Genomic DNA, 136,049 nt, shown 5'->3' on the forward strand with positions numbered 1-136,049 from the left:
GATGCTTAACTGAGTGAGTGACCCAGGTGGCCCTTTGTTTTATTTTTACATTGGAGATGATCCTGTTCCACTACCACAATACTTACTGAGTGCTTAGTGTGTGCTAAGCCCCATGCCTGTTACAAAGAGGCAGGAGAGGAATGAGAGCTGGTTTCTGCCTTCTGGAGCTTGTGGGCTGTGACGGAGACAGAGGAAAACCACATGACGACCACATGATACACTCCATGAAAGGACTGAGCTATATGTGTTGGTGTGGTAGTCACCCAGAGCCTTCAGAGAGGCTGCGGTGAAGAGAAAGCATCCCTTTCTGGTGGCTTTTGAGAAACTACAACTGTAGACAGTCCCATTGTAGATCCAGTCCCTGTGTGAAGTCTTTGTTTATTTTAAGTCAAATTAATTCTTTCTCAGTTCAGGAAGATTTCTGATTCTGCCATCCAAGTGTCCTGTAGATAAGCTCATGTTCACCATCTCTACATCTTCCTGATGTTGTAGAATTTATTTCTTCCTACCTCTGATCTTTACAGACTTAAAAGTGCTTTGCTAGAGAAACAGGTTTTCATCATCGGGGCTTGCCCACCTCTGACAGTCAGCTCCTCGGCTGTGTTAATGGTTTCTCTCTGGGCCCTCTAGGGGGCTGGCCTCTTCTTCCAGCACAGAGGGTGAGGGAGCCTAGAGCCACAGGCTTTATGGGGGTGACACATTGCTTTTGGCTCAAGGCAGCACCCAGAAGCAGGAGAAACTCTTTCTTGGGCGGCCCAACAACTGGCCTTGGCTCCACAGCTTGAAAGCTCCCTGGCCAGAGGAGGTCTGGCACGACTTAAGTGGGTTCCTTGTGAAGTCTTTGGAGCCTCAGCAGAACTAGGTGGGCTGGGCTGGGCTGGCAGCAGCAGGGGCTGGCAGGGTTGGCTTGGGTGTTAAGAATAGCTCTCTTTTCTTTTTTGTTTTTATTAGTGTTTTTTATTATGAAAGTAATACACTGTCATAAAAATCAAAGAGTACAGAATGGAATAAAGAGAAAATTCAAAGTGCCTTCCCACTCGGCCCACACTAACCCATTGCCTAGAAGCAGCCATTCTGATCAGTTTCATGTGAAACCTTCCAGATACTTTCTGTCATATACAAGCAGAAATACAAGAATGTATTTTTTTCAAAATCACTCTTTTAAAGAAAAAGGAGATATACACACTTAAAAAGAATCACCATCACAGAAAATTTAAAAAAAAGAAAATAAGTAATAGCAACCCCAAATTCATCTCCTTAAGATAACAAGTATTAACGTTCTCTGAGGTGTTTCTCAATTCCTTTGAACAATTTTACAGAAATGAAATCACACTATACATGCTGTCATGTATCTTATGTAAACTCCTTTTGCCCTCTTGTTTAACAATGTATTATAGGCATTTTCCATGTCCATAACTAGAGACCTATAATCATCATCTTGATCAGTCACATATTATCCTGTTGTAAATTTTGATAGTACCTAGTGATAGAAACCTAGATTGTTACCAGTTTCTTAATATTATAAAGAATGTTACAAGTATACTTGTACTTTGTCCCCCACCCCATATCCCATGCACTTGCCACCTGAGGATAAACACCACTAATACAACTCAAAACCACAAAAAGCTGACACTTTGTGTCTACTACTGTGGCAATTCTAACACATATGACAACATCAAGTGTTGGCAAGGTTATAGAATACTAGGCATTCTCACAGACTGCTGGTGGGAATAAAGATCAGTGTTCTGTTGTCATGTAGAACATGCACTTATTCTATGACCCACCATTTCCACCCCTGGGTATAATATACCCTAGAGCTATAGATCTCCAAGTGTAATTTCTCCAACTAGTAGCATCAGCATCAACTGGGATCTTGTTACAAATGCAGATGGGGGGATCCCTGGGTGGCTCAGCAGATTAGCGCCTGCCTTTGGCTCAGGGCGTGATCCTGGGGCCCCAGAATTGAGTTCCGCGTCGGGCTCCTGGCATGAATCCTGCTTCTCCCTCTGCCTGTGTCTCTGCCCGCCCCCGTCTCTCATAAATAAATAAATGAAATCTTAAAAAAAAAAAGAAAAAAATGCAGATGGATCCCAAACCAAATCAGGAACTCTGGGGGTAAGGTCCAGAACTCTGGGTTTTAATAAACCCTCCAGAGGATTCTGATGTCCACCCAAGCTTGAGAACTGCTCATCTACAGAATGTCTTGCCTGGGTGATCAGATATGTACAAGAATGTTTAGAGCAGTGTTGTTCTTAACATCAGGACAACCAGAAACTTACCAAGTGGTAGAGATGGGGAAAAGTCAGTGGATTTCTGGATCTATTGGGAAGGTAGGGCTGAAGGATTTCCTAATGGATTGGATGTGAGGGGTTAGAGAAAGTGAGGAGTCAAAGATCACATCAAGGTTTTCGGCCCAAGGATGAGCACTGGGTGTTATTCTGTATGTTGGAAAATTGTACACCAATAAAAAATAATTTATTATTAAAAAAAAAAAAAGTTTTCGGCCCAAGCCACGAGAAGGGTAGTGTTACCACCAACTTTGCGGGGATAGCTGTGAGAAGAGTGGGTTTGGAAGGAAAGACTGATAAGGAGTTTGGCTTGGGACACCAAGTACAATGCCTAAGAGATATGCAAGTAGAGATATTGCATAGGTCTTGTGATATAGGAACCTGGAATTCAGGGGGAAAGGCTGAACTGGAGATGTAAATATGGGAGTAACCAGCCTTCAGATGGTCTTTAAAGACATGATGGTTCTGGGTCCCTCCAAAGTTAAGTTGAACAAGGTAGGGGCAATGAAAAGACGTCAAAGGAAACTTAAAAAGAGCCAATGAGGTAGAAGGGAAACCAGGGGAGTAAGGTATCCTGGAAGCCAAAAGAAAGTGTTTACAGAAAGAGTGTCTATATCAAATGCTGCTGACTTGTCTGGTAAAATGAGAATTACAAACCATTGGATTGGAATGCCTGGGTGGCTCAGCGGTTGAGCGTTTGCCTTCAGCTCAGGGCCTGATCCCAGAGTCCCAGGATCGGGTCCTGCGTCAGGCTTCCTGCATGAAGCCTGCTTCTCCCTCTGCCTGTGTCTCTGCCTCTCTCTCTCTCTCTCTCTCTCTCTCTCTGTGTGTGTGTGTGTGTGTGTGTGTCTCATGAATAAAAAAATAAATAAAATCTTTTAAAAAATGAAAACCATTTGATTTAGCAACGTGGGAAGCACTGGTAGCTTTGACAAAAGCCACCTCTGTTCAGTGCTGGGAGTGAGATAGAAGGGAATCAGGCACAGAGAATGTGGAGGCTTCTCTCCAGGATTCTTCCTAAGAAGGGGAGAAAGGCAATAAATGGAGAGTAGCTGAAAAGAAAGATGCGATCAAGAAAAAAACTAAAAAAAAAGACTTTATTTATTCATGAGAGATACACAGAGAGAGGCAGAGACATAAGCAGAGAGAGAAGCAGGCTTCTGCAGGACCCCAGGATCATGACCTGAGCTGAAGGCAGACCTCAACCATTGAGTCTCCCAGGTGCCCTAAGAAATTGCTTTTTTTATGGTGGGAAAAATTATAGCATGCTTGCATACTGATCTGAATGATCCAGCCAGAAGGAAATAATTGATGACCCAAGAGCAAAGGTGAAATGTTAGTGGGATGTTCCTGAGTGGGTGGCAGGAGATAGGATCAAGAGCTCAAGCAGTTGGCCTTTCATTTTTAGCCAGGATAGGTCATCGTTAGTACCAGGATTGAGGGCAGAAGGCATAGATAATGATGTTGGCTAGTGGGTAGATGTTTATCAGCATCACATTTCATATAATTTATATATTACCATTTTACATATTAGATAATAAAAGGAATTTTTAAATGTTAGTATTGCTGGGTCAAAGGAAGTCTCCGTTGTTCATTTTGTTAGATATTTCTAGATGGCCATTCCAAAAAGGTTGCAGCAATGAATCCTCTCAGCCCTAGGGCCCCTAGGTCCTGATAGGGACCAGTTTCCCATACCCCATTTTCCCTTTTTCATATCTGAGGGAAGGATTGGAATTTCTGACTGCATTTGCATTTCCTTCATATGTTAATGAACCTCTTTTGTGAATGGTTTGCTCCCTTCTTTGCCGCTTGTATTCCTCTTGCTTGATTTGAAAGGAGCCCTTTTTTATTCTAGGAAGATTAAGCCTTTCCCTGTCTTGTGTGGTACAAATAGCAAATAACTCTTCTTCATTTGTCATTTGTCTAATGACCGTTCTAGTGGGTTTTGCCATACAGAAGTTTTCAATTTCTGTCTTTTCTTTTATGATTTCTGGTTTTCATGACATACTTAGAAAGGCCGTCCACACCCCAGGATTCCTTCTAGTACTTTTATGGTTTCAATTTTTTTACGTTAAATTTCTGAGCCATCTGGAGTTTATTTCAGTGGGGAGAGCGAGGTAGGAAATCCAGCTTGTTTTTCCACATGGCCAGTTGTTCCGACATCATCTATTGAATGATACAATTTTTATCCACTGATAGGAAATGCCACCTTGATGATACACTGCATTTGAAATGAACCTTTATCGCTTCCTTCATTCATTTGGCAGAGATTTCTGGTGTACGCATCAGACACTGTACCAGGTGCTTGGGTCAGTGGGCAAGCAGGAGATGAGTTTCCTATCACATCAAGGAGGAAGGAAGGAAAGAGACAGGAGACAGCGACTTTGCAGAGTAGTGAGTGCTGGGGCAGAAGGGCAGCCCAGGAAGAGATACTTAAATGGGTCTTGGAATAGCAGAAGGAAAGAGGAGTCTCAAAGGGAACCCCACTTTCCAGCTTAACCAGCTGGGTGAATGGGGTTACCTTATCACTCAGACTGAGATCCTAGAGGGCCATGGCTCTGGCTGACTTGTGGAGAGTAGATGCCACAGGGCAAGGGTGGAAGCTGGGAGACATGGAGGAAGTGAGGAAGGACACTGGCTTGGACTGCATGGTGGTGGCAATAGAAGTGGGCAGACGTGCTCAGGGAGAACGCCAAGAACAGACAGGTTTCCTGGACTCTCTTAGGGTCTTTGGTTGGGTTTGAAACAGACTGGCATGTACAGATTAATAAGAGAGAAACATACACATTTATTTAATATAAGTTTCATGTGACATGGGAGCCCTCCTAAGGAAGTGAGTACCCAAAGAAATGATTAAACCTGAGTGTTTTCACTCTAGGTTTGGTGAAGAATAGAAAGTTGTGAAAAGATAGGATAGGATAAAGGGTTTGAGCTAAGTGTAGTAAACTGGGGGGAACTTAGTAAGGCCTGTTTGTTCATGTTCTTCTTGGTGTTCCCCTGCCCCTTGGATGTTCTTTTCCCCAGGGTATAGGGAGGGTACCTCTCACATGAGGGTCTTAAGATCTGCTTCAGTGGAGGAAGGGTGGGGAGGAGAGGGAGAAGGTGGGAAAGCTTGCTTCTGCTGTTTTCTCAAACTCTTTCATCTTAAAATATTCAATATACCAAGGCGCTGTGTTTTGGGGTAGCATGTCCTAAATCCTGTGCATGGCCATATGATTTCATTGAGCATCTCTCCATGTAATGGGCTCTATTCTTAGTACTTTCTATGTAATCTTTCCAGCAACCCCAGGAGGCAGATGTGGGTATTCTCATATCTCTTGTACAGGTTACAAATGGAAACCCAGAGAGGGCAAATAATCTGCCTAAGGTCTCACTGCTGTTAATTGGCACAGCCATGATTTGCACCCAGACAGTCTAGTTCCAGAGCCTGTGCTCCTAATCTTTAATGCCGCCAGATAAGTGGAGTGCCAGGGAGGCCATGAGCATCATGATTTTCCAGAATGAAGGCATGATCAACTATGGCTAAGAGGTTAAGCAAGGACAGAGATGTGAGTACTGGGTCTGACAACATGAAGATCATTTGTAGCCTTGACAACACTTTAAGGGAGTGTTACGTTTGAAATCCTAATGGAAATGGGTTTATGAGACAGTTGGAGAAGTAGAGACAGCAAGTGTAGATACCTCTTTCATAGTTTTGCTCAGTAGAGCAGAGAAAAGGGACACAAACTGGGGGTGGGAGTGGGTTAAGTGAGATTCGTCTTTTATCTTTAAATGCTGATGCAAATGCTCCAAATGATGAGAGAGACAATGGGATAATTAGAAAGAGGAGAGTCCTTGTGACTGTGACAAGTGGTAGGATCCAGAAATTTATATTGATACTATTCTGCAGATTTGTGTGACCTGTGCCAGCACCATCATTGCCTTCAGGAAGGCATGAAGAAAGCAAATGTTTACATTTGTCTGAATTGGACAGTGCAGTAGAGGATATTCAGATGTTGACAAGAGAGTCGTCAAAGTGCTGGGCCATTGTCTCTGAGCTGTATAGGGAGAGAAGTGAACAGAGGAAAAGGCTAACAGATGGGGAAAAAAGTAAAGGAGCAAACAGATGGGAGGTCTCCGTGACCTGGAAAGGTAGTCATTGCTATCTTTCATTGAAAGTTGAGCAACAAGCCTGTTAGAAAGACAGGAGGTAGGGATCAGAAAGTGGAAGATTCCAGAGGTAACAGGATGGAGACTGTGCCTGTTTGAAGAAGTGGCTGCAGTGGAATTGACAGGACCTTCAGAGATGTCAAGGTCAAAGACCTTGGGAGGCCTGAAAGGGGGTGATGAATGGTCCACAGGCATGGATGCTGGAGGCACACGCTTTATTATTCCACGTCCCAGTCACCTTTGCACATCCATGTGATCTGGGTGGGAAATCAGGATGAGCCAGGTGCAAACACTTGCCTGCATGTTGGACGATGTGTTAGCCCGTTGGCCTGAACCGTGCAGAACTTTTTATCCGAGGGCAGACTAGTCTATCTAGAGGTAGAGGGGGTGTGGGGGAAGGAAGAGCTCCCACAGAACTGGGCTGCAGGGACACTTATTTCAGTTAAGGAGGAAGTGGAGAGGTTCTCTCTAAGTAGAAGCGGAGCAGCTAGAGTGGCTCTGTACAATAGAACTTTCTGCCATGCTGGAAACACTTTCTCTACAGGAGCTGTTAGCCACATGTGGCTATTGAGCACCTGAAATGTGGCTATTGTGACTGAGGAGTTGAATTCTCAATTTTATTTAATTGCAAATACTTGAATCTGAATAGCCACATGCAGCCAGGGGCCACTGTGATGGCTAGTAGAGCTCTAGACAAATGTGCTGCTTAGGGAGCTGCAGTCCTCAAGGTCACAACTGGGCAGGTTGGGAAGGATGAGCAGGGGCACAGGACACTATGCCGGGGAGCCTAGAGCCATTTGGTCAAGGTACAGGTAGAGGTTACTGGGCCCAAGTGGAATGGACAGGGGACAGGTATGCCCCACATCCTGGCTTTTCTGATCCTGTTGTGATGAGAGCCAGACCCTTCCCACTATGCTGAGAAGATGTGGGTTTCCACCAAAGGGGGCTTTGGCCAGTGGCCCCTTGATCCTGCTCAGATAGATGAGGAGACAGCCTCTGAACTGTTCCCTCCAATCTCTCAAAGGCTGGTCCCCTTGAGGAGATCAAGGCAACTGAGCACCCAGGAAGGTTTCCAGAAAAGAAACCTTACTAGAGAAGCAGACATCCTGAAAGAGATGAATCACAGCAACCTGGCTCTCCTGTGTAAAAGACCTTCAAGGATCCACTGTACTTTCCCTTCCCAGGTGGGCATTTCCCAAGTGCAAGCCCATGCTTAACCAAAAGGAACAAGTTGGAAACTCCTGCACCCAGCCAGGCCCTCAGGTTGCTGTGGCTTCAGCTCTACTTGCCAGGGGTTTAGCCAGGCCAGCCTTAGCAGAGTCCCTGAGGGAGAGCTCCCATCCCTCCCAGACAGATCGAGCTGCCCAGAAGTCAGTCTTCCCTTGCAGCCTGTATCCCCTGCTGCCAGGTCTCCCAGCGCAGGGCACCAGTCAGGTCAGGGGCACTACATGCACCCCAACACCGACTCTGGCCTTCTCAGGTTATTTATTTATTTATTTTTAGCTTCCGCACCTTTTCTCTTCTGGGTCAGTGCTCACAATGCCCAGTGGGAATTAGTCTTTCAAGAGGGTCCTGGGAGACTGGGCTGCTTCTGTGGCAGCCAGCAGGGCCTCTAAGGGGCAGGGCTTGGAACTGGTCTGGGGGAGGGGCTCCCAGCAGGGCCAGACAACTTCCACATTCCCCTGTCACTGGGACCCTCAGCATGGCCCCTTGCCCAGAGCGGCTGAGCCTGGGGATGAGGGGGCGCTGGGCAGGGAGCCCACTGTCTCCTCCTCATGACTTCCCTTCCTCCTCATCCCAGGAGCCTCCTTGCCGGCCAACTGTACTAAAACTCCGGAAAACCATGGCGGGGAGGTTTTCCAATTAGAACATTCTTTTTCCGATCTGTGGATGATTCTTACAGCAGCAAAAAGCCATTCTTCAGGGCATGCGGGGATTATCTGCCAGCGAGGCCTTGGCTCAGCTTGTGCACTCGTGCTCTGGAGGCCTGGCCTGGGGCTGCCTCAGAGCCAGAGACGAGAAGCAGTCTGAGTTCTGGGGCATCAGGTCACATAGGCCAGAACTGATGGCAGACTGTTTCCCGGACTCATTCAAAATAGTAGATCCAAAAGGCGGTAGAGAGTCACCCTGGGGGGGGGGAGGGATGTCAACCTGACCTACGGAGGCCTGCCTGCATGACCTGACTTCCCTGCTCCCATTGGGGCCACTGTCCACAGAGCAAGAAACCTCAAGGCATGGATTCTGCCCCTTGGAGCTGAACTGGTTTGGTTTTCCCATGGGACTGGGAGCTGCTCCAAGCCAGGACTGGGTCTGACTGGTGTCTAAGTGGGTGGAGGGTGTGGCAGTGTGGTGGGGAATGGGAGGCCCAAAGGGGACACTTGGTGAGGGAGAGTATGCATTCGTGCCAGGGAAGGGGACCAGCCCCTCAGAATGCAGGCTGAGGGAAGGGCGGTCTCCCCACCAACCCCCCCACCGCCCTCCGAAGGCAAGGCTGGGCCAGCAGAGTCTCATGGACAGATCGGACCGGTTCCCAGCAACCTGGAGAGTTGGGTCCAGATTCAGAGGTCTGGCCCTGCAGGTTCTGAGCTCTGTAGGGGCTGCCGTGGGTGCAGCCCCACCTGGCGACCCCTGCCCCCAGGCAACCCACTCTGCTTGGAGCTGACAGAGTCACCCAGCAAGTGGAAACTGGTTGAAGAGCTTAGAAGGCTGAGGCAGCACAGTGATCGTGGAAGGAGGGAGGGAAGAAGGGGATTAGGGTGCAAACGGGAACCCTGCCCTCCCCACACGGGAACCTGAGCACCCTACCTGGACAAGGGCTCCCTGCAGAGTAACTAGAGACCTAGCTTTAGTCCTAGTTTTGCCGCAGACTGGCTGTGTCGTGGCCCCAGCTAGATGCCATCCCCGTCTGGGCCTATTTCCCCATTTGTACAATGGCAAGAGTTTGTGTCAGTGTATCGTCTCCAGTCCCCTCCAATATGAGGACACTCTGCTGGGGGGGCTGGTTGGTTCTGGAGCCTGTCAGCCTTCGGAGCCCCACCCATTACTCCCCTTCCTAGCCTGGGAACTCTTTGGCTACACTGGCTTGCCTGAGTTTTGTTCTGAGCCCTGGAGCCTCCCGAGAGCTTTGGAGCTCTGCTGGCCAGTTCTTTTCAAACAGCCACTCACCCCCTACTCATCTGCTTACTTCGACCCGCTCTCCTAGAGAATTTGTCTTCTTCCCTGCTCATGGGCTGTGATCCCCACACCCTCCAGAGGGGTTGTCACCTGCGTTCTCCTGCCTCTACCTTCCAGGCCTTTTGCCTACCCAAACAGCCCAGCCTAACCCTGCTCTCAAGCCCATCCTAGTTGGAGGCTTGAGCTGAGAACAGAGAGGGACAGGGCCAAGCTCAGGCCAGGCAGGGGTAGCCATGGGGTCTTGACCCTCAAGCTGTAGGCCAAGGTGAAGTTCATGAAGGAGCCAATGTTGTGGCTGAGAGTGAGTGGAAGGTCACCACCAAGGGGACACCTTGTGCAGGGGGCTCAGTGGTATGAAAGCACTTGGTGTGTCTGGTCCTGGGTGTCTGACAACAAGCAGTCAAAGAAGATGCTGATGAAGTTGGGCCTTGAAGCCTGGCTGAGGTGGCTGGGGGTGGCCCTGGCAGGAGTCGGGGGTTCTGTTGGGGCAGTGAACGGGTGGGCAAGGCAGGGCAGGGTAGGGCAAGGCAGTTACCATTCGAGTCAAACCCGTTTGTAGGTGAGATCAGCTGCAGGGCCTGGCAGCCTGGGAGGGAGGGAGGAGTTGAGGAAAGGCTGGTCTCTTAGACTGGCGCTGTTGTGGCATATCTGGCCTGGGCAAGGGCTGAATCACCTGGGACATGGGAATAGCACAAGGCCCCAGGGCAGCCCACCCCAGGGCTGACCTCCCTGACTAGCCATTGGTGTCCTGGGACCCCATTCTCCTTGTACTCTCAAGCTGGTGCACCCACACTTAAGGGTCTGGATCAAACTTGCCCTTTCCCATGGGTGGCCTTGGGAGGGAAGGGCCACCCTCTCCCTCACCCTGCCATCGAACCCGTCACCATGCCTTCTACATTCTACATCTTTAAGCTAGGGGTTCTTGAAAGGGATGCAGCCCAGAAAGGGGGTGTGACACACCCTAGGTCATACAGTTATTTAGGAGTTAGGATGCCAAGCCAAATCCATGGCCACCAGCAGCCCAAGGTGGGGGATGGGAAGGTGTTAGATGCTGGTCACCCGACTGGAAGCAGAAAAATGCTGACAGGCAAGAGACAGATGAACTGAAGAGACTTTATATACAATTCCCCCATCCCCACCCCTCCACACATAGTCACACAGACACAGGGTCACCTCCTCCCTACCTGACAAAGGCCAGGAAGAGAAAATAAGAACAGCTTCCAGAGTTTCAATCACCCCTCAGGCCCCTCCTTCTGCAATTCCTCTCTGACCCCTTGTGTTGTCTCTGTGCCCCAGGGATGAGTCAGACAGGCTCTGCCCTCCTGGAGCTCACCATCTAGAACAATAAAGGGTCATGACCACTATGCTAGATCAATGTCAGAGGATGGAACTGGGGAAGCAATCCACATCCCTGGCGGGGGGGCGGGGGGGGGTGCTGCAGTCAGAAGATCTACAGCCACTTGAGTGAAGGTTTGGAGAACAACTAAGACAAGGGGACAAAGGACACTGTAGGCAGTCTGAGTGCCAGGAGCAAGTGCCCCAAGGAGATAGGACTCATGATGTATTTGGAAGGCAAGAGGGGAGCGTGGCTGATCTGCAAAGAGAGGTGGGCACCACCTATCCTTGGGCCCCCTTGACGTTTGGCTTTTATCCCGAGAGCAATGGGAAGCCATCCAAGAGTTGCAAGCATGTAAACCCTGAGACTGACTTCTGTGTGGAGACTGGATGGGAAGGAAGGCAAAAGAGAGGCAGGGTAAGCAGGCCTGGACTAGGGGGTGGCAGTGGGCATGCGCACAAGTCTATGGATCAGAGGGCCATTTGGGATACAGACTTGATGGGGCTTGAGGAAGGAGGAACTGCCAGAACACATCCTTTCCATCCTGTCAGCTTGATAGGCCAACTTTTGGCCAACTCTATGCCTCTGTAGGACTGACGTGGCGGCCCCTCGCATTGGAGGCATTCCCTGGACCCACACCTGGGGTGGGGGCTTCCCTTGATGCTCCCTCCTTCCTAGTACGTAGCTCTGGTGCCTTGCACCTAGCAGGTACTCAGTAAGCATGATTCAATAACACACATCCTCAAAGAGCATGAATGAATGACACCTGTCAAACTGCACTGGCCCCAGGGGTCTGCAAGTGTCAACTGTGAGGTGGCCCAGCTTGCTGACAGGGTGCTCCTGGTGTGGCCTCCCAGGGAGAGAACTTCCCTCCTTCCCTCTGTGAGCTGCCCGGGCTCCCTCACTTTCTTCTCCTCCTTCGCAGCCTCTAGGACTTCCTGTATGATCTCAGCCTCTGGCCCCCCCCCCGGCCCCCCTCCCCGCCCCTGTCTGGGATCTTCATCTGTAAAATGGATCTAGGAACAGTAGTCCTCAACAGAATGAACCCGCAGCATCTGTAGAAGTCATCGGCCCTGAGCAGGGGCCAGATCGCATCGGGTGCGCAATAGGCAGCCGGGGCCCTTCATGTGGCCGAGACCTCCCGGCCCAGGGCCGCGCGCCCGAAGGAATTTGCCTGGAAGTTTTCCACCGCGGCAGAGGCTTCTGGAGCCTGCTCTGGGCTCGGCGTGGGGAGCCCCGGCCTTGATTTCTCCAGCAGCCCCGCGGGGCGGGGCTGGGAAGGGGCGGGCGGGCGGAGGACACTGGCGGGAGAATGTGCGGAATGTGCCAGGCGCATCTACCTACCCCAAGAGAGGGCAGGGGAAGGGGGCCGGCCGAGGGGAGGGGCGAGGGGCGAGGCACTGGGCGCCGGTGAAAACCTGTTTGTTCTCCTGCGGGTGGAGCCCAGTCCGCGCCTTCTCGCCGCCCTGTGCGCTCCCGGCTGCACCGCCGCCCGCCGCCCCGCGCCCGCGCCCCGGCCCGGCCCGGCCCGGCCCGACTGGGCGCTGTCCACCTGAGGGAGCCTGCGCCCCGCGCCCGCCTGATCCCCTGCCCGCCCCGCGAGCCGAGCACCTGTGCCAGGTAGGGCTGTCGAGTCGCCGTCGGGGCGGCCCGGCCGAGAGGCATTGGGCCCGGGTGGGGGTGGGAGGGCTCCTGGCCCCTGCCCCGGCAGGCGGCAGGGACAGCTCAGGGCCTCAGTTTCCCCTGCCATGACCCTCCCCGGCTCCAGGCATTCCTTTTGGGTTTCCAGCAAGGAGACAGTGCACTTGGTTTTCTGGTTTGCACCATGAGCGAAGAGAGGAAGGTAGAGAGTCAAAAAAGGCTGGCCTCCTCGACCTGTCTGGAAGAGGGGGGTTTGATTGTTAGTGACTGCCCCGGGCCGGGGTACTCTGAGCATTGACTGCAGGGAAGAGTCAGAGCTCTACAGATCAGCTTGGTTCACCGTGTCCATTTTATAGGTAACAACACTGAGACCCAGAGGCTGGCTCACCCTGAAGGCCAGAGCAGAGGACTTGAGGGTTGCTTGTGATGAGCATGTGCTGGGCACAGGGCAACCTCCTTGGAGGGCTACCAGAATGGTAGCTGCCCCAGACAGAAGGCGCCGAATCAAGTGTCACTGGGTGTTATCAACGGGATCTGCAGCAAGCTGGCTCTGTGGCTGAATTGTTTCGATGGGGGCAGGGGAGCCGAGAGCCTTGTCCTCTTTGGAGAGGCAGAGTGATACCTGGCCTCGGGAAGACTGAACCCTCAGCATCTCTGACTGCTCTGCCACTTGTGAGCCCGGCGTGGGGCGGGGGGCACCTGGGCAGCTCCGTCAGTCCAAGGAGATAACACACGGGGCCTCCTTCCACCCAGGGCTCAGATGAGGTCAGTGTGACTGCAACAGGGCTCTGGAACATCTGAGGTGCGGTAGGAATTGTGTTCTCACTGGGCTGTTTGCACTTAGTTTGGACGTTGTGGAACACTGTGCATCTCCGGATCACGATCTGTGAACCCTGAGAGAGAGCCCCTCACACCCCATCCATCCAGCAGTGGTTGAGGCCTCCTGAACCTGGACCCACTCTTGCTTTCCTCTCATGGTCCTTCAGATTTCTGGTCATGGTACCTGGCTGGGGACAGGAAGCAGGGTGCCCTGGGCTGATTGATAAGCCTGGGCTGTGGGGAAGGACCCTGGATTCCTTGTTCCCTGCTTACCAGCTCACATAATGCTGCAGGGCAAATCTAGGGGGAAGGGCAAGCAGGGGAGGGTCCTACGGTCCAAGGCCTCCACTGCCCCATCTGAAAAATCAGGGGCAGCCCAGAGGCCAGCTCCGAGGCCCTGCTTGCCACTTAGAAGCATCTAGCTGGGGCATAGATGCATGGGCCAGGGGCCAGCTTGCTGGGTGTACCTGTGCTGTTTGTCCCATTACCTGTGGGCCATCCCAGGATGGGAAGGAGCAGATCCACCTCACTTGCCCTTCTCCCTCCTTCCATCAATTGTCAGCCCCAGCGCTTGTGCCTTCCTGGCCTGGACTTCAGATGCCCCGGCCTGCCTGAGGGCTCTATAGTCAGCTGTGGAAAGCTAATGGAAGGTACCCAGAGCAGCACACAGCAGGTGCTCCAGATCTGTTCATCTCCACCCTTCGGAGACTCACAAGTCAGTGACAGAGGTGGCCCGTGACCATGTCAGGTGCTGCAGCTCTGAGTGGCATAAACACAAGGGGCTGTGGGAGCTTGGAGCAAGGGAGCAGCTCTGACTGGGAGGATCAGGGAAAGCTTCCTGAAGGAGGAGGGGTTGGAAGTAAGGGGAGGAGCTCAGCGGCTGCCAGGTCAAGGTCTACATATCCTTTGGAGCTGCATGAGTCTAGCCTCCCTCTTGTTCCCAAGCAATCAAAGCCAGTTCTTCCTAAACCTATGTTCTACCCAGAGCTGGGCTGTGGGGGTCTGGAGAGAAATCAGATGCAGGCCTTGCCCCAGGGAGTGACAGTCTAGCTGGGGACATGGATGGCCACTCAGTAGGGAGCTACCACCAGCATCGAAACGTCCCCACCTCACTTCCTCTTCAGTCGGGGTCCAGATTTCAGACAGTCCTCTGCCTGAGGGCAGTGATCCCAGGGGTGCCCTCCTAAGATCTAGCAGGACAGGCAGACATCATCAGCACCTGCTTCCTGAACTGTCTTCGGTCGCATGCCAGGAAAAGTCCCAAAACGGGCTCAGTGCACTCTGAAACTGGAAGCCTGCCTTCTTCCTTCCCCACTCAGCCTCCACGGGTGACTGATCCCTTTGGTGTGGATCTTGCTTCAAGCCACAGCCCATAAGGTGCCAGCTCATGCATAACACCAGCTTGCTTGCTACTTGCTGGGCTCTGACGTTGCCCCCACTGCCAGGCCCTCCCAGGGTGGGCTAGGACTGTGGTTGGAGGAGAGGAGAGCTGTTTGCCATGACTCGGAGCTCCGCACAGCAACCCCCACGGTGCCCCAGGCTCCTGTGGTTGGGATCCACCGGGATCCCAGGACTCTGCATTCATTTATACTGTGCTGCACAGAGCTGCCTGATGGCAGGACTGGGGCAGCGCACCTGGCAGGCCCACGTGCCTGAGCATGACGCTCAGGAGAGGTTGGCATCATTGTTTCGGAGGGCCCGTGAGCTGGCCGGAGATTCACGACGTGGAGCGGGGAGGTGAAGGGTGGGAGACTGTGTGATGGGACAGGGAGGTGCCTTCACAGCCCAGTAGTAAGAGAGCAGCTCAGAGGTCAGGTTGAGTTTACACCCCAGCTCAGCCATCGTCCAGTTGTGCAACCCGAGCACATCACATAGCATCCGGAGGCCTCGGTTTTGTCACCTCTACAGAAGGGAGGCTGAAGCCAGGGGCACAGATTGAGCCAGGACCGCCGTGTCCTCCTCCGGGGCCATGGTGGCCAGGGGTGAGGTTGGGGCCAGGTTGGGAGGAATGTGGGCTCCCCACCTAGCAAAAAATGGTTTAAAAATCACTGCTAGTCTGTTCTGATGATGCATATAGTATCTACCTACAGTTAAATTATTTGCTACAGCACACTTCATTCGTAGATCATTTCTGGATGCCTCCTGAAATCTGATTTGCTTTCTTTTTTAATGTTGGCCGTTTTCATTTTTAACCGTTTATCTTGGATCGATTTAAAACTCACCAAAAAGTTGTAAGAATGGTACAAAGAACTCCCTCAATGCCGCATCTGGATTCCCTGCTGTGGAGGAAGGTGACATGGCGGCACTTGAGTGACAGTAACGTTCGTGGAGGAGTGGCCATTGGAGGGGTTGGGGGTGGGCAGGGCTGGTGTCAGTTCTTTTTTCCAAGAGGGAAACTGAGGCACAGAGGGGTACTCGCTCAAGACTCATTGGAGGATTAGGAATGGAGCCAGTTTCCCTTGGCTCACAGGTGAGCATGTGCACATTTGGTGAGTGTTTTCTGATTGCTGGCCTGTGTTGGGCTCTGGGGCACAGCAGTGAGTGAGAACTGAGAAGGGTGGGGATGAGAGAGCAGGAGGGACAGGTCTGGGTGGAGAGGCCTGGCAAATGAAAAGTTAAGAGGCTCATTGTCAAAGTCTAATGTGGGGAGGCAGGAGCCTCCAGCTAAAGCACATATCCCAGAGGTGCAGGATTCTACAGGGACCCAGAGGCCACTTTCAGGAGCACCATTTAGGTCTTTCCCGTGGGAAGTCTGCTCACTTCCCACTTCAAGAGAGAGCCAAGAAGTGGAGCTGGTGGTGGTGGTGGTGGTGGTGGTGGTGGTGGTGGTGGTGGTGGAAGTGGCTGTGGAGCCTCAGGGCCATGCCATGGGACAGAGAGGAGACCTGGCCTTTGGGGCCAGTGGTGGACAGGCCTCATGCTGCTGCAGGCTGTCACTGGTGGTGGTCTTGGCCTTGGACCCCTTAGTCTGGTTCCTGTGATCATTGGCTCAGCACACCATTTTCTGATGACTAGGTCATTTTTCCAGAGAGCTTGACGTGGCAAGGGGTTCCAATCACAAGAACGAGTGAAAATGCTTACATCAGGCAGTGCCTGGTTTAGACTAAAAAACAAAACAAAACAAAACAAAAACCCAGGATTTGTTACACCGCTTTTGCCTGGTGAACTCCTAAGTCATTCTTTCATTCTCTGGGGGAGGCCTGAGCTGAGGGCACTTCCTTGGGAAATGTAGCACTCTGGCAGTGCCCTGGAAGGGCTGCTCTGGCCTTCTGTCTGTCTATCTGTAGGCCCAGCACCCAGCCTGGCTGCCAACTTTCCATAAGTGGTTGTTGAATACATGAAAATGTGGCCTTGGGCAAATGCTTTCTCCTCTCTTAGTCTCCATATTCTTATAGAAAAATGGGGACAGTGGTGATAGGTAAGGGTGGAGTATGGGAAACTGGGTCTGGGGCGGATAGGAGGGGAGAAAATAGCTGGGAGGAGGCCTGTCTGAGGTTGGCCCGGGTGGGAGGTGTTGTTGGCTGGGGAGAGGGGGCTGGGTACCTCTTTTCCTCTTGAGCTTTACTCATGATCACCTGTAACTAGGACAAAAGGAAATCTTTGGCCAATGTTAGTCAGAGGCAAGTTGGGGCAGGGGGAACTTTCTGGTCTCCGAGCCTGCTCTGCCAAAGGCTGAGAAGGTGGTCACAGTGAAGGTTCAGGGCTGTTCCTGAGGAAGCCATTGGTCGAGCTGGATGGGAGTGGGCCCACATCTCCTGAGTCCCTTCCAACCCCTTTAGGTGTCTGTGTGCAGACAGGGATACTGTCTCTGCTCCACTGGGATGGGCTTCAGAACACCTTGCTTCCCAGGCTACAAGGGTGCAAGGAGTGGGGGACAGAGCCAGCCCAGGCCCTGAAGAATGCCCAGGGTTCTGCGGGGTCCCTTCTCATGCCACCGCAGGGGAGGTGGAGGCCCTGGGAACACTGGGAATAATTGATATGGGTGGCTCCGGCAAGGGGTTCTATTTGCAGTGAGGCCTCATGGGCTCTGCTGTCCCCATCATCTTAGCCCTGCCCAGACCCCTGGCCTCCACAGAGCATCTCAGAAGGCCCTGCCCAGAAGCCCTTGCTGGCCCTTGAGGCTAAGCCACCCCTGAAACGGCTCAGTCACCCCAAGCAGTCACTTGTATCCAGCCTGGAGAGAACTAGAAGATGGGCACAGGAGAGCCAGGACAAGTCCCAGCCCCTCGGCCATGGCTCCCTTGCCCCCCTGGGGCTTGAGTTCTCCACTGCCTCTGGAGAGAGCTGGCCCTCCTCACACCCTCAGACAGCTGCCTCCCTGGGCCCTCCAGCACTGACGCCGAGAAGTCTAGATTCTGGGATGTTGGGGGTGGGCTGGGGGAAGGTGAAATTCCAGACTTTCATGTAGAAGTCATTTACCTGTAAAGCACATTTACAAATACTCTCCCCCCACACACGCATTCTTTTTCCACATTACATTTTTCCCTCTGTCATCCAAGTCTCTTCCAGCTCTTTCTTCCACGTGGTGCGCCTCCTTCCTCCTGCCCTAGGAGCCTCCATGCCGGAGTTCCTGGCACTGCAGCATCATGTGCAGTCAAGGTGCTCTGCTCCACTGGGGCTGCTGGACGCTCCATGCTGAGCGGGCAGGGGGCCTGACATGACTCAGCTGCTCAGCCATCTCTCTCTGGTGGGCCTCTGCAGGGCCCCCTACTCCTGGAGTGCTGCCAAGACTCTCTGGATCCTGGGAATCCTAGGTGCACCAGTGCACTGCCCGCTCCACTCCTCCTGGAGAAGAGCAAGTTGTCTGGGTACTGTCCTCTTGCCAGATGCTGACACTGGAAATCAGAATGTCCTCATTTGTGAAGTCTGGCCTCAGGAGGCTGCTTCATAAAGCCTTTGATCATTCCAGCCCTTGGCGGCCTGGGTGTTGTTAGCCTGGGTCTAAACTTAGAGATTAGGCCAAGTGCCTTCAGAAAGGATTGGGGAGGGCACCCAAGCAGGTGGGGGAGGTCACATTCCCTGACTTTTGGTGTCTGAAGCCCCTTCACACTCTGTGCTATATGCTGCCTGTGGCCTCACTCCATTCATCTCTCTGTCCAGGCCTTTCTCAGCCTGGCATGTGGAGTACGTGCCAGCCATGGCCTGGGCACTCCCTGAGACACTAGGCCTTTGACCCCAGGGGATGTTCTAGAGGGAAGACAGAACAAGAAGGGAAGTGCTCTGAAAAAACTATGGGGTCCCATGCCCTGGTGAGGAGCACTGAATCTCATGCCTTCCCCCACCCATGACTAGGGACTTCAAATTCAGCCAGAGAGTAAGTCACATGTCCCATGACTTGTTTTAACAGAACTAGGACTCAGACTCCTTGTCTAGTTCTCTTTCATTTGCACCTGAGTTGAAAGAGACATCATGGATGTGTGCCTTCTTGGTGTTGGCCAAGTTCTCCTCATCTCTAACACCATGAGTGTGCCCCACCCATGAAATGACAGATAATGAGCCCAGCTGGCTTGGCTCTACAGTGTTCTGAACAAGCATTGTCTCCTACCCCCTTCTTAGATTCTGTTTCTACTGCTTAGAGGGAAAAGGTAGCAAGTAGGGTTCTCTAGCAGGTAGACTTTGGCTACGTTCGTTTTACCCTCCCATGGTAACCCAGACCACCCCCAAATGAAGAAGTTTGAGGGGGCTCTTTCATGGGCATTTATGCGCAAGGGAGGACTGTTACCTTGAAGCTCAAAGGCATTTGCCTGGAACATACCCAAAAGGGACCCAGATGCCCATTCTGGAAAGTGGATCTAAGGCCCAGGGTCTTTTCTTTGCATCTTTTCCCACATCCTGGGGCCACTGATGGCCGTTTGTCCAAAGGGAACATTGACAGTGAGAATGAGCAGGGGCATCCTCCCCATGCTCAGAATCCCCCATCACCAGTTGTGCCAGAAGGGAAGCATGGAGGGATTCTGGCCTGGGGAGCCACGTGGGCCCTGGCAGCCCAGATCCTTGGGGTTGTAGAGCCCAACTCAGGCTGTTATAGGAAGGCAAGAGGATACAGGTATGACAGCTGGGATTTTGCTTGCAGGTTTTGTCTTTCCATAGTTTAGTCATTGACACCCTCACCCAATGATGGGGAGCCAAGGTTCCATGGGAGCAAGGAGTCTCCTTCTGCCAAGCCAGCTGTCTTCTCTGAGACTGCCTGACAGTGCCCAGTGGAAGGATCAGAACTGGCTGGGTTTACCCATCTTAGAAACAAGTTGTTGAAAGACATGTGGCTTTTCTTCATTACACCTCTTCTCTCATGACCCAGATGGGAGCACTCATGTTTTTGCTGAAGTGATTCTGGGGCTTTGCCTCTGTTAGGGCTCCATGCCTTGGAGCCCCATGAAAATGCTCAGGGACAGAGTTTTACTCAAACATGGGCTGAAGTTGGCCTGGCAATGGGCCCATGCACTGGGTGGCCTAAGGCCTTGATGCCTTTATCTACATGTCACTTGCCACATCCGTATTTGGTCACTGGGCTTGACTGTATGGGCCATGCTCTGGGTTGTGCCCTCTTGTCCTATCCCACTGCTTCCTGAGCCAATCCCTAACTTACACCTAAGGGGTCAACCAAGAGTTGAAGTGTGGGCTTGGGTTCCAAAAGACAGAACTACATGTGATCCCTACTGGGGATCCCTGCACAGGAAGTTGGTACACGAAGGGAAACATAGCTGGGCTCCCTCTCAGCCCTCTGGGTACAGGTTGTCAAAACTCACCTCTGGGAAAGAAGTCCTGCCCCTTGCTCTTCTGTCTGTGGTGTGCCCACTCATGCTTGCTCACTATGGCCAGCGCCCAGCACACACACATTCAGACAAGCCCCAACACCTGTATACTTTGGCTGCAGCTCCTTCGTGTGTGAAGCTAAGGGTGTTTTGTTCCTCTTCCATCCTGGTTTGCCTAGGAGGCCCTTGCCTGGCACCCAGCACTCCCCATTCCCCAGCCACCCACTTGCTTGACTTTCCATCTTTCACACAAGCTCTTGGCAGGAAGATCCCAGGCCAGGGTCCCGGGGACTGGGGTTGGAACAAGGGCTGGGCTGCCTGTGTTCGCAGCGCAGCTGCCTTGCCATCTGGTTGGTGTTCCCCCAGTTGTGTGGAGGAAGCCAGCCTGTCCCAGCTGTGCCTGGGGGGTCAGGGGAGGGCATTGCAGTCCTGGGGGCAGGAGGCCGTCATGGGCACAGCAGTACCTCTAGAGTAAGGGCTCCAGGATGGGTGACACCCAGGGGCTGGATAGGGCCACCAGGGTAGATGCCCCTCCAGGCCTACTGTGTGTGCTCTCTGACCTCTATATCTTCTTCTCCTCCTATGGTTCCCTTTTCCTTCTAGGCCAGTGGAAAATGCAGACATTTTTAGTGCAGTATGACTAACAATGGGACCGGGCCGTGTTCCTTGGTCAAGGGGCTGTGGGACTTGAGGGCTCCTCTGGGAGATGCTGCCTGGGCTGAGGCTCCAGGTCATTTGGCAAGGAGATAGCTGCAAGGGCAATGATAGCGAAACCTGCCTGAGAAAAGGGGCAGGCCAAACATGGAAAGTCCAACAGGGTAACAATTCTGGAAAATTGTCTCTGAATTAGTCTTCTAATCTTAGAGGCAGAGCACGCCCTGTCCTTGTGGGGTGATGGGACGCCCCTCCTCCTGCTGCTTCTCTCTCCAGCTCTGTCTCCTTATGCATCAGCCAAGCATTTGCGTCACTGTCTTCCAACTCCCTGGCTCCCTCCCTCCTGCTAATCTGCCTGCATCAGCTCCTGCTGGCATCAGCTCCAGCTCCACTCTCTGACCACACCAGGCTCGCTGTGGCCTGGGGGAAACAGGCTCCTTGTGCTCCCTCATTGGCTCTTTGCTCCTCTCTATCTAATCAGGGCCGGAGGCCCCTTCCTGGGAAGTTGCTGGAAAGTCTTTGAGAGGCTTTGGCAGTAGGGAGGAAGGTGCATTCGGAGGTCATCTCCATTAGGGAGGGCCTGTCCCCATCTCCCCCACTCATTCTTGCTAAGGATGCCCCCCCCATCTGCCCCAAGAGACATCTGCAAGCTAATGGAAGAGGGAGAAAGAAGGGTGTGAAGAGCCAAGAAAGTGGGCTGGAGGCACCCATCTAGTGTCTGAGGTGGCCTGGTCTGCTCAGGAGGACTTGGACTTGGTCCTGAGCTGCTCTGGGACAGGCTGCTATAGTGTGAGTGTAGGGCCTTGCTTGGAGTTGGCACAAGGAGTTGTTCTATGAGGCATAGCTAAGATAAAAGGTGGCAGATAAGCCACCTGCTCCTTTGGTGGCCCAGGCCAGGCCCCTAAGCAGGGCAATATGGCAATTCCTAAAGTACCAGGAGACTTCTCCATATCAAAGTAGGAACAGGAGCTGTACACTGAAAAGGTACACAGAGAGGCTGTCCTGACTAGAAATGCACTCTCACAGACCATTTTGGAGTTGAGAACAACCACCAACATCAGGATACCCAAACTATGAGATGGAAAAGAGCTGGCACCAAATTCTAGGCAGTGACACGTGCTCAGGCTTAGGGGTATCCTACCAGGAGGAGACCCAGTGAGTAGGTCATGAACTTGGTGTCATGACACCACTTTACAGATGAGGAGATTGAGGACCAGATAGTGGGACAATGTCACAGCCATGTGAAGCCACTTAGGGATGAACAGCAAAGATGTGAGCTGTCAGGCCCAGGGGGGCAAGGAGGGTTTGAAAGGAGCCCAAGTGCCAAGAAGAAGAGGAAAATTAGAAGTAGGGGGTGGGAGACACACCTGAAACACATGCCTGTTCTCCCTCTCATGGGAGCTGTGGGCAAAGAGGACCCAGGATCCTGGAGGAAGTCATGTGTGTGCCCATGGGTAGCAAGGGTCTTCTCGGAGCAGCACAGAGGGACTCAAGAGGCCCAGGGCACATATGCCCCCTGGATGTCTACCCTGGGGGAGGGAAGAGAATTCCCCAACTGCATCCGTTGGCTCCTCACTTCCCAGTCCTTCCTTGGCATGGCTCACTTGGCATCAAGTTTTGAGATCCATCATTAGCTCTCCAAACAGCCCCAGCTCCCATTTCATTTGGTTAAGCTCCTGTTTGTTTAGTCTTTATCACACAGGCAATGCGCATTCATTATAGGAAAAATAGAATACACAGAAGAGCAAAATATTTTGGTATTTATCCATTCAGATGTTTCTTTCCCTGTGCATTGTAATGTACATAGATTTTTTTTGGTACATAGATTTTTTTTTTTGGTACATAGATTTTTAAGTAAATGGCACCATCCTACACATCTTTTTAAAAGATTTTATTATTTATTTATTTATTTATTTATTTATTTATTTATTTATTTATAGAGACAGAGAGCAGGGGTGAGGAGGTGCAGAGGGAGAGGGAGATAAAGAATCTCAAGTAGACTCTGCCCTGAGTGTGAAGCCTGGCTCAGGGCTTGATGTCACAACTCTTGAGATCATGACCTGAGCCAAAAGCAAGAGTCAACACTTAACTGACTGAGCCACTCAGGTCCCCCTCTACACATCTTTTTTTTTTTTTTAAGCTTTCACTTAATTGTATAAGAAAACCATATACACGAAGGCTTGTTAAATAGCACTATATATCAATATCATTTATAATGATTACATAGTATTTGCTTGAATAATGGATCATAATATGTTTAAATATGACTGTTAAGAATTTAGATTATTGCCTAATTTTCACCATTGAGTATCAATACTGGGATGTCTCCACTCTTGCATACTTTCTTCTGCTTTCACATTTGTCTCCTTAGGAGAGAATGCTGTGATTGGGGAACTGAAAGACCAATGGTCTTACCTTCTCTAAGGTTTTTAATACATATAGAGATTTGTCTTCCAAAAAGAGGCATCCATTGACCTGTCTACCAGCAGTGCATGGGAGCTGCCTGTCTGTAGTGAAGGTTTTCCCAGCTATCTCCTGATTGGGGATGAAGGGGGGAATGGTGGGTCTGAGAGACCTGGGTCCAAGGAGGGGTGGCCTCCAGTGCAGGTAATCAGTGCAAGGTGCATTTTGGAAGTGTGAGGGGGATGCCTGGCTTCTGTCCTTGATGACGTTGGTAGAGGGAGCAGGTCTTGTCTGGGAAGACTTTGATCAACAGTGCAAGGCACTCAGGTCAGAAGAGGGCAGAGCCCAATAGGAGCAGAAAGAGACAAGACAAGTGGGCCCCTGAGGAAGGGGCAGGGCTTAGCTCAGCAGAAGAGGTTGGAGGACATTCTGGCGGGGTGGGGAGCAGTGTAAGCAAAGCCATGGGGATTACCATGGCAGGGCCACTTTCCAGGGATGTTGAATCACGCGGTCTTCTTGGAGCACAATGTCAACATCGAGTGGCATTTGTGAGAAAAGTAGCTGGGTCAGGGGACTGGGAATTTGCCCCTGGGCTTCGAGACAGTGGAGATCCTGCAGAAGCTAAGTGAGAAGCGAGGGCTGATGTGGGCTAAGCTGCAGGAATGAGGCACAGGTAAAAGCAGGGGTCCAGGGCTGTGTGGAGCAAGGAGAGGAGGGAGTGGTGAAGGAGGGAAAAGCCCATTGTGCAGCTGGGACGTGAATTTATACCTCATGTGTCCACCTGTCTGGCTGGGGCTCATCATTTTATTTTATTTTTTATTATTATTTTTTAATAATTTTTAAAGATTTTATCCATTCATTCATGAGAGACACACACACACACACAGAGAGAGAGAGAGAGAGAGAGAGAGAGAGAGAGGCAGAGACACAGGCAGAGGGAGAAGCAGGCTCCATGCAAAGAGCCCTATGTGGGACCTGATCGCGTGACCGCAGGATCACACCCTGGGCCAAAGGCAGGCGCTAAACCGCCGAGCCACTCAGAGATCCCCTGGGGCTCATCATTTTAAAAGCTCCTTGTTCCAAGAGCTACCTTCTTCAATCCAATGGGAAGACTCTGTTTCCTCACTCTTCTAGATTTCTTGTCCCATCTAAAAAGGACATTTGACTTCTGAGATGCAGCATCAGCCCTGCTCTTTGCCTGGTGATGTGGGGCAATAAGCCTTGAGTCTTCTGGCTCAGGTCTTAGCTGTAAAGATGGGACTTAAGGCAACTCCAGCCTCCCTTGCTGTGGGCTCTTATGTGTGTACCTGCCCCTTTGGCCAGGGGGTTCCCAGTGGCCCCTCTGCCTCTGTCATTCTGTGTGTGTGTGCATATGTCCTGATTTTGGAGGTGACTTCTTTGGTTCTGATTTAGCAGAAAACTTCCAGGCAATGTGAGCAACAGATTTGTCAGGGTGAAACTGATGAGTTCCTGAAGGAACGAGACTCAGCAGTAGGAGGCCCTGAGCTGGGGCCCAGAGAAGGTGAGGGACTTGCCCAAGGTCTCACAGTCAGTCTAAAGCTCCAGGAGACCAAAGGGCCAAGATCCCAGGTGGCAACTCTGTCTGTGTGCCCTGCCCAGTATGGCTACTCCATGGGCTGCTGGGATGGGACAGTTGGGCCTGTGAGGTCCAAGGATCACCTATGGAATGAGTTCTGCTCAGTCAAATTCTGACGTGGCAGCTTTGGTCAGGGGCTGGGCAGTGGGGCTGCCATTCGCTGTGATGAGGTGCCATTCCTGGCACGCAGCAGGCTTGGGCCTCCTGGGCTGCTCATTCAGTGTGGTTTATGGGAAAGCCAGCTCTTGCTGATGCAGCAAATTTGGTTTGCTCTTGGCCCTTGCCTTACCTATTTTAGTGTGCCCCTGACCTCTAAGGAAACATGAGCAAGCCTTGCCAGCTGGAAGCAGGGCCTGGCCCTGGAGGGGCTCAGAGGGTGGCAGCTCCTAAGGGAAAGACCGCTCTGCCTCAGGACTGTGCTGCCAGAGCCACAGCCCTTCCTTCCCATCGTGCCCACTTGCCTGAATCTCCAGCCCTTTTCTTGAGGTCAGGGGGAGCCAGCTGTGGCAGGCCAGGGCTGGGATTAAACTCACCACATGGACCTTCCATCTCCCTGAAATGCTGGGCCAGTCTCAGCCTGGAGAGTTGTCTTCCTCGCCCCAGCCCCTTCATTGACCATGATGGGCCACCCCTCAATGGCCACAGGCGGGAAGCACATGGCTCAAGGGCAGAGAAGAGGCAGGGAGGGAGAGTAGGGCAGGAGTACAGAGAAGAAGAGAAAGCAGAGCACAGCAGGAGGTCCTTAGCAGATCCCCACCCTCGCCTGGTCCCCAAGGACAGCTAGAAGTTGGCAGAGGGACCCCAGGCTTTCCCCCCCCAGAGATGGAACCAACCCCTGAGCCACACAGAGCTGCACCCCCTCAGGTTGAAGACCGCCAACAGTCCCCTCTCCCAGCGAGGATAGGTTGAGAGTCACCACTGCTTGGCTCCTGTCCAACTGCCCTGAGCTCTTTGCTGTGCCGGGTGGTGCCAGACATTTGTAAGAACCCTGGTGCATTCTGCCTTCATAGCAGTCCTGAAGGGCAGACTTTGTAAAATCCCATTTTACAAATGACGACACTGAGGCTAACTGGAGAAGTTAGCTGACCAGCCCAAGGCCTGTCAGACAGCTACTCAAGAGTGAGAATGATGGTCCAACCCAAAGCAGTCGGTCCCTCAGTACCCCCCCCCTTCCCCTAGTTCCTCTCTCTGAGTCCATCAGGGCCGGCCCCTAGGAAGCCTGCCCTGTGGAGGCTCCACAGCTGCCACTGCCCCTCCTACAGTCACCTGGTCCTGGAATCTGACCATCAGAGGTCTCTAAGAGGGTTTGTGGTCTGCCCTTATCAGCTATCTCTTGAACAGACAGCCCTGGCAGCCCAGGCCGTGTTCCTCAGGTGAGCAGCTCTGGGCAGACAGGTGGATATACCGCCTGACAGTGGCAGATCCAACACATGCTCACTCCCTAGCCTCTGCCAACCACCCAGAACTCCACCAACTCTTGCTTCCCCATGCCTGGGCTTGGCACAATCTGGGTGTTTGTTGGTGTGTCAGGGACCACATGCTGACCTGTGAGCCATTATAAATGTATAAAGTGACGAGCCATGTCCTTGCCTTTGCCCCCAGGAGCCCCACTGAATCAAGAGAGAAGGGATCTGCAGAGCAAGCACCATGAGTATCTCAGCTCTTGGAGGCGGCACCAAAGGTGAGGCCTGGGCTCCCTCTTGTCCCAAGCTTGGTGTGTAGCCTGAGCTGCAAAGGCCACAAGCCCTGCAGCAGAGTGAGAGCGACATACTGGGAGGACTGGGAGGCCTCAGGGTGCTGGGACTGAGCGCCCCTTCTGAGGCTGCCTGGCCCTGCCCCCTCCAGGGAAGCCACTACCACCAGGTGAGGAGGAACGCAAGAATGTTCTCAGGCAGATGAAGGTTCGAACCACGCTGAAGGGAGACAGGAGCTGGATCATCAAGCAGGATGAATCGGACGGCCACACCTTGTGAGTGCAGGAGGCTGGGAGGCCAGAGACAAGGCAGTGCAGTGGGGCTGCGACCCACAGGGGCCCATCAGTACCCAGGGATGCTCAGGGGCTTCTACCATTCAGACCTCTGCCAGGCCATGTGGCCACAGGCCAGCTCGGGTGGGCGGAGCAAGGGAAGGCAATACAGCTGAGGCCCAGCCTCAACCAAGGTCATGGGATGCGAAAGCCCTGGGTGCTGAGTGCACACGTACACACATGCCTGTGGACTATGGAGGCAGGCCAGGGAAGGCGAAGGTGAGATGGGAATGGTGGGCCAAATTATTGAGGTGCACTTACAACACCCCACTTCACCTGCTTCGGATCATCGCGACCCTTTTTCCCCAGAGAGCTGCCCACTGGTCGGAGTCGTGCCACATCCTTTTCATCCCCTGGGGAAGTCCCGAAGGCCAGGTAAGAGGTGGTGCCCAGATGGCTGGTGGGTGGGGCTCATACTGCAGTGTTCAGGGGATAAGGAGGAGCCCAAGCTTGGAAGAGATGTCATGGTTTGCAGTGAGTCATTTCGAATCCACAGGAAGGACGGGCTTTTCTGCTCTGTACCCTTTTGGGAAAGGGAATGCAGGAATTGCTGGGTTCAGGTCCCTGGCCTGGCTGTGTGACCTTGAAGCTGACTGCCTAATGGGCCTCCATGGTTCTGGCTGTCTACTGGACATTGAGAAGCCCCCATAAGGGGTGAGACAACATCTCTGAGGTGCTTCAGGCAGCTTTGAGAGTCACGCGTGACCCTCTCCCATAGATAGCCCTGATGGCTGAGTACACTTGGTAATCAGCATGTCACAGGAGACTCACACGTTTGTTCCAACTGTCTGCTAAGTTCAGGATGACCTTTTTGACAGCTGGCCAAAGGGAACAGGCCATCACCTCTCTATTTTGAGGACTTTTGCATAGCGGTGTCATGGGATGCTCTGAGGCTCCTGAGAAGAGGGCCGAGGAGTGCGGCATTTGCTTGAGCCTTGTTACACAGCTGGCAGTTGGCAGCAAGTGCAGGGCCAGGGCCTTTCTCGGGTGTTGGTCGAGGAAGTAGCAGCAGCTGGAAGGGAGGGGTCCAAGTTCATCGCTAAGTCCCGGGAGCTGCTTCTGGTTACTGTGGACTTGACCATCGCCACCATTTGGTGATTCAGCACCCACTACCAGCCAGGTCCTGGGCTTGGCACAGAGAACACAGCTCACTCCTCAGGGAACTGTCATGTTAGCATGACCCGAGTGGAGAGATGAACATAGAAAGGTGAATCATGGGTTGTGTTTGCTGCAGCTGGTGATGTTGGGGGAAGACCTGAGGATGGTTGGAAGCTGAGCTACCCAGCGAGGAGCTTGTTTACTTTGGGTGGTGTTCTCACCCTGGGCTTCTCTTCGGGGGTATATGTGGAAAGCACATCCTGGGGCACCGTGACTTGGGCCACAGCAGGGAGACCTGAAAGTCTACATAGACTTTGGCTCCCATTCTCTCCTAGGCACAGGTACTTTAGCCAAAAATTTTTGTGTGGCCAGATGGGGCGAGAGTGACCTTTCTTTCTCAGGTCCCACCCCAAGTGTTCATGCAACTTTGCTACTTCCAGAAGGCTGTCCCTATTTAGGACAGGGTCTGTCAACATGGAGAACACTGGGGTTCTCTGATGCCCCTCCCACCTGCTTACGTAGGGTTCCCTTAGACCCACTACCCACACCCCGTGCTCCAGCCCTAAACTCCTCTGTTCCTAGACAGAAGGGCCATCTACCAAATCTTTGTCTCCTGCTCTTGCTCCCCAAACTCACAGCCATTCCTCTGGGCCCCCTCAGTTGTCCCAAGCAGGAGGCGCCCAGTCTCTGTGGTTCGTTTTCCAGCCATGCCCTCTGGTCCCAAACTTCGATCAAGACTGTGATGTGGGCATCTCAGGAGCTGGAAGAGGGAGGTCCCAAGGAGCAGGAAGGGAGGGACAGCTGGCTTTAGTTCTACCTCTTGGGCTCTCATGAACCTCTCCAAAGGAGGCTGTGTAGAGGTGTCAGGTCAGGGGCCTTGGGCGCTCCCTGCCATGTCTCAGCCCTGGGCCTCTGACCATGGAGTCTGCAGTCCTGAGAGTAGAGGGTCGGAGGGCTGTCAGCAATCCCAAAAGCCCTCTCTCTCAAGGGACTGCTGGGACCTGGCAGGCCAGGGAAAAGCTGAGATTTGGAGGAGATTCCTCTTCAGCAAATGCTCAGCCATGAACTACACCTTCCTAGGCACTTAGTGTGAGCCTGGACCATATTGAGCGAGTCCTGGAAGAATCAGCCATAAGTACCTTTCCTGGGTAGCATGAAAGAGATAGGCAAAGCAGAAGAGACGCTCTGTGGGGTGAAGGGGTGGCTGCCCCTATTGGGAAGCAGCCAGCCACTCTTGCTCACCTCACTCTGACCGCACTTGGACACCCACCAGCCAATCCACTTTGCTATCGTTGGCTGCAGGAGAAAGTAGGGCACCCTGGCTTCACTTCATACCTTCTTTTCCCTGGTAGGTCTCCAAGCGCAAGGGCTCCCACTGGCTACATCATCCGGTAGGTGACCACAGGACCCCACCCGCTTCCCCATGCCTGCCCACACTGCTCCCCACCTCCGCACAGGGGAGCTCACTGGATGACTTCTTCTGGGCTCTCTTTTAGGGGAGTGTTCACCAAGCCCATAGACAGCTCCTGTCAACCCCAGCAGCACTTCCCCAAGGCCAATGGAGCTTCAAAAAGGTGTGTGTCCATGGGGTGAGGGCCTAGGCCAAGCACCAGATGTGAGGGCCTAGGCCAAGCTCATGGCAGAGAGATTACTCTGCCTGTCACGGCAGGTGAGGGCAAGAGGGGTGGTAGATGGCAGCTGGCTTTCTGTGGAGGTCAGGGCCCTGGAGAGCAGTGCTGGTACAGTGAGCTCCCAGGAGGGTCCTGCTTAGGATGGCACAGATGTTTTGGGTGTCTGGGCGGCTGGAGAGAGAAGAGGAAAGGCCACCAGTCACATGCTTGCTGGGCCCCCTGGGCCAAATTAGGAAGCAAGAGGGAGCCTGAGAGTGGACACATGAAGACTCCTTTCCTCTCCAGTGCTACAGGTCTGCTGAGAGCAGCACCTACTGGACCACCCCGCCCCTCCTCCTCTGGCTATAAGATGACCACCGAGGATTACAAGAAGCTGTAAGTATGCGATCACACACCCAGCTCAGTTCTCTCCTCCGAGAACCAGCCCAAACACCAGGCCTGCTGAGGGCAGCTGCTTGCTTGCCTCTGAGTGTGGCCTTGGAGTGCCAGTCCCACCAGCCTGACATCCCTGCCAGTTGCCACTGTGACCTGGAGCTTACCAAGAGGGTGACAAACCCCAGAAAGTCGGATAGCCATACACATTGCACTTCTGATCTGAGGCTAAGCAGTCACTGTAAGAAGCTTATGGAAGGGGCCGGTGGATCTGGAGAAAGAGTCATGGGTCATGGCTCTGGGGCTGCTGCTGATTGGCTCTGTTTCCTGGGCTGCCTCTTCACCCATCTGGGGTTCAGGCTAGGCTGGGTTGGGGCCTGATGACCCTAAGTGTCCTGATGGTTGTGGCAGCCTATCAGTTATTGGCATTCTGTGCTGAAATCAGAGCTGTTCCTTGGACATAAACCTTTGGGGCTTCCCTTCTGGGCCCTATCAAAGAAGCCCCCCCATTATGTGCTCAGGGAGGGGGGATCCTGGCCAGAGGTGCAGGTTGTGCCTGTAATTCCCAGGGGTCCCACATTTTCATATTGCTTTATATCCCTTGTCACAATCATCCAATGACATGGAGCAGCTGGGAAATATTTTGGAGAAGGGGAGAGGCTGGAGCTGGGTCTTGGGGGACAGTTAGGGTTGGAATAAGGAGAGAGAAGAGGGCTGGTCTTGAGGAGGAAAAAGGGGCATGAGCAAAGGCTCAGAGGCAATAATGCCAACAGGTGCTATTGTTGAAGTCAGGAAGCCAAGCTGCCGAGGGTGGCAGCCTGTGACAGGGAGCAGGGGCAGAGATAGGGGGCGGGGGGCCATGACCAACAGCATTCTCCACCCTTCTCCCCTCCCTCAGGGCACCCTACAATGTCAGGCGCAGCTCAGCATCTGGGGCTGCTGAAGAGGAGGAGGTGCCCTTCTCGTCGGACGAGCAGAAACGGAGGTAACGGTGCCCGCTGGGCATCCCACGGGTAGGGCAGGGGCCCAGATTTGTGTGCACTGGTGACATGGGAATTGTGCCAGTTGGGGTGATGAAATTCACAGCATGTATAATGTCAGTGCTGACCCATTTACTGGAGATGTGGCTGCCAGCAACAGGTGTCATTTGTTGAGTCCCAGAACCACCCAGTCAGTGCTGGGCCAGCTCACAGGATCCTCTTAGGAACACTTTATGGAGCAGAACCTAGGTAATAAGGGTCTGGGGAAAGCCTCAAATCTAAATGTACCGAGTATAGGGAGGGAGGTGCTTCGGGACTTCATATCAATTTCTTAAAAAGGATTCTAAGCAAATTGGGCCTAAATAGGCCCCGGGAAGGAGCCCTCTGTGTATGCTGTGTGTACAGAGTCTGGGCAGGGCCTGCGTGCTTGGGCGGCAGGGCCAGGGTCTGGACGTGCCAGTGCCCCTCGCCCCCCAAATGAGGCCCAGGTGCTTTGGCAGCAGCTGGGCCCTAAGGAAATAAAGTCCCATGGGCTGGGCCTGACCCCAGTGCTAATGTCTGTCGAGCTCTCTGTGCCTTAGGGAACTCTGTGGAGCTCTTGTGCTGAAGGTCTGGCAGATGGGCCATCCAAAGGGCAGAGGTCCCTGAGCCTGGGAGGTACAGGGCAAGAGCCAGAAGCGCTGGAGGCAGGTTGCTGGGCATTGACTGCCCACTCTGCCACTGGCTAAGTGTGTGGTCTCTAAAGTCACTAAAGCTCCCCATGCCTCAGTTTCCTCATTTGTAAGTTGTGGGCGAAACTAAACACCCACCCTCGTGGGTTGTAAGGATTCAGTGTTTCAGCATGCATTGGCGGTGTCTAGCACACAGCTGGGCCTTGTCAATGTGGGCGGCCCTTCCCTTGGTCTCTGTGTTTCCTTTGCATAGTTCTGGGCTCAGGTGCTCGTTCGGCTTCCTGTGCTTGCCTCCCTGGGGTGGCCCCGTAGCTGCTGGGCTGGGCTGGCAGAGTGAGTCTTCCTTATGCCTTTAGATGCCCCCTCCCTGTGCCACCGCAGGTCAGAGGCTGCAAGCAGTGTGGTGAGGAAGACGGCTCCCCGGGAGCACTCGTATGTTCTGTCTGCAGCCAAGAAGAGTGCCAGGTGAGTCGCAGAGCAGGAGACACAGTAGGGCCTGCTGTCTAGGCCAGCTCAGCTACCGTGTGGCTCACTTCTCCTCAGTGCTCCAGTGTCCCTTTGGCAAGTGAGGGGTTGGTTGAGAGAACCCTCGTAGCCGGACCTTCAGGGATCTGGACATGCACCTTCTGCAAGACAGAGAGGTCTGGCTCCGGCCATCAGGACTAGTGACATAGTGGGAATGAGAGAAAAGCCCGGGACCCTGTAGGGCAAAGTGGCCGTGATGTCGCCTGTCCATGGATTCTGTCCAACATGTTGTCTTTCTGCTTCCTTTCCAGCAGCCCTACTCAAGAGATGCAGGCCCCGTTCATTGCGAAGAGGTAAGTGTCACCAAGGGAAGCCTGGGAAGCCTCTTGCTGGTTACAGGGAAGGGCCGGCAGGGGGGGAGTATGGGCACCGTGGAAAGCAGGTGCAGAGTGGGAAGGGGCCACCATACCCAGGCACGGGAAGTTAGGAGGGGCTGGCGGCTTCTGTCTGGAGGCCAGGCGAGCAACTAGGTGGCTGTGGTGGCACTTGTGGCCTCAATGGCTGGGTCTGTTTAGGCAGGATCTGGCTGATAGAATATAGCTTGTGGCTGGAAACTTCCATTTGCTAACAGGGCTCTGCCCCTGACCCCTGATAGTGTTTCCAAGGGCCTCTGAGGTTTTGAAACAAAAGTAGCTACCAGGGTAAAAAGGACTTGTTCCCTTCCGTCCCACTCTACCAGGGACAGGATGGACAATGCCTTGGCAGGAGGGATTATTGGGCTGGGCTCCAAAGGTTTGTCTTTGGGAGCCTCTGCCTGGCCAGGCCCTTGGAGGTGACAGTGACATTGGAGATGGGCCCTAAAGGGTGAACAGGGTCCAACAAAGGATGATCAGGATGTTAGGACACTCCGGCTGAGTCAAGGAGGAGTGTCACCATTAGTTGAAACAGAACATCTTCTGAGAGAGGAGAATATTTGGGGAACAGAGATAAGAAACTACTGGAAAAAAAGAAACTACTGGACAGTAGGATTTTTGGGATATTCCTTGAGGTAAACAAGGAAGACATCCATCATGAAGTGGAACAGCAAGCTGAAGGCTGGAATCCAGCCAGGAAAGGGTAATAGCAGCACAAAGGAAGTGACAGATAATGGTGTGTTCTTACTGGTTGTATTAAGTTCAACCAGTCCTGGGGCTGCTGTAACAAAGTATCACAAACTGCGTGGCATTGACCCCAGAAATGTATTGTATCTCAGTTCTGGAAGCCATAAATCCAAGATCAAGATGTTAGCAGGATTAGTTCCTTCTGGAAGCTGTTGAGAGAGGAACTGTTGCAGGCTTCTCTCTCAGCTTCTGGTGACCACAGGCAACCCTTGGCATTCCTTGGCTTGTAGACACATCACTCCAATCTCTGCTTCTATCATCTATTTTTAAAGATATTATTTATTTATTTGAGAGAGAGAGAGCAAGAATGAGTGAGAGAGAGAGCACAAGCAGGGGGAAGGGCAGAGGGAGAAGTAGGCTCCCGGCTGACCAAGGAGCCCGATGTGGGGTTCAATCCCAGGACCCTGAGATCATGACCTGAGCCGAAGGCAGACTCTTCATGAACTGAGCCACCCAGGCTCCCCTCTGCCTCTGCCATCTTATGACCTTCTTTTCTTCTTTTCTCTGTGTCTCTGTCCAAATTTCCCTCCTCTTATAAGGACACTGGTCATTGGATTTAGGGCTCACCCTACTCCAGTGTGACTGACCGAATCTAAACTTGATCACATCTGCCAAGACCCTGTTTGCAAATAAGCTCACATCATAGGTTCAAGGCAGACATGAATTTTGGAGGCACACTATTCAACCTGATATGCTGTTCTTCTCCCAAACTGGAATCACTGAGCCTCCAGACTGGGCCACCCCATAGCCATAGATACCACTGAATGTCCTTCAGGAGCATCCAGCTCTAGGGCAGTTGAGCATGCCACATTGACAGGCAGTGCATCTGTTTCTCTTCTTGCCCAAAGGGTTGAGGTGGTGGATGAAGACAGGCCTTCTGAGAAGAGCCAGGACCCACCTGCTCTAGCAAGATCCCCTCCTGGCTCAAGCAGGTAATTATTAAATCATCTCTGCCTGGTGCTGGTGGTCGCAAGACTTGCCCTGTCACTGTAATTGTCACTGTAGAACCTTTGCCAGGTCATTGCCTTGCAGGGCCTCAGGTCAGTGTCCCCATGTGCCCAGTGACAAGATGGGGCACAGAAAGCAGTAAGAGCTGTCTGGCTGGATGTCCTGGGGCTGAAAGGAGCAAAACAGCCTGGCCTCCAGGGAGAGAGTATGTCACTCTTGTCTGCTTAATGCTCATCTGTGTCATGTGAATGCAACTACAGCCACAACATCTTAGGAAAATGTGCTAACCAGAGGGTCTGAGAAGGCTTAACCTCTGAAGCCCTAGCCCTGCCGTTCTTGGGCTTGTTTATAGCTCTGCTGTAAGTTGTCCAAGGTCAACCTGCCAGCTGTGTCCTCTGCCTCCTGTTGGGGAAGGAGGCTCTGCAGTCCCCAGCCCCACTCACAGCTGCCTTCTTTGCCAGTGCGGATGGAGGCGGAGCCAAAGTGTCTCGGGCCATTTGGATTGAGCGCATGCCGAGTCTGCCCAGCTCTGCAAGGAGCTGGGAACCCAGGTGGGTGCCATGAGTTGGCTCTGGCCTGGGAGCCAGTCAGTTGGGAGGGTCTGGGACTGGGGTCACAGGGCAGGGGCAGGCTGAGCACTGGTGACCTCACTGCAGACTGGCCCGATTTGTTCTGATTTCTGAGCCCTGAGTGTCCGGGCAAATAATGGTGCTCACTTGTCTGCAAATGGAGAGCAATCAACACCTCCCTGTACTTCACAGTGAATTGAGCTAAGTTCTGTTGAGAGCGCCACCTCCCTGTTGTTGCTGCTGTCTAAAGCTCCTGCCTAGCCTGGCAGCTGTGACCAAATCCAAGTCTTCTAAGTGGTATGTTTCCATGGCACCCTGGGAAGATCCCGAGGCTAGAGGGGCAGAGTGCCTGTCCTTACAGGTCACTTTCAGGGACCTCAGGGACTGTTCCAGCTCTCGTAATGCCCTGTGAGCCCCTACTCCCCTCCCCATTTCAAGTCTCACAACCATTTGTATGTGACCCTGATCCCTTGGGGCCACCTCCTCTGTGCCAGGAGAAAGATAGGGCTGCCTGCCCTAGCGCAGTCTGGTGGAGGGCAGTAAGGCTGCAGACCTTCTCTGCTCAGAGGAAGCTAGGAGTGTGAGGCCAGCCTGAGGTCATTGCACCAGCAGCAGGACTGCCCCTTTTCTTTACTGCCTTCCTCTCTTGATCCTCCCTGTGTGTGTGAACTTTTGTCCTTGAGAACTTTTAAACAAATGGAAATATTTGAGAGCTCTTCACAAGGCAGCATTGATGGGACTTGGGCACTGATAGGGCATGGAGGCTTAGTTTGCTAGGGCAGCTGTAACAAAGTACCACAAACTGGGTGGCTTAAAGGACAGAAGTGTATTGTCTCGCAGTTCTGGAGGCCAGAAGTCCAACATCAAGGAGTAAGCAGGGTGGTTCCTTCTGAGGCCTCTCCTTGGTTTATGGATGGCCATCTCTCCCTGTGTCTCTTCACATGCGCTTCCCTCTGTGTGTGTGGTCTGTGTTCTAATCTCCCCTTCTTACAAGGACATCGGTCATTTTAGATGAGGGGCCCACCACACTCCAGTATAACCTCATCTTAACTAATCCTGTCTGCAATGACCCTGTTTCCGAATAAGGTTACACTCTGAGGTCCCGGGGTTAGTTAGGTCTGCAACGTATAAGTTTTGGAGAGGACATAATTCATCTCCAAACAGTGCACATCTCTGATTTCTCCTTATTTGTCTTTTGTGCGGGGGAGAGGTGAGGGAAGCAATGAATGGTTTCAGATGGGTTTTTTAAAATAATTTTTTCTGTATTTTTTAAAAAAGATTTTATTTATTTATTCATGAGAGACACACAGAGAGAGGCAGAGATAACAGGCAGAGGGAGAAGCAGGCTCCTCACGGGGAACCTGATGAAGGACTTGATCCCAGGAACCCAGGATGATGCCCTGAGCCAAAGGCTGACGTTCAACCACTGAGCCACCCAGGCGTCCCTCAGGTGTTTTTAAAAAGAGAACATAGAAGAATTAGGTCATGCTATATCATGTATTTGAGAGTCATTTTAACATTTATTCCAGAAAATTCCTTTGGATGTTTAATACCCATCATCTGTCTGTCATAGCAAGGTGGCTGCAATGGTTTGCTAGTGCAACAGGAACAAAGTCCCCCAAACTGGTGGCTCAAACAACGGACATATATTGTCTTACAGTTTTGGAGGCCAGGAGTCTGAGGTCAAACTTGCCTGTGAGGCCCCAGAAAGCAGAACTGGGACGAGATTATAGAATGTTCCAGACACCAGAGATAGCCCACAACAGGGCAGCCCACAACGGGAAGGAAGGCGTTCTCATCAGAAGTGTTGAACAGGCTGGTCAGGAAGGCTTAGAATGCTTCTCATAGTGTTTCTTCCCTCAGATTTTGCAGTCACAAAATCTCTACAATACCCCTAGACAGCTTCCAGGTGAGCTGCTGGCTAGTCCTGGGTGGCCTTCCTCTCTGACCCCACTGCATCAGACAGGTCCTACACTGATCAGGTGAGGCAGCCACCATCAGTTCCCTACACCCAGCTTTGGTCTGCCTGGTTATTTGAGAATTCTTGGCCTGGCTGTGGCCTTGAAGGAGCCCAGCCCCGTGGGGAGCAGTGGTTGAGGAGAGCTCAGCCAAATTCTGGGTTATATAGCACTTCAGAAAAAGCTGGTTTATGGTAGACTGGAGCAAGAGAGCATCACAGCCTTGTCCTCAGGCGTGACCCTGCTGAGCCTGCCCGCTCCTTAGGTTTGCTCCTGCCCCACCCCACTTGACTCAAGTCTGATATAGGTTCTTCATCTCATGAAGTAGGCCAATCAGGCGGGAAGCCCCTGTCTTAGGTGCTGAACCCTTCAGGGACTTCAGGGAGGGCTGAAAGTTTGTGACGGAAAGAGTGCCACCCAAGGACATCCACGGGCTGTGTCCTTGGGTCTGTCCACCTGTCACTTTCTTTCCATTAGACACCAGACCTACTTGGCATCCCAAAGGCCTTTCAGTTCCAAGTGTCCACATCTGATCTACTTATCTCTACTGTCACCCCTCCAACTCCCCCTGTTCAACCATGGGCCTTGCCTCCATGCACTGTGGGGCTGGATTTCTTGGGCTCATCTTGTCTTTAACCCTCTCATTGTGGGATAATTCCTACCCACCTTGTGGACTGAGCTAATTCAAATACCCTCTTCCAGAGAGACTGGTCTTCACAAGGGCCCCCAGGCCTGGCTGCTTCCCCATCACAGCACTGGCCAAGCTTCCTTGGCTTTCTGCCTCACCCAGTAATGGCAGTGCCTGTGGGCTGTAGCCCAGCATGCTGTATGGAACAGTAAGCTGGAGAACAGTGAGTAAAAGCACAGCTTCTGGCACAAGGCCTTATACTAGCCTTGAGCAAGCCACTTTACCCCTGGTGCCTCAGTTACCTCATATATATAATAGTGAATATAGTGATACCTACCTCCTGAGGCTGCCTCAAATTCTAAATGGGATAGTGCATATAAAGTCGTTGGTACAGTGCCTAGATGCTCCCACGAATAGGCTTGCTCATCTGCATGGCCTTCTTCAAATGAAGAGACCAATATTGCCACCTTGCTAGCCTCTGAAGGAAATGCAGTTGTGGGTGCGAAAGACGTACTGCCACAGGCAGCTGGGGCCTCATTAGATGAGTGCCCCTGATCTCCAGAAGCTCCCAGCCTAGCTGAGAACTTGATTGTACTAGAGCTCTCTGTGGTTGAAGGTCTGGTAAGGGGGTGAGGCTGGTGGACTGTTGCCAGAGAAGAGGCTGGAAGGCCCCTGTATGAATTTGCTGGGGCTGCTGTAACAAGTTATCTCAAAGTGGGTGGATTAAACAACAGAAACTTATACTCACACAGTTCTGGAAGCCAGGGGTTCTAAATAAAGGTGTCAGCAGGGCTGAATGTTCCCTCCAAAGGCTCTGGGGGGAGAATCTGTTCTGGGCTGTTCTCTTAGCTTCTGGTATTGCTGGTGATCCTTGTTGGTTCTTAGTTTATGATGCATCATTCCAATCTCTGCCCCTGTTTTCACATGGCTATATTCCTTCCATGTGTCTGTGTACAAATGTCCCTTCTTTATAAGGGCACCGGTCATATTGGATTAAGAGCCACTCTTCTCCAGTATGACCTTAAGTTAATGACATCTGCAATGGCACTGTTTCCAAATAAGGGCACATTCACAGGTACGGTTAGGGCTTTGGCATATCTTTTAGGGGAACACAATGCCACCCATAATAGCCCCCTGGAAGAGGTGCCATTTGAGCTGGGCCTTCAAGAAAGAATTACTCAAGGGGGTGACAAAGAAGGAGGATGGCATTAAAGAAGAGACACTAGCTTGGTCAGACTTGGGTGACACCTTGTTCTTATTTTCTCTCTGACATAACAAAAAACACCAGTGAAGAAGAATGTTTTCCTTGCCTGTGATGTTCCCAAATGGGGTCTGTCCCAACCAGGTGCTTTATGCTGTCATCATTGCTATCATGGGAGGACAGACAGAAATCAGAGCTGCCCTTATACACCAGACGCCCTGTCCCTGGGAGCCCTTCTATTTCCCTCATCTCCAATGGCTAGGTCTCAGCCAGGTCCCAGAAGGGACATAGACAAGTAGCCCACTGAACTCGGTCCTCTAAGGCCTCCTAGTTTAGGTTGGAGCCAGGTGTCAGAATCAACTCCAAGGTGACTTTCCAAGGAGAGCAGCCAAGCTACTCTGGCTCACTCAAAGCTATCTCTCTGCCTTCACCTCTAGCAGAGGCTATATATCCATGAAGCTTCTCAGGTGTCCTTGGAACTGGATTTGTGTACAGTCTTACACTTTAGTACATTCAGGACCCATGCCACTGTGCCCACATTTTGCCCACCACTGGATTGGGGACTTCACCAGGGCAGGCCTGGGGCTCCTCTTCATCTGTGCCCCAGTGCCCAGCCTAGTGCCCAGAGGTAGCTGAAGAAAGGAGTGAGTTCGTATAAGTGCGCTGAGTCTTAAAGGATGGCTTGGGCCTCACTCTGTGGACCTGGGGAGGTTTGGGATGAAGAGCACTCCCACAAAGCCAAAAAGCTCTAGATTCTCTCTGGCTCTGGCCATCACCATGGCACAAGCCTGCTAGGTATCAGACCCTGAAGTAGAACCAAAAAGCACATCAGACTTGGAGGGATATGTGTGGACATTTGTGGGCCAGGTTCTGAGCACAGGGATCCTCACAGGGGCCCTCTGAGTGTTGAGAATTTCTGGTCCTCTGTGGGCTCCAGCTCACAGGCACCTGGTCACTTGCTTTCTTTCCCCCAAGTCTCTGATATCCTATCTCACCCCAATTTGGTCTGTAGATTTCCAGAGTATCTTGTTTGTCATCAGTCCCCATCAGTCCATATATCCAGAAATCGCACTGGCCTCACAAATAACCACTTTGGACATTCCAGTGGGACCACAGCCAGGACTCACCTTTGCAAGTGAATGGCAACATCATGGCAGTAGTGACAGAGAGGGCACTGGAGCTGGGTGATCCCATTTCTATGCAGAAGGCCCCTTGCTGTGACTGAAGAGGTCTAGGCTCATGGGTGGGGGACTGGTAAAAGGATGTTTCACTCTTCCTTCCTCTGGGGCCTGGAGGTCAGTGGCCCATGCTCAGCTGTAGCACCAAGAAAGTTTATGGCCAAAGAGGAGACGAGAGGAAAAGAAAAAGGCAATGGGTCTGAGTATCCCACTGCATTAGCCAGGAGGCTCCTGAGGGAGAATGGCCTTGGACCCCTGGCACAGATAGGGAAGAGCGAGGCTTCTCTTACCAGCAACTCCCTGGCTCTCTTCCTTAGCTGCAGTACAAGAGGTGAGGAGATTGTCCGCCTGCAGATCATGACACCTGGGGCAGGACTCCGCCTGATGGCCCCAGACCAGGAAGGAATGAGGTATGGGGGCCCTTCTGGGCTCCTTCTGCACTATTTTAAAGATGAGGTCAGCAGGGAAGGGATGCAAACGATCAGGCCCATGGGCTGCTTGGCGAGAGACATGGTCAACCTGGGTTCTCTCTCTTTTTTTTTAAAAGTCATTTTTTTTATTTTAAAGATTATTTATGATAGACAGAGAGAGAGAGGCAGAGACACAGGAGGAGGGAGAAACAGGCCCATGCCGGGAGCCTGACGTGGGACTCGATCCAGGGACTCCAGGATCGCGCCCTGGGCCAAAAGCAGACGCTAAACCACTGAGCCACCCAGGGATCCCCGAACCTGGGTTCTCTACCCTTAACTCCACATCTCTATCTGGGTGAGATTTCTAAAGGGCAGAAGTAGTCATGCCAGCCCCCTGGGGAAAACCCTGAGATGCCCCCTACCTTGATTGGGTTCTGCAGCCTGAACTCACTACCCCTCATATATCCTCCCTCCTTGGGCCCTCAGCTCCAGCCTCCTAGGCTTCCATATGGCACCTGTGCACAGTTGTCCATTCATAGATCAGTCCTCCCCAAGAACTCTGAGTGCCTGGAGGGCAGGGGCTGCAGCTAAGTGTTCCGTAGGTTCCTTTTGGCCCAGAACAGAAATGTGGGAGTGTTTGTTACTGTAATGTTTGAGCATCATCCAGTGCGATGATGTTTTTAATAGGACAACAGTGGAAGCCGCTTCATTGATTTCCCTAATTTGACCGATCTCTGAGAAACAAAGGGAAAGTGCTATCAAGAGAGGCAGGAGGAAGCCAAGTTGCCTCCAATGAACATCCCTGCTGTGTCTCCTGTCTTCAGAACCCACAGGGCTTCTGGTACTTTGTCTGGGACTAGCAAAGCTACAACAACTAACTGAGATTCCATGGGGTGCCCTTCCCCAATTTTCCAGTGGGAGAATCAATTTGGGGAAGGAAGAAAGAGGGAAAGCTAGAATTCACCAAGCCCTTCCCTGTCCCAACAGTCTAGCAGATATCCCCAGATATCCTTTTTACAGGTGTAGAAACTGAGATTCTAAATGGTCAAGTAACTTGCTCAAGGTAATATGGTTAAGAACAGGCAGATTTAAGACTCTCACCCAGGCTGCTTGACTCCTACTGTGCGCCTTTTGCTCCATAATTCAGTACACTACTGGGGACCAGGATGAAGGGGCAAGGAGGAGTGATATAAATACTTGGTATTTTTTAATGAATATATGATGAGTTTACTTGTGAATAGCCAAATGCACATTCCCAGGAGACATTTGAGGGTTTGTAGTTGAGGTTTGGGAGAGAGGTTAGGACTCTCCCAGAAATTTCCATGTTATATGCAGACAGATGAAAGGGAAATAATGGAATTCCATGTCAGTGTTTACATAAGGTACAATATCAAGGGAAGAAGGAGAGAAGGGCCAGCAGGCAGAGCAAAGACCCCAGCGTGGAGGTAGCAACTACCTGGTCATGCCCTCTAAAGGTGTCTGGGATGGCAGTCAGTTCTAGCCATGTTGAGGGTGAGCTGCCCGAGGGCCAGTCTGAAAGGCAGTGGAGGTATGGGTCAGGAGCACAGAGAGGTGGGAACAAGCGAAAGTCACTGGCTTGGGCAGCCCCCGGCGGCCTAGTGGTTTAGTGCTGCCTTCGGCCTGGGCCTGATCCTGGAGACCCGGGATCGAGCCCCACATTGGGCTCCCTGCATGGAACCTACTTCTCCCTCTGCCTGTGTCTCTGCCTCTCTCTCTCTCTCTCTCTCTCTCACTCTCTCTCTCTCTGCCTCTCATGAATAAATAAAATATATTAAAAAATAAAAGAAAATCACTGGTTTGCGGGTGGTAGTCAGTGCCATGGGAGCAGAGGGGGTGGGCAAGGTAGTGGAGCATGCACATGGAAAGGAATGCTGAGAACACCAAAATTACCAGGCAGAAAAGGAGAAAAGGGTGAAAGAGACTGGGAAGGTATGGCAAAGAAAGTAGGAGATGGTGTCACAGAGTTATGACAGACAGGTGGGGGAAAGAAGGCTGGAGTGGCCCACTAGGTCAGAGAGAACAGAGGGAGGTTGAATTAGGAGGTTCAGAGCAGTCTTAATATATGGAAGGTTATAGTCAAGAACTCTGAAATCAGACTGTTTGGGTTCCAATTCTAGCTCTTCCCCTTGTTACCTGAGGAACTAGGAGCAAATTGCTTGGGATATCTGTGCCTTCATTCACTTATTTGGAAAGTAAACATGGGTAAATATAGTACTCATATATTGGGATTTATGTGGAGAGTTAATGCATGCAGAATTATGGGAATGGAGTCTGACCCTCAATCAACAGTGGCTTTTAGTAATGAGATTTTTGAGAATTGGCCAGTCCTGCAATCTCAAGTTTTAAGTTCCTTGGAGACAGTTGGCATTTAGGGATGAGGTAACTGCCTTCATCTGAGTGTGGGTGGCTACTGGGTGGTTAACTTATATTTCTTTTCTCCATAGTTCTTCCCTGGGCTCCAAAGACAAAGAGGCCCCCAGCCCTAGAGAAGCCAAGAGAGACTCGGTTGGTGAGGAGATCCGCAAAGGCCCCAATCCAGATCCTGAAAGGTAACTCAATGCAGGGACATAGAGCTGATGTGGCTCTTGGTCTAAGGTCAGTGGATGGACCTGGGACCAGGACTGCTCAGTTCCCCACTGTGTCCCCAGTGCCTGGGGCAGCACATGTCCTCAGTGAATATTTGTTGAAAGAATAAATGAAGGAATACAGGAGGCCTGGAGAGGGGCAGGCCCCTCCCAAGATCCCTCAGGGAGTCAGTTGCAGAGCTGGACAAAGCTCCAGGCCAGACCACCCCCACCCCAGCCCTTAGCCCAACTTTCACAGTCCTTGGCAAGGCTGCCAAGTGAGCAGTTTGGGGAAGTCAGTGACCAAAAGATGCATGAGCTTCAACAGAACATCTAACATGGACTTCTAGGATGACTTGTGGTTAAAGGAAGACATGTTAGAGGCTGGCAAGGATGTGAGGCAGAGCCAGTGGGGGATGATGAGTCCAGAAGGGATGGTTGTGCCCAGCCATCCTATGACCATCTCATTGAGTTGTCCTCCAAGCTAGACCGTGAAAGCCTGGATGTGGTGAGCAGTGGCTGAGAGTTAGATATGTCTTAAATGGGATGCTAGTAGCCAGTAATGGGTAAGAGCCCACAACCTTGCCTGCCTGCCACCATTTTCTCAGTGTGGAGTTCTGGACCTTCAGTGGGGACTCAGCCATGGAAATGAGAGAAGGCAACCCAGGATGTCTGGGCTCTGTGGTTTATTAATAGCCCCCAATGCCTTGCCCCTTGTTCTGTCAGCCATTGATCCCTCCACTGTGCCAGCCTCCTCTTGAGTTGTCACTTTGCTCTATTTTTTTGGTTCCACTCTTGCTCCCAGTCCATCAAGTTTGGAAGAAGAGCAGAAATACTTGCTGATGTCAGGTTGGCTTTAGTTGGAACAGCACAGGGTGGCAGCTGAGAGCCTGGGCTTCTAGTCCTTGAGCCCTGTTCTCAGGACATCTTAGTTATATTAGATTAAAACCTAATCAGGGTCAGCAAATGCTTCTCTTCCCATAACAGGTCAAGTGCACAGTCAAGTGATGACAATGTGGGATCCAGAGCCATTGGCTTCCCATCTAAAGGCATAACTGGAACAGACATTGGCTCTGAGATAGGAGGGTAAGCTGCCTGGGGGAGGCAAGTGGTCCCAAGTTATTGATTCTCTCATGTCTCTGGTGACAGGCCAGGGTCAAGCTGCCAAAACTGATTGGGTTGCTGGGGACTGAGCACTGGTCATTTCCCATAGTTCTGTCTAGTTTGCTTCTCCAGTGGCTTCCACCACATCCTTTGTCCTTGGGCTTTCCAGTTATGGGAATTGCCTATGCTTGAATCTTGCTCCTTTTACCCTCTGCCACTGGCTCTCAAGATCCTCCAGAGCATGCACAATGGCCCACTTGCAGCTGGAAGTCCAGCCCCTGCCTGGGCAGGCACTTGGAGGTAGGATGAATGTGTGGGGAATGAGTGAAGGGACAAACTCACAAATGAATGACCAAACGACGGATGAATTTGTGCCTTCTTTCTTCTTTGTTGAGCTCTAAGGACAAATTGAAGGAGGTCCTTCGCCTCTGTTTTCTCCTTTCCCTTCCAGAAACCCCAAAGCTCCTTTTCCTGCCCCACCAGCCTTCCCTGGACAGTTCTCTGTGGTTCAGTGAGAGGAAAAGCAGTGGTCCCTCTGAGAAAAGAAGCACGTCTGATTGGGCTCTCAGTTTCTGGATCTGGGTGGAGTCAGGGACCACTTTCTCAGGTGATTCAGGGAGGGGCAAGGAAAGGCCACTGGGCTAGGACCTTGGCTCTTTGAGTTGCCACTAGTGGAGAGGACTGAGAGCCCAACCTGAAGCCTGCCTCACTGTGTGCCGGTCAGCACAGTTGTGCAGATTAACTGAATTTGCTGGAAGCTGTTGTAGACCTCTGCTTCATGTTTGAATATTGATCCAGATTATCCTTCTTGCTTACACATCTTCATAAATGAAGTCTTTGCTCTCTGCTTTCAGTTTCTTTAAAATGACATAAAATATCAAATAGTGCTGCAGAATAATCTGAAGAATAATCTAGATTTTTATGACTTTTATCCTATTCTTATTTTGACATTTATCTTTAAGAAACTGGCATTTATTATATTTCAAAAAAAATGTTGTCTCTTTTTTTAAGATCTTATTTTTTTTATTTTAAAATGATCTCTATACCCAATGTGGGGCTCAAACTTACAATCCTGAGATCAAGAGTCATGTGATCTACCAACTGAGCCATCCAGGTGCCCCAGAAAATGTTATTTCACTTGCAGAAAACAACCACTCCCTTTCCATTCACTTTTATAAGTTTAATAATTGAATTTAGTAGTAATGGTTGCAAGTACAACGGGGATAAACAGATTTGGGAACAAACATGAGGAGTTTTTAGTGAGTGTGCTACTCAAGTGCAGGCTTACACAGGCAATGAGGTGCTCTATGAACTGTGACTACTCAACATGCTGTGAGCATCAGTGTGTCTGATTTACAGAGAGATAAAGAATGCATCCTACTCCTGAGAAGACTGTGTAAGACAGCAGCTCAGTCGGTCAGTCTGTATCAAGTTGATGGATATAGATGGAATACAAAGGGATGCTGCTTCTATAAATGGCCACAGGCCCCAGTAATAATAACGAGAACAATTTAGCACGTGTTAGGGCTCAGGCATTATTCTAAGTACTTGGTGTCTACTAGCTCATTTACTCTTCTTGGAACACTTACAAGGCAGACACAATTATCATCCCAATTTCACTGATGACCAAATTGAGGCCCAGAGAAATCAGGTGATGTGTCCAAGGTCATACAGCTGGGAGGTAGAAAAGTGCTGATTTGAACCCAGGAAGTGTGCCTCCAGGGAGCCTACAGAGTGCCCCAGTCTCAGGCAGCTGTGGGATCTAAGTGAGTCTTGTGCCTTGAGCATTTTGTTTGAGCAGGCCTTCAGCTCTCATTATCTGTTGGGAGATGGAAGCCATCCTTTTGGGAGGGAATGGACATACAGACACAAAGTTCTGAACCCAGACCAGGCTTGGATCATTCTACAGACTGTTCAGCTACTTGTTTTTCCCCTTTCCTGCGTAATCAGGATGCACATGGTGCCAACTCTCAGCCTTGCAATCCCAGCACCTACTTACAAGGATCCAAGCTGAAGTGGCAGAGGGGACACCATTGGGAGGCAGAGCTTGGGAAGGGTTGCTCCTGTAGGGACTGCAGCCCAACCCACAAAGGAGGATTCAGGAGTAGGAATCCCAGGGACAGCCAACTGCACTATGAGGCAGCATGGGAGGTGGTTGAGAGGGGCACATGGCTCCAGAGGTGCTAAGGTGCAATGGGAAGGGGTTGTACAGTCCTATGCAGTAGGCTTCTGTCCTATTTCACCTACCAGTCCACCAGTAGGAGTGGCTAGTTTGCTCTGGGTGTGTGGAGCATTTAGTAAGGAACAATCTTCTTGTACTCCCACACAGCCCCAGGAGATGTAGGTCAGGCAAGGATACTAGGACCCAAGACCAAGATAAGACGTCCCCCAGGGACCTCCAAGCTGATCAGGGGCAGTGCTTGATCTATTTTATTTTATTTTATTTTATTTTATTTTATTTTATTTATTCATGAGAGACACAGAGAAAGAGGCAGAGACACAGGCAGAGGGAGAAGCAGGCTCCATGCAGAGAGCCTGATGTGGGACTTGATCCTGGGACTCCAGGATCATGCCCTAGGCCGAAGGCAGGCGCTAAACCACTGAACCACCCAGGAATCCCAAGTGCTTGATCTTGAACTCAGGTGCTAAGGCCACAGGTCACAAGATGTTATCATATACAGTGGCATCTATACCACACTAAGAGCACAACTGAGAGGCCATCCTTTACTGGCAGATGTAGGTTCCCCTTTCCTTTCCTGTGAGAAGGCAAGTGGGAAGGGCCCCCAGTATCCTTTGGTCTGAGGTCTTATTGGGCATGTGTGCTTCCTCCCTCAGCTCCAGTGTGACTTTGGCCTCTATTGGACCAGCTGATTGGAAGAGTGACAGTCCAGCAGACCTGGAGGATAGGGAGGCACACCTGAAAGGGTAAGGCATCAGGCAACAGTGCTGAGCAGCTCAGGTATGCATTAGCCTTTGGCTTGGAAGGTGAGGCCAGCAAGGCCTTTGAGCTGGCCAGAAGCATGTGGCAAGAGCTAGAGCCCCAGCTAGAATCTTCTGGCCTCTGCCTCTGGGGCCACAAAGCTTTCTACTATGCCTTGTTGCCACCATCCAAGAAGTCTTCCATAATCAGGAAGTCACTCATTCTTTCAGTCAACAATCACTCAAATGGCACGTGCCCTGTGCTGAAGGCACACAGATATGGCTGATAGGAAGCATAGCCTGGCCCAGACTGGAATAATACATTATGCAGGAGCAGGGAAATGGGAGACTCAGGACAGCTTTGTAGGGTAGGTGGCTTTTGAGCCAAATACTGAAATGTGAATAGAGGTCCTTTAAGCAAAAGGAACAGGATGTGCAAAGAACTCCAAACACCCTGCTATTTGCTGGGCACTGTATGTTGTCGAGGGTGGCTACTACTTTGGATCCTTGGGTAGTGGTAGAATAGAAGGCTTGTCAAGGTATGAAGGGGTTGATTGGCCTTTAATACCAGACTGGGTGATATGCTATATGTTGGCAAATTGAACTCCAATAAAAAAATAATTAAAAAATACCAGATACCGTTAAAGACAACAACCACTTAACTTTGGTTCATGTAATGTATGCAAATCTCTCTACTCACTGTGTCTTATACAGTGCTCCCCCACAATTCTGTGAGGTTCGCACCTAATTAGAATGATGAAGAAAAGTCTGGAACCTAGGTATCTGTACCTCCTGGGAAGAACAGTGCTCTGGAAGAAATAGGGTGCTGAGGTAGAGTGGTGGCAGTCAGGAGGCCTACTATTTATGTGTGGTAAATCAGGCAAGCTCTTGTAAAGAGGAGAAGGAATCAATTCGAGGATGAGCAAGGAGAGCAGATACAGAACTGCAGACAACCCTCAAAGTGGGAGCATGCTAGCATGTTCCAAAGCATAGAGTGGCTAGAGCCTAACCAGTGACAGGGACCATGAATGGATCAGGGCTTTTGTAAGCTATGAGGTATGAGGTCCTATTATGTGGCTTTTTGGGTTCAAATTGCATTGGCAGTTAACAGAGTGAAAATCATAATGGACACCTATAGTGTGCTTGGCTGGATGCTTTACAATCTTTCCAGCAACCCTATGAAATGAATAAGCTGGGGAAACTGAGAGGTTAAGTGACTTACCCAAGTGCTTACAAGTGGCAAAGCTGAGTTACAACGCAAGAGCCTCTTAAAAAAAATCTTAAGGAAAAACTTTTAAAAAACCGATTTTATGAAATTTGTTGTTTGAACCTTATTCTCAAGATCCAGAGCCAGTAACTCATAGCTAGTTAACGTGTAAAGCACCCTGTCTGCATGATGTCATCTAATATTCCCCGAACCTGGGGCAGGATCTGGCTTCTTCTTATGCAATATGACAATGGAGAAAACTCTGCCCTTGAGAATCACCAGGAAAGTGTTAAAAAAAAAAAAAAAGCGTCATGAGCCCCATGCAGAGGTTTACATTTAATTGTTGTGGGGTGGCTTACGCCATCAATGTCTTCTTAAAAGCTCTTAGTTTATTTTCACGTGCAGTCTAGGTTGAGACTCGTTGTTGGCTTCGCGCATGCGCTTCTGATTGGCACACTCAGAGGCGCGCGCCTAGTGGAGCGCGATACCGCCTTCTGCGCGCCTGCGCAGCGGGAGCTCGCTCGCTGAAGCTTGTGTTGCGCCTGCGCCTACCGCCATTTCCTGTACCGCGGAGCTCAGATCGCAGTGCCTATCGGGAAATGCGACCTTCCTCAAGCGAAATGGCCGCCCGGGACTAGAACAGCCTCGGTGTAGCTTCTCCTGCTGCCGTGCTGGTTCTGGCCGCTAGATGGCGCGCGAGGATCATAAATGGGCCGGACCGTCTGCCTGGGGCTCTGGCTGCCCTGAACCCCGCTGGCCTGGTGAGCTGTGGTGGTGCCAGCGACCGTGGGGTTGCAGCAGGCCCCTCTCACCCTGTGTGGACCATCGCCGCAGTCCCGGCGGAGACGGGAGAGAGGGAGCGAGCTGAGTGCCCGCTAGCAGCCGAAAGGGGCTCCTCTTCGGCAGGGTGACCTGGACTTGGTAGTCTCTGGCCTCTGGCCATTGGCCACTGATCTCAGAGCTGCCCTGGGGCAGGGGCTGTGCACACCCGATGAGGGCAGCTGATCCTCCATCCATGAGGGATCGCCTGGCAGATCTGCCAGGGCAGGGCTCTGTGGCTCTGTAGAAAGATGGCTTAATTCCCAAGAGTTGGGTGATGAAGGGTGAGAGGGGTTGGCAAGGAGATCTGGTGAAGCAAACTGTCCAAAACTTGAGGAACTCTTCCCTATTCTAACTTGATCTTGCTTCATTACATGTGCACGAAGAGTCCTATGTGTGGTCATCAAGAACATGTATTCCTGTGTATTGGGCTCACATGGAAACTCACTTACTCACTATGTGGCCTTGGGTATCTTCTCATCTATTCTAACCAAATCCAGGCTCATTCTGCTTACTGCAAGATAAGCCACTATGTGGAGAGGCAAAATATTAGGGTCAGGAAAGTGACTTTATCAGGAAAGCCAGCAAACCAAGAATATGGTGGACTGTTATCCTAAGGAACTATCTTCCCTTGTAATGGAACTCAAGCTTCATTAAAAAAAATAAGCAAAATAAAGCTAGCTAAAAGGAGAACCAAGAGGAGATGGAGTTAAGCATGCACAGTTTTGAGTAAACAACGGTTCTCAATCTTAGCTGTAGGATGCCTATATGCAGGACTGAACAGAAGTTTCTAACCTATACGTCACAGTAGCAAGGAAAATAGAAGCAATATGGACTCACACATGGTAAGCTTCTTCCTGTTATGCTCTGTTGGAATTTTCTTACCTATAGAATAGTAGTAATAGTAGTTCCTACCACACAGGGTTGTTGTAAGGTTTAAGTGAGTTTCTTTGTGTAAAGCATGTAGGACATTTCCTGGCACAAAGTACTATGTCAAACTCTCCTTTTATTAAAAACAAAACAAAACAAAAACAAAAAACAAAAACAAAACAAAACAAAAAACTTCAAGCTAAATAAAGCAGCCCCAAAGGATTGTCTCCTACTAGAGCTATTCAAAAACACTGGAAAGCTGGCAGCTGTACCCCTTTACAGTTTTGTTGGCCTGATTTATTTTAATAAGACACAGAATAGTTCATCCCCTCCCCACCAGACTTTTGGTATTTTTGCATCTAAAGCATAGACTGTTTTCCTCTTTGTTATGTTGCATGTCTGGGCTTTCCACATTGATGTTCTTTATGCATGAGGAACAGATAAATTTTAAGCACGTATATTCGCTGTGGACAACCATTGTCAACCAGCAGAGGAGTCTTTTAGAGGTAGTGTAAGAATGGAAGAGGGTGTTATCTTCCATGTGTAGAGTGTGACTGTGTCCAGAATTGGCAGTAGCTGTATTAGGCTACTGAATCTTTGATCGAGGTACAGCCAGAAGTATTACTTTGTCTCTCTCTAAACACTTGACTTTCAGGCAATTCCTCAGGGGTATGGAAGGCCTCCTGGGTATTACATTGCTCAGTAAGATTCCTCTGACACTTTTACTAAGTTTTCCTTTTTATAGGTCACATGGATTATACCTTCTATAATAGGAATGACTTTGCTCTGAAGCCTAGGGAAAGGGAACCTTATTCATTCACTTGTCCCTGTGTTGCAACAGATGCCTAAATTACTCTTTGCAGAAAACCTTGACTTGATTCACAAATTGATGACAACCTCTGTTACCATAATTCTATAAGACAGGAGATTGGACAGGATTCTGGTTAAATCCATGGCAAAGCTAGTTCAGGGCTTACAGAGACAGGAAACAAGCTCTTTAGGCCTTCTAGATCTGTCTTTGGCTCAAACATGTATGTCACAGGTAGGGGTGAGGTGAGTGTGTCAGGATATCCTACAGGCTAAGGGACTAGCATTGTCTGAGCAGACCACTTTTGGTATCTGGCTGAGTTGCAGCAGACCATCATGGTAGAAGCATCACAAAGAGGCACAACACCCACTTGCCTGCAGATCTACCTGGGCATCTGGAAGTGGTAATAAGCTTATTATCCCTGCTGGGGCATTTAGGTTCATGTCACTTGAGGCTGAGGCTGAAGAATCACATTGCTTCCAGGGCATACTCCAAAAGCATGGCCACTGCTTCACTTGTTATTTCAGCTTGAAGGCAGAGAGCATACCTATTATGGGATTAACTTCTATGAATAGAGTCCCAGGGCTAGAGGTAACTGGTAGTGTTATCTTCTTGTCTCAGGGTAGCCCCACCAGCAATTGGAGGTATGCTGCTGATGTGGAGAGGGTTGAGTTCAGGTTGAGCCAGGATCAAGGTGATGGTGAACTAGATTTTTCTTCTGAGAGAGGGAGAGAGGCAGAGACACAGGCAGAGGGAGAAACAGGCTCCATGCAAGGAGCCCGATGTGGGAATTGATCCCAGGTCTTCAGGATTAAACCCTGAGCTGAAGGGAGGCACCAAACCACCGAGCCACCCAGGGATCCCCAGATTTTTATTTTCTAGAATGCTAGGCTCATGCTGTCAATAACCCGACTCAATGTCCTTGGCCTAGTGGGCATATAACATCCTTGAGGCCTCCCAGCAGCAGCGCCATCACACATAGAGGTCATGGAGAAGGCACCAGGAAAAAGAACAAGGCCCTTGGAGGCACCTCAGATGGGGATGGTGATGAGAACGCTGTGCAAGTGTAGGTGTGACATGAGGCCAGGGAGGAAGAAAGATCTCCCATAGAGCTTGACATGTAGGATAGCTGAGAAGCCACTTCTTCCTCACCAGATTCAGGGGATGGCAAGAGAATAAGAAGTTCAGGCTTTCTCTAGGATGAATTAGGACTGCTTTTGTCAGTGGAAGGGGAGCAGTAATGCTGAGATCCTTCCAAAGAAGAGAAAGTCTGGTTTCTGATGTGGGGGCTATTGATGTGGGGGCTATACTGGGCTCTTCTCTTCCTCATCCTCTGGAAGAGGAGCCCACGATGTCTACAGGAGGTGGCATCAGCTGGTGGTAGGTGAGGGGGGACTGATCTCAAAGCACTTGCTCCATAATTATACTTACTCTTCCTTAGCACCTTGGCTGGTTCTGAAGAGAAGAATGTGGCTGCCAAGGTGGCAGAGACCTGGGAGGAGAAGCCCACAGCCCTGAGAGGGGGCCAGAGAGACCCAGCTGCACTCTTCCAGCAGCCTGAAGCCCCCAGAACCCCAGAGCTGCAGAGCAGCCCCAGAAGACCTGAGCAGCTTGTGGAACTCGACAGCCAGGCCAGCAGGTAAGGTTAATGCTATTCTGGGCCCTTGCCTGCCTGAGCTGAAATTATGTCAGGGGCCATGACCCAGGTAGGACTCACTTTTGTTTTAAATGATTGATTGATTGATTGATTGATTGATTGATTTAAGAGAGTGTGGAGGAGAGGAAAGGGTAAGAATCACCAAGCAGACTCTCCACTGTGTGTGGAGCCCAATGTGGGGCTCAATCCCATGATCCAGAATGGGTGACAGGCACTGAGGGGGGCACTTGACGGGATGAGCACTGGGTGTTATTCTGTATGTTGGCAAATTGAACACCAATAAAAAATAAAATTATTATTAAAAAAAAGAAAAAAATCCCATGATCCATGAGATCGTGACCTGAGCTGAAACTAAGAGTTGGATGCTCAAATGACTGAGCCACACAGGTGCCCTGGGTGGGATCCAGTTTTACCCCATGATTATGCCAGTGCCTGGCACTCACACACCCAGATGCTTAAACTTCTGCCCCATGAGTAGAGTTAGGATGGTGATTCCTTGCATATGAAACAATGTTGAGGGGCTTCCTGTGGTGCAAATAGCTGGGATAGTGCCTATGATAGGAGCATATGTATGCACCCAGATATAAGAAACCTTGGCTAAATCCTGACATGTGGAGCAGGAAGAAGGTTTCCCAGGATGGGCATCCCAAGTAGGATGGGGGTTATTTGTGTGTATAAAATGGTCCTGTCAGAGATGGAGAGAGGAGAGAGAGAGAGAGAGACAGAGAGAGAGAGAGAGAGATTGGTCTTGTAACAGAAGAGGACCTGAAAAGGGATATTGAGAAGGAAAGTTTTGGACAAATGGAAGAACCTGAAAAAAGTCCCATCATGGAAACCAAGGCAGACTGAACTAACTTTCCAATATGCTATGGGCCCTTAAATAAGCCCACAAATTTGTTAAAATGGAGTTTATGGCTGCCTTAAGCACGAGGCAGGTCAGGGGAGCAGAAAGGTTACGGTTGACTTACAGCTGATTGAAGAAGTAGGCACTGAGGTGGTGCAGTTGGTGGAGGAGTACAACTGTTTCTGAAATGTTGGCCAGGAAGTGATGGAGATTGGGTGCGTGACCATATAAATCAGTTATAGGATAATGGGGATACATTTCTAAAGTGTATGCTTATGTGCCCAGGGAAGGAAATACACTCTGGGTAAAGAGAGTTTGATATTTGAAGAAAGAGTGAGCAAACCCAAAGGTGAAATGTCACTGAATTTATGGTGAGGGCTTAGGGTGGTATGTTCTAGAGCCTTGGGAAGGAAAGAGATGGCTCTATTTTAGAGACAGGAGGGAAGGATGAGTGCACATGTAGGTTGGAGGGCAGTGGAAGGCATATGCAGAGTAATGCGGGCTACTTGATTTTTCTGTAAGTTAATGAGCCACACAATCTGTAATTAAACCAAAGTTTACTGAATGACTAGTAGATCATGTACTAAGTACTAGGGATACTGACAAATAAGATTTGGTCCTTGACCTCAAGGAGGTATGGGTAAAGTATAATAGCAGCAGAGTAGGACTATGTGACTTGGTTGGCTTCACTGAATCACAGAAGGCTTTGCAGAGGTGACAACTTGATGTTCCTCTTGAAGAACTTTGCGAGAAGGTGAAGGGGAGGGGCCCAGGAATAATGGGAATTTCCTGTACTAAAGGATAGATGGCAGTGTTGCCTGCTTGAGAAGCACCCTGTGGTTTGATATGGCTGTAGTTTATGGTGAGAAGGCAGTGGAAGAGTTGATGTTGGGCAGAGGGTGTACAGGCAATAGTTAAGCTAGCAGGCCTGGGGCTGTTCTCTTTAGAAAGGGCTGCTTGCAATATGTGCCTCTGGGAACTTGCAAAGATAAACAGTTCTCTACACTGATATGAACCTTTCCCTAAATGATAAGAGATAAGGTAAGAGTACAAACAGTAAAAAAAAAAAAAAGTGCAAACAGTGTACTTTATGCTGAATCTCTGCTTGCCTCCTGGGAGTTGGGAATTTTGGTACATGCCAGGCAGAAGGTGCCCATGTGACCAGTCTCCACGAATAATCCTGAGCTGTGAATGAAAGCACTGCCTTTTCCTTTCACTGATTTTGCTTGGCATCCTTTTATGGTCATAAAATCTTAGCCTTGAAGATGACTATATGTTGAGTCTTGGGAGTACTCCTAGTGAATCACTGACCCTGGGGGTGATCTTAGGGACACCAACACACCATATCAGTCTAATAAAGGACAAAAGGCACATGATCACAGATGGGCAGAGTCAGATCTTTATGCCTTAATAAGGACTTGGACTTTGTGCAGAGAACAAGAAGTCAGGAAAGTTTTTTTTAAAAAATCGTTGTAAAATTCACAGAACATAAATATTAGCATCTTAACCATTTAGAAGTGTCCAGTTCAGTGGCATTAAGTACATTCATGTTGTATGATCAATCTCTATAACGCTTCCTGTCTTGCAAAATTGAAACTCTATCCCCATGAAGTAACTCCCCACCCCCTTCTCCCCACCCCCTGACGTCCACCATTCTATTTCCTGTCTCTATGAATTTTGACTACTCTAGGTTCCTCATAGAAGTGAAATCATGCAGTATTTATCCTTTTGTAACTAACATCTTTCATTTGTCATAATGTCTTCAAGGTTCATCCATGTTGTAGCATATGCCAATATGTCTTTCCTTTTTAAGGTTGATTAGTATTGCATATTGTAGACACATTGCATTTTGTTCATCCATTCATTTGCCAATAGATACTTGGGCTACATCCACCTTTTGGTAATTGTGAATAATACTGCAATAAACATGAGTGTACAAATATCTCTTTGAGATCTTGCTTTCAGTCCTTTTGGGTATACATCCAGAAGTGGAACTGCTGGATCATAGAGTAATTGTTATGTTTAAATTTTTTGAGGAACCGCCTTACTGTTTTCCACAGTGGCTATTTTCTACCATTTTACATTCTTATATACAGAGCCAGAAAAGTTTTAAGCAGAGGAGTGATATGGTCAGAGTGGTGCTTTAGAGTGAAAGTGGGAAGAGTGGAGGCAAGGAAGAGAGCTACAAAGTGGTTCCAGCCCACCAAATAAGAGATGAAGGGGCCCCAACTCAGTTACTAGCTATAGATATGGAGACAGAAGTATGAAATAAGTATAATGGACTCAGAATTGGGCAACTGATAAGACTTGAGGGAGCAGTGAGAGAAAGGAAAGTGTTAGGTAAGAAAGCCATATTTGTGGTTCATGGGCCAAGGTGCAGTGTGTGACCCCTTCTGGCCCAGGTGGGCAGGTTATTTCCAAGATACCACTTTACTGCCTGGAGCCAACAGAGCAAATGCCCAGTATGTGGAGATACCAAGCCAGGGCAGCACACTCAAACAAATTGTCAGACAAGGGCACCTGAGGCAAGGCTCTGGCTTGCAGATGAAAGTTCTGCCTAGGCCAGCCTGGACAAGTTGCCCTGGCAACACTGTTTTATTTCCAAGATGTGCAGCAACACCCTGCAAGTGACCTTCCTTTCTTCCTCCTAGTAGTCCAAATCCTGGAGTGTGCTGGGTAAAACTATAGACAGTCTTCTTTCTAGAACTGGCTGGCTTTTTTATTTCCAGTCTTCAAGTATGACCACTTATGGCATCTCAGTAGATTAGGCTCATCAGGAAGAGTGCCATTTGGAGTCTGTGGGCCAAGAGATTAAGGAGCACTACTGCTAACAGTCCAAAGTAGCAAACAGTCCCTCAGCCCCAGTCTCGGCATGCACCAGGAGGAAAGCCAGCCAGTGCAAACCTACTGGTGGACAAGGCTTAATTAGTATGAGATTCCAGGAAGTGCAGAGGGAGGCAGAGGGAGAACTGCAGGGATGTAGGCAATGGTAACAGCAGAATTGTAAGAAGAGTGGACAGAGGATTGGAAAAATCCTTGTATTTTAGAATGTCTGAATTGACCAGGTTAAACTTTTCCAGAGCCCATACAGAATAGAAATTCCTCCTGGGTAGGCCAGATATTATTTCACATGGGGAGAGTTGGTGTAACCCAGCAGAAGAGGATCAGAGGACAGTCAGTGCTAAGTGTAAACTCTTAGGCCATGGGAGGTTGAGTTCTTCTTTCAGTTTAGCAAAACTTTAATTTTTTAAAAATTTTACTTTTAAGTAATCTCCCCATCCAACATGGGGCTCAAACTCTCAACCCCGAGATCAAGAGTCTTATGCTCCACTGACTGAGCCAGTCAGGTGCCCTGGCAAGCTTTAATTTTTAGAGTTCATTAGCTCTAGCATTTCAGATGACCAACAATGATAAGGACACCAAAATTGAGGGATAGAGGAAGAACTTGTTGGATTTCTTAGATGACTTAACTGACAAAATGGATTCCTGAGTCAATTGAAAGAGCCAAAATCCCCCATGTGAGTGTACTTGTTCTAACAAAAGTTTAGCAACATTAGTGGCCCTTTTATTTATTTATTTATTTTTAATTTTTTTCTTTATTGGAGTTCAATTTGCCAACATATAGCATAACACCCAGTGCTCATCCCACCAAGTGCCCCCCTCAGTGCCCATCACCCAGTCACCCCAACTCCCCGCCCACCTCCCCTTCTAGTGGCCCTTTTAAAAGGGGAGTTTTCAAGCTAGTGAGAGAACAGATATATGATAGTAAGAACATATTTAAGTTACATTTTAAAAATGATTGAAATTACGACTGGTAACATTGAGCTGTTGTTGTTTGATGTTGGGCAATGCAGCATCAGGACTCTGAGAAATAGATGCATATCATGGACACTGAAGGGACTAACAAATCTCTAGGAATTTTATATGATTTCTGAAATATTTATATAGTTTAAATTTTACTCCTTAAAATTTAATTTAGGAAAGTCTCATTATTATTATTATTTTTGGATTTGACAACGCTTCCCATAAGATTTATACAATATTAAATTAACCTAATTAGTTTTTACCATTTCTCTTGTTAAAAAGTGAAGAAACAAATAAACTGTCCCTCTGGGAAATCCCAAAGTCAGTTTTAGGTGTAAAAGATATTTCAGACTTGATTTTGAGAAGGCAAAATGTCAAATATTATCAGGAGGTTTGAACATTTGATTAAGATTATGGGATAGTGAGAAATAATACTATCTATTAAATCAAAGTGACGAAATTTTTGAAGTAAACAGGAGATAACATGATTGTAAAGACCCTTAGCTCCTTTAAAATTAAGGCCTTTTAAAAATAATTGAGGACAGAGGCACCTGGGCGGCTCTGGGGGTTAAGTGTCTGCCTTTGGCTCAGGTCATGATCTCAGGGTCCTGGGATGGAGCCCCATGTGCGGCTCCCTGCTCAGTGGGGAGCCTGCTTCTTCCTCTCACTCTGCCCCTCTGCCTGCTTGTGCTTTCTTTCTCTTTCAAATAAATAAATAAGATCTTTTAAAAAAATTGAAGACATGATAATGTCAACATAAAGAATAGGACATTAGTTTGATAAGACATGAAAACTTAGCTTTTTAGATAGTGTTAACCTTGAAAATAAAATAAGCAGTTATTTTACCAGCAAAATGGGTTTAGTTGGGAATAGCAGAGAATTGTAATTCGGGACACAAAAACTATAGCAAAACCAAGACTGAGAACAAAGGAGAGGAACACTTTTTTTTTTTTAAAGATTTTTAAAATTTATTTGTTAATGAGAAAGAGAGAGAGAGAGAGAGAGAGAGAGAGAGAGAGGCAGAGACATAGGCAGAGGGAGAAACAGGCTCCATGCAGGAGCCCGATGCAGGACTCGATCCCGGGATCTCGGGATCATGCTCTGGGCTGAAGGCAGACACTCAACTGCTGAGCTACCGAGGTGTCCCTACTTTTTTTTTAATAGAAGAAAGGTAAACATAGTGGGAGGGCATATATATATATATATATAAAGTCCATTGGAATAAACTGCGACTTCTAAGTGTAGTGGCTTCTCATTGGCTGAGTTGTGACAGTCTGTCATGGGTTTGGCTATTGCTAGGCAAGGAGAAATCTTCCTCCTGCTGGAGTAGTAAAATACAGGCTTCTTCCTGTTGCTTTTCAAAGGTGGGAAGAAACAGTAGGACATGAGCACTTCCACTTCTGGCCTCCTGACTCCATTTTAGTGCAGTTTCCCTTTATTAATTTCCACAAGAGATTACTGAGGAAAAAAGAAAGACTATTAGCCTTTTATTTAAGACAAGGCCAATGAGCCAAGAAAAAAAAATTTTTTTTAAAGATTTCACTTATTTATTGGGAGGAGTGGAAGAAGGAAAGGGAAAGAGAGAAAATCCCAAGCAGACTCCGTGCTGAGTGCAGAGCTTGACATGGGGCGCGATCTCACGACCCTGAGATCAGGACCTGAGCTAAAATCAAGAGTCTGATGCTTATTGAGCTGAGTCACCCAGGTGCCCCAGGAAAATCTTGCTATTTTAACAGAGAGAAAGCCAAATTTTAGTTTTGTATCACTACAATATTTGATACTAGAGCTCTTTTTGAAAATATTATAAGTAATCTCACTAAACTTAAATAAATTTTGACCAGGAAAAACAAAATTTCTTTTCTGTAAACCTTTTATAATTTAAAAAATATCCGTTCATATTTCATCTTGCAAAATTTTTAAAACCACTGGTTATTTTATTTTAGGACAAAACTATTCCTTTTCCTTAACACAAACTTATTTGCATATTTTACATACAAAGTTGTTTTCCTTTGCCATTATTACTTTTAGTAATGTCATTTATACATATTGATTACAATTTTAACTATTAGTAACTTCTATTTTACAGAGAAAACTAAGAGGTAGATCATTTTGAAATGTTTCTCGTATACCAGCATTTTACAATAGACTAGTAAAGCTTGTGAATATGTCTCATACCATTTTATAGTTATATACTTTTTTATAGTATAATTTTTCAGTGTGGGCAAATGAAGAATTTTTTAACAAATCTATCTACAGCCCCTCTGTACTATAAAAAATAAGCAGCAAATAGTATATAAACTTAAACTTAGGCTTAGTAACTAATGTTTCAGTATTTTATCTCACCTAGAAATGATCTAGATAGTTAGTGAGTATCTGTTAATTTAGTTTAGCATGAATGTAAGGTTTTACATTTCCAAAAAGATCTTGGAAACTGTCTTTAAGCTGACATACTATAAAACATAATTATTGTTGAAATAGAGTTTGTCAGAATAATGACTCAGTTTGATTAAAAGCTAATTTATATTTTTGTAATCCTTAGCATCTAGTAGATGTAATACTAGCTTATTTGGCTAGTAAACCCATTAAGTTTAGTAAGATTATACTCCAGTAAAATAAAAATATGTGCTTGTATTATATGTAAGGTTGATTACTCACAGGACATGGCTGTTTTTATTAAACTAGTCTTGTTTCCCAAAGATCTAGCTAAAGGTTTTGAACTTGAATTTTTAAAACATTTGGGATAGTTTTTATAAGAATACTGGTTTTTTACATTCAAAGTATTAGAAATTGTTTAATTTATGAAAGTCTTATTAATATTTAATTTGTGTAAGTGCTTATTTATTTCTAAGTCATTTGGAATAGAGGATAAGGAGCTTTGTAAGTGAACTTGGTATACTTTCCAGAGATAGGAAAATATTACACATATATAACATATATTTATATATATATATATATAAACATTCAGACAGACATGAAAAGAGATCTCATAGCTTTAATTCTAAATTTTCAGCCACGAGTCAGTTATAAACACAGAAACCCAGAACTCACTGGTTTTATAAGCATTGGCTCTCACCATTGCCCCACTTTATTTTTTTATGAGAGTTGTGTTTCTGGCAGATGGGACAAATTGAGGTTACCTGCTCAATGTGAAGACTAAAGCTTCCTACTAATTTGTAGAGAAGGTGGCTTTTAAGACTATTTTTTTGTCCTGATAGTAATTGTATGGAGACTGTAGACTAAGTTTGGAGTGATGGACCAAGAAGAAACAGCCCTTGAGGTGTCTCCAAGGTTCATCTACCTGGATAGAATATCCAGAGCATTTCAAATTAGGTTTCTCAGCATCACATGGTTGCTTTTGGGATCCCCAAGATTCTGGAGAGCTCCCAGTGGGGAGAGGGGCCTAAAGGACCACATAGTGGCACTAGGCATAGATAATTTGGGATGTTGGGAAGCAGTAGTAGCTTCCGGGGAGAGTTAACAAGGAAAAGGGAGTGAAGAAGTCACAAGAGTGAGTGTAGACAGCTCTTTGTTAATGTTTGGCTGTTGTCCGGGAGGAAACCGAGGTTGAAAGGGGCCTTTTTGTTTATTTTAAATGGAATATTAAGGGGATGAACTTGGGCAGCCTGGGTGGCTCAGCGGTTTAGCGCCGCCTTCAGCCCAGGGTATGATCCTAGAGACCTGGGATCGAGTCCCACGTCGGGCTCCCTGCATGGAGCCTGCTTCTCCCTCTGCCTGTGTCTCTGTCTCTGTCTCTGTCTCTCTCTCTCTCTCTCTGTGTCTCTTATGAATAAATAAATAAAATCTTTAAAAAAAATAAAAATAAAGGGATGAACTTTTGTTTCTGCTTCTACCCCACTTTCATCTTCACTTGATGGAAAGTGTAGAACTGGCTATATGGTCAGACTGAGCACCAGGAGGGGGTTGAAATTCCATGCTGACTGCCATTTATGAGCTACAAAGGGACTGTCATCCCAAATTGTTCATCTGTAAAAAGAAGATGAAAATGCAAAAAAAAAAAAAAAAAAAAAAAAAAGGATGAAAATGCTATTGCCTCGTAATAATAGCTGTGATTACTTAACAATAAAGAACAAATTACTCCTCACTGTGAAAATAAAGCTGCCACACCAATACGTCTGCACCTGCTTGTGCGTGTGCCGGGCTCCTACACATTTCAGCCTGTGTGCATCGGCATGCGCCACCATTTCCTGCAGCCTGGAGCTCTGACTGCAGTGCCCACTGGGACATGTAACAATCAATAAGGAAAATGGCTGCCCTGGGCAAAATGGACCTTGGCATGGAGTGTGCTGCACTTTTGCCCGTGCTGTCCACCAGATGGCGCACGAGGATCACAAATGGGCCAAGTCACACATTTCTGGTCTGATTAGGAGTCTTCAGGTGTTGGTGACTCATTTGTGGGGTCACCAGCCTCTGAAAATCAGTGAGCATGTGGCAGTGTTCCCTTTTGTCACCTTCACCTAGCCCGCCAAGGGAGTCTAGGGGGGAAGCTCCTTCCGAGAGAGCTGGGCCCCTGTGGGGCTGGCTGTGTTAAGTCTTCCAGGGTCTGGGCTGAAGACTGGATGGCTTGAGGCTTTTTAGTCAGGACAGAGGGACTGGGATGGGGAACACTTGGAGAAAAGAAAGATGGCAGTGGGAATAGGGAGACATGAATTCCACTGTTTCTAGCTAGAAAAAAATCTGTTTTTTAAAACTTCATTGAAGTCATCATGTGTTCTCAAGTGGGAAGGGAGCAGTGGTGCTGGGGTTCTCCCAAAGAGGAGAAAGATTGGTCTCTAGGGTGGGGGTCATGATGGGCTCTTCTCTTGCCATTCTCTGGAAGAGGAGCCCACTATGGCTGTAGGAGGTGACATCAGCAGGCAGTGGTAAGGGAGGACTGGTCCCAAAGCACTTGCTCCATAAGGATACTTACTCTTCTTCAGCATCTTGGCTGGTTCTGAAGAGAAGAATGTAGCTGCCAAGGTGGGAGAGACCTGGGAGGAAAAGCCCACATCCCTGAGAAGTGGCCAGGAAGACCCAGCTGCACCCTCCCAGGAGCCTGAAGCCCCCAGGACCCCAGAGCTGCAGAGCAGCCCCAGAAGACCTGAGCAGCTTGTGGAACTGCACAGCCAGGCCAGCAGGTAAGGGTTGTACTGTGCTGGGCTCCTGCTACAGCCCGGGTTTTTTGCATGGGCTGCCACCCAGAACAAACCCTAACATGTTAGGCAAACCTGTTACTCACTTTAAGTATGAGTGGCTAGGAGGTAGTGGGAAGGTGACCAGCAATGAATGCCCTAGGGGTAGATCTTCATGGGATTCAGTTTGGAGCTATAGTATCGAATCTGTTAGACCAAGCCTAGAACAGAAAAAGTGCACAGAGTACCATGTTTTACGGCAGCCATTTGGGGCATGAAAACCTAGGTCAGGAGAGGATATGGAATAGCTTTGCTATTAACAGAAATGGAAGGTCTCTGAGGAAAGTGTGTCCTGGTGTGGATGGGAGCTCCCCACAAATAAATGATGTTGGATGAACTCTTCTTCCACTGCTACACTGCCAGCCGGGGTGGCCTTGTATGGCAACATTTGGGTGCTCCCTTTACTCTCTGGAGATTTTCCCCCAAGACGGCTATGAGTTTGGAAATAACCAAGAGCTATGGGCCTAGACACAATATATAAGTACCTCATGTGAGCCAGTTGCAGGTAGCACCCACAAACACATTGAACAAGAAGGCAAGGTCCCTGCCCACTCCCCCTCAGGGAGCACATGGTGCACTAACAAATAAACACTATAGCGATAACATCATAATGATAACCATGAACTTTTGCTGTGTAGTAAAAATGTGCAGACACTATTCTTACGCTTTATGTATACTCACTTCATTCTCATCCCAGCCATCTAGGGGAGGTACTGTTATTATCTCAGATCTACAGAACAGAAACTGAAACAGAGGGAAGTTGAATAGGTTGCCAACAATCATTCAGCCAGGCAGTGGCCTAACAGGGATTAGAAAGCGGACAGAGTCCAGAACCTGTTTATCGCTGTGCTGTATCTGTTGCCTTTCCATTTGTGATAAGCCCAGAAAAGAAGGAAACTGGGTCCTGTGATGGAGAGAAGCCAGGACAGGGGGTGTTGAAGCTAGGATGGTTGGGGAAAGCTTTTCTGCTAAGAAGGGAAGACACAGGTACAGAGACCAGTGGGAAAGGGAGTTAAGGATAAGAGACTGAAAGAGGGCTTTGTGGTTGGAGGGTAGGAAATGAGGTGAGGAGGGGGAAGGAGACCAGGTGGGCAGGGCCAGGGCTGGACCTTGTAGACTAGAAGGAGGAGGCTATGGAAGGGATATGAGATGTTACCTGACCAGGGATAGGAGCCCTCCTAGTGGAGGTCTGCCATTGCTCACATGGCAGTCCTAGAAGGATCCCCATGGGATTTTTTTTTTACCTTTCAGCACAGTAATTAGAGGGATGGTAGAGCTGAGGGAGCAGTCCACCTGTAACAGTCCATCTCCTACAGTCCACCTCCTACAGTTTCAATGGTTCATTCCTATATCATAGGGTGACATAGGAATAGGCACAGGATGACTGGGCACATTGAAACAGGATACTTCACCCAGCCTGGGATGAGAGAGCAAGTACTCCAGAAGGGCTTCCCACAGGAGAAGGTGGTGTTATGTACAAAGGTATGAGACAGATCAGTCAGTATGGCTAAAGATTCAGGTACATATGACAAATTATGAGAAGAAGAGACTGGGGAGCTAGGCAAGGGCAAGATCATGATTGTTCTCCCCACCCCCCACTCTTAAACTAGTTAAAATCTTGGGCACTAGATTATCTAACAATGGAATGGTGCCTCAGAGCCTGGGCCAGGTAGAAGCAGCCCCATCCAGAGCTTGGTCTGAGCAGCAATATATTGGAGAGAAGGCAAATACAGTTCAGGACAGTGTGTGCTCATAGAGCTTTCCCAAGACCACTGGAGAGTGGGTATATGTAAAGTGGATGGCACAAGATGAGGGGGCAGTGGTAGTTCTAAACAGAATCCCCTCAACTGCAGCGGGCAGCTGTGGCAGCTTTTGGTATGGGACTGGTAACCCAGAAACAGGCAGAGTGAGAGCAAGTAAGGGCTGGGCCAGAGAAAAACCTTGTGAGCCAGCTAGGAGGTCATATTCCAGGCCTAGGGCTGTATGTGCAGCCAAGTGGTAGATATTCAGAAAAACCATCATACCTGTCAGTTTCTTGCCTCTGCTCATGGCAGATGCCTTCCAGAATGAGGTGCATCCAAGTCTCTTCTTTGGTGCTGCCTAAATTCATTTGTTCCTCTTTCCCTTGGTGTTCTGTTCTCCAGAGAGTTCACTGGAGGATGGGGGGTAGAACTGATTCTAGCAAGGGGCTGTCCCACCCAGCGAAGAGGTGAGCTGAACTGTCTGTCAAGTCCCTGGTTGCCCCATGCTCTCCTCAAACCAAGTGACTCACAGGCCAAAGCCTTTGACTGTAATAGAGGAGGATACTGTAAGACTAAGGTCTTGCTACTGACTTACAGTGTTACCTGGGTCACTGAGCCTGGATTTTCTTATCTGTAAAGTAATGGTTCTACCCACTGATATCAGGAGCCTTGTAAAACACAAGCTTGGTGATTTGCATGAGTTGTTTAAAAACATTGGCATATTTTAAAACTCTTTGAAGTGGCAGTCTCAGGAGTAAGCCCCCAAAACCCTATTTGACCATGGAGGATGTCAGCTCTCAGTGTTTACATGCCCACCCCTCCATTTACTTCCTTCAGGGTGAGAAACCCCTCAAGCTGTATGGTCACTGTTACTGTCACTGCCTCTACTGAGCAGCCTCATGTTTACATCCCAGCCTCCCCAAGTGAATTAGACTCCAGTTCAACCAGGTAAGAAGACACAACCTGGGAGATGTTCTCTGGGCTATATCTTAGCTAAAGGACTTGATTTTTATCCCATGTCACTTCCCTGATGTTAGCACTGACTCCCAGAATTTCACTGGTCAAGGGGCCACATGATGTAGCCCAAACCTCTCCAATATAAAGTCCTGTTTAAAAAAAAAGTCCTGTTTGTGGGCCTGGACAGAGTCCCATCATATCCCCTTCCCCTTATCCCAATGAGAAGCTAAGGTGGCACTCTAGTGCTCTGCCATCTGTAGGATCCTGCTGATAATATCTCTTGAGGAATATGTATGGGAAAAGCCAGAGAGAGCCCATTGAGACCAGGGTCTGTCTCTCTCACATTACTCATTGTGAGGAGAGGTGTACCAGTGCTTCTCCTGAAATATTAGCTGCAGGGAGGCTGAGTGAGATGGAGGGGGTGCAGAGAGATCAGAGGGCCCTCTGAAAACATCAAGCCAGCTTGGTAAAGGCCAAATCCAAGGGCATAGTGAGCGCAACATGAGGCTGACTTCCAATGTCACCAGGGACCTATTTAGGACTGAGAAGGGAGAGATTAGATTGTTGGTGGAGAGTCATACAGAGTGACCAGGACCAACAGTCTATGGCTGCAGCTTGGAGGCTCTCTTGGGCCCGGGTAAAAGGAAAGAAAATGCAGTCAGGGGAGGATGGAAAGTTCACTGTACTGTAGCCTGGGGAGGTGGAGGACAAGCTTCCCACAACACAGAGATCTGCATGAAGAAGGAAGGTGTACTGAGCTTCTTCTAGGGTTATCAAATCTGCACATAGCAAGCTGAACCCACAGGTTCAATTCCAGCGCAGTCTACAGAGGGTTCAGCAGTGCAGGAGCTCCTATTTGCCATTTCCTTGCCTGGTAGTGGCTACAGCCCATCAGCATTTCTACGCCTAGGATTTACCATTAGCTCCTTTATTTCCTTCAAACCAGGTAGGAACCCTTTCCAGCCCTGGACCCCTCTTTTGGGCCAGGCCCAGTCCCCTGGAATCTTTCAGTATACCTCTTTCTGTTGTACTGTGTTCCTTCTACAGCAAAGGGATTCTCTTTGTGAAGGAATACATCAATGCTAGTGAGGTATCCTCCGGGAAGGCAGCATCTTCATGCTACGGCAGGTAAGAGCAAGTCCCAGATTCTTCCATGATCCTGAATCCCCAGTACCTCATCCAGGGCTTGGCCCAGAGTTGTTTCCATATAATCATTTATTGAATGGATGAATGATGTAATTGCTCACAGATATGATTTATGAATTTCAAGCTGTTCTACCTAAGTCAGTGCCTTTGTGTTCCCCCTCTATTGTTAATTCATTATACATCCCATTTCCCATGTCATCTGTTTCTGCCTAGCTTTGTTTCTTGGTAGACAAGCTTTCTTTAGTATAATTTTGTGAGCATTGCTCTTTACAGAGCTGGTGAGGCCCGTAGGGACTTTTTACCTAGTTAATTCCATCCTGTTTCAGAGCACAGGGCTCCTCTCTTAAGTTCCCATGCTCTTTCCAGTATGCCAGGGTGCCTCACATTTGACTGAAGGTCCTGATATATGCATCACTTTTCACTCATCATCTCTTCATCTGGTTGCTTCCTGGTGCCACATGGAAAGATACAGTTCATGCACCTCAGTTAAAAAGTAATCCACACTGGGACAGGATTCCTCTGGGAATGTTTTTTTATGACATATCATCTCACTGCTAGGATGAGGATTTTTAGTAACAGAGGGGAGCACCCTGGCCTTATTTCAGGATTGGGCCTCTGGGGATTCTGAACCAGTTTTCACTGGAAAGTAGAATATAATGACCATGGGTGTCAAGTTTGAGCCCTAGCCTGATCCCATTGGTTGGGTCATTTTTGATACTCAATCTTTCTGAGCCTCGGTTTCTTCATCTTTAACTCCTTAGGGTAGTTTCTGTCAATAACTTCATTGAGATATAATTCACATATCATAAAATTCACTCTTTAAAGTGTATAATTCAGTGGTATTTAGTACATTCGCCATGTTTGCAACCATCACCCACATCCAATTCCAGAACATTTTCATCACCCCAAAAGGAAACTCCATAGCCATTAGCAACCCTCCACACCACCAGCCACAGCCCCTGGCCACCATTGATTTATTTTCTGTCTCTATGACTTTTTCAGGGAGGTTTTGAGATTAGAAATAATGTATGCAAGGGAACTGTCCTTGCCATCTAGCATTTGCCTCTATGAGTGTCACTTGACTGTACTCTATTTCCTGGTTTTTCTTCTCCCATTCTCACCACTGTGCAAAGTTTAATTCTTACAGTCTGACAATTTATTTTAAAATTGAATTTTACATTCAGTTAAAATGTTATATCTTATGAAAAAAGCAGCAATGTTCTTTATTGGACAATTGTGTAGTCTAAAGTGATTCTCCCTTTTGCTTTACCTTCCCAGGAAGTTTAGAAATAAGCTTAACGCTCAGGAAAAAAAAAAAAAAAAACAGAACCTGGGCTGAAACTCTAGCTCACTCCTTACTCTAAGCATGACCTTAGGCAGGTCACTTAACCTCTGAGCTGCAGTTTTTTTCTTTTTTTTTATGTGAAATTGAGTTTTTAATGTTAGTTCCCCATTAAAAAGTTTTACACACCGTATGAGTCAAATAAATCACCCCTGGGGGGCTCCAGCCCACAAGGGCACCTGCTGCCATCCTGGGCCACCTCAAGCATGCACCAGCATGCACACACCCAGTGGTGCGTCTACTCCAAGGAGGACAACTCTTTGCACTGCCTTGGCCTGGCCTGGCTTTGGCTCCAGAGAGGTGTGAGATTAGAGAAGATGAAGATGACACCGAGGAGCAGCAGCAACAGCAGGGGTTACTCAGCCTAGAAATCTTCCAGGCTCACAGTCTTTAGGGGGAAGGCACACAGCCCACCCAAGGAGTGTTCAGAACCCAGGGAGTAGAAAGGCAAAAAGGTGCACTCAAAAATGACCACTGCTTTAATTTGTTTCTATCATTTCTATTCAAGATGTCAACCCCCCCATTAACGAAAAAATGTAAAAACGCATATGTTTGACCAAAAAAAATGAGAAAGAAATGCAGCCCAGGCTCTTGCCTGAAGTGGGAAGAGGCAATCCCATCTCTATTTTATTTTATTTTATTTTATTTTATTTTATTTTATTTTCCATCTCCATTTTATTTTATTTTTATTTATTTATTTATTTTTTATTGGTGTTCAATTTGCCAACATATAGAATAACACCCAGTGCTCATCCCATCAAGTGCCCCCCTCAGCGCCTGCCACCTAGTCACCCCCACCCCCTGCCCACCTCCCTTTCTACCACCCCTAGTTCATTTCCCAGAGTTAGGAGTCTCTCATGTTTTGTCACCCTCACTGATATTTCCCACTCATTTTCTATCCTTTCCCTTTTGTTCCCTTTCACTATTTTTTATATTCCCCAAATGAATGAGACCATATAATGTTTGTCCTTCTCCGATTGACTTACTTCACTCAGCATAATACCCTCCAGTTCCATCCACGTCGAAGCAAATGGTGGGTATTTGTCGTTTCTAATGGCTGAGGAATATCCCAGTGTATACACAGACCACAGCTTCTTGATCCATTCATCTGTCAATGGACACCGAGGCTCCTTCCACAGTTTGGCTATTGTGGACATTGCTGCTAGAAACATCGGGGTGCAGGTGTCCCGGCGTTTCATTGCATCTGTATCTTTGGGGTAAATCCCCAGCAGTGCAATTGCTGGGTCGTAGGGCAGGTCTATTTTTAACCGTTTAGGAACCTCCACACAGTTTTCCAGAGTGGCTGCACCAGTTCACATTCCCCCCAACAGTGCAAGAGGGTTCCCTTTTCTCCACATCCTCTCCAACATTTGTTGTTTCCTGCCTTGTTAATTTCCCCCATTCTCACTGGTGTGAGGTGGTATCTCATTGTGTTTTTTTTTTTTCTCATTGTGGTTTTGATTTGTATTTCCCTGTCCATCTCCATTTTATTTTATTTTGTTTTATGTATTTATTTTTAAAAGATTTTATTTATTTATTCACGAGAGTCACAGAGAGAGAGAGGCAGAGACACAGGCAGAGGGAGAAGCAGGCTCCATGCAGGGAGCCCGACGTGGGACTCGATCCTGGATCTCCAGGATCACACCCTGGGCTGAAGGCAGCGCTAAACCGCTGAGCTACCGGGGCTGCCCCCATCTCCATTTTAAAAGAGTAACCAGACTGTAGAGAGCTGGGCTGGAGCAAAATAAAAGGGAAACTTCCTGAAAATGAGGTGGGCATGACAATGAGCAGCTGAGAAGGTGTGGGATTTTCCTTGCAAAGGCTTTGTGAAGCAGGATGGAGGAAGGAGGAATGTCTGGCAGCCTGGCTCTGAAGGGATGAACTAGGGCTGGGGGGGGGGGGTGACTTTTTAGGGATGCATCCCAACTCTAGATTTTAAGCTGGAAAGTCAGGAGGCAACTTTTCACATTCCCTCCCCAAGTGCAAAACAGTCGCTGTAGGTCTCCCACCCTCCTTAGCAGCCTGGACAGGCCAGACGGCTATGCCCTGGACTCAGGGGTGGAGGTGTGGGGGGGCGGTAGGCCAAGCTGGCGGACTGCTCCAACCCCACAAGCCACTACTGGCCTCCTACGTCTCTTTTTCCTACCTACAGCACTTTTATAAAAAGTCCTGCACCAAAGCATTTGTGACCTTAGGCACATCCCTCCATCTGTTTGTGTCTGTTTCCTCACTTGTTAAAGACAGTATCCACCTCACAGAGTTGTTTTGAGCAGCAGTTTTTCTGGCTACCTCTAAGGGCCACCACATGGCTCCTGCAAGAATGGCAGTATCACTAAAGTGTGTCCCGTGGCTTGTAGCTACTCATGCTTTCCTGGCAATAGGGTTTTGTTTTTTGTTTTTTTAAAACATTTGTGTTTATTATCAAAAGTCATATTATTGAAAAATGAAGATGCAAAAAGGAAAAGAAAACCCTTCAATCCCCCCTGTAACTCAAGCACAGGTAATACGTCAGAATGTTTCGTTCTTTTATTTCTTCCCATTTCTAATGTCTGATTTCTGCTGTGAATGGTCTCCTGGTGACTGTCACACTATACCCCAGATATATATGTGGGAACAAAAGCCCTGATCCCTTCCTACTGGTCAGTGAATCATAACCATCCCTCTTCTCATCTTCCTCAGCATAAGAGTATTCTTTGCTCCCCATGCAAGGGATGTTCTCCAAGAGAATTACGCTTTCCTGGCATGAAGTTCAAAGCTTCCGCTGCCATTCAGCATAACACACGATGGTGGGTCATGCAGAATCATGTCCCAGCTTGTGGCCACAAGGTTAATAATATTAGCAAAGCATTTCCACTCATGACTGTGGTAGTCATCTGGCTCCATCTTCTGCCCTCCTCTTCCCCATCACACTCTCTGCAGTGTTAGAAGCATCGAGGACTCATGTGACATGGAGAAGAAACCTGCATGTGACAGCTCTCTGTACTCTGAGAGGTAAGTCTACTATCTTACCAGGGAGTTCTCAGGTCTACAGAGAAGAAACAGCTGAGGGACATTTCCACACTAAATCCATTTGCTTTTGTCTTCTCATTGGCTGCTTCTGATCCACTTGCAGATATGTCAAACCACTGCTTGGATGGTGCTTCCCTTATTGGGAGGTCACACTTGTAGCAACCTTTGAGTCTACCTAGGACCAGAGGGCAAACTCGGAAGGCTACTGACAAGCAAAATGGTGGTGTCCGAAAGCCCAGGGAGCTCATGTTAGCAGGAGAGGCCCTTGGGTTTGAACATAAATGATCACTTAATGAACCTGCACATATGACCAGAAAGAAAAAAAAAGTAAACTACAAAAGAGAGTAGTGGGTGGAAAAAGAAGAAAAGTGGGTTGCTATCATCAAGAAACCAAGAGAGAGCCATTCACTGGAATTGAATGAAGGTGCAGAGAATGCTCCATTCAGCAGTTTCAAAAGCTGTCACTAGATGACAGTGGTCATAGGGTGGTCTTAATGATAAAGAAGTCTTATTTTATTTTATTTTATTTTATTTTATTTTATTTTATTTAGATCTTATTTATTCATGAGAGACACACAGAGAGATGCAGAGACATAGGGAGAGGGAGAAGCAGGCTCCATGCAGGAAATCCCATGTGGGATTCGATCCTGGGACCCCAGGATCATGCCCTGAGCTGAAGGCAGACACTCAACCGCTGAGCCACCTAGGCATCCCACGAAGTCTTACTTTAAAATTCATGAAATACAAGAAAAAGAGATCTTAGAGATGCAATTCACTCAGGTCACAGTGGAAGAAACAAGCCTGGAAGGAATAAATAATGTGACTTACGTTACACAGTGAGTTGAAGTTCTACATGCTGACTTCTAGGTTGAGTATCTCCCCTCATGAGTTAGCCTCATTTGAGGACAAGGAAATAAAGACCTAAAAAGGGTCTTTGCAAAGTGGAAAAGCCAGGACAAAAAGGCCAGGTCCCTGACTACTCCTAGGTCAGGGATATTTCTACTGTGTTATCTGACTAACTATGAGCTGAAACTGATGATGGTAAAATACATGGGGGGAACAGGGCTTTGATGAAGGTCGGAGTCTTTAGCAACACTGTCAAGAGATTGAGCCCTGAGCCAATGGCATGATGAGGGACTAAACCTGAGATACTCATGGTAATTCTGGGCCCTTGAAGGGAGGAGCCTGTGTGACTCCAGGTTGATAGCACCACCTCTAGCTCCTGTCAAAAGCATACCCCAATCTCTGGAAGAAAGCACTCCCAATTTACACCTGAAGGATGAGGGCAGGCAGGCACTTTTAGTAGGTTCTCTCTGAGGAGGAAAATCAGGGGTGACTCAGGAAAAAAGGCAGGGATCCTCGAAGTGGGGAGATACTCAACCTAGAAGTCAGTGTGTAGAACTTCAATATGAGGTCCCATGTTTCTACAGCCAGACTGTCTTTGTGATTTTCCTTGAAGTATCATGGGGCAGAGTGGATCCAAGAGTATAGGGTGTAAGAGGCAGGGTTTAGTGGTCTCATGCGTGAAGAGAAGGATGATCAAAACAGGAGACCAGATAGGGCATACAAGGGCATGTCCCTTTAGAAGAAGACATGGGTCTTCCTGTTCTAGAGGGAAGTAGTGCCCCCAATATGCTAGGCAAGGGGTCAGGGAGAGGCAAGCTGTCTGGAATAAGAATCATACCAGGAGGTCCTGTGGTCCTCATATGATTATGAGTAGGGTAAAGACATATGACCAATTTATGGAAATATCATAAGGGTCTATAGTGGGCTGAGGCCCAGTCCAGCCCAGGGATATGCAATTAATTGCACACTACAGAAAAAGATAGGAGCCTGAGAATCTAGGCATCTAGGCCTAGCTGTGTCAAGCCAGGTCCTGCTGCATCACATCAGTAGTCTGCATGCCAGCCTGACTGCAAGGTTCTTGTTTTTCATCTCACAGACCAAGTGGAGGGATCTGTACTTACTGCAACCAGGAGATCAGAGACTGTCCAAAGATTACTCTAGAGCATCTTGGCATCTGCTGCCATGACTATTGCTTTAAGGTAAGGAAAAAGGGTGGTGCTGCTAACATTGTCCAGAGTTAGGGAGCTTCGTGGATCAAAGAGTGTAAAGAAGTCTTGATCTCTGTGTGATTGTGCTCCACATCAGATCCTTCGCAGGACTGGGAGCTGAATGAGCAGAGGGGGTTGACGATGCCAGCAATCATTCTCCACTGTGCTCAGCATCCTTTGCAAACTGGAAACCAGAAGACTCAGCCCAGGGCACTCTTGTCCTTTAGGTGTTCACTAAAGTGTCAGGTCTAAGAGTCATGAGGACAGCAGAGCTACACTCCTGTAATAGCCTTCCTTTTTTATTAGATTTTGGTATCACCTTCTTTGGACCTTACGCATCACAATTAAAGTCCCACAGCCCTCCTATGACAGCAATGACTTACTTTATGTATGACCTCAGATTGAGTACCCTATGTGGACTACCTCACCAGACCCTCATGATAACTTTCCAGTGTGCCTGTTTTTTTTTTATTTTTTTTAATTTTTATTTATTTGTGATAGTCACAGAGAGAGAGAGAATGAGGCAGAGACACAGGCAGAGGAGAAGCAGGCTCCATGCACCGGGAGCCCGACGTGGGATTCGATCCCGGGTCTCCAGGATCGCGCCCTGGGCCAAAGGCAGGCGCCAGACTGCTGCGCCACCCAGGGATCCCCGTGTGCCTATTTTATATAGGAAGAAACAGAGGCTCAGAGAGCCTCAGTAACTTGCCCAAGCTCACCCAGATAATAAGTAGTGGATTTAGGGCTCAAATCCAGGCCCATTTCTGAAGCCTAGGCTCCTAACTACTATGTGATCACCCTGCCTGCCAATTTATGTGAATGTTTGTTTGTTTGTTTGTTTGTTTGTTTGTGGTTTGTCTCTGTTTTCTACTGTTTTTTATTATCTGCTTCAAAGTCCAGGATGTGCCATCAGCTCAGTGTTGACTTCTAGCTTGCTTTCTTTTTCAGTGTGGGATTTGCAGTAAACCAATGGGTGAGCTCCTGGATCAGATCTTCCTTCACCATGACACCATCCACTGTGGAAAATGCTATGAGAAGCTCTTCTAGGTGGGTGCCAAGTAGCAAGGAAACTTATTAGGGAAAGGAAATGTGCCCTGGTCTCTCCCCAAGTCTCAACCCAGGATACTGCTGTCTTAACCTTTATATTTAGGGAAACCCTGAGACTTTGAAATTTTAGGTGGCACAAAGACCCTCTCCACAGATGCTTCTAAGTTACAGGGGTCATGGTCTCTTTCTTTCAAGAAACACCTTCCATGCACCACCTTAGGTGAGCCCTCCAGCTGTGTTGGGATGCTGGCCAGGCCTATGCTGTTAGCCTCATTTGAGGACAAGCAAATAAAGACCTAACAAGGAAAATGGTCTGGGGAAATACCTAGCTGGATGATGACAGAATCAGGATCTCAACACAGGACTTCGAATTCAAATCCAGGGCTCTCTGCTACATTCCCTTGGACCACCTCCACCATTGCTTATATAGCATCAGATCAGGACTCAAAAACCAAGGTATTCAGTAAAACAAGATACAGGTAGGTGGCCAGCAGCAGGTAAAGGCCAGGATAAGTGGGCATATGTGGGAGGGGATGGTGTCATCCTGGAGCTGGCCTAACCAGGAAGGGCTGCTTGGGCAGCCTCTGGACTGCATTTTCAACACTGCCTGAAGACAGGTTTGAATGCTAAACGCCAGCAGAATGGACCCCAGTGTCTGAGCTGCATGGGTCCCAGTGCCTATAAGACACTGCCTTTCCAGATCCTGGCAGCCCCTCCTCCTTAACACCTCCTCAGCTAGAAGCACAGAGCAGAATATCTACCTTGAAGGCAGTGGGAATGGGTAGCAATCAGGCTATCCACCAGCTACAAGCCTGTTTTGCATTCTCTCTAGAAGACATATTAACCTGGATATTACTCCTAATGCTTGGAGACATCAACCACCTCAAGAACCTCTGACTGGTTATTGGATTGGATCTGTATTTCCAATCTCATGGCTACTACTATTTTCTTTTAGCTCTTCCAGGCTGAGAAGAAGCTGATGACTCCTGGACAAGTTTGGCTGTCCCCAGTTGCCCCAAGTTGCTGGCTCTTCTTCCCTCACTCTTTTCTCTCCCCATTTGATTTCTTCATGTTTTTCCCCTCTCAAGTTGAACTGCTTACATCCAGTAGAGTATCTTAATGATGCTATGATAATTACTTGTGTGTGTAGCTTTTTATAGCTTAGAAAGCACTTTATGTCCATGATCTTATTTCAGGCCCAAGGAAAAGAAAGGATTGAACAAAAATTTAATCTTAGCTTTCCTAAGACAGCTTGGCCTCCTGATGAGTTTAGGTGGCCTGGAATGATAGGCAGGAGTGTGGGTTTCAGTGTGTCCTGACTTTTGGGACAAAGAGCAAACCCACATTCTAGGCCACAGCTCTAAGTGTACCTTTGGGAATTGAAAGCAAGAGATTCCCTAAAGCTTCTGAGGGGCCAAGTTGAAGACTTTTGATGATGTCCGGTGGGTGAATTGCAGACATTGAATGCTAGTGATTGGCATAGGCTAACATTTGGCTTGTCTATTTGAAATATATATATATATATATATATATATATATATATATATATATATATATATTTAACTTTCCATACACATTTAAAAGTAGTTAGTTGCTTTTGATTTAATTATATCAGATTTTAATTATCTTCTCCTCACTTTTCACTATAATTGAGACATTTTGTTTTTCCTGCAGGCATGTGGGCATGTATTAGAAAATCTATACCATTAAGTTTAAATTCTTAGGAGGCCACTGACCAAAGGGACATCTGTGTCTGAATCTTGATTGCGGATTAATACCTTTTCCCTCAATTCCTAATAATTACACATAAATCTTCTAAAGTAAGTTTTAGGGTGCATAGACTCTAGCAGGATTCAGAAGGGAGAAAAGCAGCTAATATTTCTTAAGGCCTTATTACATATCAGGCATTATCACAGAGTGGTGGCATTAATCTTCATACTAATCTTAGGCAGAGGGTATTCTTGTCCCCAATTTACCAAAGAAGATATTGAGGCTCAGAAGATGGTCATTGCATTGTGTGGAACCATTGCTGTCTCTCTCCAGAACCCATGTTCTGTTCAGTAACAGTAACCACAACACCGAGCATTGATTTAGCACTGACTGTGTACCAAGCACTGTGTAGAGGTTACCTCATTTTAATAGGTAACACTGCCCTCCTCAGGCTTCCCCTGAGGAATACTCTTACAAAGAGAGGAAAGTAGGAAATCATTCCTCTCCTCTGGGCATCCTAGGTCTCCCCATTAAGTACCACAAATGCCAACTGCCCGCCTTCCCTCTCCTCCCCTTTCCATGAGAACAATTCTGAACTAAGATGCTCTTCTGAACTCAGATTTCTCTGCTGAGTAGAGATTTGACTCACAGACCTTCCCAAAGGAGAGCTTGTCAACCCAGGGAAAGTTTCAGTAAGCTAGCTGATCTGAGCCCAGGTCCTTCAGTAACTTATTGTTCACTACAGACTGTCCCAAGATAGCAGCAACTGCTGCGGTCCCAAGTACTTGGAACACAGAAACCTGTTGGCAGTCTAAACGGATTGCAGGCCCATCCATGCAATAAGCTAATACTCTGTTCAGGTTCAACTAAGCTCCTCTGCCTTTGGGACCAGCATCACTGTGTAAGGTCCTTGAGAGAAAAACAACCTGAGATGTTTTTCTGATGAAAAATGAGGGTCTCTTCTATTGATTTAATTAGAAAGTGTCTCCATCTCTCTCCAGGTTGAGTCCTATGCACATTGGCTAGTGGACTTGTCCTTCCTACCAAATGATCAGAGAGGAACACTGCATTTATTTGCATAGATGTGCATTAGATTTGCTCTGGAGGGGGAAAGTGGTACAATATGTCATGTACCAACACTAAATGTGAGCTGGTATTCCTTGTCTACAGCATAGGACTTGTCACATGGGAGGCACTGATACATAGGTGCTAAATGAATGAGTAAAAGGGAAAGAAACGCTGCTCTTTAGTATGGGAGGTTCTGACCCTGAGTCAGTATATACCCAGTTGGTGGGTACAGAGTAAAGAGGTCCAAGATAGGCTGACTTCTCCACCTTTAATATACACTCTGCCTTTAACGGAGTTTTTGAACCAATATGCAAGAAATTGATAGCTTGTAAGATCAATATTGATTTCTATTCAGAACAGCCTCTTTCGTGTCTAAAAAGGCACAGAATTCTCCAGACTTAAGAGAGGTGGTTGCATTATACTTTTGCTTCTTTTTAATTGTCTAGTGTTTTAATCGCATTTGCTTAACCCAGATTAATGTACACAATTATAATAAATGTTGAGATATTGCATGTGTCAATGTTGTCAATGTTAAGGTTTCCTTTTTTTTAAGTGTAATTAGTTGGTGTATTTGGCTATGTAATTTATTTTCTCCTATTGCCTGAAGCCATTGTTTACAAAAGCTAATAAATACTTTAAGAAGTATCAAATCTAAAAAGAAAAAATAGCAAAATGTAGAAATCATGCATGCACAGGATGTGTGGAATTCTAGACAGGTCAAATCTTAATAAAAATATTTTATTCTTTGGGTCCATCCTCCCCTTCATTACCACTGCAGACAAATGACCATCTAGTCCTTATTGCACACTTGCAATGACCAGCTCAGCCCTGTACAAACTTGTTCTGTCTCTGGACAGGTCCAGTTTCAGAAAATGCATTCTTCAGTTGAGTTAAAATCTGTTTCCCTTTATTGCCCACTGGTAATACATCATCCCTCTCCTATGTGCCAATCCCTAAAGTAGATGAAGATACTTATGGGGTTCTCCCTTCAACTTAAACACCCCTGCACCCATCAACTCTTCTTTGACAGTAATTCTTTTTTTTTTTTAAAGATTTTATTTATTTATTCATGATAGTCACAGAGAGAGAGAGAGAGAGGCAGAGACACAGGCAGAGGGAGAAGCAGGCTCCATGCACCGGGAGCCCGACGTGGGATTCGATCCCGGGTCTCCAGGATCGCGCCCTGGGCCAAAGGCAGGCGCCAAACCGCTGCGCCACCCAGGGATCCCTTTGACAGTAATTCTAAATATGTATCTCTCAAACACTCCTCTCAAAGATACTCGCACACATACATTCATCCATCCTCCAGATGTGCATCAATAGTCAAGACTTTCATCTTGCTTATTAAGGCCAGTACTACAGAATCCTGTTGAATTGTCATACTGCCTGTCAAGTGATCCATGCTTCTGCGTTTTGTATCCAAACTACGGTTTGCATGCTATCTGTGTCTTGATCCAGCCCAGGGACAAAAAAAAAGGTAATCAAAAAGTTAGTCCAAAGATAGCAGACATGCTAGAGAAATCCTTTCCCTACTGAGCAGAGACCTTGGAACCTAATGTTCCTTAGCTATTGAACTAGTGTCCCTGGAGCTACTTTTCACCCCAACCTCAGTCACCATTTTGCTTACATGAGTATAATTGGGAAAAGAAGAAGAGATTTTACTACTTTAGAAGACAAGGACTACAGCAGTAGCTCCTAACCAGATATTTCTAGGACTCTCTTTTGGTGACAGTATATGACACAGACAGTATATGACAATATATGACACAAAAAAATACAATAGTGTTATTTTGAAAAACCACTTTGCATACTAGGTTTCCACCAGCAGATTGACCCCAGTACTTAGTCTGTATTCCTCCTGCTCCAACCCCATAGATCTGCACCCCATCCATGCACCCTTATGTGGTGTCCATGTAACACATTCTTCTAGGATGCTTCTTTGCACAATATCATCTCCCTGTGAAGGTCCCAAGGAAGGAAAAGTTTCACTAGGGGAACCAACACTGGTTTCATTGAATTGGAAGTTGAGACTGCCACCTGGAAATTTGGGGCCTCTCATACCACTGAACCAACAAAGAGAGTTACTGGCTCGTTGATTGCTCCTCATTATCAAGGGGAAATAGGGTTGCTGCTACACAGTGGGGACAGGAAGGACCATGTCTGCAACCTAGGATATTGATCCTCTCAGTGTATCTCTTAGTGCTCCCTTGTCCAATAATACAAGTTAATGGAAAACTACAGTAACTCATGCAGGCAGGACCACTAAGCACTGAGATTGGTCAGGAACAAAGGTTTTTATCCTCCCACCAGGTAGATAATCACAACCACCTGAATGAGGTCATAGGGAACTTGAAATACTGCTTGAGGAAGGAAGTTATAAATACCGACTATAACCTCATGATTAGCTGCAGAAGTAAAAGTTATAGAAGCTATGCATATTTTGTTTTGCTTTGTTTTAAATTTGAATCTACTAGCCCAATTTTCCCTTCTCTCATTTGTTAATCATCATGTAAATTGCGTGGATGGTGCTTAATCTTATAACTTAGTCTATGGACTACAGCATATCAAAATGTAATTGTGACAGAACCAGAAAAGGAACATACATCCCCCAGATAATGAGAGTGTGTCTAATGGGATTTTTGACACCCCTTCTTGGAGAAGATAAGGGCATAGTCACCTATACAAAGGATGCATACGTTATGTTAAACAGAAGCATAGTGTTGCTACTGATCATTTGTGAGAAAAATATAGATAGAAGAGTATTATGGGTGATGAGTGGTCAGAGGTGGGCCATGCTGGATTGGCTTTAGCAACTAGGCAGCATGCTTGCCTCTTTGTACTTACTCTCCTCAATATAAGGGAGAATCCTGAGAAATACGCATCACAGAATCCATCATTAGAGTGCTTCTGGGCTCAGTTCTCCAGGTACTCGAGTACTCTGAGAAGTACTTATTCCAGATTTGGAAGCCCTTATTTTCTGGCAGCACCAATGGACACTATGGGATGTCAAAAATAGGGTACACGTGGAAAATGTCCTAGGATCACCCATGACAGTCCTTTAGGCAGCTGGAATCATTGGGGTTTTTCCCTTATGTTCCAAAGGCAGCCTCCCTGATCTTTGCTGCTTCAGCTTTCTATTGATTGTGTAAGCCACTGATTCCCTGTTCTCAAGCCCCCCTGCTTGAGAAAGACTGGCACTGCTTTCCTGATGGGCTTCCTTATTAATGCTATCTCCACCTAAATTTCTTCTACATGAATGGCCTCTGCAACATACACTCTGCCTATGAATGTTTTCTACCACACCATCTCTTCTGTGAAAGACCCATATTCCAGGCCCTCCTCACTATGCTCTGTTTTTAAATACTTTCTGCACAGGAATTCCTGGGGTTGCAGGCAGCATTCATGGGTAGGGCCCAGTGTTCAGAAGACATTTTGGCAAATTCTTGACGTCCTTCAAATACCTTCAGGATCCTGGACATGCCAGGAAGTGAGCTTCCTTATTCATTTGTAAGGCTGGGAACTCTGTAGGCCAGGCATCAGACTATTTTTCCCAAGAGAGTTTTTAAAGCATTGGTTTCATAAACTCAACCTTAGTTACTCAAAATTATCAGGTCATATCTTATTTCTATCAGCATCATTCTCAAATACAACATTTTAGTCAAAGCCTTGGTTATATAATCAGTGTTTTCAATTACATCCTATTAACAAGGAGGGCAGGTTCTTGTTGAATCCAGGCAAAAAACTGTATTGCCACAAAATGCATAAAAAGAATTCTCAAATTCTGGAGGGATAGGGCAGGGAAGTAAAGATAAGTATTTCATTTCTGTTTTTAAAAGTATAGTTTTGAATCGTTACGAGTTGTAGATAGCTTAAAAGAAATGACAAAGAAGGTCCTTATAGCTAGAAAATAGAACATTGAAGAATCAGCAATATCTGCAATATCAGCAATAATCATCTGTCATGAATTCATTCAGTCCTATGTAATCAGTTCTTCTCCTGCTCAGTCTTGGGTTAGCAGTTTCATAAACCCAGCAGTTTCTTCATTAGAGTTCTGGAAATTATGGCTCAGTTTAGTGGTAGGATCTCAAAGTTATTTAAGCCATGCCATCAGAAACCCATGTCTAAGAGCACCTGCCATAGTCTTTTCCATGGGGGTTTGAGAAAGTCCCTTTTTCTTGCATATGAGGCATTCTGGCTTGTAGCTAATAGCAAGTGCTTTCACGGAAAACTCAGTGTAAAACAAAAAACTGTGCATGACAAAAAACTTAACATGGCAATGGTTAAAGATCTGATGAGGGTTCATTACAGAAATAATGCAATTGAGAGGGAAATATGGTTGTTTCTGTGGCATGCAACATTTTAAAAGATTACTAAAATGATGACTGATAACACTATACTATTGTTTAATATTGTACAAAGCAGCACCAGGATATATCACAGATAGCAAGGGCTTTGCAAATCTCTAGGAATTTCATACAATTTCTGAAATATATATATATATATATATACATATATATATATGTATATATATATATTTGTTTTTCTTTACCTGCTCAGAACAAGGTTATTTTTAAAATAATAATTAATTTATTTTTTATTGGTGTTTAATTTGCCAACATACAGAATAACACCCAGTGCTCATCCTGTCAAGTGCCCCCCTCAGTGCCCGTCACCCATTCACCCCCACCCCCCGCCCTCCTCCCCTTCCACCACCCCTAGTTCGTTTCCCAGAGTTAAGAGTCTTTATGTTCTGTCTCCCTTTCTGATATTTCCGACCCATTTAAATATATATTAATAACATCTTACCTATGCAAATTTAACCTAGGGAAGATTAGACATCTCTTCTGATTTGATAAAGCTTCTAATGCAACTCAGTATATCAAATAAATCTAATTGTCTCTCACATATCTGTTTTTATAAGGTGAAAGATCCTCTGATTTTCCAGGGTCACTGGGAAAACTAAAAGAAAGCTTGAAATCAAGAATATATATCACTTAGGATTTGAGTTTAAGATGGCAAAAGTTCAAAGTTGCCAGGAAATTTGAACACTTGGTTAAATAATACCATGTTACGGTAATTGAGAAACATAACCTGGTTATCTAACCAAAGTGGCAAAATATTTAAGTAAATATAGGAGGTGATACATTATAAAGAACCTTAGTTTTGTTTTGTTTAGTTTTTATTCAAAAGTGAGAAGACTGGGATCCCTGGGTGGCTCAACGGTTTAGCGCCTGCCTTCGGCCCAGGGCGCGATCCTGGAGTCCCGGGATCGAGTCCCCCATCGGCTTCCCTGCATGGAGCCTGCTTCTCCCTCTGTCTGTGTCTCTGCCTCTCTCTCTCTCTCTCTCTCTCTCTCTCTCTCTCTCTCTGTGTGTGTGTGTCTCATGAATAAATAAAGTCTTAAAAAATAAATAAATAAAAGTAAGAAGACTTCTCAGGGCACCTGAATGGCAGAGTCGGTTAAGTGTCCCACTGTTTGTTTCAGGTCAGGTGGTGAGCTCAGCGTCATGAGATAGAGCCCTGAGTCAGGCTCCATGCTCAGCATGGAGTCTGCATAAGACTCTCTCTGCCTCCTTTGCCTGTCTCCCTCACCCACTGCTGCTCCCTTAAATAAATAAATCTGTAAAGGTTATTAAGAAGACTTCTCAAGTAATTAAGAATATTAAAATCTGGGATCCCTGGGTGGCGCAGCGGTTTGGCGCCTGCCTTTGGCCCAGGGCGCGATCCTGGAGACCCGGGATCGAATCCCACATCGGGCTCCTGGTGCATGGAGCCTGCTTCTCCCTCTGCCTGTGTCTCTGCCTCTCTCTCTTTCTCTCTGTGTGACTATCATAAATAAATAAAAAAAAATAAAAAAAAAGAATATTAAAATCTACATGAGGCAAAGAAAATCATTCTGATAAGACAGAAGCTTTGCTTTTTAGGCAGATTATTCAAAAAGTAAAGAAAAACTTTTACCAACTCTTATTAAAAGCAGACCAATAATGTAAGAACAGATTTCAATTTTAACAGAGAAAATAAAATACTAGTTTTGCATCAGTGTACTATTTAATATTAGAGCTCATTTTAAAAATATCATAAATAAACCTATGAAACTTTAGCCAGCTTTGACCACTAGAAGTAAAATTTCTTTACTGTGAACATTCTACTTTTCATACCCATTCAGGTGTCACCCTACATTTCCATCTTTCTCATTCTGAAACCAGTCATTTTACTGTAGGGTAAAATGACTCTTTTTTCTTAACAAAAACACATTATACATACTTTACATACTTAATTTAGCATAAGTCTGGGGTTATAGGCTATCCCAAGATCTTGGGAACCATATTTAGGACTGACTACTACATATGAAACATAGTTAACTGTTGTTAAAGTTTTTCAAAGTTCTGTTTTATTAATTCCTGAGAATGTTAAGAGTATTCAATTATAAAAACAATTATCTCTAAACCAAGTTCCTCAAAGAGATTTTATAATTTAATTTGTCAGTACCATCAGGAGCAGGAAATATTACATATACATACTATATACAAAAACATACATATAAATAGCTCCTGGGGATGTAATGCACAGCATGGCGACTATCGTTAATACCATATTGTGTTTTTGAAAGGTGCTGGGAGATCTTAAAAGCTCTTACAAGGAAAAAATGTGTAACTAAGTGTAGTAATGGCTGTTAACTTGCTTTATTGTGATCATATTGCACTATATACAAACAGCAAATCATTATGTTTTACACCTAAAAGTAATACAACGTTGTAAGTTTTCAGGGGTATTTCTTAATTTTTGCTGTTTTCCAGGATCACAGAGCCAGAAAACCTCTTTCCATGGTATGCGTTTGAGATACCTTGTGATACTAGTAATAACAGGCGGCTGAGTGGTAACTGCATAGTCACAGTGAACTGGTGTTATGAGAACCCTGAGGTAAAATGTCCCAACTGGGGTCTGTGACTCTCTGACAATACCAGGTAGCAGCTTTTTCTTGGCAGTGGAAGGAGATTGATTCAGTAGATTCTCAATAGTGTGTTAAGGTTTGTTGAGGTCTGTGTTCCCCTTCTCAGACATAGGAAACACCTGCAGTTACAGGGAATGAGGTGATGTCTGCAAATATATATATATATATATATATTTTAAAGATTTTATTTATTTATTTATTCATGAGAGACAAACAGAGAGAGAGGCAGAGACACAGGCAGAGGGAAAAGCAGGTTCCATGCAGGGAGCCCGACATGGGACTCGATCCTCAGTCTCCAGGATCAGGCCCTGGGCTGAAGGCGGCGCTAAACCACTGAGCCACCCGGGATGCCCAATGTCTACAAATACCTTGCCTGTTAACCTTTGAATCAATATTTTGTTTTCTTTAAATATTTTTTTTTTGTTAAAACATTATAGAAAAGTCTATTCTTTTGAATACCAAATAAAACAAAGGAAATCTGTTCTGTCAGCAAAGCCCCAGAAGTTCTGGTCCTGAAGTAATTACAGGCTTCAGAACCTTGGTACTGAAAGCGATAGTTACTGCAAAATGCAAAATCTCAGTTCACTCCAGTCCTCCTGACTCAGACCAGCATTTTTATCAAGATTTGTGCACACCTTCCAGTATGCTGCCTGTGCCCTACCCATGTTCTTTTCCCAAATCGTGTTTTAGGATCCTGTGGGTCTCAGGGCGAATATTCCGTCTTCCCTATAAGGAAAAAAGCGTACTTCATAAAAGAGCCAGAAGGAGTTTGGGTACCAGGTGAGTAATCCTTGGTCAAGAAGTCAAGGCAATAATGGCAAAATGCAATCTTTTGATAGTTTTCTGTCTCTTGGTGAAGAGGGCATGAACCTTGTGAAATATAGGAAGCAGCTGTATTTTTGCCATCATCCCCTAGAATACAGCACAATAAAAAATAAACAGGGCTAAGAGCTTTCCTTTCTTGCCAACCCAGTGGGGCTTTACTTTTGTACCCAGGAGCAATGATAGCTGGAATATTCAAATGGGAAGAGCAACTGGTGACTGTCACAGCATGGCTTCTGTCCAGTGGGAGAAGAGATACATGCAACAGGAACTGCAATGGCTGCTAGGCCTGGCATGGCACATGATGGGCCTGCTGGTCCCCTTTGAGCAAATCCAAAGCCACACTAGATCCAGTTCTTTAATGTAAGCTGCCCTCAGTTTGAATCAAACAGTCATTCCAGGCATAACAGGGACAGGGACAGGAGGCAGGAAGAAAAGCCCCCTTTTGAGGGGGTAGGTATGTGCCATACTTCTTAGAGAGCAGCTGGGAGCAGGCCATGCACAGCTCCATAGGGGGTTTGTCACCCAAGAACGTCTTCCTGCCACCACCAGCTCCCAGCCCAGTCTGCACTATGGCAGAAGTGAGGAGAGACACATGGTGGCTGTGGTTGGTGCTCAGGTTCTCTGTCTTGGACACATCTCCATCAGGTATGGCATAGGACCTGGGGCACAGAGAGCAACCAGAGGATACCCACCAATGACCCTTGCCATCTTCCCTGGCATCCCAGGGACTGGTGGCTATAAGTTTCCCCTGGAAGTGGGATCCCATTAGATCAGGTCTGGTACCCCACCAGCTTTGGCTTCAGAACTTGGACTTAGGTGGGGATGGGGTCTGGGTGGGTGCAAACGACTTTACATAGGGCAGGGCTTGTAAAGTGGTGGTGCTTGGTAGGGGCCCTTGGGCCAGAAGTTGAGTTTCAGTGGGGGTGGGACTTGAAGGCAGGGGTGAGGCATGGAAAGGGGTGAGAATTGGCAGTGGGGTCAGTTTTGTGGTGTGTGGCAATAGTCTTACTGCAGGATTGCTTCTCATCTAGCAGTGGATCCTTGTTTAGCAGTTTCTTGTATCCATGCACCAGAGTAGTTGTGGACACCTCTGAAGACTCAGAATTGGTATAGCCTGAGCAGGGGCATGTGAAGCACAACATTAGCAAGATATTTCTGCCTTACTTTTGACAGATCCAGTGGATTAGTACTCACCCCAAGGCCAGAAACTGCCTTCTTGAGGATAGAACTAAAGGGCAGATTACATGTTGAGTGCTGGTGGAATCCCAGAATCTGCACTGCCAGTGGGGCCTTAGAAATGAGACACTGAAGTGAGCCTATGTTGTTGAAGCACAGGGGCTTCTGTGCTCTGGCAAAGGAGGGGAGGGGCTGCGTGACAAGATTTACATTCTCTGCAGGGCAGGTCACCCCCTAGAGTAAGAATTGTCTATCTCTTGCAGTGTGACACTTTAGACCCTTTCTAGGTCCTTTTTCTGCCTTCACACAATTGAACCATAAGCTCTTGTTTTTTCAGCACTAGATCCTTGCTGCCCATTCCCCATCTCTCCTCCCTCCCTCACAACCCAGTTACTAGGACACTTCACTGGTTAGAGGCCAGTGACATCACCTGTTGCTTCTCAATGGTCTTAACTTCACCATATGACACCACTTTATGATAGAAATCCACGGTCCATGTGTTCTCAGTATCCATGGCAACACTGCACCTTGTCACACGCTTTCCACACCCATTGCATTGTGGAGAGCTCCAGCCATCTTTATCATCTGTCAGGCATTTTATGAGGAAGGGGAACTCCACATTTCCTTAATTTAGCCTTTGCCCTGGCAAAGGAGGTGCCAGGTGCCCTGGGCCTGTATAGCACGTGAGAATGCAATAGTCTCATGTTCTCTCCTGCTCAGAGGTTCAGGAAGGAGGAAAATGCTAAGTCAGTCTTCATTGAATTTGCTGACTCTCAATTACACTATGATGCTCAAATACCAGGAAATGGAGGTGCCAGGGAAGAGGAAGTAAAACCCTGGAACCCAGATGACGAATTTATCAATAGACTGCTCTGCTTCCTGAAAGACAACAGCCAGAGAATGGCAGATGTCAGCAAAACACTGGGGTATAGAAACCACTGAGGACATGGAGCCAGAGGGTTTGGCCCAAGTCAAACCACCAGTTTTGCAGCACTTGAAAGAAAGCATGTGGTACTGAAAACTAAAAGTGTTTTTCAGGTAGCACTTTCCCAGCCCAGCCAAAGAAAATTTGATTAAAAAAAATTTTTTTTTTATTGGAGTTCAGTTTGCCAACATATAGCATAATACCCAGTGCTCATCCCACCAAGTTCCCCCCTCAGTGCCCATCACCCAGTCACCCCAAACCCCCCGCCCACTTCCCCTTCCACTACCCCTTGTTCATTTCCCAGAGTTAGGTGTCTCTCATGTTTTGTCACCCTCACTGATATTTTCACTCATTTTCTCTCCTTTCCTTTATTCCACTTCACTAATTTTTATATTCCCCAAGTGAATGAGACCATATAATGTTTGTCCTACTCTGATTGACTTATTTCACTCAGCATAATACCCTCCAGTTCCATCCATGTTGAAGCAAATGGTGGGTATTTGTTGTTTCTAATGGCTGAGTAATATTCCATTGTATACATAAACCACATCTTCTTTTTTTAAAATTTCTTTTTATTGGAGTTCAATTTGCCAACATATAGCATAACACCTAGTGCTCATCCCATCAAGTGCCCACCTCAGTGCTTCTCACACAGTCCCCCAAACCCCCGCCCATCTCCTCTTCCACCACCCCTTGTTCATTTCCCAGAGTTAGGAGTCTCTCATGTTCTGTCACCCTCTCTGATATTTCCCACTCATTTTCTCTCCTTTCCTCTTTATTCCTTTTCACTATTTTTTATATTCCCCAAATGAATGAGACCATATAATGTTTGTCCTACTCTGATTGACTTATTTCACTCAGCATAATACCCTCCAGTTCCATCCACGTCGAAGCAAATGGTGGGTATTTGTCATTTCTAATGGCTGAGGAATATTCCATCGTATACATAGACCACATCTTCTTTATCCATTCATCTTTCGATGGACACCGAGGCTCCTTCCAAAGTTTGGCTATTGTGGACATTGCTGCTAGAAATATCGGGATGCAGGTGTCCCGGCGTTTCATTGCATCTGAATCTTTGGGGTAAATCCCCAGCAGTGCAATTGCTGGGTCGTAGGGCAGGTCTATTTTTAACTCTTTGAGGAACCTCCACACAGTTTTCCAGAGTGGCTGCACCAGTTCACATTCCCACCAACAGTGCAAGAGGGTTCCCTTTCTCCACATCCTCTCCAACATTTGTTGTTTCCTGTCTTGTTAATTTTCACCATTCTCACTGGTGTGAGGTGCTATCTCATTGTGGTTTTGATTTGCATTTCCCTGACGGCCAGTGATGCAGAGCATTTTCTCACGTGCTTGTTGACCATGTCTATGTCTTCCTCTGTGAAATTTCCGTTCATGTATCTTGCCCATTTCATCATTGGATTGTTTGCTTCTTGGGTGTTGAGTTTAATAAGCTCTTTATAGATCTTGGATACTAGCCCTTTATCTGATTGGTCCTTTGCAAATATCTTCTTCCATTCTGTAGGTTGTCTTTGAGTTTTGTTGACTGTTTCTTTTGCTGTGCGGAAGCTTCTTATCTTGATGAAGTCCCAATAATTCATTTTTGCTTTTGTTTCTCTTGCCTTAATGGATGTATCTTGCAAGAAGTTGCTGTGGCCAAGTTCAAAAAGGGTGTTGCCAATAGCCAAACTGGAAGGAGCCTTGGTGTCCATCGAAAGATGAATGGATAAAGAAGATGTGGTCTCTGTATACAATGGAATATTGCTCAGCCATTAGAAACGACAAATACCCACCATTTGCTTCGACGTGGATGGAACTGGAGGGTATTATGCTGAGTGAAATAAGCCAATTGGAGAAGGACAAACATCATATGGTCTCATTCATTTAGGGAATATAAAAAAATAGTGAAAGGGAATAAAGGGGAAAGGAGAAGAAATGAGTGGGAAATATCAGAGAGGGAGACAGAACATGAAAGACTCCTAACTCTGGGAAATGAACTAGGGGTGGTGGAAGGGGAGGTGGGCTGGGGTTAGGGGTGACTGGGCGACGGGCACTGAGGTGGGTACTTGATGGGATGAGCACTGGATGTTATTTTGCATGTTGACAAATTGAACACCAATAAAAAATAAATTTATAAAAAACACAAAACAAAAACGAAAAGGGTGTTGCCTGTGTTCTCCTCTAGATTTTGAAGGAATCTTGTCTCACATTTAGATCTTTCATCCATTTTGAGTTTATCTTTGTGTAAGGTGTAAGAGAGTGGTCTAGTTTCATTCTTCTGCATGTGGATGTCCAATTTTCCCAGCATCATTTTTGAAGAGAATGTCTTTTCCAGTAGATAGTCTTCCTGCTTTGTCGAATATTAGTTGACCATGAAGTTGAGGGTCCACTTCTGGGTTCTCTATTCTGTTCCATTGATCTATGTGTCTGTTTTTGTGCCAGGACCACACTGTCTTGATGACCACAGCTTTGTAGTACAACCTGAAATCTGGCATTGGGATGCCCCCAGCTATGGTTTTCTTTTTTAATATTACCCTGGCTATTCAGGGTCTTTTTTGATTCCACACAAATCTTAAGATGATTTGTTCCAACTCTCTGAAGAAAGTCCATGGTATTTTTATAGGGATTGCGTTAAATGTGGAAATTGCCCTGGGTAACATTGACATTTTCACAATATTGGTTCTTCAATCCATGAGCATGGAATATTTTTCCATCTCTTTGTGTCTTCCTCAATTTCTTTCAGAAGTGTTCTGTAGTTTTTAGGGTATAGATCCTTTACCTCTTTGGTTAGGTTTATTCCTAGGTATCTTATGCTTTTGGGTGCAATTGTAAATGGGATTGACTCCTTAATTTCTCTTTCTTCAGTCTCATTGTTAGTGTATAGAAATGCCACTGACTTCTGGGCATTGATTTTGTATCCTGCCACACTGCCGAATTGCTGTATAAGTTCTAGCAATCTTGGGGTGGAGGCTTTTGGGTTTTCTGTGTACAGTATCATGTCATCTGTGAAGAGGGAGAGTTTGACTTCTTCTTTGCCAATTTGAATGCTTTTTATTTATTTTTGTTGTCTGATTGCTGAAGCTAGGACTTCCAGTACTATGTTGAATAGCAGTGGTGAGAGTGGACATCCCTGTCTTGTTCCTGATCTTTGGGGAAAGGCTCCCAGTGTTTCCCCATTGAGAACGATATCTGCTGTGGGGTTTTCGTAGATGGCTTTTAAGATGCTGAGGAATATTCCCTCTATCCCTACATTCTGAAGAGTTTTGATCAGGAATGGATGCTGTATTTTGTCAAATGCTTTCTCTGCATCTATTGAGAGGATCATATGGTTCTTGTTTTTTCTCTTGCTGATATGATCAATCACATTGATTGCTTTACGAGTGTTGAACCAGCCTTGTATTCCGGGAATAAATCCCACTTGGTCATGGTGAATAATCTTCTAAATGTATTGTTGGATCCAAATGGCTAGTATCTTGTTGAGAATTTTTGCATCCGTGTTCATCAGGGATATTGGTCTAAAAGTCTCCTTTTTGGTGGGGTCTTTGGTTTTGGAATTAAGGTGATGCTGGCCTCATAGAACGAGTTTGGAAGTTTTCCATCTCTTTCTATCTTTCTGAACAGCTTTAGTAGAATAAGTAAGGTTTCTTCTTTAAACGTTTGATAGAATTCCCCTGGGAAGCCATCTGGCCCTGGACTTTTGTGTCTTGGGAGGTTTTTGATGACTGCTTCCATTTCCTCCCTGGTTATTGGCCTGTTCTGGTTTTCTTTCTTCCTGTTTCAGTTTTGGTAGTTTGTGATTTTCTAGAAATGTGTCCATTTCTTCTAGATTGCCTAATTTTTTGGCATATAGCTGCTTATAATAAGTTTTTAAAATCATTTGTATTTCCTTGGTGTTGGTGGTGATCTCTCCTTTCTCATTCATGATTTTATTAATTTGAGTCTTTTCTCTCTTCTTTTTAATAAGGCTGGCTAACGGTTTATCTATCTTATCAATTCTTTCAAGGAACCAACTGCTGGTTTTGTTAATCTGTTCCACAGTTCTTCTGGTCTCTATTTCATTGAGTGCTGTTCCAATCTTTATTAATTCTCTTCTTCTGCTGGGTGTAGTATCTATTTGCTGTTTTTTTTTTTTTTTGTATCAAATGGACACACCAATCAGGTATTATATATCCTTGCAGAGCAGAACTCAAGTGTTCTGGGCGGGACCAACTGACACCCTAGTGCTGCAGTAGCTGCGTGAGGCTGCCGTCAAAGAAAAGTTTGAAATCTGGAGCAGGTCAGAGATGATGTAGATGTGGCAAGTGTCTCAGGTAGAGAAGAGGTGACATCTGCTGCAAAGCATACATGGCTCTGCACTATCAATCACATGAGTGCTTGGGCAGCAATGACTCTATGATTGTGGAGCAGTGCCTGGATGCCCTGAAGCAGATCGTTGGGAATAGAGAGGACTGTAGAACCTTACAGTTTAGCTCCCTTCAGACCATTCAGAAATTTGGAGAGAAAATCTCTGCTTTTTTGCTATGATAAGAGCCCCCCCGCCGATACAGAAAGGCTTGCAGTCCAGCCCCTTGTCAGTGCATAGCACCCACATGATTCACCTGAAACACATCCTAGTTCAAGCCCATATGACCACTACACTATGGGGTAAGCTAGACCTCCTGGATCACTGAGGCTGTGCTCCCATTTTTCTGGAGTTAATGCTGCTCATCTGAGATGAAGAGGACTGAGAGGCCACCATCTCATCTGAGATGAAGAGGACTGGGAGACCACCATGAAAAGGCAAGTGTGAAGGGGCCACAGAAGATTATGGCCTATCGTTGAAGCACAGGTCAATGCCATGCTGCTACAGTAGTGGGGAGGAAGGCCACAGCCAGGCACCATGTCCTCGGAACAAGAACCAACCTCTACTAAAGCAGAAGTCTCATCTTCCAGCAGATGAGTCAGGAAACAACAAAGAGGCTGGAGCTATGAGCCCTAGGAAACATAGGCTCAAGAGATCCAGGCACCTCTTCCCCTAGCAGGGAGCAGAAAGGTTTTTTGTTTTGTTTTGTTTGTTTGTTTAGCAGAAAGGTTTTATTATTTATTTATTTTTTCTAGATTTTAATTTTTTTAATTTTATTTATTTTTTAAATAATAAATTTATTTTTTATTGGTGTTCAATTTGCCAACATACAGAATAACACCCAGTGCTCATCCCGTCAAGTGCCCCCCTCAGCACCCGCCACCCACTCACCCCCACCCCCCGCCCTCCTCCCCTTCCACCACCCCTAGTTCGTTTCCCAGAGTTAGGAGTCTTCATGTTCTGTCTCCCTAACAGAAAGGTTTTAACAAGGGGGAAGGCACTTCACACAAACAGAAGGGGACTTGAGTGAGGCACAGGAGCAGGACAACTGGGTCCATGTCAAGAACTCTCCCTCTACATTAGCTGGAAAGGACTCCAACCACAAAGCCAAATTGGCTCAAAGAGGTGCCAGCAATGCAAGCAAGAGACCATCACACCCAGCACAAGGGGTACCTTACCCTCAGACAAGGACCCCAACACAGCAGAGACTGAAGGAGGTGCAACTGGGAACTCAGGCATCAATCCCATTGTCTGGCCACTCCCAAATGCCCACCCCATGGGCTCTGAGTTAAAGATGCCCACTGGTCCTCTGGGCCACATGGGATGCCCACTAGTGTCTCTGTGGGCTCCTTGGTGACCCATGTGTCAAGCTATCCCCCTCCCCACACTCTCACCCTCCGCTCACCCACATCCACACCCTCACCCTACACACAATAGCCATCATTCCCGTGCAGAGCCTTGAGGTGTGCAGGAACTCACCGTGGGTGTCCTGGACTCACGGGGCACCCACCTGTCAGCACAGGTGCCATGAGCTTCAGTGCCCACCAAGGCTCTGCTCTCTCTCCTCCACTGTTGTGAGCTCAACTTCTGCTTTCTTGGTGAAGATTTAGGCTGGTTTCTGATTGTTCTTGTGGAGACGTGTGTATGTGTTCTTATCTGAGCAGCTGCCCCCACCCCACCCCGGAGACCCTGAGCCTAGTTCCAGGAGATGGCAGGAAGAATGGACAAGGGCATGGCTGGTGCTCATCCTGCATGACTCTTTGAAGAAGAACCAGCCTGCAGGAACCACGCATCTAGGGAAACCCAGGCCAGGGGGCGAGAGCTGCAGACAGTGGGGCTGTGCGGATGGAGGGGCCCCTGGAGATGCTGGGTAATGAGACACATGGGCGATGGAAGGAGGATTGCAGGAGGTGGTTGAGAACGGGGTGATCATGGCCATGCCTGAGTCTCCTTGGCCCAGTGGCCTTGGCCCCATGTTGTGGGAGCACTTGGATGTGTCCCATCAGGGTGTGCTACAGGAATTGGGTGAGCTCCCCAGGTGGGCTCTGTTCTCTGTTATCATCACGAAAGGCCCCACAGGAAGCATTCCTGTCCTGGGTGTCTTAGCGGGGCCATGGCAACTGGCCGCTTTCCACTGGCCTGCCAGGATCTGGTAGAGGAGGGGTGGCATAATAAGAGGAGGGGCGATGTCTCTCCCTCACTCAGAGTGTCTTTGTGCATGTGTGTTTCCTGAACAGGTGTGAGTGTTTGTGTGTGAATGTGACTGTCAATGAATGTGTGAGAGTGTGTAAGAGTGTGAGTGAATGTGACAATACCCCAGTGTGTGAGACTGTGTCAGTGTGCGAGCAAGCAGAGCCTGCAAGAGTGTGGATGTGTGTGAGGTGAGCGTGTGAGTGTGTTGGGAGGTTGTGGGGTTTGAGTCCTTCTAGGATTGAGTGGGACAGCCACTTTCCTGCCTCTGTGGAGGACGGGAGACAGGAGAAGCCCTGGACCCTGGGCAAGTGGCCTCAAGTCTGGCCCTGGGAATCTGCCCTCCTCCTTCCGGGATATTGGAGAAAATGTTCAGATTATGCATATTTCTTAGGAAAGATAAGACTGAGAAGACTGTGGACAATGTCCCAGAGAACATCAAAAAACTCAACAACCAGTGCTGCATAATCAAATGATTTTCATGCACTGTCCTTAAATTTTAATACAAACTTCTTTTTTAAAGATCTTATTTATTCTTGAGAGACACACAGAGAGAGGCAGAGACATAGGCAGAGGGAGAAGCAGGCTCCATGCAGGGAGCCTGACATGGGACTCGATCCCGGGTCTCCAGGATCACGCCCTGGGCTGAAGGCGGCACTAAACCGCTGAGCCATCGGGGTGCCCCCTTTAATACAAACTTCTACATTAATATTTCATTCTTTGATTTTAGACATCTTTCTTTTAAACTCTAAAACCACTGACCTTTGCCCCCACCTCTCAGCAGATGGTTTAAATAATTTTATAAGAGTAACACCAACTAAAGTCATCAGGAGACTATTTCTTAAACCTCTACAAATTCAGGACACTATGACCCTCTAAGGTGTTCAGTGATGATAAATGTCATGCAACTTGAACAAAAGGAGGGGGTACTGAAAATCTTGAATATTACCTGATTCTTATGATAACTGGGAAACAGCAAAGTTTAAGAAGCCTCTCTTTGGGGCAGCCTGGGTGGCTCAGTGGTTTAGCACCACCTTCAGCCCAGAGCATGATCCTGGAGACCTGGGATCCAGTCCCATGTCGGGATCCCTGCATGGAGCCTGCTTCTCCCTCTGCCTGTGTCTCTACCTCTCTCTCTCTCTGTTTTTCATGAATAAGAAATAAAATCTTTTTTTTTTAAAGAAGCCTCTCTTTGCGTTCTGAGAAATGGCTTACTTCAAAGAACCTGCCTTCCCCATATGACTTACATAAAACTTAGGGATACCCCTCTTAACGGGGCCAAAGCCCCGCTTATCTGTGACAAAGCCAGACAGGGTCTCCAAATTCCCATTCTTTGCATCATAAATAATTCGCTAAATTGTTTTGTCCCCACTGATCAAGGAGCACACAATACTCATTAGACTTAGTTTGGTATTTCTCTTTCCCTGAGGCTCCTAAACTTTGATCTTAGTCTGAGGCAATGTACAACCTTCCTTAGAATAGGGTGACCTCAATGTAAAACATTCTTTGATTTACTATCTTATTATGCCACCTTTTCACTGAATTTCTCCCTCACTCAGTTCATTCTAGCCTTGTTTATTCATTCCTCCCTGTAAGAGAAAATCCTTTGTTGAAATGATGAATATGCACCAGGTCCATGAATAGAGGCAATTAGTGGTGAACCAGGGAAAACAAACAAACAAAACAAGGAGTCATTGCACTTAGTATCTAGAGAGCTGGAGAATGGAATCTGGAAAGCTGCAACAGAAAAGTATCCAGTTTCCATGATACTGGGTGTCAGCAGAAAGAGAGAAAATGGTATGAAGGTGTTAGCTAAAGTAGTGAAGTAAGGACCTATAAAATATTCCCACCCATGAAAGCAATGAGAAGACTGGCAAAAAAAGGATCAGAATTAACTTTTTTCAGAACTCTGAAAATTAACCAAAAACTTGTACCAACCTGGGGTACATTTGTTTTTTTAAAATGGCTTAATCTGAATAACAAGAGTGAGCTTTGTGGTGTTTTAATTTGCCTTAATCTCATTCTTCACACTCCATTTTTCTAGATGCTTTGAAAAAGAACAGCCCACATTGTTGGTATCAGAGGGAAAAGAATGGAGTTAGAGCTCTTTTTTTAAAAAAAAAATATTATTTATTTATTTATTTTAGGGAGAGAGTGCGCAAGAGTGCAAGCAGGGGGAGGAGCAGAGCAGGAAAAGAATCTCAAGGAGACTACTCCTTGAATGCAGAGCCCAACATGGGGCTTAATCCCACAACCCTGAGATCAGGACCCAAGCCAAAACCAAGGGTCATATGGTTAACTGACTCAGCCACCCAGGCACCCTTACAGCTCTTAAAGTCTCAGCCCCAAAGAACTATCCTTATTTAACCTATCTTGTGATTCCCTAGAACACCCTACTCAAAAGTATTGTCTTTTTTTTTTTTTACCTAACTTGGAGGTCACTAGTATTAAAATTTCTTCCATTGAGATGTCTGCTGAAAACATTTACTTGTGAGTGTTTTAATATAGCTGCCTAAAGCCATGGATAACAACCAGAGCAAACAATAGATCAACCAAATTGCTTAAAAGGAAAAGTTGAGGAATTAGATGTTTAGAGGTTTTTTTTCTCCTGACATCAACCAATTTCAACACTGAATAGGTGTCCTACAATTCAAATCAATTCTGACACTATCTGGGGTTAGCATTAGACTCTACATGTTTAAAAGCTCAGTCTCAAAGACTGCCCACAAATCAGACACCATTTGCAAGCAGTGGCACTCAGGTAATTCACATTTCAGCCCAACTTGGCTACAAAGTCAGGTGTTCCTACAATCTAACTTTTGGGTTTGATTATTTGCTAGAACTGCTCACAGAACTCAGGGGAATGGTTAACTTACATTTACCACTGTATTATAAAGGATACAAATAACTAGCCAGCCAATGAGACACACAGGGCAAGATCAGGGAGGGTCCTGAGTTCAGGAGTCTTTGTTCCATGGAATGCCTCCTTCCCAGAATATGGATGTTTTCACCAACTTACAATCTCTCTGAACTCCATCATTTATGCTTTTTTATGGCACTTTCATCACATAATCATGATCAACTCTTAACTCAATATCCAGTCCCTCTCCCCTTCCTGGAGGTTGGGAGGTGGTGTTGAAAGCTCAGGTCTCTAATCAAGGCTTGGAGTTTCTGACTAACAGCATCATCTTGAAACTAACTAGAGGCCCACCAAGAATTATATTATTAAAACAAAAGGCATTCTTATCACTCTTATTATTCAGAAAATTACAAATTATTTAGGAGCTCTGTGCCATGAACCAAGGTCAAGGATCAAATATTAGAACAAAACATGCTCTTATCACTTCTGTCACTCAGGAAATTACAAGGATTTAGGAGTGTGTGCTAGGAACTGGGAGCAAAGACTAAATATAATTTTTTATTATACCACAGATTTCTGTAGGGGCTTTGAAAATCTCTGACATAGTCCTGGGAATCCAGGAGGCCATGTACATTTGTATGGCTGTATGAACTCTCAAGAAAGATTTTAGAAGGCTTTCACCACTGGCTGACCTTAAGGCTCTGTACAGTAGAAGTGAAAGCTAAGTTGGAGTTGTAAATTGCCTGGCTGAGTGTTGAATGTGTGCCTTAATATGTACCCGGAATCTCTCTTCAAAGACTGGGAGACTTACTGGTTCCAAGCATTGAAGAAAATCTCTGTTTAATGAGTAGTTGGCTACCAAGCTAACCAAGCAGATACTTCAGTGGCACACATGACAAAGAACATAGATTTTACACAATTAGTTCAGAAAAGTCACTAAAAAGAACTTAAACTAAAATGAGCAGCAGTAACAACAAACCCTGGTGAGGGAAAGATATCTGATTTCCAAAGCTGTTACAGTGTAATATTCAAAATTTATAGTTTTCAATAAAAAATACGAGACTTGCCAAAAAACCCCAGAGAATATGGTTTACACACCAGAAGAAAGAGAAATCAATAGAAACTAGCCCTGGCGAATCCCAGATATTGGATTATTAACCAAGGACCTTAAGTCAGGTATTTTAAATATGCTCAAAGAACCAAAGGAAACCATGTCTAGAGAATTAAAGCGAAGTATAAGAACAAGGTGTCATTAGGTAGAGAATATAATAAATAGATAAAGGTTATTTTAAAAAGCCATATAGAAATTTTGTAGTTAGAAAGTACAACTGAAGCAAAATGTTCACTAGAGGGATTCAAAACTAGATTTGAGTAGACAGAAGAAAGATCAGCAATGTGAACATAGGTCAAAACAAATACTCTGAGGAGGGGGCAAGATGGCGTAAGAGTAGGGTCCCCAAGTCACCTGTCCGCACTAATTTACCTAGATAACCTTCAAATCATCCTGAAAACCTACAAATTCGGGCGGCGAGTGCCCCCAGGACAGGAAAGCCCGGTCCTGGAGAAGCAGGAGCTTCACCAATTTTCCGGTTGGAAAGGCGCTCGCAGGGAGTTAGAGCAGGATCCCAGGGGGGCGGGGATGCCCTCAGGCTCCCTGGGACACTAACAGAGCACCTGTGCCCCGGGGAGAGTGCGCCGAGCTCCCTAAAGGGCTGCAGCGTGTGCCCGGCTGGACCCGGGAGCAGTTCAGAGGGGCTCGGGCACCGGCTCTGCGTGGAGGGGGCTGCGGGGCCGGGAGGGCGATTCCAGCAGCGCAGGCCCACAAGGAGCCGGGGGACACGGCCCAGGATCCGGCACTCCCCCCGGGACAGGCAGAGGCCAGGAGGGCCCAGGACAGCAAGGACATTCCATCCGCCGGGTGGCCCCGAGCTGAGCAGGTCCACAGCCTCTGCCCCTGGAGCATCCAGACCCCTGCAGACTGGGAGCTGCGGTAGTTACTGTGGGAGCTGACTCTAGCACTGGAGAGCTGGCCGCAGCCACTGTGGTTGTTCCTCCTGGTGTCACCTTGTACCTGGGACTGAGCGGGGGACCTCACAGGATAAACAACCCCCACTGAGCCTCACAGTGTCCTCACAGGATAAACAACTCCCACTGAGCTGTGCACCATGCAGGGGGCTGAGCAGCTCCCCCAAGTACACCTGAGAATTAGCACAGCAGGCCCCTCCCCCAGAAGACCCACTAAAAGGACAGGGGAAAAGCAAGTTATTGACCAAGCAGAGCTGGAAAGTTCCAGGGGAAGAGGAGGGATTTGTAGTATATAGAATCAGAGGATACTTCCCCTTGTTTTTTGTTTTCTGTTTGCTTCCCCTTTTTTTTCTTTTTTCTTTTCTTCTTCTTCTTCTTCTTCTTCTTCTTCTTCTTCTTCTTCTTCTCTTCTTCTTCTCTTCTTCTTCTTCTTTCTCTTCCCTCTTTTTCTCCTTTTCCCAGTACAACTTGTTTTTGGCCACTCTGCACTGAGCAAAATGACTAGAAACTCATCTCAAAAGAAAGAAACAGTCCCCTCTCCCACAGAGTTACAAAATTTGGATTACAATTCAATGTCAGAAAGCCAATTCAGAAGCACTATTATCAAGCTACTGGTGGCTCTAGAAAAAGAGCATAAAGGATTCAAGAGACTTCATGACTGCAGAATTTAGATCTAATCAGGCAGAAAACAAATACTTGGATGAACAAGAATAAAAATTAACAGAGCTTTAGAGACCTGTGGGATGCTCTCTTGGTCAGTCCAGGCTACTATAACAGAATACCATAGACTTAGTGGCTTAAACAATAATATTTCTCACAGTTATGGAGCTTAGGAGTCTGAGTTCAGAGTGCTAGTATGGTCAGGTTCTGGTGAGGATTCTCTTCCTGGCTTGCAAATGGCCATCTCCTGTCTGTGATCTCACATGGGGGAGAGGAAGAGAAAGGGAGAGAGAGAGCAAAAGAAAGAGAGAAGAAGAAGAAGGAGGAGGAAGAGGAGGAGGAGGAGATGAGAAAGAGAGAGAGAGTATAGAGAAAGCATCTTTCTCATGTTTCTTCATATAAGGGCACCAATTCCATTCATGAGGCTTACCTTCATGACCTAGTTACCTCACAAAGACCTCACCTCCAAAAACCATCACGTGTGAATTTTGGGAAGACACAAACATTCATTCCATAACAAATGCCATCAAGCATACTAACATATGCATAGTGGGAATCCCCAAAGGAGATGAAAGGGAGGGGCAGAAAGAATATTCAAAGTAACAATGGCTGAGAACTTCCCAAATATGATGAATAATAATAATATACACATTGAATAAACCGAAGCAGAATAAACTCAAAAGAGATCCACACTGAGATATACTAACAAACTGCCAAAATCCCAAGACAAAGAGAGGATTTTGAATGCAGCAAGAGGGAAGTGACTCATCCTTATTAGGGATCCTCAATAAAATTAACAGCTATTTTCTTTCTTTCATCAGAATAAATGTAAAGAGAAAATAGTGAGATGATATATTCAAAGTGCTGAAAGAAAAATCTCTGACAAGCAAGAGTTCTATATCTAGCAAAGCACTGCTTTGAAAATTGAGGAGATGTTAAGCCATTCCTAGATAAACCTGCCTGACAAGAAATAGTAAAAAGAGTTCTTTAGGTTGGAATGAAAGGTAACAGTGAATAACTCAAATCCACATGTTGATGGGGGAACATGTATAAAAATGTAATATGTGGCAATAACAACATAAAGGCAGGGGTGGAGAAGAAGCTTGATAGGAATGAAGTTTTTCTATATGATTGAAATTAAGTTGGTTTGAATCCAAACTAGATCATTACAGATCAAGTTGTTAATGGCAATTCCTAAGGGCAAACACAAAGAAAATAACAAAAACATATAGTGGAAGAAGTAAGAGGGAAATTGAAATGATAGGATAATATCTATTTAAATTTTTTAAATTTTTATTTATTTATGATAGTCACAGAGAGAGAGAGAGAGAGAGAGAGAGAGAGAGCCAGAGACACAGGCAGAGGGAGAAGCAGGCTCCATGCACCAGGAGCCCGATGTGGGATTCGATCCCGGATCTCCAGGATCACGCCCTGGGCCAAAGGCAGGCGCCAAACCGCTGCGCCACCCAGGGATCCCGGATAATATCTATTTAATATAAAGAAGGTAGTAATGGTGGAATTAAAAAACAAAAATGTCATAAGACACTTAGAAAACAAATTGCAAAATGCAGATATAAACCCTACCTTTCAACAATTACATTAAATACAAATTGATTAAAGTCTTAATTAAGATGCAGAAATCAACAGGATGGATTTTTTTTATATGCCACTGAGAACCGAGTTTATTTTTAAATGTTGGGAAAGGTGGCTTACTATCAACTCAGACAGTCTAGTCCTCCTGAGATTTTTTTTGTATATTTTTTATTGAGTTCAATTTGCCAATATATAATATAACTCCCAGTAGCAGGATGGATTTAAAAAAAAAAGCATGATCCAACTATATGCAGTATACAAGAGAGTCACTTTAGATTCAAAAACTGGTTGAAAGCAAAATGATGAAGAAATATATACCATGCAAACTAACCAAAATGAGAACTGGAGTAGCTTTAAGACAAAAATTGTTACTATTGACAAGGATATTTTATAATGCTTAAAGGGTAAATACATCAAGACAATGTCACAATTATAAATATATATGCACTTAAAAACAGAGCCCCAAAACATATGAAGCAAAAATGGACAGAACTGAAGCAAGAAATAGTTTCAAAAGTATAATTGGAAACTTCAATATCTCATTTGCAATAATGGATAGAGCAAATAGAAGATTGACAAGGAAATAAAAGACTTAAACAACGTTAGAAATCAACTAGATTTAATAGACATTCATAAAACACAAGCCAACAAAAGCAGAATACACATTCTTCTCAAGTAGACATAAAAAATTCCCTAGGATAGCCCATTTGGTGATAAAACATATGTTAATAAATTTAAAGTAATGTAATTGGTTAAGGGGCCTGGGAAGATGCAGAATAGGGGGATCCTAAGATCATCTTGTCCCATGGATACACCTGATAACAGCCACATCAGTGAAACCCAGAGAACAACCACAAGACTGGCAGAACAGATTCTCCATAGTGAATTATAGAGAGGAAGACACATCAAATAGGGTAGGAGGGGCGGAGGTGTGGTCAAGAACCAAACTCCTAGAGAGACTAACCATAAACAGGAGGGACACCACAAGTACAGGAGAAGGGAGAACAGATCCCACAGCAGACACCCCAAGTATGGGTCGACCTAAACCAGGAAGACAAATCCCCATAACATTTGCTTTTGAAAATCAGTGGGGCTTAACTTTGGGTACTTTAAAAATCAGCAGGCTTGGCTCTGGGATAGCCAGAGTTCCTGACCTTAAAAAGACAGCATAACACTCTGCTGCATAGAAACAGCAATTTGAAAAGTGTCCAGGGTATATGGGAAGGAGATTTATTTGCTAATCTCAGAGCATGCACTGAAGGGGCAAGAATCTTCAAAAGGCTTCTCCAATAACAAAAGAGCTGGTGGATGCCATTTCTTCCTCCTTCACTAGCTTAGACAGCTGGCACTTGAGACAACTACCCTGAACACCCTCCGCCTATCTTGCTAACACTGGGGGCTTTGCCCCTGAGATCCCCTAAGAACCCGCTTCATCCAATATACCCCACTTAGCAGGATTCCCTCCAAAGCTCCTGCCATGTCACAGCCTGCAAGCAGCCTTAGAAGGGACTGGTGCCACTCACTCCAAAGTGATTCCTGCCCTGGAGAGAGGGGAAGATAACCACACGTGTCGGTTTGACTGCAGAGCCACCAGTGAGCTGGGGGCAGGTATCTGATCTGATTGCCAACCCCACTCACCAATGAAAGCCTCTCAGGTGACAGCACTGGGAGAGTGCCCTACAGTTTGATGTGACTACAACCCTGGCAAATGGGCTGAAAACAGGTATCTGGTCTGACCCAACTACAAGCCCAAGGCAGCTCTAGACAGGCCCCTTCACAGCACAGGGACCAAACCCTGCCCACAAAATCAATGCAGGACACTAGCTACCTGGACTGAAGGCAAATGTGCCTCAGCCACAATAGTAGGGTACACACAACATGCATAGGAGACACTCCTGAAGTGCCTGGTTCTGGTGAATGGGGGACATTGCACTATCCGGCACTATAGGACCTCTTAATAGGGGCACTACTTTTTTAAAAACTTAAATTCAATTAGCCAACATATAGTACATCATTAGTTTCAGAGGTAGTTTTCAATAATTCACCAGTTGCATATAACATCTAGTAAGGGCACTACTTTTAAGAACAGGAGACATACTTAACTCTTCTAATACATAGAAACAAATACAGAGACTTATACAAAATGAGGAGACAGTGGAATATGTCCCAAATGAAAGAACAGGACAAAATCACAGCAAAAGAGCTAGGTGAAATGGAAATAAGCAATATGCCTGATAAAGAATTCAAAGTAATGGTCATAAAGATACTGGACCTGAGACAACAGTGGAGGATCTAGTGAGATCTTCAACAAGGAGAGAGAAAATATAAAAAATGAACCAGAGTTGAAAGCTCAATAGATGAAATTAAAAATACATAACAGAACAGTAGTAGATTAGAAGCAGAAGAACAGATCAGTAAGTTGGAAGCCAGAGAATGGAAAGCAACCAATCTGAACAGGAAAAAGAAAAAAGAATAAACAATGAGACTAGGTAAGGAAAATCAGTGACATCATCAAGAATACTGCATCCACATTACAAGGATGTGTCTTCTCCAGAAGGAGAAGAGAGACAAAAGGGGGGCAGAAAACTTATTCGAAGAAATAGCTGAAAACGTCTCTAAGCTGGAGAAGGAAATGGACATCCAGATCCAGGAAGCACAGACAGCCCCCAACAAAATCAACCCAAGGAGTGCCCACACTAAGACACATAATTAAAATGGTAAAAAGTAGTGATAGAGAATCTAAAAGGCATCAAGAGAAAGGAATATAGTTACATACAAGAGGAAACCCCATAAAGCTATCAGTTGATTTTTCAGCAGAAAATTTGCAGTCCAGATGAGAGTGGCATGATATATTCAAAGTGCTGAAAGGAGAAAAACCTGCAATGAAGAGTATTTTATCCACCAAGTCTGTCATTCAGAATAGAAGGAATGATAAAGAGTTTCTCATACAAATAGGAGTTAAAAGAGTTCATCACCACTAAACCAGCCTTAGAAGTATTGGTAAAGGGAATTATTTGAATGGAAAGAAAAGGCTATAATCAGGAGTGAGAAAATTAGGAAAGGAAAATTTTCACAGGTAAATGCAAACAAGTACTAAAACTACTAGATTAATCACTTTTTATTTTTTTAATAATAAATTTATTTTTTATTGGTGTTCAATTTGCCAACATACAGAATAACACCCAGTGCTCATCCCGTCAAGTGCCCACCTCAGTGCCCATCATCCATTCACCCCCACCCCCCGCCTTCCTCCCCTTCCACCACCCCTAGTTCATTTCCCAGAGTTAGGAGTCTTTATGTTCTGTCTCCCTTTCTGATATTTCCTACCCATTTCTTCTCCCTTCCCTTCTATTCCCTTTCACTATTATTTATATTCCCCAAATGAATGAGAACATATAATGTTTGTCCTTCTCCGATTGACTCATTTCACTCAGCATAACTCAGTTATGACTCAGTTACATCAACGTTGAAGCAAGTGGTGGGTATTTGTCATTTCTAATGGCCGAGTAATCACTTTTTAAAACCAGTATAGGGCAGCCTGGGTGGCTTAGCGGTTTAGTGCCCGCCTTTGGCCCAGGGCATGAACCTGGAGTCCCGGGATTGAGCCCCAAGTTGGGATCCCTGCTGGAAGCCTGCTTCTCCCTCTGCCTATGTCTCTGCCTGTGTCTCTCTCTCTGTGTCTCTCATGAATAAATAAATAAATAAATAAATAAATAAAAATCTTTTTTTTTTTTAATTTTTTTAAATTTTTATTTATTTATGATAGTCACAGAGAGAGAGAGAGGCAGAGACACAGGCAGAGGGAGAAGCAGGCTCCATGCACCGGGAGCCCGACGTGGGATTCGATCCCGGGTCTCCAGGATCGCGCCCTGGGCCAAAGGCAGGCGCCAAACCGCTGCGCCACCCAGGGATCCCAATAAAAATCTTTAAAAAAATAAAATAAAACCAGTATGAAGGTTAAAGCACAAAAGCAGTAAAATCAATTATATCTATAAAAGTCAGTTGAGGGATTTACAAACTAAAAAAAAGCATACAAAAAAAAATTAAAAAAAAATAAAAAAAGCATACATAAAATGTGGCAAGGGGAAGTAAAAATTTAGTGCTTTTAGAATGGGTTCAAACTTAAGTGACCATCAATGTAATGTAGGCTGCTATAGATATAGGTTGTTTTATATCAACCTAATGGTAGCCACAAGTCAAAACTCTATAATACATATGCAAAAAATAAAAAGAAAGAAATCCAAGCATATCACAAATTAAGCCATCAAACCACAAGGGAAGATACCAAGTGAAGAAAGGAACAGAGAAGAACTACAAAACAACCATACAACAAGTAACAAAATTGAAATATGTACATCCTTATTAATAATTACTTTGAATGTAAATGACTAAATTCTCCATTCAAAAGATATAGGGTGATTGAATGGATAAAAAAAGCAAGATCCATCTATATGCTGTTTAGAAAAGACAGTCATTCAGACATTCTTTATGTCACTTCAGACATAAAGACACTTGCAGATTGAAAGTGAGGGGATGAAAAAATATTTATTATGTAGATGGAAGCAAAAAAGCTGGGGTAGCAATATCTCTATTGGACAAAATAGAGTTTAAAATAAAGACTATAATAAGCAACTATTGACAGACATAAAGGAAGAAAGTTATAGTAATACAATAATAATAGGGGACTTTAATAGCCCACTTACATCAAAGGATAGATAATCCAGACAGAAAATCAACAAGGAAAGAGTGGCATTGAATGACACATGGGACCAGATGGATCTAACAGATACATTCAGAACATTCCATCCAAAATAGTGGAATACACAGCCTTTTAAAGTGCACATGAAATATCCTCCAGAATGGATCATGTTAGGCCACAAAATGAGTCTCAACAAATTCAGAAAGATTGAAATGATTTCATGCATCTTTTCCAACCACAGTATGAAACAAGAAATCAGTCGTAAGAAAAAAATCTGGAAATAACACAAATAAATGGAAGCTAAATAACATTCTACTAAACAAGAGATGGCTCAACCAAGAAATCAAACAGGACATGAAAAAATATATGTTGAAAAATGAAAACATTACAGTCCAAAATCTTTGGGATACAGCAAAAGCTGTGCTAAGAGGGAAGATTACAACAATCAGGCCCATGTCCAGAAGCAAGAAAAATCTCACTACTTTACACTTAAAGAAGCTAGAAGAAGAAGAATAAACAAAGCTCAAAGCTAGTAGAAGGAAGGAAATCATAAAGATCAGAGCAGATATAAATGAAATAGAGGCTAAAAAAAAAAATAGAACAGATCAATGATCAACCAGGAGCTGGTTATTTGAAAAGATCAACAAAATTGATAAACCTTTAGCTAAATAAATCATGTTTTTTTTTTTTTTTGGAAAATAGGGAAGATTAGAATAAATAAAATCAGAAATGAAGAAGGTGAAGTAACTACCAATACCACAGAAATATAAAGGATTATAAGAGAATATTATGAAAAATTATATATCAATAAATAGGACAAGAAAAAAAACTTCTAGAAACATATAACCTTTTAAAACTGAATTAAGGGATCCCTGGGTGGCACAGCGGTTTGGCGCCTGCCTTTGGCCCAGGGCGCGATCCTGGAGACCCGGGATCGAATCCTACGTCGGGCTCCCGGTGCATGGAGCCTGCTTCTCCCTCTGCCTGTGTCTCTGCCTCTCTCTCTCTCTCTGTGACTATCATAAATAAATAAAAATTTAAAAAAAACTGAATCAAGAAGAAATAGAAAACTTGAACAGACTGATTACTGGCAGTTAAATGGAATCAGTAATAATAATAAAAAACTCCCAACATACAGAAGTCCAGAACAAGATGGATTCATGGGTGAATTCTACTAAACATTTCAAGAAGACTTAATATTTATTCTCCTCAAATTATTCCAAGCAATAGGGACGCCTGGGTGGCTTAGTGGTTGGATGTCTGCCTTCTGCTTGGGGTGTGATTCTGGAGTCTTCAGATCGAGTCCCACGTTGGGCTCCCTGCATGGAGCCTGCTTCTCCCTCTGCCTGTGTCTCTGCCTCTCCCTCTCTCTCTCTCTCTCTCTCCCTCCCTCCCTCTCCCTGTCTCTCATGAATGAATAAATAAAATCTTTAAAAAAATATTAGTGAACCAAATCCAACAATACACTAAAAAACTCATTTATCACAATCAAGTGAGATTTATTCCAATATGCGTGTTTCAATATTTGCAAAGCAATCAACTTGATATATTAGCAAGAGAAAGGATACAAATCATATGAACATTTCAATAGATGCAGAAAAAGCATTTCATGAAATACAACGTCCATTCATGATTTAAAAAAAGGTCTCAACAAAGTAGGTTTAGAGGGAACATACCTCAACATGATAAAGGCAATACATGAAAGATTTATAGTCAACTGAGGGTGAAAAACTGAGAGTTTTTCCTCTAAGATCAGGAACAGGATGTCCATTCTTTCCACTTTTATTGAATATAGTACTGGAAGTTCCAGATACAGCAACTAGACAAGAAAAAGAAATAAAAGGAATCAAAATTGGTAAGGAAGAAGTACAACTTCTTCTATTTCCATATGGCATGAAACTACATGCATAAAAAAGATACCACCAAAAAACTACTAGAAGTGAAAATGAATTAAGTAAAGTCACAGGATACAAAATTAATATACAGAAATCTATTTCATCTCTAGACACTAATAATGAAGTAGCAAAAAGAGAAATTAAGGAGACAATACCAGTTACAATTACACCCAAAATAATAAGATACCTAGGAATAAACCTAAACAAAGAGATGAAAGACCTGTACTCTAAAAACTATAAAACACTGATCAAAGAAATTGAAGATGGCATAAAGAAATGGAAAGACATTCCATGCTCATGGATTGTAAGAACGAATATCGTTAAATATCTATACAACCCAAAGCAACCTACCCATGCAATGCCATCCCTATCAAAATGCCAAAAGTATTTTCCACTGAACTAGAACAAATAATACTAAAATTTATATGGAACTACAAAAGACCCTGAATAGCCAAAGCAATCTTAAAAAAGAACCAGGGGGCACGTGGGTGGCTCAGTCAGTTAAGGGACCAACTCTTAGTTTTGGCTCAGGTCAGGATCTCAGGATTGTGAGATCAAGCCCTGCATCCAGCTCCATGCTCAGCACAGAGTCTGCTTGAGATTCTTTCTGCCTCTCCTCCCTGGCACTCTTGTTCTCTCTCTCTCAATGAATAAATAAAATCTCTTAAAAATAATAAAAAATAAAAAGAAGAACAAAACTGGAAGTATTACAGCCCCAGCATTCAAGATATACTACAAAACCATAGTAATCAAAGCAGTATGGGGATCCCTGGGTGGTGCAGCGGTTTGGGGCCTGCCTTTGGCCCAGGGCGCGATCCTGGAGACCCTGGATCGAATCCCACGTCGGGCTCCCAGTGCATGGAGCCTGCTTCTCCCTCTGCCTGTGTCTCTGCCTCTCTCTCTCTCTGTGACTATCATAAATAAATTTTTTAAAGAAGCAGTATGGTACTGGCACAAAAACAGACACATAGATCAATGGAACAGAACAGTGTCCAGAAATAAACCACACTTTTATGGTCAATTAACCTATAACAAGGCAAAAATATGCAATGGGAAAAAGATAATCTCTTCAACAAATGGTGTTGGGAAAACTGGATAGTTACATGCAAAAGAATGAAACTAGACCACTTTCTTACACCATACACAAAAAGAAACTGAAAGTGGATTAAAGACCTAAACATGAGACTTGAAACCATAAAAATCCTATAAGAAAACATAGGTGGTAATTTCTTTGCCAACAGCCCTAGCGACATTTTTGTAGATAGGTCTCCTAAGACAAGGCAAACAAAAGAAGATGACATGATACTATCAATCTATCTAAAATAAATTATTGGGACTACACCAAAATGAAAAGCTTTTGCACAGTGAAGGAAACCATCAACAAAACAAAAAGACAATCCAGGACACCTGGGTGGCTCAGTAGTTGAGCATCTGCTTTCAGCTCAGGTCGTGATTCTGGGGTCCTGGGATCAAGTTTTGCATCAGGCTCCCCGCAGGGAGCCTGCTTCTTCCTCTGCCTGTCTCTGCCTCTCTCTGTGTCTCTTGTAAATAAATAAATAAAGTCTTAAAAAACCCAAAAAAGACAACCTAATGAATGGCAGAAGATATTTGCAAGTAATATATCTGATAAGGGGTTAATATCCAAAATATGTAAAGAACTTCTACAACTCAACACCACAAAAATCAAATAATCTGATTAAAAATTGACAGAGGACAGTGTATGTATGTGTGATCATAAAAATTAATGAAATCTTGCCATTTGCAATAGCATGGATGGATCTAGAGTATAATGCTAAGTGAAATAGGTCAGTCGGAGAAAGACAAATACCATAATATTTCATTCATATGTGGAATTTGAGAAACAAAACAAACAAAGGGAGAGAGAGAGAGAGAGAGAGAGAGAGAGAAACCAAGAAGCAGACTCTTAACTAGAGAACAAACTGATGGTTACCAGAGGGAAGGTGGAGGGGGGAATGGGTGAGATAGGTGATGGGGATTAAGAGTATATTTATCATGATGAGCATTGAGTAATTTATAGAATTGTTGAATCATTATATTGTACACTTGAAAGTAATATAACACTGTATGTTAATTGTATTTATATTTATATTTTTTAAAGATTTATTTATTCATGAGAAACACAGAAAGAGAGAGAGAGAGAGGCAGAGACACAACCAGAGGGAGAAGCAGGCTCCCCACAGGGAGCCGGATGGGGGACTGGATCCTGGGACTCCGGGATCACGCCCTGAGCCGAAGGCAGATGCTCAACTGCTGAGTCACCCAGGCGTCCCTATTAATTATATTTTTAAAAAGTATGTAATCATACCATGTATACTCTTCAACCACAATGGAATTAAATTAGAAATTGATACCAGGGGCAGCCCGGGTGGCTCAGCGGTTTAGTGCTGCCTTCAGCCCAGGGCCTGATCCTGGGGACCCAGGATCGAGTCCCACATCAGGCTCCCTGCGTGGAGCCTGATTCTCCCTCTGCCTGTGCCTGTGCCTCTCTCTCTCTCTGTCTCTCATGAATAAATAAATAAAATCGTAAAAAAAAAGAAATTGATACCAGAAGGACAAGTGGAAAATTCACAAATATGTGGAAATTAAACACATTCCTACAAAACAAACAAGTCAAAGAAATCACAGAGAAATTACAAAATACTGCAAAGTAAATAAATATGAAAGTACAACATATTGAAACTTATGTGATGCCATAAACCAGTGATCAGGGACTCCTGGGTGGCTCAGTGGTTGGGCGTCTGCCTTTGGCTCAGGGCGTGATCCGGGAGTCCCAGGATCGAGTTCCACATCAGGTTCCCTGCATGGAGCCTGCTTCTCCCTCTGCCTGTGTCTCTGCCTCTCTCTCTCATGAATGAATAAATAAAATCTTTTTAAAAAGAATTATAACTGTGGGACCCAGGAAATTTAACAAAAATCCCCTACCCCTGGACAAGCAGAGCAGGACTAACTCCATTTTGTGCTGCGCCCGCCACCTCCTGTATCACCCCCGCATGACCCGCTTATTGTTTAAGGCGTTGCCCCACCCTAGTCAAGCCGCTGGGCAAACCCTAATCAGAAATAGGCTCATAACAATGTAACCCTGCCTTGTGCCCCCCAAAACTGCGCGCCAATTCTGACCAAAGTAATAGGCCAGCTCAAATGGATACTATAGGGTAAGATGTAATTCAATTGGCCACCTGCGTGTGTGCCGACATGACTGTGCAACTTTCTGCTATCCCATTGGCCACTGGCCCCTATAAAGCTGCTACGCCTCTTAGTATTGGGGTCCAAGTCCCTGCTCTGCTGTGTCGGGTATACTTGGACCCAAGCTCGAGCTTGTAAATAAACCTTCGTGTGTTTGCATCGGTGTCGGCTCCTTGGTGGTTTCTCGGATTCGCAATCTTGGGCACAACAGTAACAAGTAGAGATTGAGTTAGTAATCAAAACATTTCCCCAAAAATAAAGCTCAGAACCAGATTGCTTTATTGGTGAATTCTAATGACACTTAAAAAATAATTAAAATGACAACCTTTTCAAACTCTTCAAGAAAAATAGGAGATAACCTTTCCTAATTCATTTTAGGAGGCTAATACCCTGATACCAAAACCAGACAAAGATATCAGAAGAAAAGAAATTTTAAAAAAGCTACAGATTTTCTTCATCAATATAGATTAAAGTATCCCCCCAAAATACTAGCAAACTGAATCCAGTAGAACACAAAAAAAAATAATACATTACCAACTGAGATTTATCTCAAGAATGCAATGTTGGTGATAGGATGAGCACTGGGTGTTAGACTATATGTTGGCAAATTGAATTTAAATAAAATAATTTTTAAAAAGAATGCAAGATTGGTTCAACATACAAAAATTGCTCAATGCAATGTACCACATTAATAGAATAAAAGAGAGAAACCCTTCATAACAGATTCATAAAAATCACTTGAAAAAGTCCAATACCATGTCCTGATAAAAGCAACAAAAACCAACCAACCAACCAATGTAGAAGTAAAAGAGAACTTCCTCAACACAGTATGGAACTTCTAGGAAAAACCCACAGCATATTTCAACTTAAATGGTGAAAAGCTTTTTCTCCAATATCAGCAACAAGGCAAGGATGTTTGTTCTTATCACTTCCATTCAGTATTGCTCTGCAGGTCCTATCCATGGAAATTAGCCATAAAATGAAGTAAGATGTATCCAGATTGGAAAGGAAGAAATGAAACCATTTCTACTTGTTAATGCATAATCTTGCATATAGACAACCTTAAGGAATACATAAAGAAACTAATGGAGTTCATACATGAGTTCAGCAAAGTTGTAGGCTACAAGATAAATGTATAAAAATCAGTTATATTTCTATAAACTAGCAATAAACAATATGAAAATGAACTGAAGGAAACACTTCCATCTACAATAGTATCCAAAAGAATAAAAAACTTAGTAATAAATTTAATCAAAGAACTGAAAGATCTGAACTCTGAAATCTATAAAACATTGTTTAAAGAAGTTAAAGACCTGCATAAGTGGAAATACATCCTGTGCTCATAAAAGACTTAATATCATTGACAGTATTCTCCAAATTGATCCAAAGACTGAATGCATTCCCTATAAAAATCCCAATGGCTTTTTTTCAGAAATGGGGAAGCCAATCTTAAAGTTTATATGGAACTTCCAGGGGCCTGTAATAGTTAAAATAATCTTGAAAAGTAAGAACAGGGGCACCTGGGTGGCTCAGTGGTTGAACATCTGCCTTTGGCTCAGGGTTTGATCCCAGGGTCCCAGGATCGAGTCCCTTATTGGGCTCCCTGCCTGTGTTTCTGCCTCTCTCTATTTGTCTCTCACGAATAAATAAATAAAAGCCTTAAAAACAGAAAAATAAGAACAAAGAGTTCTCAACAGTTCCTGACTTCTAAACTTAATAGAAATCTACAGTCATCAAGATTGTATAGTATTAGCATAAGGGTAGACATATGAATAGAATTTAGAGTACAGAAATAAAGCTATTCATCTATGGTCAATTGATTCTGACAAGGGTGCCAAGACCTTCTACGAAGAAATAACAGTATTTTCAACAAATGGTACTGAGACAACTGGATATCCACATGTAAAATAATTAATTTGAACTCCTATATCATCTGTTATACAAAAATTAACTCAGAATGTATCAAACACCTCAGTGTAAGTCCTAAAACTATAAAACAGAAAAAAACACGGACAAATCTTTGTGACCTTGGATTGGGCAATGGTTCCTTAGAACTGACACCAAAAGCACAAGCAACCAAGGAAAAAATAGATAAACTGGACTTAATCAAACTTTATTCTGTGCATTAAAGAACACTATCAAGAAAGGGAAAGAAAGGGTTTTAATTCTTCTGTTCTCTAGGCAGCACACTCTATGTGCTAATGGTAGCTGCCAGTGGGGGACAATGGCAGATGTTCTTAGGGCAGTCTGGGGTCTGGAGGAATGTCTCTGCCTTACTCAGCCAGGGGGAGCTGCACTTTTGTCAGTAGTCTCAACAGAGGCAACATCAGCACCAAAATGAGCTGCCTTCTTATACCCCCAAAGGACAGTCATGAGGCATTTCCTCTTGGGAGGCTGGTGTTGTGAATTCCTAGCTCTAGGAAGCTTATATGTACTATTTGGCATGTGTAATCTGTGAGTATACATATCACTATACTGAGCTCCCACCATCTACTTATTCTTGTTATTATATTGCTATCCACTGTGTTTCCTATTCCTTTCTGTTGTTTTTGTTATTTTTCCCCATATTCAATCTCAAAGCATTCCATGTAAGCTGTGATGGCACCACAGAACATTCCCCCAAATGATCCTAGGACAGAACACAAAATCTTTTTTTGTGAATATAAGTACCTTGCAGTAATGCTGGTCAATCATGCAGTATATCCAGGAGAGACTGATAGAAATACCATGAACAATTAAGATAATAAATATGGATACAAAATTCCTTTTTGCTTTAAGAGAAAGCAGTCATTTGTTAATTGAACACTCAATTTCACCTTGTATAGTGAACTAACATCAGGTTCCCAAGTCTGGCTTTACAATGTGTCATTGTTCTATCATTCTACATAAAAAATTGAGAAGGCTGAGAATAAGAAGGGTGGGATGGAAAAAGGAAGACTTTTAACATTCATCTAAGTGATAAATTAATATGAATCTCAGAAAAATTGTCAATGGATATTTTTTCCATTGATAAATCTGGTGCATATTTATGTCTACCTGTTAGTAGCATAGCTAGGGAGCAAAAGGAAGCTCCTATTGCTAATACTCTTAGTTCAACAGAAATGGACCTCAGGTATATTATATATCCATTAAGATCACCTTCCCTCTGTGTCAAAAAGTCATGCATGCTGGATACCCCAACTATCTTAAGTAGTTCTAGTGTTAGAAGAGATACTAGTTAAAATGTCTCAAAAGGATGTATACAATGGAATATTACTCAGCTATTAGAAATGACAAATACCCACCATTTGCTTCAACGTGGATGGAACTGGAGGGTATTATGCTGAGTGAAGTAAGTCAGTCAGAGAAGGACAAACATTATATGTTCTCATTCATTTGGGGAATATAAATAATAGTGAAAGGGAAAATAAGGGAAGGGAGAAGAAATGTGTGGGAAATATCAGAAAGGGAGACAGAACATAAAGACTGCTAACTCTGGGAAACGAACTAGGGGTGGTAGAAGGGGAGGAGGGCGGGGGGTGGGAGTGAATGGGTGACGGGCACTGGGTGTTATTCTGTATGTTAGTAAATTGAACACCAATAAAAAAATAAATTAGAAAAAAAAAATAAATAAAATGTCTCAAAAGGGACACCTGGGTGGCTCAGCGGTTGAGTATCTGCCTTCGGCCCAGGGTGTGATCCTGGAGACCCAGGATTGAGTCCTGCATCGGGCTCCCTGCATGGAGCCTGCTTCTCCCTCTGCCTGTGTCTCTGCCTCTCTCTGTGTCTCTCAAGAATAAATAAAATATTTTAAAAAATAAAAATAAAATGTCTCAAGAGCAGTAAGTACCTTTTTCACGGTCTGGAATAAGCTTGTTCTGGCTTCTGGTTAGAATGTAGATCATGACAGATCATTAATCCCACTGTAACAACTACAAAAAATCAGATATTAAAAGAAAGTTACACATTTTTAAAGGATTCTTGAGAGTTTTGGATGTAATAAGGTCTAAACTAACTAAATTCTGGAGAAAGACAAACACATACCAGTGGCTATTATCCTCCCTGTGAGAATTGGCTTGGAACTGAGAGGACTGGGCTAGTCATGGACTTAAATAATTGCTGGGATAAAGATCTGGTCATGACTATGGGGCCTGTATAGACAGAGTGAAATCTGTAGAAACCCCAAATGCATATCTATCTAGTTGTCCCAATATCTAGTTGTCCCAATCTGGATTCTCCCAATAGGTCTTTAAAAAATACATAGATAAGTAATATATCAAATTAATGTTTCTAGTAGAGGCGGGGTGGGAGAGTGGGAGGTGTCTGTAAAAGCAGAGAGTCACACTCTGTCACCTTAATCAATTTTTGTGTTTCTCAGGAAAACAGTTCCAATATTACCCTTTTTCCTCCGGGCTCAGACTTGGAACCACTGAGCTAGCTGCGACAACCAGCCTCCAACTCTCACACCAATGCTTGCCTCATCACATCCTTCTTATTCCTGTGTCCTTGTGGCCATTACTGAAAGTTTACCATGTGTCCAGTGGGAGGTAAAGCTCCATGACTATGCTGCAAGAAGAGTGTTTATAATCCAATTTACAGATTATGGACAGAAATGCTCAGTAATTTGTGCAAGGCCATCCAGCTGCTAGGTGAATCCAACTTTGCTTGATCCCAAACCTCACAATCTCCACTGCAGCACCTTCCCAAGAAATGAGGGCTGGTTTTGCAACATAAGCAGTTGTAATTAGGCCTTTGAGTTAGGAACAGCTATCCTGTGTCAGATACTGACATTTCCGGCATGATGGGGTTGACTTGTGAATGTAGAGTCGCACTAGGGACATTGGCACCCAGCTAACCATGGACTCTCTTTTTAAAAAAAATATTTTATTTATTTGAAAGAGAATTAGGGAGATGGAATGCACAAGCAGGGGAAGGGGCAGAAGCAGACTAGACTCCCTGCTGAGCAGGGAGCCTGATGTGGGACTCTATCCTAGGACTCTGGGACCATGACCTGACCTGAAGGCAGATGCTTAACTGGCTGAGGCACCCATGGACTCCCATTTTGTAGCTGGACGGCCAATAGGTATACCTGTTGCTTTTGGAAGCTTTGTCATACCAAGCAGGTCTTATTGCCATGGCAACACTGATGCCTCCTCCCATGATCTCCTGATCCATACGTTTGCCCCACACAGAGATGCTGAGATCTTTCTCCTTCATCTACTTGGGGCTTCTGGGAGTACCGGGAAGCCCACGTGGCCTTAGCACCGAGGACTTGGGAGACCCTTTGGACTGTGCAGCTCCGGACTGCAGAGCTGAGGTGTGTTCTTGTGATTCTCTCACTCCAGGGCTTTGAAGTGGGCCCCAGAGTCCCCCCGCAGCCCGCAGGCAGTGTTTTCACACCAGGCAGCGCCTGCAGAGTCAGAGACAGTGAGCAGGAGACCGAGGCCTTTACTCGGATGGGACCTGGGAAGGGCTCCTGGCTGCGGAGGGAGGCTCCAGCTGCAGAGGGGCAGGTGCTGGTGGGAGAGGGTGGGGCTCTGACTCAGGATGTGGAGGGTGAGGGGCTGGTTTCAAGGTTGTTTGGGCAGACCAGGGTCACTCTGGATCAGGTGCTAAGTAAGAGTGGATGGGATGGCTCCCGGCTGCGGGGATCAGGAAGGGAGGGTTCCTGGCTGCAGGGTTGCAGATGATGGTGGGTGGGGTTCTGGCTGCAGTGGCCAGATCATGGACGTAGGCCAGATCAGGTGTGTTGGCCAAGGCAAAAGGAGGTCTCCTCACTGCAGAGGTGAGGGGTGCATGGTGGGGGTTCTAAGCCAGGGCATGGAGCGTGTTAACTGGCCAGGGAGGAGATCCAGGTCGCTGTGGGGGGTGGTAGGGTGGGCTGTCTGGCACCAATGTCCCTCTATCCTCTTTGCACCCACAGGCCACCACTGCAGAGGCTGTGGCAGTGTGCGCATCCCTGTCCAATCGGGCTCCCTCCCCCGCCAGGTATTCATGATGGCACTGGCAATGCTGCATGAGTGGTGCAAGTGAGAGCACGCACCATTTCCTGCTCATCCCGGATGACTGTGAGGAAGAGGAATTCCAGAATGCCGCGAAGACTGCCCTGTGGCCCCTGGGCAGATACCAAGTGCTGGGCAAAGTGTTCAGAAAGGAGCTCAGATCCAGGGTCGCCTTAGTGGAGTTTGCTCAGTATTTAAACCGAAGTTTGATTCCCCGACAAACAGCAGGCAAGGGAGGACCCTGGCCTGTGGTCTTTCTGCCCCAGGCTCCTGATTTAGAGTCACAGGATAGACCCAATTTCCCTGCCCAGCACCAGAGGCAAGCAAGGTCTGGCCAGGCAGGTGAGGCAGGAGCTGTAGGTAAAGAAAGGGCTGCAGATGTCACAGGAGCTGCAAGTAAGGAAGGGTGTGAAGGTCAGGAAGGAGCTATAGGTGAGGCAGGAGCTGCAGGTGAGGCAGGAGCTGCAGGTGAGGGGGGAGGGGCAGGTGAGGCAGGAGTTGCAGGTGAGGAAGAAGCCATAGGTGAAGTGGGAGTTGCAAGTGAGGCGAGAGCAGCAGGTGAGATGGGAGCTGCAGGTGAGGAAGGGTGTAAAGGTAAGGAAGAAGCTACATGTGAGGTGGGGGCTGCTGGTGATAAAGGACATGAAAGTGAGGAAAAAGCTGCAGGTGTGGAAGGAGCTGTAGGTGAGGCAGGAACTGAAAATGAAGGGATAGTGTTAGATGAAGGAGATGCAGATGTGGTAGGAGCTGTCAGTATGGTAGGAGAAGATGGAGGAGTACTCGATGAAGAGGGAGCTGTAGGTGTGGCAGGAGCAGAAGGTGAGGCAGGAGCTGTAGGTGTGACAGGAGCTGCCGGTGTGGCAGGAACAGAAGATGAAGGAGCAGTGTCTGATGAGGAGGGAGCCGCAGGTGACACAGGAATTGCAGGTGTGCTGGGATCTGTGAGTATGGCAGGAGCAGCAGGGGAGGCGGGCACTACAGGGGAGGAAGGAGCTGCAGGAGCCGTAGATGAGGGAGGATCCTGGATCCAGCAGTGGGGCCAGGCTTGGCAGCCTGTGCCAGAAGACGCGGCCTACGGGGAACTGAGAACCTTCTCCGGGATGGAAGATCCAGACCAAGAGTCCTTTGAGGTCTGGCTGGAGCACGCCAACGACATGCTGTTCATGTGGCGCCACGTGCCAGAAGGGGAGAGGAGGCGGTGGCTGATGGAAAGCTTGGGGGGCCTCGCGCTCGAGTTCATGTGCGGCCTCCTGGCAGAAAATCCCAACATGCTTGCGCAGGATTGCCTGGCCGCAATGGTCCAGGTGTTCGGAGACAAGGATCCCTGCGTGACCGCACGGCTGAAGTTCCTGACGTGCGCCCAGCGGCCCCAGGAGACTCTGTTTGCCTACGTGATGCGCCTGGAAGGCCTGCTGCAGTCGGCCGTGGAGAAGGGGGCCATCCATCCCACCATCGCGGACCAGGTTCGCGCCAGGCAGGTGCTGATGCGGGCTCGCTCCAACGAGATGCTCCAGAGCAAGCTGAAGAGGATGCGGCTGGAGAGGAGACCACCCGGCTTCCTGGGGATGCTGCGGCTCATCCGCGAGGCCGAGGCGTGGGAGGCCGCCCCAGCTACGGGTGAGCAGTTCCAAGTGGAAGAAGGGCGCCCCGCCCGTGTATGTCAGAGACTATGGCAGGAGGACTGTGGTGGTGGGGGACGCAGAGGTCCCTGAGAGGAGGAGGGCCGTGACCTATGGGTTCTAGTGACGGTTAGACGTTCCTCTCTCTGTTGTCATTCCCTGTCTTTAATGGTTGCAGTACATTTTCTCTTCAATAAATTTCATTGAATGTTTCAGCTAGGTCTTGTCTTGGCTGTGGCTCATCGAGGGAATGGTCTACTGACGTCGGAGTGGGGCCAACAGTTGCCTGTTACCCAGAGTTGGCTTTCACATATGGTCACGGCAAGGTCCAAGAGGTGATGTGGGTTGCCTCATTTGCAAGATTTGTCACCACGCAGAAGGATTGTGCAAGCTGCATTTTGCCAGTCAGAAGTCTGTTGTGTGAGCAGAATGGCTCGCTGGGCCTGTAGGGCATAAACTGAACGTCTTGGAAATAAGTGGGTAAGACCTTGAATGAAGGACAAAGGATATGCAGGATGGAGTCCTGGGTATATATTTAATAGCTCCTCAGTTTATTGTCATATATATTGAGTCTCTGCAACTATTGTGATAGAGGCTTCAAGAAACTGTGGATGAACATTAGATTCTCGACTGGAAAGAAAAAAGGGTGAGATTCCACCAGTCTTCCAAGGGTCTGGGGAGGAGAGCGAAAACACCTTGATTTTCGCGCAGGGCGCTCCTGATTTGCGCGCGACACCGTCTTCTGTGCGCCTGCGCGGCAGGGCGAGCGCGCTGAATATTCTGCGCGCCTGCGCGGCGGGAGCTCGCTCGCTGAAGCTTGTGTTGCGCCTGCGCCTACCGCCATTTCCTGTACCGCGGAGCTCAGATCGCAGTGCCTATCGGGAAATGCGACCTTCCTCAAGCGAAATGGCCGCCCGGGACTAGAACAGCCTCGGTGTAGCTTCTCCTGCTGCCGTGCTGGTTCTGGTCGCTAGATGGCGCGCGAGGATCATAAATGGGCCGGACCGTCCGTCTGGGGCTGCCTGGGGCTCTGGGTGCCCTGAACCCCGCTGGCCTGGTGAGCTGTAGTGGTGCCAGCGACCGTGGGGTTGCAGCAGGCCCCTCTCACCCTGTGTGGACCATCGCCGCAGTCCCGGCGGAGGCGGGAGAGAGGGAGCGAGCTGAGTGCCCGCTAGCAGCCGAAAGGGGCTCCTCAATTATGTAAGTAATGAACCCCCTTTTCGGCCTCTTGTTGTGTCATCAGTCTCGATATCCAAAGCAAGTTTAATGGTGGTGGTGGGGTGCTATTTTTGTCTTGAGAAACCATAACATTGTTAAAAGCCATGTGAAAGTCTATGCTACTGCTCCTCCCCGCCCTACAGAGACAGGCAAGAAAGTGAATTACAAACAATGTCACAAGAGGGATCGTGGAGATTAGAGCTGCTCTTAAATTCTGAAGGATATGGGGGGGGGGTACCCATCATATCTCCATTTGTTTTTCCAGTCTGAATGACTCTATACTTAGTACCCCAAACTTCACCAACTCGTAGTTCCAGTCAGTGCCTTAGGTACTGAAACAATGAAACATAAAAGCAGATGTTGCAGGATGCCTGGGTGGCTCATTTCGTTAAGTGTTGGGCTCTTGGTTTAATCTCAGGTTGGGATCTCCTGGTGGTAGAATAGAGCCCCCAGTAGGGCTCTGTGCTCAGCATGGAGTTTGCTTGAGATTCTCTCTCCCTCCCCCTCTGTTCCCCTCCCCCCCCCTTCTTGCACTCTCTCTCTCTCTATAAGATGGATAAATAAAACCTTTGAAAAAATAAAAAGCAAATGTTGGGGGAACGCAGGGGGCTCAGTGGGTTAAGCCTTGGACTCCTTTTAAAAATTATTATTGGAGTTCAATTTGCCAACATATAGCATATCACCTAGTGCTCATCCCGCCAAGTGCCCCCCTCAGTGCTCATTACCCAGTCATTCCAACCCCCCGCCCTCCTCCTCTTCCACTACCCCTAGTTTGTTTCCCAGAGTTAGGTGTCTCTCATGTTCTCTCACCCTCTCTGATACTGATTTTGGCTCAGGTCATGATCTTGGGTTGTGGGATTAATCCCCACTCTGACTTTCCCCTGGGCATGGAACCTGCTTGACATTCTCTCCCTCTTTCTCTCTCTCTGCCCCTCCTTCCACCCCATGAGTGGGTGCTTTCTCTCTCTCTCTCTCTAAAAAAAAAAGTACATGTTGAGGCCACTCTTTCGTGAAGGTAGGGCTTGTGTCCACCTCAGGAATGAATATGTCTTTGCACCAGATCTCCCACTTGGGCCAGAAGCACTTTCTCTAAGTATCACCAGAGTCTCAGGTTCTTTCTTCCAGTCCTTTTTACATCTCCCTTTTCTTCCACAGGTGTGAGACCTTCACTATGATTCTAAGGCTGTTCCTGCTGTCTCATGTGCCCTCTCCCATTTATCTTTATCAGTAAGTCTTTTGCACTTCTAACACCATTTTGGCTTTCTGGAGGACCCAAAATGACACATTTGATTGGGAAGGGGTAGAGAGAACCCCTCCTTCTCTTCCTTCGTGGAAAAAGTAGGAGAAATACCAACACACTCTTTCTTTCTAAAAATTCCCTTTAAAAATTACATTGGAAATATGTGATCTTCTCACAATTAGACTTAATAGGATGGTACTGAAGTGGATTTGCCATCTTTTAGTAAATTTAGCACTATAGGGGGTTCATTTGAGGGATTTGGGGGATTGAAAAAGGAAAACATGTTACCACGAGAGGCATTCACACACAAGCTTTACTGGGTTGCACTTGGACAAGGTTGTACACGCTTCATAGCATGAGACCATCCAGAAGCTTATGGGTGGTCTAGAGGGCCACCACCCAGAAAGGGAAGAAGTTATGGTAACTTCCAAAGCAGAGGGGATCACAGAGGAGGCATAAGTGTCTTGGTGATGACACAAAGTCTTTGGAATCAGAGAATTCTGAAGGGCAACTGTGGTTTGGGGTCTTAAAATCACAAGCCTCCACCTTATCAATGGATAGCAGATGTGAGGTAAGGTATCCTGGAATATGCAAAGCAGGCAGGCCCTAATCAACTACAAATCTGCTTGTTTGGACTAAATGGATAAAAATTAGAATTTTTATCTAATTCCAGTGGGCTAAAAGTGGGCTTTTGAGCTGTCAAATTTCAGCCAGCAGTGAAGTAATAAAAAAACCTAGAAGCCAATACACAGAGACTATCTTAGGCTAATTCACATACCAAGCATCGTGTTGTGTTTACACTGAGACTGGAGACTGCAGGGACGTAGGGCCTCCTGTCCTCACATTTGGGCTAAAATCCTGTGGAAATAGACAACATTCCCTGTAATATTCTACCACAAATTCTATGAATACTGAATAGCTATGCCTTGCTTCAGATGCTTGTAGTCCCTGCTGTTATAATACCTTGAATTGCTTAAGTACAATCAATGCTTAATATACAAATGCATATGTAATCACTGTGTTAATTGCTTACAAAGGATACAAGAGTGTGTTAGAGATGGACCTAAGTTAGATGAGGGCAGGTGAGGCACCTTTGGTGAAGAAACATAAATGGTGAAACCTGAAGAATGAGTAGGAGTTGTCAAAAGGTGAGGGAGGTCATGCTCTGGCAGAAAGAACAGAGTATGCAATGAGCACAAAAGTGACCTTGACCTAAGCCACTCTCTCCCACTGTCACACCCCAGGCTTTGTCATCTCCTATAACTACCTCACCTTGAGAATCAGTAATTCAATCATCACACTCTCTGAACACAGATCCTCAACCCACTGTGATCATTTTCTAACCTCTTCAAGACCTTCATACATTGTATCCTCTAGGTTTCAAAGGGTCAGACCTCTCCTATTTTTCACATGATCTTTTTATCTAACTGAATTTATTGAGGTATATTTCAGATGCACAGACTTAGCAATTAGACAATTTGACAAATGGTGAGATATGTATATACCCATGAAACCATCATCACAATCAAGATAAGAAGCATCTCCATCCCTCCAGACTTTCCTCATATTATTTTCCAGTTCCTCCCTCCTTGTGTTTAAACTTTAAACTTTACTTATTATTTCGAATAGCTATTTTTGGTCAATTCTGATATTTCCTACATAGAAATGTTGTCTACAGATAAAGACAGTTTAACTTCTTTTCCAATAATGAATGCCTTTTATTTATTTTTCTTGCCATGAGACACAGTAAATAACTACTCTGTCTTAGAAAGGGTTTCTGCTTAGCTCCTTGGCTTCTTATTGCACACGACCTTAGAATTCAGCAGAGATCTTGATGGGGAAATTCTGCAGTGTGACAGACTCAGTCACCTGCCTCTACCTTCTCATCGCAGTATTGGATTTTTTTAACCCTATGATCCAGCAATTGCACTACTAGGTATTAACCAAAGAAAACAAAAATGCTAATTCAAAGTAATACACACATCCCTGTGTTTATAGCAGCAGCATTATCTACAATAGCCAGATTATGGAAACAGCCCAAGTGTCCATCAATAGATGAATGGATAAAGAAGATGTGTCACATATATATGATGAAATATTACTCAGCCATCAAAAAGAATGAAATATTGCCATTTCCAATGATGTGGATGGAGCTAGAGTGTATTATGCTAAGTGAAATAAGTCAGAGAGATAAACACCATATGATTTCAATCGTATGTGAAATGGAAGAAGCAAAACAATTGATCATAGGGGGGAGAGAGAGAGAGAGAGAGAGACCAAGAAACAGACTCCTAACTATGGAAAACAAATTACTGGTCACCAGAGGAGAGGTGGGTGGGGAGATGGGTGAAATAGGTGATGGGGATTAAGGAGTGCACTTGTGATGAGTACTGGGTGTTGTATGGAAGTGTTGAATCACTATATTGTACACTTGAAACTAATATTGCACTGTATATTAGCTAACTAGAATTTAGATAAATACTTAAGATCTTGGCCTTTTAAGTCTCCAATTTTGTCTCTCTAGCCTAGTGAGACTGCTGAGAATTCTATTGGTTTTGCAAACTGTCACTTCACCTTTCCATGGCTCTCCTCTCCTGAATGTTGGTCCCTTAAGTTTTGATAACTTCAGTAGCTCTCCAACAGCTTTAAACTGATCTTTTTTGTCATGTTTTGTTTTGTTTTTACTACTTAAAGTAACATTTTGATATGCATCTCCCTAATGATTAATAACGTTGAATATTTTTTCACTTGTCTGTTGGCTATTTGTATGTCGTCTTTGGAGAAAATGACCAGGTCCTCTGCTCATTTTAAAATCAGATTGTTTGGTTTTCTATTGAGTTGTATGAATTCTTTATATAGTTTTGGATGTTAACTATTTGATATATGATTTGCAGATATCTTCTCCCATTCAGTAGGGTTTTTTTTTTAGGGTTTTTTTTTTCAGTTGGTGGTTTCCTTCATTGTGCAAAAGCCTATTATTTTGATGTAGTCCCAAGTTGTTTATTTTTGCTTTTCTATCCCTTGCCTGAAGAGGCAGATCCAGAAAATTATTGCTGTTGCCAATGTCCTAGAATTTGCTCCCTTTGTTTTATTTTAGGATTTTTGTGGTTTCAGGTCTTACATTTAGGTCTTTAATCCATTTTGAGTTAATTTTTGTGTATGGTGTTAGAAAATGATCCAATTATATTCTATTGCATATAGCCATCCAGTTTTCCTAGCACCATTTATTGAAGGGACTGTCTTTTCACCATTGTATATTCATCCTCCTTTGTCATAGATTAATTTGTCATATAAGCATGGGTTTATTACTGGGCTCTCTTTTCTGTTCCAGTGATCTATGCATCTATCTTTGTACCAGCACCATGCTGTTATGATTACTAAGGCTTCATAGTATAGTTTGAAATTTAGAATGGTGATACCTCCAGCTTTGCTGTTCTTTCCCAAGATTGCTTTGAAGGGGATGAAGAGGTATGAAATTCCACTTACAAAACAAATAAATCATGGGGATGAAAAGTACAGCATACTGGAAACCTGGGTGGCTCAGTCAGTTAAGTGTCTGCCTTCGGTTCAGGTCATGATCCTAGATTCCTGGGATCGAGCCCTGTGTCTGGCTCCCCGCTTTGGAGGGAGTCTACTTCTTCCTCTCCCTCTCCCCTTCCTTTGCTTGTGCTCTGTCTTGCTATTTTTCTCTCTCTCTCTCTCAAATAAGTAAAATCTTTAAAAAAAGTACAGCACTGCAAATATAGCCAATAAAATGGTAATAACATTGTATGGTGACAGATGGTAACTACACTTATGGTGATCACTGTGTAATGTATAGAATTGTTGAATCAAAATGTTGTACACCTAGAACTAATATAGTATCACATGAAAATTATACTTCAATTAAAAATAAACAATGTTTTTATGGTTAAATATAGCACATATACAAAAGAAATATATATATATATATATATATATATATATATCTCAACACTTTAAAGACTAATGGAAAACTACACACCCATGAATCCACCATGCAGGTAAGCTTCAGGTATGGAGCTCCCTTGGCCCTATTCATTTATATTCAGTTCTAGTTCGCATTCATGCCACTATCCTACATTACAGTTATTTTTAAAGACTCATTTTAATTGAAATGTAATTGACATATAACAGTTTGTAAGTGTAAGGTATAAAAAGTGTTGATTTGAAGGGTACCTAGGTCGTGCAGTCAGTTTAGCATCCACCTCGTGGTCTCAGCTTGGGTTGTGATCTTGGTGTCATCAGACATGCATTGGTCAGTGAGGAATCTGCTTCAGGTTCTCTCTCCCTCATCCTGCCCCTCCTGCTTGAGCCCCCCCCCTCTCTTTCTCAAATAAATAAATCTTTTAAAAAGCATTTATTTGATATATTTATATATTGCAATATGTTACCACCTTAGCCTCGGCTAAACCTCAATCATGCCACGTAATTATTTCTTTTTTTTGTGGTGTAAATATGAGTGATATTTTAACGTGATTTTCTTGTTCTCTATAGGAGCATTTGTTGGTCATATGTTACCCTACCACTTATCCTCATTTCTTCTACCATCATCCTAGTCCAAATTATGACCATAACTTCCATATGTTAATGCAATAGCTTCCTAAATTGATCTTGCATCCACTTTGCCTCCTTATTATGCATTCCTCATATAGCAGCCAGAATTATTTTTTAAAAACAGATCAGATTATGTTATTTCCCTGCTCAAAAACCTTCAATTGCTTCCTACTGCTTTCTTAGCATAAAATAAATAACATTGTTAATAACAAGTAGCATTTGCTGAGTTGTGATAATACTCAATTTACCAGGCACTACATCACAGTAATACAAATGATTGTTTCATTTCCATTATTTCTCTTGTTTATACTGACAGATAAGCAGAAATCTGTAAAATTTAGGGTAATTGCTAAATAACACATTTAGAAGTGGTGAAGGTGGAGACCCAGGAAATGTAAATGTTGCAGCTGAAGTCTTAAAGCAGTTTGGAGAAAATTTTCTTCTTCTTTGAGGAACCTCAGTCTTCTCTCTTAAAGCCTTCAACCATTTGGATGTGGTCCACTCAGATTATGGAGAATAATCTGCTTTATTCAAAGTCCACTAATTTAATGTGAATCATACATAAAATATCTTCACAGCAGCATTTGTATAGCTGTTTCACCAAGAAACTGGGCAGTATTTCTTAGTCAAGTTGACACATAAAATCAACCATCATGTTCCCTGACTATATTTTCATGGTAAGGAATTAAAACAAGAGGCATATTGAAGATATACACACTCCCACTCCCATTCCCTTCCCTCCAGAAAAGGTGTGCACTATCAATCTCTCAGTGAGAATCCTTCCAGAACCCCTTAACATTTATACATATAAACGTATACATAATACAATTTGGTTTTATTTTATTTAAGTGGGATCATTCTATTAAGTACTGTTTGGTGTCTTGTTTTCCCTCTTGAATGGTAAGTCATATATATTTATCTTTTTTGTAACATGGACAAACAAAACATTTATTCAGTGTTGTAGACATCGAATGGTACAATTGAATAAAAAGCAAAAGAATCTATTTGATCCTTTTCTGAACTTCAGTATTCTCCTCAAAAGTTGCTATTGCTTGGTATGTAACTATGAAAACTGTAGACAGAATATATACAGAGGTGAAGATGGCAGGGTTTGGCTTTGTCTCCTTTATGTGCTTTCTTCCTCTCCATTTTCACTCCTGCATAAATTATATCAAGAATGACATTGAGATGATGTTATGTGACATGATCTATGTGAATAAGAGAGAAGCTTGTTTGACTTGCAAGTGTTCCACTAATAAGCATGTGAAAAACCTGAGCCCACTCCTATGCAGGATTCTCTGACTGACATCTGTAGAAATCATTTCCCTACCAAGCTAGAGTCAAATATTGTAAGCTCCCAGATTAGAGAGGTATATAAAAGTCAACAGTAATTTTTTCAGCCAGAAACACAAGACTTTGATTGTGTGGATTTATTAGACAATTATCTGTGGGAACTTTCCAAGAAAAATATCAGGAGAAGAGTGGTGGGCCTAGTGGGTTGGACCAGAGCAAGTGTATGAATTTGGAACCTGTAGCAGGCTGAATAAAGACCTCAAAAGATAGCAGGTTCTAATTCCTGGAACTTGTAAATATCACCTTTTTTTTGAAAAAAGGATTTTGCAGGTATTAAGTATTTTGAGATGGAAAGATTATCGTGGGTTATCCAGGGGGGCCTTAAATCCAATCACAGCTGTCCTTATAAGAGAGAGGCATCTCTCTCTCTCTCTCTTTTACACACACACACACACACACACACACACACACACACCGGAGAGGGGAGGGAGAAAGTGATGTGAAGGAGTAGAGAGAGGATCACCTGGGTGGCTCAGTGGTTGAGCGTCTGTCTTTGGCTCAGGTAATGATCCTGGGGTCCCAGGATCCAGTTCTGCAAAATAATTAGAAAACAACTAACAAATGGCAATAGTAAGTCCTTACCTGTCAATAATTACTTTAAATGGAAATGAATTAGGGATGCCTGGGTGGCTCAGTAGTTGAGCGTCTGCCTTCTGCTCAGGTCATGATCTTGGGGTCCTGGGATCAAGTCCCACACCAGGATCCCTGTAGGGATCCTGCTTCTCCCTCTCCCTGTGTCTCTGCCTCTTTCTGTGTCTCTCATGAGTAAATAAATACGATATTTTTAAAAAAGGAATAGAGAGAGATTAGAAAATACTGACCTTCAAGATTGGAGTATTGTAAACAGAAGCCAAGGAATGCTGGCAGCCAACATATGCTGAAAGAGACAAGGAAGGATCCTCCTCTAGAGCCTCCAGAGAGAGCTTAGACTTGCCAATGTTGACTCATCCCAGTGATACCAATTTTAGACTTCTGTCCACCAGAACTGTGGTAGAATAAATTTGTTTTACACAACCCAGTTCGTGGTAATTTGTTAAAGCAGATATACAAGGCCCGTACAGTACCAAGTCTAACTTTTCAAGTGTCAGCCACAACTTCCATATACACATAATAAGCTAGTGTTAAAGATTAGATGGTCATAGAAGACTTAGGAGTCTTGGAGAGGCAACCAACAACATGCTTCGATCCACAGATCTAAGATTTTTATTTGGGGGATCTCCCAGTGACTGAGGAATTGCAAAAGAGAGTGAAGGGGAAGCTGAGGTGTCAGATCAATCTTTACTCCTCTGTGAGTATTTTGTGAGATACACAAAGGAAGACAGCAGTAAATAGAGTTACAGGGTCCTCACTCTTTTAGGAAGCTCTCCAGGGAAAAGTCTTGCTCTAGGGACCATATTATTAAAGTCTTAATTAATGGCACTTTAGCTGAGTCTTGGAGCTGGAAGGTGTCTATCATCACAGTGATACACAACAATTCCAGGGAACATGAAATGGTTGTGCATGGCAGGATCCTATATAAATGGACACAGAGACTGCCTGGAGGTCAGGGTGACTTAGATAGCCCATGGCTATGTGTAAGGCTCAAGGGAAGTGGGAAAGGTATAGAGACTAATATTTACTTCTATTTGTACTTTGTTTAGTGCTCTTTTTATCAATTTTATGAATTTGAAAGCAACCAATTAGTAATGATAATTTTAAGCATTTTTTGAGCATAGTTGACACACATGTAAGGTAAGTTTCGGGTGTACAACCTAGTGATCTGACAAGTTTATACATTATGCTATGCTCACCACAAGTGTAGCTACCATCTGTCCTGTTGCATCATTATTATAGTATCATTGAATATATTCCTTACACTGTGCCTTTTATTTCCATAACACTTTTTTTTGGTTTTGGGATTTTTATTTTTCTTAAGTTTTTATTTAAATTCCAGGTATAGAGTGTTATATTAGTTTCAGGTGTACAGCAGAGTGATTGAAACTTCCAAAAATCACCCAGTGCTCATCACAAGTGTACTCCTTAATTTCCATCACCTATCTCACCCATTCCCCCCACCACCTTCCCTCTGGTAACATCAGTTTGTTCTCTGTAGTTAAGAGGCTATGTCTTGGTTTCTCTCTCTCTCTCTCTCTCTCTCTCTCTCTCTTTTTCCCCTATGCTCATTTGTTTTGTTCCTTAAATTTCACATATGAGCGAAATCATAGACTATTTGTCTTTCTCTTACTTATTTTGCTTAGCGTTATTTGCTCTAGTTCCACCCATGTCCTTGCAAATGGCAATTTTTCATTATTTTTGATGGCTGAGTAATATTTCATTATGTATATATATCACACTTTCTTTATCCACGCATTAACTGATGGACACTGGGACTGCTTCCATAATTTGGCATTTATAATTTGGCAATTGTAAATAATGCTGCTATACACATAGGGGTGTATGTATCCCTTTGAATTAGTGTTTTTGTATTCTTTGGGTAAATACCCAGCAGTGGGATTTCTGGACTGTAAGGTAGCTCTATTTTTAACTTCTTGAGGACCCTTCATACTGTTTTCCAGAGTGACTGCACTAGTTTGCACTCCAAACAACAGTGCACAAGGGTTCCTTTTCCTCCATATCCTTGCCAGTACGCTCTGCTTCTTGTGTTGTTGATTTTAGCCATTATATATACATAATGAAATATTACTCAGCCATCATTTTGACAGGTGTGAGATGTCCCATGACATATTCATTCCATAACGAAACCTGTATCTCCCACTCCCTTTCACCCATTTGCCCATTCTCCCACCCCCTGTCCTCTAGTGACCAGTTGTCCTCTGTATTTATAGGTCTGATTCTCCTTTTTGTTGGTTTATTCATTTGTTTTTTCTTTTTCTTTTTCTTTTTTATTTTTAACTTATTTATTTTTTTAATAATAAATTTATTTTTTATTGCTGTTCAATTTGTCAACATACAGAATAACACCCAATGCTCATCCCGTCAAGTCCCCCGGTCAGTGCTCCCCACCCAGTCACCCCCACCCCCTGCCCTCCTCCCCTTCCACCACCCCTAGTTCGTTTCCCAGAGTTAGGAGTCTTCCATGTTCTGTCTCCCTTTCTGATATTTCTTACCCATTTCTTCTCCCTTCCCCTCTATTCCCTTTCACTATTATTTATATTCCCCAAATGAATGAGACCATATAATGTTTGTCCTTCTCCGATTGACTTATTTCACTCAGTATAATACCCTCCAGTTCCATACACGTCGAAGCAAATGGTGGGTATTTGTCGTTTCTAATGGCTGAGTAATATTCCATTGTATACATAAACCACATTCTCTTTATCCATTCATTTGTTTTTTTTAAAGATTCCAATTATGCATGGAATCATTTGGTATTTGTCTTTTTCAAACTGACTTTCGCTTAGCAGACTACTTCCTAAGTCCATCCATCCTGTCTCAAATGGCACAATCTCATCCTTTTTAATGGACACACACACACACACACACACACAGGTTAGTTCTATATCTTGGCTATTGTAAATAATTCTGCAGTAAACATAAGGGAGCATATATCTCTTTGAATTAGTGTTTTTGTTTTCTTTGGGCAAATACCCAATAGTGGAATTTTTGAATCCTGTGGTATTTCTATTTTTAGTATTTTTATTTAAGGAACCTCTATACTGTTTTCCACAGAGATTGCACCAATTTACATTTCCACCAACAATACATGAGGGTTCCCTTTTTACCACATTTTTTGCCAACATTTGTCATTTTTTGTCTCTGACAGGTGTAAGGTGATATGGTGGTAAGGTGATTATGGTTTTGATTTGCATTTCCTTGATGAATACTCATGTTAAGCACCTTGTCATGCATCTGTTGGTCATATGTATGTCTTCCTTGGAAAATTTCTACTTGGGTCTTCTGGCCATTTTTTAATTGCATTATTTTAAGGGAATATTGAGTTGTATAAGTTCCTTATATTTTTTATGTATTTTGGATATTAACCCCACTTAGTACATTATCTTGTGCTGTGCAAGCTTTTTATTTTGATGAAGTCCCAATAGTTTAATTTTGTTTTTCTTTCCCTTGCCTTAGGAGACATATCTATAATCTTCTAGGAGTTGTATGGTTGCAGGTTTCACATTTAGGTCTTTAATCCATTTTGAGTTTGTTTTTGCATATGGTGTTAAAAAGTAGTCCAATTTCATTCTTTTATGTGTAGCTGTCCAGTTTTCCCAGCACCATTTATTGAAGACACTCTTTTCCCCATTGCATATTCTTGCTTATTTTGTCATAGATTAATTGACCATATAAGTATGGGTTTATTTCTGGGCTCTCTGTCCTGTTCCAGTGATCTATGTCTCTATTTTTATGCCTGTATTATACTCTTTTGATTACTATACCTTTGTAGTACATCTTGAAATCAGGGATTGTGATACCTCCGGCTTTGTTCTTTCTCAGGATTGCTTTGGTTATTCAGAGTCTTCTGTGGTTCCATACAAATTTTAGTATTATTTGTTTTGGTTTTGTGAAAAATGCTGTTGATATATATATTTTAAAGATTTTGTTTATTTATTCAGGAGACACACACACACACACACACACAGAGGCAATGACATAGGCAGAGAGAGAATCAGACTCCATACAGGGAGCCTGTTGTGGGACTCAATCTCGGGACTCTAGGATCACGTCCTGAGCTGAAGGCAGGTGATTAACCACTGAGCAACCCAGGCATCCCTGCTGTTGATATTTTTGACAGGTATTGCATTGAATCTGTAGATTGCTTTAGATAGCATAGACATTTTAACAATATTAATTCTTCTAATCCATAAGCATGGAATATCTTTCCATTTGTTATATCATCTTCAATTTCTTTCATCACTGTTTTATAGTTTTTGGAGTACAGGTCTTTCACCTCTTTAGTTAGACTTATTCCTAGGTATTTTATTTTTTACTGTGCTGTTGTAAATGGGATCATTTTCTTACTTTCCCTTTCTGCTACTTTGTTATTAGCATATAGAAATGCTACCAATTTCTGGGTATTAATTTTGTATACTACAACTTTAGTGAATTCATTTATCGGTTCTAATAGTATTTTGGTGGACTCTGTAGGATTTTCTCTATATAGTATCATGTGGTCTATAAATAGTGATAGATTAGCTTTTTCTTTACCAATGTGGATGCCTCTCATATCTTTTTCTTGTCTGATTGCTGTGACTAGTACTTCTAGTACTATGTTGAATAAAAGTGGTGAGAGTGGACATCCTTGTCTTATTTCTGATCTTATAGGGAAGCTCACAGTTTTACACTGTTGAATAGGATGTTAGCAGTGGGTATTTTATATGTGGCCTTTATTATGTTGAGATATATTCCTTCTGATTTCACTTTGTTTAGAGTTTTTATCATGAAAAGATGCTATATTTTGTCAAATGCTTTTTCAGCATCTATTGAGATGATCATGTGATTTTTATCCTTGGTTTTGTTATTATGTGTATCACATTGACTGATTTTCAAATTTTGAACCACTCTTGCATCCCTGAAATAAATCCCATCTGATTGTGGTGAATGATCTTTTTAATGTATTGTATGTGGTTTGCTGATATTTTATTGAGGATTTTTGCATCTATGTTCATCAAGATATTGGCCTGTAGTTCTCTTTTTTTGTGGTGTCTTTGGTTTTGGTATCATGGTAATGCTGGCCTCCTAGGATGATTCCTTCCTCTTCTATTTTTTGGAATAGTTTGAGGAGAATAGCTATTAACTCTTCTTTAAATGTTTGGTAGAATTCATCTGTGAATCTCTCTCATCCTGGACTTTTATTTTTTTGGTGGTTTTTTGAGTACTGATTAAATTATGCTATTTGTAATCAGTCTATTTAGATTTTCTATTTTTTCCTGGTTCAGTTTTGGGAGTTTGTGTGTTTCTAGAATCTATCCATCTCTTCAAAGTTGTCCAATTTCTTGGTAGATAATTTTTCATAGTATTCTCTTATAACACTTTGTCTTTCTGTGATGTCAGTTGTTACTTCTCTCTTTTTTCTGAATGTATTTATTTGGACCCTTTCTCCTTTTTGCTTCATGAGTCTAGTTTGTCAATTTTATTTAGCTTTTCAGTTTTTATGGATAATTTATTATAATAATTATTATTAATTTTTTATAAATTTATTTTGTATTGGTGTTCAATTTGCCAACATATAAAATAACACCCAGTGCTCATCCCATCAAGTGCCCCCCTGAGTGCTGTGCCACCCAGTCACCCCCACCTCCTGCCCACCTCCCCTTTCACCACCCCTAGTTCGTTTCCCAAAGTTAGGAGTCTCTCATGTTCTGTCTCCCTTTCTGATATTTCCCACTCATTTTTTTCCTTTCCCCTTTATTCCCTTTCACTATTATTTATATTCCCCAAACGGATGAGACCATATAATGTTTGTCCTTCTCTGATTGACTTATTTCACTCAGCATAATACCCTCCAGTTCTATCCACGTTGAAGCAAATGGTGGGTATTTGTCGTTTCTAATGGCTGAGTAATATTCCATTGTATACATATTATTATTAATTTAAATTCAATTTGCCAACATATAGTATAACACCCAGTGCTCATCCCATCAAGTGCCCTCCTCAGTGCCTGTCACACAGCTGCCCCATCCCCTCACCCACCTCCCCTTCCACAAAGAATCATTGAGTTTTTCTATTGTTCTTAGTCTCTGTGTCATTTAGTTTTGCTCTGATCCAGATTATTTACTTTCTTGTACTCATTTTGGGATTGTTTATCTTTTTCTAGTTCCTTTAGATATACGGCTAGCTTGTTTATTTGAGCTTTTCCTTCTTCTTTTTTTTTTTTATTATTTATTCATGACAGTCACAGAGAGAGAGAGAGAGGCAGAGACACAGGCAGAGGGAGAAGCAGGCTCCATGCACCGGGAGCCCGATGTGGGATTCGATCCCGGGTCTCCAGGATCGCGCCCTGGGCCAAAGGCAGGCGCCAAACCGCTGCGCCACCCAGGGATCCCCGAGCTTTTCCTTCTTCTTAGGCCTGTATTGCTATATACTTCTCTTTTAGAACTGCTTTTACTCATAAGATACCTAGGAATAACCCTAACCAAAGAGGTAAAGGATCTATACCCCTAAAAACTACAGAACACTTCTGAAAGAAATTGAGGAAGACACAAAGAGATGGAAAAATATTCCATGTTCATGGATTGGATGAATTAATATTGAGAAAATGTCAATGTTACCAGGGCAATTTACACATTTAATGCAATCCGTATCAAAATACCATGGACTGTCTTCAGAGAGTTGGAACAAATTATTTTAAGATTTGTGTGGAATCACAAAAGACCCCGAATAGCCAAGGGAATTTTATTTTATTTTTTTTATTTTTTATTTTTTTTTCCAGGGGAATTTTAAAAAAGAAAATCATAGCTGGGGGAATCACAATGCCAGATTTCAGGTTGTACTACAAAGCTCTCTGTGGTCATCAAGACAATGTGGTACTGGCACAAAAACAGACACAGAGATCAATGGAACACAATAGAGAATCCAGAAGTGGACCCTCAACTTTATGGTCTACTAATATTCAACAAAGGAGGAAAGACTCTCCACTGGAAAAAAGACAGTCTCTTCAATAAAGGATTCTGGGAAAATTGGACATCCACATGCAGAAGAATGAAACTAGACCACTCTCTTTCACCATACACAAAGATAAACTCAACATGGATGAAAGATCTTAATGTGAGACAAGATTCCATCAAAATCCTAGAGGAGAACACAGGCAACACCCTTTTTGAACTTGGCCACAGTAACTTCTTGCAAGATTAATCCATGAAGGCAAGAGAAACAAAAGCAAAAATGAACTATTGGGACTTCCTCAAAATAAGAAGCTTCTGCACAGCAAAAGAAACAGTCAACAAAACTAAAAGACAACCTACAGAATGGGAGAAGATATTTGCAAATGACCCATCAGATAAAGGGCTAGTATCCAAGATCTATAAAGAACTTATTAAACTCAACACCAAAGAAACAAACAATCCAATCATGAAGTGGGCAAAAGACATGAACAGAAATCTCACAGAGGAAGACCTAGACATGGCCAACAAGCACATGAGAAAATGCTCCGCATCACTGGCCATCAGGGAAATACAAATCAAAACCACAAGGAGATACCACCTCACACTAGTGAGAATGGGGCAAATTAACAAGGCAGGAAACAGCAAATGTTGGAGAGGATGTGGAGAAAGGGGAACCCTCTTGCACTGTTGGTGGGAATGTGAACTGGTGCAGCCACTCTGGAAAACTGTGGGGAGGTTCCTCAAAGAGTTAAAAATAGGTCTGACCCTACGACCCAGCAATTGCACTGCTGGGGATTTACCCCAAAGATACAGATGCAGTGAAATGCCGGGACACCTGCACCCCGCTGTTTATAGCAGCAATGTCCACAATAGCCCAACTGTGGAAGGAGCCTCGGTGTCCATCGAAAGATGAATGGATAAAGATGTGTTTTATGTATACAATGGAATATTACTCAGCCATTAGAAACGACAAATACCCACCATTTGCTTCGACGTGGATGGAACTGGAGGGTATTATGCTGAGTGAAATAAGTCAATCAGAGTAGGACAAATATTATATCGTCTCATTCATTTGGGGAATACAAAAAATAGTGAATGGGAATAAAGGGGAAAGGAGAAAAAATTAGTGTGAAATATCAGAAAGGGAGACAGAACATGAGAGACTTCTATCTCTGGGAAACGAACTAGGGGTGGTAGAAAGGGAGGTGGGTGGGGGGTGGGGGTGACTGGGTGGCAGGCACTGAGGGGGGCACCTGATGGGATGAGCACTGGGTGTTATTTTATATGTTGGCGAATGAACACCAATAAAAAATAAATTTAAAAAAAGAACTGCTTTTACTGTGTCCAGTAGATTTTGATAAAACAAAAAAGACTTTGGACCAAAGTCCAAAGTTTGGACCAAAAAAGACTTTGGTACTTTCATTTTCACTTGTGTCTCGGTATTTTTTAAATTTCTTTTTGATTGTTTTGTTGACTCATTGGTTGTTTAGCATCATGTTGTTTAGTATCCAAGTGTTTGCATTTTTTTTCCAGTTTTGTCTTGTGATTTATTTCTGGTTTCATATTGTTGTGATAAGAAAAGTTGCATAGTATGATTTCAATCTTCCTAAATTTGTTGGTGACAGTTTTGTGACCTAATATGTGATCTATTCTGAAACATAGTCCCTGTGCACTTGAAAGAAAGTGTGTTCTATTGTTTTGGGATGAAATGTTCTTTACATATGTGTTATGTCCATCTGTTTCAGTGTGTTATTCAAATATATTGTTTCCTTATAGATTTTCCGCCTTGATGACCTATGTATTGATTAAAATTGAGTGTTAATGTCTTCTACTATTATTGTATTACCATCAATTTATCTCTTTATATCTGTTAATATTTGCTTTATGTATTTAGGTCCTCCAGTGTTGGATGCGTTGATAATTACAATTGTTCCATCCCCTTGTTAGATTTATCCCTTTATCATTGGGTAGCGTCCTTCTTTGTCTTGTTATAGTATGTTTTAAAGTTGATTTTCTTTGATATAAGTATTGCTACCCTGGCTTTTTTTTTTTCAGTTTCATTTACATGGTGAATGTTTTTCCATCCTTTCGCTTTCATTCTGTATATGTCTGTAGGTCTAAGGTGATCCTCTTGTAGGCAGCATATGGATAGGTCATGTTTTTTTCTTTTATCCATTCAATCATTTTGTGTCTTCTGATTGGAGCGTTTAGGCCATTTACATTTACAGTAATTACTGACAGGTATATACTTATCACCATTTTGTTATTTGTTTTCTGGTTATTTATATAGTTATTCCTTTCTTCGTCTTTTGCTCTTTTTCTTTGTGATTGATGAGTTTCTATAGTGCTATGTTTGGCTTTCTTTCTCTTTATTTTATTGTGTATCTATCATAGGTTTTGGGTTTGTGGTTACCATAAGGTTCATATATAATATCCTATGTAGCAGTCTGTATTAGCTTCATGGTCATTCAAGTTCAAATACATTTTCTAAGAAAGAAAAAACCTTTATTTTTATTTTTCCTTTCTCTTTTTCCATCTTTTACGCCCTCCTCCATGCTTTACATATATATTTTCATATTTTACATCTTTTTTTTCATGATTTTCTTATGCCTAATTATGGCCATTTTTTCTGCACTTAAGTCCCTTTAACATTTCTCATAAGACTGGCTAGGTGGTGATAAACTCCTTTATTTTTCATTTGTATGGGAAACTTCTTATCTCTTTTTCAAATCTGAATGATAAACTTGCTAGGTAGAATATTCTTGATTGTAGACTTTTTCTTTTTAGCACTTTGAAATTATCAGGGCATTCTCTTCTGGCCTGCAAAGTTTCTTCTGATACCTTATAGGTTTTCCGTTATAGGTAACTTTTTGTTTTTCTCTTACTGATTTTAGATTCTCTTTTTATCCTTAACCTTTGGCATTTTAAATATTATGTGCGATGATGTGGACCTCCCTTGGGTTCATCTTGTTTGAATTGGAGTTGGATGTCTATTGCCTTCTCCAGTTTAAGGAAGTTTTCAGGGAGGTGGGGCAAGATTGCGGAAGAGTAGGATCCAAGTCACCTGTCCCCACCAACTTACCTAGATAACTTTCAAATCATCCTGAAAACCTAAAAATTCGGCCTGAGATTTAAAGAGAGAACAGCTGGAATGCTACAGTGAGAGGAGTTCGGACATCTATCA

General features: G+C 45.4%; 2 protein-coding genes across 18 annotated transcripts; both read left to right on the plus strand.

The window, feature by feature from the left end:
- Window positions 1-12,367: 12,367 nt before the first annotated feature.
- Window positions 12,368-76,509, plus strand: ZNF185 (zinc finger protein 185 with LIM domain). 17 transcript variants are annotated; one of them, XR_007409307.1, is made up of 24 exons: window positions 12,368-12,567; window positions 26,416-26,494; window positions 26,659-26,782; window positions 27,149-27,214; window positions 29,290-29,328; window positions 29,434-29,511; window positions 29,854-29,943; window positions 30,839-30,925; window positions 31,973-32,056; window positions 32,368-32,409; window positions 34,065-34,148; window positions 34,626-34,715; window positions 40,016-40,108; window positions 42,574-42,678; window positions 43,681-43,779; window positions 46,633-46,722; window positions 51,862-52,059; window positions 61,663-61,860; window positions 64,494-64,604; window positions 65,661-65,741; window positions 70,021-70,092; window positions 72,031-72,155; window positions 73,113-73,211; window positions 74,167-76,509. XR_007409307.1 is itself a non-coding variant. In XM_025460663.3 (24 exons), the coding sequence occupies exons 2-23, from the start codon at window positions 26,461-26,463 to the stop codon at window positions 73,209-73,211; spliced, it is 2,064 nt and encodes a 687-aa protein (XP_025316448.3). In that variant the 5' UTR covers window positions 12,370-12,567; window positions 26,416-26,460; the 3' UTR covers window positions 74,167-76,509. The 17 variants fall into 17 exon arrangements, 16 of the variants coding, with proteins under 16 accessions (XP_025316454.3, XP_025316448.3, XP_035567950.2 ...); XM_025460663.3 differs by having other exon boundaries at window positions 12,370-12,567; window positions 32,371-32,409; window positions 72,053-72,155; XM_025460661.3 differs by having other exon boundaries at window positions 12,371-12,567; window positions 72,053-72,155.
- A 39,562-nt stretch (window positions 76,510-116,071) lies between these two features.
- On the plus strand, window positions 116,072-117,028 carry LOC112668557 (paraneoplastic antigen Ma6E-like). Its single transcript, XM_049107843.1, has one exon. It carries the CDS (start codon window positions 116,072-116,074, stop codon window positions 117,026-117,028), a length of 957 nt encoding a protein of 318 aa, XP_048963800.1.
- The last annotated feature ends 19,021 nt before the right edge of the window (window positions 117,029-136,049 follow it).

This window comes from Canis lupus, chromosome X (assembly GCF_003254725.2).
Source record: "Canis lupus dingo isolate Sandy chromosome X, ASM325472v2, whole genome shotgun sequence".
NCBI classification, from domain to species: Eukaryota; Metazoa; Chordata; class Mammalia; order Carnivora; family Canidae; genus Canis; species Canis lupus.

Coding starts and splice junctions, on each gene's coding strand:
- LOC112668557 (XM_049107843.1), top strand. CDS start 116,072: ATGGTAGGAGAAGATGGAGGAGTACTCGATGAAGAGGGAGCTGTAGGT.
- ZNF185 (XM_025460661.3), top strand. CDS start 26,461: ATGAGTATCTCAGCTCTTGGAGGCGGCACCAAAG. Junction 43,780..46,632: donor ATTGGCTCTGAGATAGGAGG/GTAAGCTGCCTG, acceptor TTCCTCCCTCAG/CTCCAGTGTGACTTTGGCCT. Junction 70,093..72,052: donor AGCTCTCTGTACTCTGAGAG/GTAAGTCTACTA, acceptor TTCATCTCACAG/ACCAAGTGGAGGGATCTGTA.